Source organism: Macaca nemestrina, chromosome 5 (assembly GCF_043159975.1).
Source record: "Macaca nemestrina isolate mMacNem1 chromosome 5, mMacNem.hap1, whole genome shotgun sequence".
Classification (NCBI taxonomy): domain Eukaryota; kingdom Metazoa; phylum Chordata; class Mammalia; order Primates; family Cercopithecidae; genus Macaca; species Macaca nemestrina.
This window is the reverse complement of record NC_092129.1, coordinates 95239726-95383904: the sequence shown is the minus strand read 5'-3', so window position 1 is coordinate 95383904 and position 144179 is coordinate 95239726. Positions and strand designations below refer to the sequence as shown.

General features: G+C 37.0%; 1 long non-coding RNA gene across 1 annotated transcript; it reads left to right on the top strand.

The window, feature by feature from the left end:
* Nucleotides 1–58876: 58876 nt before the first annotated feature.
* LOC105496669 (uncharacterized) lies at nt 58877–139729 on the top strand. The gene is made up of 5 exons (XR_011623534.1): nt 58877–58925; nt 119029–119217; nt 121044–121262; nt 128053–128214; nt 138777–139729. It is a non-coding gene; the product is annotated as an uncharacterized lncRNA (long non-coding RNA).
* Nucleotides 139730–144179: the final 4450 nt, after the last annotated feature.

Sequence of the window (144179 nt, the reverse complement as noted above, 5' to 3'; positions counted from 1 at the left end):
ATGGGTAACATCTTTTGAAATATAAAAGTCAAAGATACTTTCCAAATAAATGTGCAGAACTTCGAAAAGAAAACAAATGATTAAATCCAGTAAGTACCTAAGTCTTTTTGATAACTTTTTTCTCTAAACATGATCAATTATTGCTTAAATCAGTAATTCTTATGTACTATTATTCCACAAAGTGAACCATAAATGTTCTTCTATTTAATTAAATAAGTCATCTTCCTAACTTTTCTGAAAGCAATCTTTTAATGGATATTATTTTCTAAAGGTATATTTCTCTTCCTTGTTTCCTAATGTTTCATCATCTTTAAAATGTGGATAACACTAAGAGCTGTCTCCTATTCTTGTTGAAAGGATTAAATGAGTCAAGATATGCCAAGTACAAAGTGCTGGGAATAGTGCCTGATGTGTGTGCTCCAAATGTTACATTTTTTCTTAAACTATTGATAACTAATTACTTTCACTTACCTGATTGTCCTGGGAGACAATAAAATTTGCAAATCAGTATCAAATGAATATAAATGAAATTAGGAAACAATCATGTATCTTTTTCAGCATTTTGTTTCTTCCCATGGACAACCATGCCTGTGATATTAATTCTATATTACCCAAATTATAAATTGAGGAATAAAATTTCCCCAATTGCATATAATTACGTTAAATGAATAGATGATTTTCTGCTATAGCAAGTACTCTAAACCTGAACATATTTCAGAAACACCATTTAAAGTTTTCCTTGAATTTTCTTCTGTTGGAAGCCTCTTTATATTTGAATGTACACATCCCAGGATCATTAGAAAATCCTAGGTAAGATTGGGGGCCAAAAGATTTTCCAGAAGCTTGTCCTCTACCTTGAAGTTGCCTACCTTTTCTTCTCACCACATACCAGAGTGCAGGGGGTGGCCTTCCAGTCGTATCTTTCTTCTCTGTCTCAGTTTCCCTGTCTTTGGATCCATTACAGAGGAAAAGAAAGGCAGATCTCATTGATGGAGTGGAATGACACTTTCCCAGCAGTGAGAACTTTGTCTGCCTTGTCCTTGCTCAGAAAAGTTACTTTCAGCTTCGTTTTTTACTTTCACATTGAGAATGCTTCACTTCAGATTCTTCTCTTTCTTTGTCAAATAGCCCCAGCACCTTGACTTGGTCCTTACAAACTCCCAGGCCATATGCTGCTAAAGGAAACAAATCTTTTTCCACAAGAATAATATTGAAAAACTTTAAAATAACTTAAATAACTTAATTAGACTGGTTACAAGTTCAGTGTTTTGTTTTTGTTTTTGTTTTGAGGGGAGTTTAATTCCACTGCTGACAATTATATTGGGATCATGTGGTTTGACAAGCACTACGTCTCTCTCTCTTTTCAGCCTATCCCATTTTCTAGATTCTCACATTCAGAAATATTTGGCTATTATCAAACACTGAGATTTTCTAGCCTCTCAGCTTAGATTTCAATAAAAATTGCAGGAAATTTTTTTAAAAGAGTGAGAAAGAATAACTAAAGAGAGTCTAAATAGTTTAAAATTAGGCCCTGGTTGTATTGGTCACTGTTTATTTTCATGGTTATGAGATCCTTGTCTTATTCAATGTAGCAAAAATCTAATACCTTTAGGCAGTCGGCCCAAGTTTGATTTTTAGGCATTTTGATTTATAAATTGAATTCTATGTAACCTTTACAGGATTCCCAACTCCATTATCATGTTATTACTTTTATAATGTGTTTTGAGCACTGCCAGTGTGTTCAGAATTGAAAAGCATATTAAAGTGGGCCTATTCCCACAATGGTCTAAACATTTTAGCTGAACTTTGTATTTTTCCACCTCTGCACATTTTGAAAATGCTGCTGTATATTATTTTTCTCAAAACAGATAGAAGTTCCTTTCAAAGTAAGTGTTATTTGAGCGTTTTCATTTGCTAGTGTTGCTAGACTCTGAATGACACTCTTTGGTGGTTCTTAGGCAGTCTAAGGTGACAGCCATCATTCCATTGTCATGCCTTTCAAAATGTTTGGGCATCTTATAAGAAACGATCTTTGAAGTGTCCTTATTTTTCTCTAATATCTGTTTAAGAAAAACAGCCATTTTTTTTTCTTTCAAACTCCTAAATTTTCTTGTTGATCGAAGTCCATTTTTAGTAATGGAAGTGTCTACCTGAATGCATTATGACTTTCTCAAGACTAAGAGGCCAGAAACCAGAATAAATGCCTTTGTCTTTCAAGTGTTTCCTTCATTTAACTTTGCTAATCATTGAAGATGATGCTCCAGTTGTTCATTTCCCAGGGAAGCATCCAAGAGTCACTTTAAAGTGATTATCTTTTTATCTTTGGGCTCACTGAATCATTGAATCTTTATGCTGCTTCCAGGCCTGAAAGACTATTATCCCTGAGATTTTGACTATATAATAATAGATTCAAGATATCCAAGGTTTAGTTATAATTTGCATGTCATTCACTTAACTAAGAGGCACAGAATTTTACACTGACTTTCAGTTTCCATTTTGTCGTACTAGGCTTGTCAAATTTGGGAAAACTATTACTTAAGTTTTACATAGAACCATTTAGGTTGATTTGAAAAAACTGGTTTATGCAAACTGATTACGGCACATATTTATTCCTTAATTTTCACTCCCATAGCTCAAATCTACTGCCAGGTACCAATGCATTTGGAAACAGTTTGTTAATCTACTAAATTGCAGAAGTGAGAAAAATGATAAAAATAGAATATTTTAAGTCTCTATTTGGCAACTTAAAAACTTGACTAGCGACGTTTATTTGACCTGTTCAAAGATCAAACTGAAGGAATGGCTCTATCACTGTTTTCACACTGACAACAACTAACCACTGAGACATGCTTGACCTTATTAAATGATTAGTTGAAATAAGCAAAAAGCACTTTCCAGTTATGAATTGGTGCCTTTGGGATAAATGGAAGACTAATGCTTATGATTAATGAAGGTGATCCTGACAATCATGTCTCACTATTTGTTCACATTCCAATGTTAAAAGCAAACTTAAAATCTTAATGTTGTCTTTACATAGAAAACTGTAACTATTTTTCATCCCTGTTGCATAGTTTTAAATGAAGGAAGCTTTATGGTAGCTGCTAAAATTTAAAGGAAAATAGAAGCATGGTTTAGTAGAAGAATTAAACATTTGCTGACAAATACATTTTAGTCAGTATGTAATATTGCTAAAAATTGATAAAATTGGGGTTGGGGAGGGAAATTAGCTTAGTATTCAAAAGTGTTATTTAATTCATTATTAGAACCACTCATTTGTGACCAATTTGCTTTTGATCATTTCATTTAGTAGCAGAAGCAAAATTTTAACATTCCTAAAAATCTTGCCAAATAATTTGAAGAAGCACAAATGACAAAAATTAATGTAAAAATTAAAAGCCAGAATAATTAATAGAAATTCAAAAAGCTCATAAAGACTTCAAAGCTATCCCAAGATTTTCCTGAAATTATCTAGTCTCTTCAGACCTGTTCCACCAATGGTATATTTTAACAAATGGACAACAATGCTTAAAGGTATATACGAATTTGCCTTTCATCATTGCTATGATGCGTAAACATTACTATTTTCTTTACTCTTCCTGAAACACACCCACAAATTATATCTACCTGTGAGCATGGAATTCCAACCTCAAAGTATATACATCTCAGGAATTTCTAAGAATTCTGCTCTATGAGACTTTGGAATTGGGTGGAAACAGATGAGGATGATGGTGTTTTGTTAACAAGAGGTTCAAACCAACTGAATATTCCCATGTATTGAATAATGACCAGGAATGGAGTGACCCAGCAGTCCTATAGAATAGAGAAGCAGAGTCTTGTAGGGAGGCAGAAGTTACAACTTGACTGGAGTGTGAAGTTTTAGTCCTTTTTCGTATTAGTTTCTTAGGGTTGGTGTAATAAAGTACCATAAACTGGGTGGCTAAAGAACAAAAATTTATTCTGTCACAGCTCTGGAGGCTAGAAGCCCAAGAGCAAGGCATTGGCAGGTTGGTTCCTTCTGAGGTCCATGAGTAAGAATCTATTCCTTGTCCCTCCCCGAGCTTCTGGTGGTTTCTGGAAATCATTGGCATTTTTGACTTGTAGAAGCAACACCTTGCCCTCTGCCTTCACATTCAGGTGACATTCTCTGTGTATGAGAGTCTGTCTCTATGCTAATCATGTTAGATTAAAGCCCACCCTAAAGATCTCATTTTAACTTGATTACCTCTTTAAAGATTATATCTCCAAATAATGTCACAGTCCAAAGTATTGAGGGTTCACCATTCAACTCATTGCAGAGTTGAAGTTACCTGGGCAAGGAGACTACCCTGGTGGTGCTTAAGCAGTCCTGGGCAGGAACAAGATTTGAAACAGGTTAGAGAGAAAACATAGTTCCTTGCTCTTAGGTTCATTCATCCAATATATGTCCCATCCAATGGGATGTCCCATCTAATATGCGTTGCACTGTGTCCCAAGCACTGTGCAAGTGCTAGGATACTGTGGTGAACAAACTAGAGTTTCTCGACTCTGCTCAGTTTACCTTTAGAGCCCAATGACCAGGTCTCTGATGTTCAGAGACAGTTGAATTATAGTCATGGTCAGAAGTCATAAACATAATTGCCTTCAGGTGCCAGGCATAGAATATAGTAACTGAAGCTCATCAGATGTAACAAAAGGCACATCAAAAACTCAGTGGTAACTGGCAACAGAAACTCAGCTTTAGTGTGAGTGAGCACAGCAAATGGAGCAGGCTGTGGTCACTGTGGTATACCCATCCTGCTTATGGGGGACATCCCTCCTGATTGTGGATGCATGGGCTATGGTAGACTTCTGCGTATGCTACCATTTTTCAAAAGAAGTTGGAAATCTGTATTTTATGTAAAGTCTCCTGATTTTTAAATGTTGGTGTCTTACATATTAAGTAGCCATCTAAGACATATCTACTGGTGCACGTGGCCTTGCTCTGTTGCTTTATACCTTCAGCTTAGAGAAAGGAACACATCATCTGCAGTGTGATGGCACAACAGTTGTAATCACCAATCATATCAGGAGGGGAACTTGAGGGTCTTCCTTTTAACACTTCGCCAAAAGTGAATGGAGTGGAGTGTGTTCCAGGTAGTTTGGAGAAGACCATAAGACAAGGGTTGTTCAGCCAACCATGTTATAGGAAGATGAAAAATGAAAGATAAATCAGGCTGTCATGGGGAAAGTAGATTGTATTTCACAGGAGGACAGAATCACTGTAGTCAGGGACCAGCATTCCTACAGATAGACCCTGGTCTGTAGCCAGCATCCAATCATGTTAAATAACTGAGATATTTGCCCATGTTTATGTGTGGGACTTGCCCTAACTAGGTCAATAAACTCCTCACATACCATCTGAACACTAAACTTGTGTTTCTCTCTTCTTCATCGAAGTATGTACATTTACAAACTGCTTGATTTTTCTTTTTCAATCTGCAATTAGATTTTTTCTGTTGTGTTAATAAAGAAATAACAGAAAATATCTAGTTGTTATCTTCTGCTAAAACCTTGCTTATTTAACAGGGATTCATAATGCCTCCATTATATAAATATGTTGGTTATAGAAGGATTCTAACTTGAGATGAGATCATTTTACATGGGGAGGCAAGGATCCAGGCATTCTAGTTTCCTTCTTGTGCACATTTTTGGAAGGAACGTAAACCTTTGGATGTAGGGTGGTGAAAAATTCTGAGAAAAGGGCTGGCAGTTGCAATGGCCCATATTCTACCCTGTGGTGGCAGAGTCTGGAGAACAACAGATACATAGGTTGATGAGATAGGCAACTTTGTTGAAAAGTAGTCTTTTCCCAGGATAATCCTGTAGGAGGCCATATGGCATGAATCAGTGTAACTAAGCCTTCGCAGTATCCCTTTATCCTTTTTTATATTACCTGTGCCACTGAACTAATGTCTTATTAGGCCTGTGTAAAAAATACCACTACCTTTCTCAAGTTTAACTTCTGATTTAAATGAAAGGACATTATCTGAACAGTTGAATCAAGGAGTAAACAACTAAATCCCATTTCAGTATAATCTGTATTTCATGGTGTTTTAACAGGTCAACAGCTTCCTGTGAAGGTTGCTTCATTTAAGTGTTTTCCACAGAATTTAGACACGATTTTGTCTGAACCCAATGGCAATGATAATTTTGCTGAAAACTGCACTTAATTTACATCTTTATATCAGTTATTTTCCTTCTCAAATATAAATATGAATGATATACATTTCTGAGCAATAAAATAGTGAAGAAAATAACATTATGTGGTGATTGTACAGCAGTAACAGATTAGTTACTGTAGAAGATTAAAAGATATATGCACATGCAACAAAAAGTAGGAGATAACTCTGACTTTGAGGATTTCAAGATATGTGTATATCCAGATATAACTTCAAGAACTATCTAGAAACAAGCAAAAGATAACATACAGTCAATTCAAGGTATATTGAAGGCTTGAACTGCTTTTTGGATTTCCAGGCTGTGATAAACATCATGGGCTTTGCTAATCATAGAAGTGTCATAGAAGAGATGGAACTTAGCTGTGCTTCAAGTTCCTGCAAAATTTAGATTGCAGGATAACGATTACAGAAGGTTGGGGCTCTTAATGCTAAAGTTGGGAGAGTTTGCAGGGTAGTAGGGAGGGGACCTCAAGTAGAAGGTGCTTCACTCTGAGTCACAATGAGTCATAGTAACTGATGAGATGAAACAGTAATGTCAGGTCATTTGCTGTCCTAGGACCTATTCAGGATACCGTGTTTAATTGAGTCATCATGTTTCCTGAGTCTCTTTCAAATTTGTAGTAGTTTCTCAGTCTTTCCTTGTTTTTCATGACCTTGACATTTTAAAGAGTCATACTAGTTTTAATTTCTCCTTGAATAGTCTTATAACAAATATTTTTATTTATAATGTACCAGGAAAAATCATAATCATTTTGTAAGCATTGTTCATTAAAAAATTGCTACCAAATTTCATGATTTGAGCAGAGAGAAATAGTATTTTCTAGTGTATGGCTTACTGCCTTCAACAATGTAATGTGAAAATTTTTACCTTTATGCCATCTCAGTATCCCTACATTTCTAGAGGAATATGTGCTGTCTAAGTCAGCTTGGACAGCTATAAGAAAATATCATAGACTGGGTGGCTTAAATAACAGAAATCTAATTTATAATAGTTTTAGAGGCTAGAAGTACAAGATCAAGGTGCCAGCATTATCTGGTGAAGGTCCTTTCTCTGCCTTGCATACCACCACCTTCTTGCTGTGGCCTCCCATGGCAGGGGGAGAAAAAGAGAGGGAGCTTGGAAATTACATAGCTAGAAATAATGTCCCAATTATTAATATAATCCTGGATGGCCCAATGGATACTCTATTTGCCATAGCAATTTACATGGGCATCACAACTCACTGCAGTGGACATGGGATGCTGCCTTTTGGACCTCTGCCAGTGATGTCTCTGAAATCCACATGTTGTTTCCCAGACTCTACCATCTGCACATGGTATTGATTGATTCTTAACACCCTTTTCTTCACTGTCCTCTGAATCACAGTCTTGCACAGGTGCAGTTCATCATCAGGGCCTAGGTCGTATGCCTGAACTTAGCTGAAAAGGATTCTGAGAAAGCAAGTTTCTGACATTGATGCAATGGGACTCAAATAGTGAGAGATGCCTGCAAACATAGGAAGGGTGTTCCAAATGCACCAAGTGATCAGAGATCTTGTAGAAATAGCAATTTTACATTCCATCATATGCAACAACCACACTTTACTGATTTATTCTTCTCTTTTTTTTTTTTTTTTTTTTTGAGGTGGAGTCTCACTCTGTCTCCCAGGTTGGAGTGCAATCTCGGCTAACTGCAAGCTCCACCTCCTGGGTTTGCACCATTCTCCTGCCTCAGCCTCCCAAACAGCTGGTACCACAGGCGCCGGCCACCACGCCCAGCTAATTTTTTTGTATTTTTAGTAGAGACGGGGTTTCACCATGTTAGCTAGGATGGTCTCGATCTCCTGACTTCGTGATCCACCCGCCTCAGCCTCCCAAAGTGTTGGGATTACAGGCGTGAGCCACAGTGCCTGGCCGATTTATTCCTCTTAATAATGGTCACCTCTGCTGACTCCAACTCCCTATTCCAATAAATAACTTAGCAATGGACAACCTCTTTCTCTGGGATATACCTGGGCTATAGGTACTTACCATACATAATACCTCATTTTATCCCTATTCCAATAAATAACTTGACAATGGACATTCTCTTTCTCTGGGATATATCTGGGCTATAGTACTTGACGTATATAATACCTCGTTTTATTAAATAGTGTCAAGCTTCTCTTGGGCATGTCTGTACCAGCAGTAAGTGTGAATACCAGTTTTTCCAAATGTTTGCCAAATATTTGTATTATGTGAAATGTTTTCTGATTGATGTTTTAATTGTATATCTCTGATTATTGGTGAGGTTGGGCATTTCTTCATATACATTTTAGATATTTTTAGATATTTGGGTTTCTACTTCTTTTATGTTTTATTTATATCTTGTTTTTTTTTTTTTTTTTTTGAGTAGGAGTCTCATTCTGTCACCAGGCTGGAGTACAGTGGTGTGATCTCGGCTCACTGCAACCTCCACCTCCCAGGTTCCAGCGATTCTCCTGCCTCAGCCTCCCAAATAGCTGAGACTACAGGCACATGCCACCACGCCCAACAAATTTTTGTATTTTTAGTGGAGACAGGGTTTCACCATGTTGGCCAGGGTGGTCTCAATCTCTTGACCTTGTGATCTGTCCGCCTTGGCCTCCCAAAGTGTTGGGATTACAGGTGTGAGCCACTGTGCCTGGCCTACTTTTTTATCTATTGGATTTTCTGTCTTTCTTTTGTTAATTGATAAGTCCTTTTGTAGTATTTTAGATATTAATCCTTTGTATTTCAAAGACTTTGCAAGCATTTTCTGCTAGCATATCACATTTTGTAACTTTGAGATGTTTTGTTAAGAAAATTTTAATTTTGATGTTTGATTTTTTTTACCTAATGATTTGTCATCTTGGGGTCTTGTTTAAGGTTACAAAGCACGGCTCCTACTTTTTTCCCTTTAAATTTTTTATCTTTAGAGTTTTACCTTTCACATTTGTTCATTTAATTCATCAGCCCTTCCACTATACATGGAGTGAGATAGGAGTCTGGCTTTATTTTTCTCTATATTGAGTCAGTTTTCTCAATGCCATCTACTAAGCTATCTCCCTCTGATATTGTGGTGCTTTATATTTTCTGTATTTAAATAAGTCTTTTTGGTTTGTTTGTTTGTTTTTTTACTTTCTAGTCTGTTCATTTTCTTCTGGTGGATAAATTTTAGGATAATATTGTTATTATTTTAAAAATTATTTCTAGGGTTCTGTAGAATTTCTTGATCTTTTGTCTTTTTTGTTGTTTTCTAGAATGGACTTCCTTACTGATGGATCTTTCATTTTTTTAATGTAAATTTAAATAATTTATTAGTTTTCTCAGGAATTTCTTATGCAATTTAATTAGAATTATGTTTATAGATTAATTCAGGTAGCACTGTCATCCTTTCACAAACATAGTATTTCCTCCATTTTTTCTGAGTCTTTGAGTTGTAAAAGTTTCTTTTTAAAGGCCATGGGCATTTTTAAATAAATAATGGCTAGATGTTTGATAGTTTTATTTATGTTGTGAATAAAATCTCATTTTCTATTTGATTTTTAGATGAGTGGATAGTAATCCACACAGGTAATTTAAAGAACTTGAAAGAGCTCAACTAAAAAATTCTTGACACCCAGACTATTCACCCAAACCCTCTCATGCTCTTATAAATCAAAATTTTCTGTCTTTCTAGCATTTTGTTGCTATTTTAAAATATTGTATTCTCAGAACTATCAACATGTCATTTGATTCTGTACATCTCTGAGTCTGGGTTCAGGGAAAGGCACCAGTTGCCTATGTTTGTTCACTGTCTTATCAAGGACGCTTCATTTTATTTTCCTCATTTATTTTTGGAGGAAAAGTGATGAGGGTCAGTGGTTACTGACTATTCTATTTGGACCTGCTTGCCCATCCCTCAGTTTTTCTTCTCAGGTTATGTTTTGACAATACAATTACTGGAAGATCATTTATAACACTTTTCCTTATTAAATATTCATATTCCTGTGTTGTTCAGTATGTATAACCCAAAGTACCCCAAATAAATTATTTTCTCAGATTTTAGATTGATTTTGTATTTCATGACAGTGATTTCAGGGTTCTTAGACTGAATCATAATTTCAGCTGTTTCAAACTCACAAATCAGTATTACTAAGGTGTATCTGAAGAACTGAAACACTTTTATTGCAAATCTAAGTGATAATATGGGCCTCAGGATTGCCCTGGAATATGTATGAGAACCAACCACTTAGGAACAAATATTCTGCTGATAACAGCCAGCCAGCCAAACGCAGCCCCTGATAAAGATAAATAACCTGTACTCAGGGAAATTTTTTGCATCATTAAACATGGTGAGCATATTAGCTAGCAGGGGGTGGAGTCGAGTCCCCAAAGAGATAAATCTAAATTATGTGCGCTGCAGTGATCATAACAGTAATGCACCATCTTGGCTAACTAGCTGACATCAATGGGGAAGGGAATTTCAGATTTAAATGAACCAAACTAAAAAGCATTTCAGTGCACATACAGATTAATTGGAGCATATTCATGAACTTTTCAGCCCTATTATGCCTCTTTTTTTTTTTTCTTTTTTTTTGACTGGTGCCAAGTACAAAGAGCTTAGAATTTTCCTGTCAAATCTTGCATCTTTGTTTCTTTTTTTCATTTTCTTATGTGGCTTGATTAATTACTCCCCAATTTGCCCTCCATTAATCTCCCTCCTACACAGTTGTATCAGTACTTGCCAAAATCTCTTTTCTTTATATGTGACTAAGATGGATAATATAAGTTTAGTGACACTTCTCTTAAATGAGTCAATGAAGTAGTCATTTGTTAATATTATGCTTTTGAAATGCAGAAAATTCCAAATTCAAAGTTAAGAAGTACTGTTAGTTATGTCAGAAAAAGCATCTTGTTGATAATATGACCAATTTGGAAAGTCTGAGAAAGACTTATGATGACCAAACTAGATTTTGTTATTCTCTGTTATTTGTGTTAGACAATCTTTTGAGATAAGAGACCTAGCTATATTCAAAGGGTCACAATATCTGATTTTGTTTCATTCGGTTTTCTTTGTATTGCAAAATGTTGTAGTACTATATTGATAAACAGAAAGAAAACACTATTGGTTTGTGTAGACACATTAGTAAATATTTAAAAATATGTTTTTCCACATTTTAAATAAAGATAAAAAAGTGAGCTCCTGCTAGACCATAAGATATACATGACCATGTCTGTTTTGTCTGTTTTATTTATAGTCAATGTTCCAATATACAGCACAATCATGGAATAGTTAGGTACTCAATAAATATTTGTTGAATAGATGAACAATTTTCAAAAACGATTTTTTTTCTGTCTGGAAAGAATAATTTATGTAAATTGGAGATAGTGAGTGGCATAGCAGTAAAAGTTGACTTACAATTTTAACTAGAGAGAAAAGTACTTGCAACAGACACCACAGAACCATTTCTCACTGATTGTCTTTTCACATATTTAGGACTACACCACTCAGGTTCATGTTTAAGATTTATTTATTAAAAGAAAATTGCCCAAATAGCCAATGACAGAAAGATCTCTAGGGATAATCAAGGTTTAAATTGCATTTTAACCACTTACTGTAGAGTGATTTCGGTGGATCCTTTAACCTCTTTCTGTGTCATTTGACTGTTCTTCAAATGGGTAGCAGAATACTTACCAGCTGGCAGTGTTGTGAGGGTTATGTGAAGCACCTACCACACTACACAGAAGATATGTGCTGCTCATCATTTCCCCTTCCTCCTGCTTCCTTGCTCTCCCAAACCACAAGACATTTCCTTCCTTCCTTTTTCCTTTTTTTTTTTTTTTTGACAGAGTCCTCCTCTGTGGCTCAGGTTGGAGTGCAGTGGTGCGATCTCTGCTCACTGCAACCTCCACCTCCCCGGTCCAAGCTATTCTCCTTTCTTAACCTCCTGAGTATCTGGGATAACAGGAACACACCACCATGCCCAGCTAATTTTTTTGTACTTGTAGTAGAGACAGGGTTTCACCGTGTTAGCGAGGATGGTCTTGAACTCCTGACCTCAGGTGATCCACCCGCCTCGGCCTCCCAAAGTGCTGGGATTACAGGCATGAGCCACCATGTCCAACCTGCAAGATATTGTCTAAATAATAACTTTTTATTTAGAACACTGAGGATCCCATAGATAATTAATTTTTTTATATTTAATTGTTTTTCTTTTTAAAGATGCCAGGAACATGACTATGTATAAGAATGCTAAAGCATAAACCAGGAGCCTGTCACATTGAAAATAAATAAGATTTAATAAATAAGATTTAAAATAAGATTTGTTTTTTTAAAAAAACAAAGATTATATGAAACAAAAACAAAAACAAGTGGCAACTTAACCTAATCTTTTCTCCTCATTGCTGAGTAGGTGGCTTTTTTCCAACTCATCTGAAATCTGTTACAAATCAATTCATGATCCTAGTGCCTCAACCTTGGGTAGTTTCTTTTTTACATTTCTGATCTGGTATAAGTTTTGCATGTCTCAGCAACAGAAACGCATTAATGAAAGGTGTTTATGCTCTCCTGCTCCCTTGTGTATGTCTACAGAATGCGGAATACTAACAGCACTCATGCCTTTTCCTCTTGACTTTCTTCTTATAAAATATTTCCTACTCACTGCCCCTGTGCTCTCACTTTCCCTGAGTGCAAGCACACACTTATATGAGCAGGAAACTAACCAAGTTGCCTGTTTTCATAGCAACACTCTTCCCTTTCTGACAGAATATTTTTCTACCAAATTCTCCCTTAGGGTAATCCAATCAAATATTTTAAAAAACATTTATACCTATCGAGGCTGTTAAATAGAAAGTTAAATAAGTTTATCATTAAAAGCAGAAGGGTCCAGTTAGAGAAAAGGGAATAAAAAGTTAGCAAATGAAATTATTGTGACAGTTACCTTGCTCTGTTTACGTGTACTCTGAATAAAATGTCTAGTTTGGCTCTTTGTCCAAATAAAATTGTAAAGAAGTTAGATTCATTTGGATAATTTTTATTTTTCTTTAACTTTGGTTTCAGGAGACTTAGCCTATTATAATACAACTAGAGATTCAGCACTGGGAATGACTTATTGGGCATGCAAAATTCATGGGGTATGGGAATCAGATCTATCTCAGTTCAATATAAGCTATTTAGGGCTACCTCTTTAATACCCAGTACAAGAATCACAGGAGAGAGGTACCTATCTCTTGGGTTCTCAGTTTAGAACCAAGTTGTAATTATTCTCACTTTCCAACCTCCTCATTGCCCACAGATGTTCTTTTCCTAGTGGCACCTTGTTGAAAAAGTAGACCTCAGTGTCCATTGATGGCGATCCTGATTTTTCTCTGCCTTTTCACTCATCCCTTAGGGTCCCTGACAGTAAATACCTTTCCAGGGCTCAATTTGGAACTTATCTTTGTTCAGGTACAAGAACAATATAGTGATAGAAAGAGAAAGAGATGTGTTCTTCATATCTCTGCAGCAAAGCTGTAAGAAAGGCATGTAAAAAGCTTCTCCTTTTTGTCTATGCAGACATTTTGTGTCTTATACGGTTTGGCTCTGTGTCCCCACCCAAATCTCATCTCAAATTGTAATCCCCACATGTGGAGGGAGGAACCTGGTGGGAGGTGATTGGACCAAGGAGGTGGTTCCCCCATGCTCTTATTGTGATAGTGAGTGAGTTCTCATACGATCTGATAGTTTAAAAGTTTGTGGAAGTTCCTCCTCCTGACTTGCTCTCTCCTGCCGCCTTGTGAAGAAGGTACTAGCTTCTTCTTTGCCTTCCACTATGATGGTACCTTCCTGAGGTCTCCCCAGCCCTGCAGAACTATGAGTCAATTAAACCTTTTTCCTTTATAAATTTCTCAGTCTCAGGCAGTTCTTTATACTGAGTGTGAAAACAGACTAATATAGTCTCTTTATGCATACCGTTTTATATCTCAGTTTAAAATAATAACCTGAAAAACAGATTTCTTACATCTTTGCTATAAGAAACTCTGATAGAACTACCAAGTGCATTACATTCTATTTACACTCTTTGTAAATAGAAATGAATCAACTACGTCTATCATTAGTTTGATTGCTTTTTGATAATTTATTCATCATACATTTTTCTTTTTCTTTACCCTGTCCATAATTTAGACCTTTGTTGTCATTATGCTCATTTTCCTTTATTCCAGTAGGAGTTCCAAAAAATATTTTTATATCAAACTACTTTTTTTTTCTTTAAGAAAAGAAAGAGTACAGAACATTAGAAATATTCAGATATTTGTATGGTTTATACATTGCATAACTCTGGGGCAAAGTTTGTGTAGTCAGCCAAGGATGGGTTTAAATCTTGCCACAGAGAGAGACTACATAATATAATTATAATTGGTTTGCTTGAATCAGGTTTCAGACATTGTCCAAACATTGCATTGGGTTTTGGTTGTCTCATAAAATTCTTTTAATATCTAATCTGCATCAGGCAGTTCCATCTGCCTTTCTGTTTATAAAATGTTATCAACTAAGATAAAGTATATACTATGGTTTAATATATAGTGCAAGGTAAGCACTCAAGACGGTAGCTACTATTGTTATTGTTCCTATTATGACATCTCAGAATATCAACTACACTTGTTTGAAATATGTTGTAGTTCATGGATTTGAGGATTGGTGTCTTTTGACAATTTTGGAAAAATTCAGTTATTATCTTTTCAAATATTACCTTGCTTCCATTCTTTCTATGGGTTCCCTCTGATATTCTGATGAATGAATATTGGACATACTAATTTATCCTTCGTTTTATTCTTAAACCATATTTCATGTTTTCTAACTCAGTGCTTCATTGAGTAACTTTTATCTGTTTTAGCTTCCAGTTCACTAATTGTTCATTTCAGTCTAATTTACTGTCATATCCTATTCTAATAAATTTCTAATTTCAAATGTATTTTAAATTTCTAGATGTTTTATTTAATTATTCTTTTTTTCTGGTAATTTTTGATAATTGCTATTTTAATATTTGTTTTCAATTCTTTTATTTCTTTAAATACATTAAAAATACTTATTTTGTAGTCTATATTTGATAATTCTTATATTTATATGTCTTTTTGTGCCTTGTTTTGTGGATTGCTATTACTACTGACTCTGCTGATGGTACCTTGTTTAATCAGTATTTAGTTTTTTTTAATTGAGAGTGTCTGTTTATTGGAACTTTATCTGTGAAAATTATCTGAAGACTGTATTTCTGCTGAGGATAGAAATGCAGGGTATTTCTGAGAGTATTTCTACTTGTCAGTTTCCACTTCCAAAACATGTCTGCTTTAAAATATCAACTTGTGTTTTATTTATTTAAATCTTATAGAAAGAATCAATATGGGCTTTAAAATCCATGTGAAGACTGGTTCGTGATCATAATTTCTCATGGGAGGTTTTTTTCCTTCTACTCATAGCCAAAACAAAGATAGATCATTTTCTTTGTTCTCTTTCTTTGCTGGTTAGATTTCATATTTATTCCTCCTTTCCTTGGTGTTCAGCTTTATTGGGGGGAGGTCTTCTTACTCTTATCCTCCAAAGATCTTTTAGTAGTGATACCCTAGAGCAGTGGTTTTCAGTCATGGGGTGTGAAAAGGGAGCCCCCAGGGAACACTTGGCAAAGACTGGAGACATTTTTATTTATTACAACTGGGGGAAAGTAGAAGGTGCTACTGGTATCTGGTAGGTAGAGGCCAGAGGTGCTCCTATATATCCTAGAAAGTAGGGGGCAGTCCCAACAAATAATTATCTAGTGCCCAGGCTGAGAAACCTCATTCTAGGTCAACAAGGCTTGGTAAATGCCCTCAAGGAAGCCAGTTGCTTTAGCTTAGTCCCTTGAACTCTTACTTCTGCTTAGTCTTAGGGGATTTCCTTACTTTCTAGAAAGTTTACTTGTGTACTTAAATGAACCTCAAAATTATTTTAATCACTTAAAAATATTTAGTATTTAGATGATCTTGCCTGTTGTTTTGCTTGAACTAGTTCTCTCCTCATGCTTTATGGAGAGTGTTCCCTTGTCTGGCTTCATGATACTTTGATTAGTCTCTAGTTATGGACTTTAAGGTAGTTTTAATCATTTGTCACTACAAACAATGGTCCAATGAATGGCACTTTGCATATATGAGAACATATCTGTATAAGAAGCACCTAGAAATATAAATGCTGGGCATATGCATTTAAAATTTTTATAAATGTTGCCGTATTTTCCATATAGGATTTATCAGTTTAACCTTCCACTAGCTTCATGAGAGTAACTTTTTCTTACACAGGTTTAAGTTCAAACTGATTGGTTTGAAAAATGAACCCCAAGATACACAAACAGAAAGAATGAACCTTCAGATAGATAGCCATCTGTCAAATTCAACAGTTATCAGGATTTTGTCATATTTGTTTCAGTGATCCCCCTCATCTTATTTTTTTTCTCTTTTCATTGCTGAAGTATTTTGAAGATTCAGACATTATTTCATTTCACCCCATACTTCAACATGAGTCTCTGAAACATGTGGACATTTATTGTATAACCACAATGCGATACTCCTATAGCTCTGTATCATCTAAAAAAAGTAGTAAGGAAATTTCCTCAGATGTGAGGAAAAAATTGTTTTTTTAAAACTGGTTTGTTTGAAATAGGATCATTAGAAGATTCACCCATTATGTTTGGATTTTATGTCTCTTAACTCTCTTTCAAATTGGAACAGTGTCTTTTCCTTTTGACCCCCTGCCATTGTCTAGTAGCAACTGGATTAATTGTCATATGCAGAATGCCCACATTTGGTTTGTCTGTTTGCTTCCTTGTGGTGTAAATTTAACTTGTTCGTCTATCCTTTGTGGAGAAAAATTGACACTTGATATTTGAGTAGATTCAGGCTCAACATTTGGCAAGGACAAGTGATGTAATAGACATTACAATATACATTGAGGCAAGAGACACGTAACATGTGCTTTTGTCACTTTGTCAATTAGCCTGTTGATCAGTGGATTCAAGCAGTCACAGGCTGATCTCTCTTGTAAAATTCCCATTTACCTTTTATAAAATGGCTTTATCCATGTGATCCCTGGTTGAATTAATTATTTTATGAGGATTTGCAGAATGGTGATTTATAAAAACTTCTACCTTTTCTTACACACTTCTTAATTAGAATTCTTCATTAAGAATTGCTTCCCCCACCAATTAGGGCTAACTAATTTCTTGAAGTATACCTCATCCAGGAAAGGCAGAATAAATTATTTCCTTTTAATTGCCTGTTTTCAGAATAACGATTTAGAGCCCTAGTTATTTCCAGTGGTGTCCAATTAGTTTTGATTAAATTTTAGTTTCTCCCTCTTCTCTTTTTGAGGGAGATATCAATATGAATCTTGTTTGTTTCATGTTCTTCCATCTATTGCATTCATTACTCTTTTTAAAACTCAAATTGTCACATATTGGCCAATCCTGACCCCTTCATATTTCTTCCTGTGTCCCTCTGACATGGCCCATTTTGTCCTTGGTAGTTTCATTGCTTTCTGGCACAACCACATTTCTCAGGTACATCTTGTATATTTCTGCCCCCAGACCTTGAATCAGCTATTACTCATTGAAATTATTATTTTTATTTCTATTCTTGAAAAAGTTATCATCTTTACATAGATTCAAAAGATATTTGTATTTTCTCTAAAGTGAATGTTTTCCATTTTTCCCTAAAGGGTTATTTTTTTCTAATTAATTTATATGACTTCTTTGTTATGGTAAAAAATAGCCTATGTCTTGTCTCTGATATAAACTTGAAATATTAACCACATTTACTATTTGCCATTTGACCATTTAAGGCATTTTGATGCCATATATTTTTTAATGTAGTAAAGTTTATTTTTTCTTTTATGACAGTTTTAATTCATATTTAACAAATCTTTTCCCAATCTTAGATTATAAGAAATACTTTTTCCAAACATTTTGAGGCTTCATTTTTTAATCTTTTAATAATCTTTGATCATCTGGAATTTATCTTTGTGTAAGATGTGAGATATGGATCCAATTTATTTGTTCCCATATGGCTGAAAAGTTATCTCCATACCATTTATTGCATAATCCATCTTTTTCTCACTATTTGAAATATCAAGTTTATCACTGAAATTTGCTATGGAATTTTTGTTTGAGTCCACTGTTCTGTCTTTCCATTCATATATCAGTACCCTATTACTTTATAATATATTTTATTATCTAACAGGTAATAATGTTTTACAAATTTTTATGGATAATTTTATACAATAACTTTTTCATTTCAGTTTATTTTTTTCCAAAGGAAATATATTGGCATTTTAGTTGAGATCATGTTAAATTTTTAGATTAACCAGAGAGAATGGATATCTTTATGATGTTGACGTCTTATTTAAGACATAATGTGACTTTCAACTCTCCAATTATTTAAGCTTTTTCTGTCACTTCATAGTATTTAAACATTTTCTCCATATAGAGCATATAGAACTTTCCCCTTTTTGTGGTGTTAGTTATGGTATGGGCTCAGCTGCTATTGCAAACAAACAAACAACACAATACACACAAAGCAAAACAATCATGAAAATTATTTTCATGATTCTAGATTTTTCAGAGACTCAGGTTGCTTTTCTCTTCTTGCTTACTGTTTTATAAGGTGCAACTTATTCTTTTTGTAAAAGTCAGCTTAATACCATCACATCTATCTTGGATCTTGTTGGAAAGGGAAAGGGAGTGGTCTAGAATCTTCGAGGAGATGACATTTCCCATATTACCCTTGCTTACCTTTATTGGCTCCCAAAATAAGCATGTAGCACACCTAGCTGAAAGAAAGGCTTGCACATGGAGTTTCCAGGTATTCAGGTGAGCAAACATGTTTGTGGTTTAAACTCAGAGAGTTCTATTATTTAAAGTAGAAGCAAAGAATAAGTACTGGGGTTGGGGGAAAATTAATAATTTTATAAATTTTATCTTTTTAGTTGCTAATGAAAATAGATTTTTTTCCGTTATAGCTTTTGAGCGATTGTTGTGTGTAACATGAAGGTTATATTCTACCAATTATTATTATTATTGTTATTTTATTATTTTTTGCCAAATCATTGAATTATTTTGTTTCACAAGAGTTCATTTTCTTCAAATATCCAGATTAAAAATATCATCTGTAAATAATTATAATTTGATATACTTTATAATTCATATCCCTCTTATGTAGTTATATTAACTAACTGCTTTGGCTAGTAACTCCAGAACGATATTAAATAATAGTGGAGACAAAAGATACATTAATTGTGTTTCTGACTTTAATGGAACAGCTTTCAGTATTTTCCTATAGATATGATGTTTGCTTTTGGGTCAAATGGGATATGCACATTATCACATAAAGATATGCATAATATTAGAAAAAAGATAGCTTTTCTATTTTATTAAGTTTTTGTTTTATCAAGATTGAATGTTGAATTTTACTGGATAAGTTTAGGCTTCCATAAAGATAATAGTATAAATTTTCATTTTAAATCTTTTAGTACGAAAATTAATATTAACACTGAGCTTCCTTTGTATACTCAAAATAATGATACTTGTCCTGGAAAATTATGTTTTATCTATTATTATATTATTTGTTAACATTTTATTTAGTATTTTTGCAACCATACTCCGAGTGAGATTGATTTTAAAAATCTTTGACTCTTTTGTTCTGAAAATATTTTTGAAGTTTTTATTATGTTAATATGTCTTAGATCTTTTAAAATAATATTAGAGTTATCTGTTCCTCTGATCTTTCCTGTTCAGGCTCAGTATACTGGGAATGTGTTGAGCTTTAGTAATGTTTTCAATTTTTAATGAACTATCACAATTTCTTCTCTTCTGTGATGTTTTAATTTATAATCTCCAGAAAAAGATCCATTTTAACCTAGTTTTAAAAATTATTTACAAAAAGCCAGCACATTGGTATTTTAAGATTCTTTGGATTTCTTGTATCTGGGGTTATTTTTGTATAATTGTTTTCTGTTTTGCATGTTTGTGCTCTTTCAGTTTTTGTTTTGAGTAGATATTTAGTGATGTATCAATTTACTCTCTGTGTGTGCACATGTGTGTGTGTTTATAGCCAATTCTTGGGTTTATTTATTAGTTCTATCATTTTTCTGAGTCACCATGTTCTGAGTATTTCTCTTGAATATAGCATGTAATTGAGATTTGCTTTGTAGTCTGATCTGAAAATCTATTTTAATAAGTAAGTTTATCTCATTTGTATTTTTATATGAAACATATATATTTTGCTGTAGGTATGTTGTCATATTTTATGTTACACTTACTAAATAATGACAGAACTCATTTCTATTCATTTCTTTCCTTTTCAGTTTTCATGCTCATAACTTCAAATAAACTTAAGCTCTATTATTTGATTTATCAACTAAAATGTCTTGACCTCCTGCAGCTCTAAAAGTTCTGCTTTCCCCTTGTCCTTCCCAGCACATATGACATTTGTATTCTCTTACTTAAGCATCATCCTCACATTTGCTTTTATCTTAGTTCTTACTCTGAAATGGACTCTGTGTCACTGCCAGACATTTTCAAAAAGTTTTTCCGTTCATTACTTTGTTGGCTGAATTTTTAAAATTTATTTTAAACGAATGTGTGTAAATGCTTATGTCCTTTCATTTACTTGAAAAACTATTTGCCTAGAAATATAATTATGAATCGCTTTTTTTGTTTGAATACTTTGCAGGAATTACCCGTTCTCTTTCAGTATTGTTAGGGAGAAATCTAGTATGAGTTAGATTTTTTTTTTTTTTACATTTTATAGGCAACATTATTATTATTATTATTATTATTATTATTATTCTGTCCAACATCTTATTTTTGTCTCACAGAAATCAGTCACTTTATTAAGAAATGCCTTTGGATTTATTTTTCTGTATGAGTTTTTGTTTTCCTGGGACATAGCATGTTTATATTTCATAGATTCAAATCTTTTCTGTTTCTGAAAAGTTTCTTGAATTATATCCTTAAATATTTATACTGCTCTGTTGCTTTGGTTTTCTTTTATATGTATAATTTCAATTTTTATTTTAGATTTAGAGGGTACTTGTGCAGGTTTGTTACATGTCTATATCTTGTGATGCTGAGATTTGTGGTGCAATTGAGCTCCTTACCCAGGTGGTGAGTATAGTACCCAAAAATATGTAGTTTTTCAGCCATTGCACACTTTCTCACTCCCTGCTCTAGTAGTCCCCAGTGACTACTGTTGCCATCTTTATGTCCACAATAACACAATGTTTAGCTTGCATTTGTAAGTGAGAAGATGTGGTGTTTGGTTTTCTGTTCCTGTGTTAACTTAGGATAATGACCTCCAGCTGCAGCCATATTGCCTCAAAGGACACGGTGTTTTGTTTTTTTTTTTTATGGCTGTGTAGTATTCTTTGGTGTATATGTACCATATTTTCTTTATTCATTCCTCTATTGATGGGCACCTGGGTTGGTTCCACATCTTTGTTATTGTGAATGGTGCTGCAATGAACATATGAATGCGTGTGTCTTCTGTAGAAAGATTTATTTTCGTTTGGATATATATCTAGTAATGGGATTACTGGGTCAAATGATAGTTCAACTTTTAGTTCTTTAAGAAATCTCCAAACCGCTTTCCACAGTGGTTGAACTAATATATATTCCCACTAACAGTATATGTATTCCCTTTTCTCCGCAGCCTCACCAGCATCTATTTTTTGACTTTTTAGTAATAGCCATTCTGACTGGAGTGAGATGGTATCTTATTGTGGTATCTTATTGTGGATTTGATTTGCGTTTCCCTGATGATTAGTGATGTTGAGCATTTTTCTTATGTTTGTTGGCTATTTGTACATCTCTGTTTGAGAAGTATCTTGTTTATGGCCTTGCCCAGTTTTTAATGAAGTTATTTGTTTTTAGTTGTTGAACTGTTTAGTTCCTTATAGATTCTGGATATTAGACCTTTGTTAGATGCATAGTTTATGAATATTTTCTCCCATTCTGTAGATTGTCTGTTTATTCTGTACGTATTTTTTTTTTTTGATAAGTAGAAGCTCTTTAGTTTAATTAGATCCCACTTGTCAATTTTTGGTTTTGTTGCAACTGCTTTTGAGGACTTAGTCATAAATTACTTTCCAAGACCGATGTCCAGAGCAGTGTTTTCTAGGTTTTTTTCTAGGTTTCTTATAATTCAAAGTCTTACATGTAAGTCTTTAATCCATCATTGGTTAATTTTTGTATATGGTGAGAGGTAGAGGTTCAGTTTCATTCTTCTGCATTTGGTCAGTCAGTTATCACCGCACCATTTATTGAATAGAGTATCTTTTTCCCATTTTTAATTTTTGTTGACTTTGTTGAAGATCAGTAGGTTGTAGATGTGTGGCTTTATTTCTGGGTTCTCTGTTCTGTTTCACTGATCCATGTGTCTGTTTTTATTCCCAGTACCATGCAGTTTGGGTACTGTAGACTTACGGTATAGTTTGAAGTTGGGTGATGTGTTGCCTCTTGCTTTGTTGTTTTTGCTTAGGATTGCTTTGGCTATTCAGTCTCTTTCCTTTGGTTCCATATGTATTTTAGAATAGTTTTTTCTAATTCTGTGAAAAATGAGATTGGTAGTTCAAGAGGAATAGTGTTGAATCTGTAAATTGCTTTGGGCAGTGTGGCCATTTTAGTGATACTGATTTATCTAATCCATGAAGATGGGATGCTTTTCCATTTGTTTGTGTCATCTAAGATTTCTTTCAGCAGTGTTTTTTAGTTCTCCTTGTAGAGGTCTTTCACTTCCTTAGTTAGATGTATTCCTGTGTATTTTATTGTGTGTATGTGTGTGTATATGTGTGTGTGTGTGTGTGTGTGTGTGTGTATTGTAAATGGGATTGCCTTCTTGAGTTCAGCTTGAACCTTATGTATAGATGTATACATCTATACATATACAACCTGGTATATAGATATGCTACTGATTTTTGTACTAAAACTTTACTAAAGTTGTTTATCAATTCCAGGAGCCTTTTGGCAGAGTCTTCAGGGTTTTCTAGGTATAGAATTTATCAGTGAAGAGAGACAGTTTGGCTTCTTTTCCTGTTTGGATGCCTTTTATTCCTTTCTCTTGCCTGATTGCTCTGGCTAGGACTTCCTGGTTCTCTTATTTACAAACACTTATTTTGTGTTTTGGTGCTGTCTTTGGCAATCTTTAATATAATTTTCATTCCAGATTCCCTTTAATTCTTTGTTTATTTTCACCTCACTTATTATGTTTGCTATCTCAAATATGTCTTTTTATTATTCTTACTATGTTTTCACCAATTCTGAGTCCCCTTGTATTGCTTCCACTCAGACATTCATTGTTATGATTGTCCACATCATTTCTCCACACCCACCCATATAGACATACTCACTACACGTTTTCTTGACACAGGTTTTCTTCTATGTACTCTTTTATTAAGCAAATTATTTTGTTGGATTTTGAAAATTCAAGGTCATATTTTTTTACTTGCTTATTACTGAGGGTTGTGTGTGGGGGGGGGGAGCGGGGGCATATTGCATCTGCCATTTCTATTTTCAGCATTCCATAATTTTTCCTTGTGGTATTGTGTAGCTTCTTTGCTCTTTCCTTTTATATTATTTCTCATTCTTGACTACAGTTTTTCCTTAACCATCTACTGCAGGAAATTCACGGTAAGGAGTGGCCAGGGCTAACTGGAATTCTTCCTATGGGATGTGTGTGTGTGTGTGTGAGAGAGAGAGACAGAGAGAGAAAGAGAGAGATTTTATATACACTCCAAGGTTGTTCATATTGCCAAATCTTTCCTCTTTTACCACCGCCAACCCCTGTCCCTCAGACACACCCCTAGAGGCTGAACCAGCCTCTTGTTCTACTTTCTCAAGACTTTGTGCCAAGTGAGATCAAGTGAAGTACTGCCTCTAGTCTCCACTGTCTGTTCCCACTGTTACAAATATATTATTTTTGTTTGTTTTCTTTGTATTGTTTTAAACTTCAGTATCTGCCACTCTCAGATTTGTCCTTGGCAAGTTTTCTCTAATTTCTATAGCTTCTCTTCCCACATGGTTTTTTGAACTTCAGTGCTTTGCTAGGGTTTTCTTCTATTTTGTGATTCAGAGTTTCAGGCATGTCAGATTCACTGGGGATGGTGTATGCACTGTTCTCTCTTCTTCCTCATACTGCTTTAAAATGAGTTCCCACAGAAGAATGGAAAAACATTTAACTACATGCGCTTATTTTTAAGTTATAAGTCGTACTTCAAAATTTTCCTTATTTTCTCATTAATACTTTTCAGATATGTTGATATTTTATTTTGTTCTCCCTTAGGTAGACATAGGGAATCCTTGATATTATTGGTCCCTTTACTTTTTCTTCTTCCTGCTAGATAATTATACTTCTCTTGGCCTTTTCTCATAGTGACAAATTAAAAATTCTGTTGGTTTACTGTGGAAGCACTTATAACAGTGTATGGCACATATTTAGTGTTCAATAAATGTTAGCTTAATCTGAATCTCATTACAGTTTTTTGTTCTTATTCCTAAAGAAGAAAATAACCTACAACCTAAATTAAAATTTAAAATTACTTTATAATTATAAACTATGTTTTCTGAGATTATGCACTGAGTTCTAATGATAGAAATGTGATGGGTATTTCTTTGTATCTGAAATATTATGCATCCAGTGAGAGAGAATGTGAACTACTAAAATATACTTAAAGTGAAAAATACATCTAGAGTTCCATATAATGAATTATGAATAATTTTAATTTTGGAGTCACTTGTTTATTTTTTAAAATATATTGTACTGTTATTAGGTACTTGCTAAAACCTGAATAAGAATCATGTGGCCCTATTATTTTTCCCTAAAGACCAAACACAGTTTAGATAGGATACTTTTTCTGCTTTATATTTTGGTCTGAAGCAGTGGTAAATAAAACACATTGTAACAATGAGGCCATATTATATAGATTACACTGGACGTGATATGATATGATAGTAATTGTCATATGTTATTAGAGTATTCTAATTGAACTAAATTTTTAAAGCTAGTCTTTAAAAACTAAATTTTAAAGCTAGTCTTTTCTGCTAGTTACTGCATTTATGTTTCCTCATTTGGCTTATTTTTTCTAAGTTTGTTCTTGAATAACTTTTCCTTATTTTATTTTCTTCGAGTGACATCTTAGATGTTAAATTCCCAGTTGGCAGGAGCCGTATCTATGTTTTATCTAGCCCGATGCTATGATTAATAAATGTTTTTGTGATTAGGATAATCTGTTACCTTCTGCCCTTTATCTCTGTTCCTTTTTCTTCCCCCACTGTCTTTGTACACATGTACGTAGTCTTTGCTGGACTTCTGTGCTGTTCATTTTTGCTGTTCTATCCAGGTCTGCTGGTGGCTATGGAATCTTTTTAAAGTGATAATTCTATTTTCAGTAGAAAAAATCAGTTAACAATTCATTTGATGCAATTTCAAACAGTCCTCTTTGGCTGCCCGGAGTAATCTGGCGAAGTATGAAAGTTCTAGTATCATTCAAATCTCTTAATTTGGACAGTTACCATGATGATATTATTCTAAGGGCAAATCGAACTGCTTTCCTCCTGGTGTCCTTTGTAAAGACAGGAGCCTTGCAGCTATCTGGGACAGAGAGCTACCTCATTTATAATTTAAGTCCTGGAACATACTATCCACATTCATGGTACTATACAAATAAAAAATAAAGAATGCCACGAGACAGCACAAATAATCAACTGTTACCAACTGTGAAACTCTAAAGGGGTGAGGAGGAGGATGGGAAGCAAAATCTAATAAAAGTTATGTATAAACTGTTCCATGAAAGTCATTCTTTATTACAAAAGCAGTAACACCTTTCCATCAACTTTGTACAACAATTTTAATAACTTTTAGTGAATGTTAGTAAATCATATTGACCCTTAAGGTCCCTGGATGGCTAGAAATAAACATGCACAGATTAACCATGTTGTTGCTCTTCAGCTCTGTTGTGCAAACAATTATAAACAAGGTCAGCCCAGGGCACCATTGGTATTGTTTGCCAACCAATTTATTCCTAAGACCCTTGACCTCATTTTAATGTGTGCATTCAAAAGAATACTCCATTCAATATTGCAAGCTGCAGCCACGCAAAATTGGGAAGTTGGCATGTTTTTCTACCAACAGGGGGTTGGAAATTCTGTTAGAAACTCATTTAATGCAGTTGAATGTTCATGCATCATTTAAAAAACTCTGATTCACTCAAAATGCTTTTATTTGTCATGTAAATGTAATATGTCAGGTCTGCTATGAAACTGCATGGAAGAGCTAAGATTGGACCTGGTAAGTGAAGTTTTCTTTCTTTGTAAATTTATAGCAACCTCAACTAATTTTCCAATTGCTTTATACCTTGGTCTTTTAAATTCTTTTTTATTATTTTTTTTAATAATGTGCCTTTTGTCAGATTTCAAATACCGTTGACAGCTTTTATTCTAAATATTACTTAATTTGAAGGTTTAAGCTTTTAATTTAAGAGCACATGGTTTTAAATGAAAACAAAATATTTTGGAACTAGTTGGACTGAATAAAAATAAGCAAATTCACATGGTAGTTCATTTGAGTTATGGGTATATTGTTCAGGAAGCAGGAAGTGACCTGAAAGGTGAATACAAAGAAGAGAGAATGAATCATAGGCAAAAATTTAATCTAATGTGCTTTAAAGCCAATTATATTTTTAATACCATCTATCCTCATTGGGCCCTCAAGAGGCATACACATATTGCTAGAGCTGTCATTAGGATTTCTGGAATGACTTTAAATCTTTCTATGGCAAATATTTCCAATCATTTGTAAATTTAATTATCAAGTTAGCAAGCATCCAGATTTGATTAACATGTTTGCAAACATGATTATGCACCAGAAACAGCATCTACACTTCTTCCCTCAGATACCCCTTTAATCTCTTCACGGTGCAAGGCTTGTCTGTGCTCAAATTAAGAATTTGTATTAGAAGCCACAGAAGCAATATCTGTATATTATAGTAAGAGAAAAGACAAGGTTTGTTCTCAATTCCCCTTGCTGTTATTTTCTACCTTTGTAAATTATTGAAGGCAACACATTCTCTCAACTTATATTTTATGTAAGTCTCAAATGGTATCATAGATAGTGTATGCACAGACATATATTCCTGTATTAGACAAAAAAATGATGCTGCTACTTAGTTTGGTTTAATGAATTTCTAAAGCTCCCTGTTAATTCTATTTCATGGTAGCTTTGCATTTTATGGAATTTGAAAGCACAAGCTCTAATTGCTAATATCCAAATTAATATAAGTAAACTAGAGAGCTCGGTGCTGCTCTTTGCCTTATGGTTGATTCATATGAAGTCAGTAACATCTATATTTTCTGTGCTTCTCTAGTATACCCTTACTGACACATTCATATTAATCAATTTAAAATACTAGATTTCTAGTCTAGTCATTGTTACACAATTGTTATTAATAATATGATCCTCAATCCATTTTATTATTTCCACGGTTTTCTAAAGATGAAAATACCCCTGAGTATTGTGCCACATATCTAACCAACCTTATTGCATTTAATAATTTTTAGTCTCAAACAGGGGAGACTAGATATATTTTTCTCTCTGGGTAGCTCCTGAGACCCTATCTGAACCCAACTTGCTACCTGGCATGGTTGATGTGCCTCCATGGACTCTCTTGGAGGTGGCAAAGGCACATACTTATCATTGGTATGCTTTCTATTAAGAGGACAGCTTAGATCAAAAAGAGGTTTCAGGGGAACTATTAAGAGTGCTGCTTCCTTCTGTCACTGGTCCCTAAGCATTTTGAAAGGAACTTAAAAAAAAAAAAGATAGATACTTTAATTTTTCCCCCCAAAAGCCTTGAGATCACTGATGTTAAGAGTAGGGAGGAGTAGGTGATAAGAGTAAATCTCCAAGTGTATGTGTCTTTAGGGAAGGGATTTTGTGGTGATTGCTGACAGTGCTCTGAAGGATTACCCAGGGTAAGCTATGATGTAGTGTATTGCTGAGGATACTAGAAACTCATGTATATGCCTGTTTTTCTAAGAGACCCGAATAAAGCAATCCAGGACTTCTCCTTCACCTTGAAACTAAAGCAAATAGTCTGCTCCTCCACTGAATAATTTTAGTCTTCAATTTAGTTAGGCTCATTTTAATTTGGCAAATATTTATTAGCAGATGAAGTTTAGGAAGATCTCATCAAAGTAAAACAAAATAACAAAGCAAAGCTTATGATTTAATGAAAAAAAAGTCTTTAAGAAAGTCACAGTGAAAAACAGAACCTCAAAAATTGTGTAGAGAATTTCTAACATGAAGTTGCCTCTGAGTTTTACTTCCCCAAGAGATCATCTCACATCTTGTTGGGGGATAGCTGGCCCTCTCCTCACTCAGAAAAACGAAACAAACCCAAAAATCTGAGTCTGAGGACAGACAAAGGCCAAAGGTTAGAATTTCCAGCAGGATTTTACTTAGAGAGGGGATGTGAAAGTGATTTTGCTATGACATTTTTGTTATCAATTACAAACTTTGCCCTTTATTTCGAATTTGTCCTTGGATACTACCTCCTGGATCACCCTCCTTGGCTTCATTTATCACAGCTAGCAAGTAAGTCTTTTCTTATCTCAGCCTATTGCCACAGCCTAGCTTGAATTTAGAAGTCTAGGTGCTTTGCTTGGAGAGGCATTGGATATCATTCTTTGAAACTCAATTTTTCATTATCAGGTAGTCCCAATGGTAAGGCAGATGCCTTCTATAAGAATTCAACATACCAAAAGGTACAAGGTACCACTTCTGAGAATCTCCTAAAAAGTTCTGACTACCCAGAGGCAGCTAGCCCAAGGTAGATACTAAGCTCAAGAGAACAACAGTTACCTCATTTCTAAAAGGGAAATAATAACTCAACGTATCTCATGGTGCTATTGTAGTGTAGAATGAGGCATGGAATGCTGAGGCAATTGCCACTCTCACATGGGTGAGAAAACCTTTCAGATCCTTAGGTTACATGCCCTAAGTCCACCACCCACACTGATACCCAAACAGAGCACATCAACCAAGCAGATAGGGACATTGTTGGTAGCATGATTTGTCCCTTTATCTTGCTATGGGATTATTTGTATATAAAATATGCTACAACTTTGCAGCTAGGATATCATATTTCACAGTTTCTATTTCTCATATGTCCTTCTGGCTTACTGATGCTCTAATATCATCAGTACCCAGGAAGTTTTGGGCCACCCAGATTGACTCTGAGGCCACTGTCTTAGTCCATTTTGTGCTCCCATAACAGAATACCAGTGACTGGGTAATTTAAAGAAATTTATTTCTCACAGTTCTGGAGGAGGCTGGAAAGTCCAAGGTCAAGGGGCTAGCACCTGGTGAGGGCCTCCTTGGTGGATCATTCCATAATGGAAGGCAGAGGGTGAGAGCACATGAGAGAGAGACAGAGAGAGAGAGAGAGGAGAACCTGCTTTTATAACAAACCCACTATCCTGAGAATGTTATTATTATCTCCATGATAATGACATTCTCAGGAGAGAATCAAGGAGATAATAATGACATTAATCCATCTCTTAACGAGCACACCTTTCAACGTTGTCACATTAGGGTTATGTTTCCAACCCTTAAACTTTGGATGGCACATTTAAACCACAGCAGTCACTTTCTGGATTATCAAGAGTTACATAGGAATTGTGCTCACTTGCATAAATCCTAGAAAAAGGCATACAAATAGAAAGGATTTTTGGCTCTCCTCTTATCACTCTGTGCCTAAGGAAACCTAAGGATTATATCCTGGAATTCATTGAGGGTATAAATGTATGGATCCTGTGGCTTTCTGATTCTAGCGGCCCCCTTTAAACTTTTTCATCGATGCTCCTACTGCGCTAAACTCCATTAAGTTCATTTCATTTCCGCTTAAGCAAGATCCCTCTGGACAGGAAATACAAATATTATTTTTATTTTTATTTTTATTTTTATTTTTTGAGACAGAGTCTCTCTCTGTCACCCAAGTTGAAGTGCAGTGGTGCGATCTCGGCTCACTGCAACCTCCACCTCCCAGGTTTGAGCGATTCCCCTTTTTCAGCCTCCCGAGTAGCTGGGACCACAGGTTCAAGCCATCGTGCCTGGCTAATTTTTGTATTTTTAGTAGAGATGGGGTTTCACCATGTTAATCAGGCTGGTCTCAAACACTTGACCTCAGGTGATCCGCCCGCCTCGGTCTCCCAAAGTACTGGGATTACAGATGTGAGGCACCATGCCCAGCCCCCTACAAATATTTATTTAGAGAAGTTCTGGCTCCTATCAGCACTGAGGCCAACATCAGTAATGAGTCCCCCAGTAAGCAAAACAAAACAAAATACATTCTGCATCCAAAATGAGTTAGGATTATCCATTAACTACACAAAGAAATCAAGGAATGTTAGGCCCCAAGAATGGACCTGAGCAAAGCAATGATGCTCTATGTCTAAGTATGTTTCTCATCTTTTTAGATGTATTATCTGGACGAATGGTGAATAAGTCAGACTAGTCTAATTTATGTTGCAGTAAAAAGTAACCCCAAATTTCAGTGATTTACATCTGTAAATTGCTCATGCTATGTGTCCATTGTAGGTTGGCTGCAACTATCTGGAACTCTGTTGATCTTATGGCAGAGATGACAGATGAACTATGGTAGACTACACCCATGATCTTAAAGCTTCTATCTGAAAATGACACCTGTCACTTTGGCTCATATTTTATTTGCCAGAGATATAGTCGCAAGGCCACCTCAGACATCAAAGCATAATCCTTCTCCAGGGATGGGCAGCTAATATTTTGAAAATTAATATAACTGATAATTAGGTAGTTATTTGCTTTAGGGTTTTTGCTTAGAAGATGACTTTGATTATGCACTCCATTTTCATATACTATGTCCCAAAAGACAAGTTTGAAGGCATTGCAACCTTCATTCTGGAACAAATACCCTGTGTTAGTCTGCTTGGGCTGCCATAACAAAATACCATAGACTGGGTGACTTAAACAGCAAAACTTCATTTTATCTCCACTTAGTCAACAGTTCCAGAGGCTTGAAGGCTGAGATCAGGGTGCCAGCATGGTTGGTTTCTGGTGAGGGCTCTCCGCTTGCATGGAAGATGACCACTTTCTCACTGTGTGTTCACGTGACCTCTTCTTTGTGTAAGCACAGGGAAGGAGCAGACTCTCTGTTGTCTCTTCCTATAAGGGCACTGATCCCATTATGGAAGCCTCATTTCAGGACCTTATCTAACCTTAGTTACCCCACAAAGGTCCCATCTCCAAATACTATCACATTGGGGGTTAGAATTTCAGCATTTTAATTTTGGGAAGACACAATTTAGTTCATAGCATACCCACTCCCACCTCTTGCAATCAACTTGGCCTCTGGAGCAGCAACATAAATGTTTAATTTCTTTTTTGGGTGAGCATGAGCCATTGGGATTTACTACTCAGGCTCCCATTGTTTCCAGGGCATTCCTGACCGTAAGGACATCTATCCATTCCCAGCTTGATGTTTCTTCTTTTGGGTGAACAGTAGTTTACTCCTTCCCCGGAACTGAGCCCCTCATACCAATATTCCTCAGTGATATAGTTGGATAAAAATATTTTCTAATTCACCCTAGAAAATTTTCTGTTCCTGAGCCTCCTTTCATGTGCCCTACAGTTAACACTGATTGTTTTCCCTGCTTTTTTCTGTTGTCTCTATGTCACAGAACCCTTGTTAATTCCACCAGGTGGGAATTCACTCAATTATTTTCATGGATGGCTGCCATATTTATCTTGTTTCCTACTGACTCTGTTATCTTTATTCATTCCTTTTCTTTTATGTCTAGACAAGAAAGTCATTTACAGTTATTCATGGCCTTCAATTTTCCTGCTGGTCTTCTGTTATTCTTTTCCTATTACACATTCAGATGATTTTACTCCTCTGTTCAAAGCTCACAAGAGGCAACATCCCAAAGCCCTTGGGATAAAATCAAAATGCCTCACCATTCCCACAAAGTGCCGCAGGACCTGGCTCCAGCCTTCCTCTCTGACTGCACCTCATATTATTCCCTCTCTTTGCTCACTCTGCTTGAGCTGCACAGGCCTTCTCTCTGTGCCTTGAACAAACCAAGCTCTCTGTGCTTCTGGCTCTTTTACTTATTGTTCTGTCTTCTCCTAGCTTTTTCCATGGCTGGCTGATTCCATCCTCTGCTCCTCACTGAGACTTCCCTGGCCACCTAAGAAAGGCCTCGTTCAGTTACAGGCTCTCACAGCACCCTGATCACATTCTTTATAACCATAATAACTACTTATAATTTCTTTATTTGTTTTTACATGTATTGATTTCCATCATCAGAATATACTGTAAGGGCAAGAGTTTTGCCTTTAGCGTTGCTGTGTGCCAGAACTTTGTATACTGCCTGACACTGTGGTGTGTTTCCTAAAAGAATGATTAAAACATCTTAGCACTGTTACATTAAATAAAATAAAAATTTATTTTTTTCTAACTTCTATCCAGAAGGCCTAGTTTGATCCTCGGGGGTCTTACAGAATATATCTAATCTGCCTTCCATATACCACATGACACTTTATTAAATATTACAAGATTTTTGGGTCCTGTGTGCATTCTTTTCTATAGACTTAACATCTTCAGTTCCCTCAGCTATTTTTCAGGTAAAATGTGTTTATGACCTTTCAACACCCTGTTGACTCTGTCTTTGATTTATGTTAATACTTACTAAATTCTTTCTTTTGACATTTGGGACATTATCACAGCTACACCACCCGTTTCAGCATCCTCAGGGGGACATAAGAACAATGTAGATATTGAGAAATGGTTTCAGTAAAGTGGGACCCGGTCTCCCCAGCCATAATCATGGGCTGTTTCCTGGAAATGATTAGCCCTATTCCTGCTTAACCATTCCGGCTTGTTTGTCATGTTCAATGGGCTAAGGGAGAAAAATGTGAAGGGACATAGGAAGAGGAATGCCCCTCTCCCTGCTCTAGGGCCAAACAACTGAGATCACCCTTTTTAAGCCTTCTCTCAATGGAAGTGGGGGAAGTTTTCTATCTGCTTGTTCAGCACTAAGACATTATTTAGTCTGCAATTACTAGCAGGTATAGTCACTGTACTTTAAAAAGCACAAACTTGGGTTTTTACCTTGCTCTCCTGAACTTTTTCTTCCTTCCATGTAGTTTATTTATCTGCATCTCTGAGTGCTTGGTTACTTTTCTCTCTTTCTCCATGTGGCTGCATTAGTTGACTCAGATAGATTCTTGAGGCCTAGCAAGCTTTCACTTTCTCTTAAGTGGAAGCATAGATAGTCCCATGTGGATCCCAGTTCTCCTTATCCTTCATCTGACATCTGCATTTGATTTGAGGACACTTACATGGCCATCAGTATGTTCCTTAAATAAAGATAGCCCATTAGTTCAATCTGCTAAAATCTTTTTTCTTGTTAATTCTGATTATTTTATCCCACATATTAAATCATATTCCAGTTATACAAATTTTTCAAATGTTACCAGCAGACTATCGATGTCTTTAGTAAAACTTGTTCAACAGATATAATTGAGTGCAGAACCTTCCATTATGCCATTAGACTCACTCAGTGTACCAACATTCCTAACCCCGATCTCTATGTTTAATGCTTTGTTAAGTCAGATCTGCCATGTGAAGAGCATTCCTCATGTATATTTATCTTTAGCCTAAGACCAGAATCTCCATGTTGAATGAACCATTCATTGTGAACCTACTCATCTCAGTATTGATTCATCTTCTTACAAATCCATAATATATAGATTGCATCACATACATTATGCAACAATCCCTTAGCCGTTTGGAATCAATCAGAGAGACTTTGAGTATATCTTTAAAGTGCTTTCTGATAATGAAATCTATATAATCTTTTCTTAACTTTTAGGTCAGAAAACTCTGACGCAAATTAAATTTGAAGTTTAGGCCCAATGTCTGTGCACTATTTTGTGGGTAGTTTATCTGAGTCCTCCTATTATTCATGGTTCTGTATTTTATTCTTGATGGAATTGATACAGAAAGGGGGCAGGGAAGTGCTGGGAAGGGAAGGGCGTGGTCCCCGGCTAGGGCTCTACCCCTGCGCCCGTGCCCATGGACCTAGAGGAGGACACGCACTCCTACCTTTGTGCCCAAATGTTGTATTTCCGAAGGCCACCCTGGCCTGCCACACTCCTATCTTGTGCCTATTAAAACCCCAAGACCCTAGCAGGCAGACGCAAGTGGCTGGACGTGGAGAGGGACACACTGGTGGACAAAGACACAATTGGCTAGACGTCACGAGGATGTCGAGGGTAGCACACTAGCAGAAGAGCACACAACAGATGCCGTCAGGCCGTCTACCAGTGGAAAAAGGCAGAGTTTGGCCAGGGCAGTCGGAGGAGAGCCCAGGCCACCAAGCTGCCGGACTCCAGGGACTCCAGGGGAAAACCATTTCCCTTCTGGCTTCCCCATCTTCTGAGAACTACTCCAGTCAGTAAAACCTTGCATTCACTCTCCATGCACACATGTGATCTGGTTCTTCTGGTACACCAAGACAAGAACACCAGGACACGGAAAGCCCTCTGTCTTTGCGATATGGCAGGGGTTTAATTGAGCTAACACAAGCAGCCTATGGACAGCTAAACTAAAAGAGCACCCTGTAACACACGCCCACTGGGGTTTCAGCTACAAACATTCACCCCTAGACACTGCTGTGGGGTCAGAGCCCCACAGCTTGCCCATCTGTATACTGCCTTAGAGGTTTGAGCAGCAGGGCACTGAAGAAACGAGCCACTCCCCCTGTCACACGCCCTGAGAGGGGACAAGGGAACCTTTCTGGTTTCAGAATGATGTTGTCAATGGCCTCCAATCTGTTTTGGATAGAAGAAGGAATAAATTAAAAATGTGTTTGTGGGTATGTACTTAAAAATATTATTAGCCTCTGTGTTACTAATTCTGGAAATTTTAAACTGAAGTATGGTTGTATCAGTTCTTCATCTAAAGTTAATCCAAAAGCACTCTCTAGGAATATTTGACTCTACCAAATAAGAAAGCACCCTCTGAAATTGCTTTATCATCTCATTCTTTTAAAGAAATAAAATTTTCATGAATAAATTTAGAAGAATATAGATATAGGTATATACTTTGAACTGTGGTACCAATACACTGACTATCAAATCATCAGCATCCATATTCTTTATCTGGATGAACAGATTGTTAGTGATTTATCATTGCCTAGTCTCATTCTTACAGCAGTGATTTTTTTGGGGATATGAAGGAAAAGGTTAAATGGGAGTATCTTGAATTCTCTTCTCAGTTTACTGAGCCTTAAGGCGTGAATCTGTTAAGGAATGAGTCCTTAAATAGTTCTTAATATGATCTTCTTTCTTAACCCCGTGCTGAACAACCAGCAAATATTTATGAATAGGTATTATGTGCTACATATGGTTTTAGGCACTGGAGACAGGCAGGTAGGACAGAGCTGTGGATAAACCATATTTAGTTTTGATTGTCCCTTATGTAGAGAAATGGATTAACCTCAGCTGATGGCAGCTGTTGCTTCCTTGCCATTTGAGTTCCCAATACTGTATCATGCAGAAGTTAAATAACTCCACGTGTTTCTAGAAATTTCCCTAGGGAATGCATGTTTTCATGATTACTACTACTGTTTGTATTCATGCATGCTTTTAATGCTTCCCCTTAACCTAGATATAAAATTCAGTCTCTTCCAGTTTCAACCTTTCCACTGTCTTCCTCATGTTGAACACATACATACACACATATGTGTGCACACACGTAACACATCCATACTGAGAGTAGATATTTCTGAGTGTGTATTTATTTATTTGTGGGGAACCAGATGAGAAATAGATTGCAATGATATAAACAACCTCAAATTGAGCATTTCTTCCTGTTGACCACCTCAGAATTTAGTGGCTTAAAACAATGATTTATGGTTCTTTCTCATAGTTCTGTGGGTTGATTGTGATCATCTGAGAGGTGATCACACTTGAGGTCTTTCAATGTGGTTGAAATTACAAGTCAGCTAAGGTGCAGTCGTTTGAAGTCTGCACTGACATGGACAGCAAACATAGCTCATTCACATGGCAAGCAGCTGATGCTGGCTGTTGGCTGAGAGTTTATTTGGGGTTTTCAACGGAAGCACTTGCAAATGGTTTTCAAGTGGCCTGGCCTTTGGTTATGGCAGTCCAAGCAGACTAATATAAGGAGTAGGTTCCTTCACCTGCTAAACCACTGGCTAAAGTTAACTTCTTCAAAATTCGTATAAATTGTACTCCCTCTCACCTGTAAAAATAAGATACTTTATTATCTCAGATATACTGGCCAGTTATTTTGTTAGACCTTGTTTAGAAATATATATGCTACCTTTTCCCTCAGTAGCCTAAAGTGCAGGGCTGGGGTTTCTCAAATTAATCCTTTGTGTGAAGAATGACTTAAGTTTAGACAGTTAGGTATGTTAATCACTGATGTTCCCAGTTTCATCTTATTGATGAAAGTGTCAGAATAGCTTGAGGATGTTTTCAGCAGTATCAAATCATCATTAACTAATACAACAAGTAGAAGTCATATATGTAGGCAGGTTTAGACACTCAATATTTTAATGTTATATTTCTATTTTATACACACACACACACACACACACATACATGCATGCACACACACATGCACAAACACATAGTCGGCCATCTGTGTCTGTAGGTTCCCCATTTGTAGATTAAACCAAATATGGATTGAAAATATTAACAAAACATTGTGTCTATACTGAAAATGTATAGTTTTTTAATCATTATTCCCTAAACAATACAGCATAACAACTATTTACATAGCATTTACATCACATTAGGTATTATAAGTATTCTAAAGATGATTTAAAGTATATGGGAGGATGTGTGTAGGTTATATGCAAATACTATGCCATTTTATATCAGACACTTGAGCATCTGTGGAGTTTGGTATCCTTGGGAGATCCTGAATCCATGGATACCCAGAGATGACTCTCTTTCTTTCTCCAAAGTAGAAATATGAATGTTATATTTCTAATATATATATGTATATTTCTAAGTATGTCTCTAAATACTGCTGCTAAAGTCATAACAAGAGGAAAGGATCTCATGAGATGTTATTCCAAATTATATCAAACAGGTATCTTAATGCTGCTCTTTAAAAATCTTTATTAAAACAACTTGATAAACAACTCAAGAGACCTGGGTCTGTTTACTGTAAGCTATATAACCATCATTTTGAGGCACAAAACAGATATAATTCACATAATGTTTTAGAGCCAAGCTGGAACTGTGGTTTTAGAAATTCCACCATATTTTGATGGTATATGAATAAAAGGAAATTGGAACTGTAAAGGATATTGAATGCATAGTTATCCCAAAGAGATTTCTTAAGATTGACATTCTCCCTTAGGCAGAGGGCATACTTTATTTTTAATGTTAGCTTGTGTTAGTCAGCAGATAACTTACTTAGGTATTTAGGGATGTGTTTTGCAGGTAAAATACTTTTGTTGACTCAGTGGCTTGTTTCATACTCAAACTATGTGGTAACAAGCAAAGACCCACTGATACTTCTTCACTTTATTGAAGGGAGGAGACAGATGGATTAAAACATTTTCAGGCTCAGGTTCTATCGTTCTACTCTGTATGATGTAGAAAGGTAGGTCACAATGAATCAACAGTAAAGAAATATGAGAAAATTTATATATATATGTATATATATTCTGCATAAAAGTACATGCCCTCTGGCCTGAAGGAGATGATGATCATGTTGTATTTGTAATTAGGGAGAAAAGCGGATTATAAAACACTGTGCATATTATGACCTTACTTCAGTTAAAACATAGTAGTACATATAATCGTGTAAAAATATATTGAATTATTAATTCAAGGGAGGTCTACAATTTCACTTTTCATATAACTGACTAAGGATTGTGTGTTTGCATATGTGTGTGTGTGGGTGTGTGTGTGGTGGATTTATATGGAAATCTTTGTACCAAAATAAGCTCTCTTGGAGTGGCAGGATTGTAGGTGACTTGTGTATATACATTGTTTTATGTCTCAATTTTTGAACAATGAGCAAGTACTGCTTTTCTAATATGATAAAGTTATTTTTTAAAAAGTAAGCCATCTGTGTTTTAAATTTGTCTCTTAAACTTCCTCTATAGTTCGTTTGTCTCTATTTTCCATTTAATCAAGGATTATCTTTCTCTATATAGTTAGATTACCAAAAGCAGGATGTCTAGACTCCATTACATCAGACTTTCACAAGAATGCCTTCACTGAATTATGATAAAATGGTGTGCCCTCTGTTGATGTGAGACTTGTCCTCTTGCCCATTATATTTATGCCTTTGGTAAAAAAATGTAATTTTTTGATATTATCCATTGTATGACTGTGTATTTATACAAGGATTGTTACCACAAATTCCTTCATGAGAACAGTTGCAAAAGCAGATTTCTGCAGATGAAAGTTTTATTCTTTTTGTTATTAGGGTAATAAAAACAGTGTAATACAACAGGTTTCTCTTTTACCTTATCTACTAATAAACTTAGTGTTGAATCAATTGTCCAAGAATTGTAATTTTCTCCAATTTAATTACTGAAAGTTCTGCTACTTTTGGATGTATTCAACTTATTTGAAATACAAATGTTAGGTTGCATTGTGTTTAAATATGTGAGTTATTTTACACACTTTCAGATGTAGTTGTTGTGAAAAGCTTATAAAATTGCTGTTAAGGAAAATGATGTACAAAACTACTACCTATACACTGCATTCATTCTTTCACTTATTCATGTGCCAGAACATCATTATATGGGAATGCATCAATAAGCAAAACAGAAAAAGATTTTTACCCTCATGGAGACAAAAAGGGAGCTCAGATAATAAGCATGCTGAATAAATAAATTACATATTTTGTTAGAATATGAAATACATTATGAAAAAGAAAAGTATGGTGTGAGGTATTAACATTATTAAAAATGCTTTATGCCACAGTAGTAATAGGTAAAATACCCTTAGTTTCAAGAATCTCAGTTAATAGTGCATATGCTTTCATTGGAATATTGTTTAAAATGTGTTAATTTGTCATTTTGGAACATGGTATTATTGAGCAACTATCTGCCAAGCAATGTACTAGTTGTTGGAGATATATTGGTAATATGACGGATGTGGTCTCTGCTCTCATGGAATTCTAATGTGCAGTGAAGGCAGATATAGCTGTTGGATACTATGAGAAGGAAGATGGGATGGGGAAGTGCAAGTTGTATGCACGTGTTGAGGTAGGGCCCTTGACCTTGTTTGTGGGAACAGGAAAGGCTTCCCTTGATGAAACAATTATAAGATGAAAGTTGGAGTGTGTGCTGGCCAGGAAAATAGTGGAGATCTCATCCCTGGAAGACGGAATCTATATCTAAACCCACAGAGGTGAAAGAGAGTAGGACAGACATTCAGAGAAATAAGAGGCTGTCATTGTGGCTGGAGCAGGGAGTCTGGCGGGGACGGGGAAGGATGGCTTCCCAGGAGAGAGCTAGGCAGGTGCCAGGTTAGGAAGGAGCTTTAATTTACACTGAAGGGTTTGAGTTTATGCTAAAGGCAATGGAAAATGAATGAAGGATTTAGAGCATAAAGGCTTTTGGAACAACTGATGGACACTCACTTGAAACAATTCCATCTTTCTCAGGACTGTCCCTTTCCAATCAGCTCTGTGGACTAGTTCTCTCTCTGTTGTTAGAGGCAATCTCAGCCAGTTTCCATAGATGCTCCACTCACTCCTGGTCAAACCTCTTATCTGAAATGATAATGCTTCAGCTCCTTCTTAGAATTCTACCTAATGAAATCTGACGTCTGCACCCACTTTCACACTGAAACTTCCCATTCCATGGTCATCCATGACATCACTCTTTAAACTTGGCTGGCTGGTATTCAGTATTTATGCGACTGATCAGTGAGTTGTGATGTTTTCAGCAACACCTCCTTATTGAAATGATCTCTTCACTTGCCTTCTCTGATACCACATTTTCCTAGTTTTTTTCTTTTCATTGCATTTTAGGCCATTTATTGTGAGTTTTTATTTGCAAATTAGCATTCCCTTCTATTAAACATCAGTTAAATTATTGGTGTTACTTGGAACTATTTCCTGGGCCCATGTCCTTCTCACTCCTCGCATTCTCCCTGGACAAATGCATCCACTTCCCTAGCTTCATTTACCGACTATATGCCAATCACCCCAACATCTGTATCTCAGACAGGCATTGTCTCTTCAGTTCCAGAATGTTTGAAATAGCTATAACGGAGAATTGGAAAGAGTGCCAACCAGAGAAATATAGCATTATATTTGGACAGTGTTGATATTGGTGACTGTTATTTAATGTTGGCAACAATCTGGCTTGTTTAATAGACACTGAATTTTCTATATTTTTCCAGGTGGGTGGACAGAAAGACAATAGGAAAAGGAAATTGATGACGTGGTCGACAACACTTGTGGGGTGGTGGACTAGCCTGCAGAGGAAAATAAAACCTATAGGAAATTGATTAAAAAATAGAGAGTAAAGATTGGCAGGTGGTTTGGAGATCCTAAAAAACAGCTTATTTGTAGTAATGTATAAGAATGCTGGAAGGTTACTATGTTGTGGTGGCAGAATGAGATGTCTGAATTTATTTCAGAAGTGGAGGAGTCAGAGTCTATGATACTGGCATAAAGTGGATGGCTGCATATGAGTGCAAGAGAATGTCTCTGGAGATGGAGATGACAAGGAACCAAGAAGCCACATTATTGAATGAGCCATCATGTGCATATTGCATCTTGTTTGTAGGATAATACCAGATCCTGGGTTGGAGATAGACTTGAGAGGATGAAGAATGACCCAGAGGTCTGGAGATGACATGGATGAATTTGTTGCATTACTGATACATAGCAGCAAATGTATCATGTTATGTAATATACAGCCAAGAGATTTTTCCATTTACACATATTCCATCTTTTTCCTCTATTTTGTTGTGGTTGGTAAGAGGATAAAGTCAGAGGAGTGTGATATTTTTCTGACCATCTTAAAATTATTGTCATGTAATTAAGTACTGCAGTTTCAGAGGTCTTTGCACAATGCACAAGAAAGTGTAAATAGTTTACTGGAACTTCTTTAGAATCAGTATTTTTAAAATATTGACAGTATATATCATTCACCTGTGTTTATGCTTTCCCAGACTTGTGAAGTGATGATGAAATGGTTTCTCTTTCATACCTAAACCACAAGGGTTAAAAAGCTATGATGTTGAGGAAGAGAAAAACTTTTAGGATGTGCTGTAGTAAGCCATTGAGATTTTTTTTTTTTCCAGAAATTTATTTAACAATGTTGCCTCAAAAAATATGGGTAACTTTTGACTTTTTTTTTTTTGACAGAGAGTGAGGTAAGAACCTCTATTTTGAGCACTGGCAAAGGAGAAATCCAAGGTCGGTGTGGTTTTCCTATTGATCATGTGTTCCTGGGCACACTGGCAGACAGCCAAGCTCATCCTCCATTCTGGCCATTTGAGTCTTCGTGAGGGAGGGAGCAGTGTGCCCAGGAAGCAGGGCAGTGTTTCCAGCTGGTGGTAATAGTGGGGATCACATTACAATTTTAGGAAAATCTGATACACTGAGGGAACCACATTCCTGACAGCAAGTACTATACTTTCAATAGAGTACAGTGAGGTGTTAGGATTCTCATTTTCCTGGTAAAGGTTTTATGTAAACTGAAATGTCTTTCTGTGTATCTATTCACCTAACACTGCCAAGAGAGAGAAGAGGATTGAAACATAAATCTCATCTTATTACCACACCTAAATTGTTCCCTCTGATTCTGTCTTGATGCCTGACTCTTGCCTTGTTCCCCTGGCATAATAAATTTCTTAACCTAGATTCTCGATAAAATCCTCCATAATTTACTTTTATCTTAGAAGTTGTCATAAAAATTCACTGACAACGCACAGCGCAAGGTGGTGTGGAATGAGCTACCTTGATCTATTTGTATAGATAGAGATACACAACTGCTCTCAGATGGAAACATAGTGACTTTCCTGTTTGTTCCCATAAAAGAATATCTACCAATTCCAGTGAGGTTTCAGAGTGGGAAAATATGTGAAAGCCTTTTTACATAAAGGAATTGGGAAATGGAGCTGGATAAAAATTTATTTATCTGTTAGTATGGTTGTTTATTTCATTTTGTGCACGTCTGATATTAATATTTAAACAACTAAGGAAATCATGTAGAAATGAGACATTCACATATAAATCTGCTCAGATGGCACAGTTAGGATACTATTTTTAGAATAATAAGCCTAGTGGTTAAAGTGTCATGCACTGAAGATTAAGTACTGGAGGAAATTAATCGGGAGACAAGCACAGGGTTATGCGGAAGAAATCTCAGCCTCTCATTAGTGGAGTCAATCAAGAATTTTCAAGGCACAGTTTTTATCCCAGGCATAATCTTGGGGTCCCTATCTTAAACTTCAGGGAATTCTTCCACATTTGTTATATTTATATCCTTTCTTAATTAAAGTTCTCAAGTCTTGAAGGATACAAAATTAGAAAGCATCTTTGAGGTACTCAGTACCTATGGGATGTCTCTATATTTCAACGTGAGTGAGTGTGTGTGCTTTCATTTTCAGGCACCCCTCAAGGCACCCCTCAACTGAGAATATGTCAAATGAGATGTATCAGTAACTGTTGTTGACTTGGCTAAGTACCTTGAAAAGAGAGAAAAAAAAAGAAGAAGAAAGAAAACAAAACAACAACAACAAAAAAAACCAAACAGCAACCAGACTAACAATTGTTTTTTCCTGGAGTGTGTTAAGGCAGAAAAGTTTGAGGAAGAAGTAAGGCAGGGGGAGCTGATGGATTTGGGTAGAGAAAAAGACTTTCTATTTCTTTTATTGCAGAGTCTGAGGTAATATTTTTCTCCCTGATTCTTACTTTCAAAATGAAGTACCCAGCAAATACTTGAGGGGTTTCATTTGGATTTCAAAGCTGATTAAACATTCTGGCCCTGAGAAAGAAGTGGGTAATTGTGAAGAAACTGCTGAATAAAGCTGCTTAAGCCCCAGTGCCCTGTTTACATGGATGGATCTTTTATGAACAAGTGCTTTCGTATAGAAGTCATTGATGGAAGCCACAGTGTGAAAACTGAAAAATGAGGCAAAGAAATACATGTATACTGTTTCAAGTCAGGCAGCAGGACAGAATGAGAACAGTGAGGGTGGAGAGGTGGCTGCCACAGATTGCAGGGGCCATTATAGGGTTGGACAGAGATCTCAGGGATGCCTGCTGTCTCCTGCCTTTGGCTCCCAGGGGAGCTGGTCATGGCTCTCCTCCAGCTAACCCATCCCATGAAGCAGAAAACTGTTTATTTTTCTGTTGCCAAGGAAGAAAACAGAGTGAGCGGAAACAGCTAGTTAGGGGAACATCTCCAGGAAATATAACATCTTCCCCCAACTTAGTATAGCCTTGAATTAGACTTTCCTGATCTCCATTATCACCTCCTTATCTTATACCATATTAAGTTTCCTAACTGGTCTCCCTGCTTCTGGTCCCTCCACTTTAAGTGTATTCTTCATCCCCCCACCAGAGACCCAGTTAAACCATTTTATTTCCTAACGTAAAATCTTACAATAGTCTTTTTTGCCTGCAGGAAGGAGGAATCTTCTCAGAGAAGCTCCCAACGTGTCCCCCTGTTGATGGCTCCTCAACCGTTTTCTCACTGCACTTTCCCTACTTCCCGCTCCGTCACATGAACACTGCAAAAGGCTGTGCCCCTGTTCTCCATAGAATTCCCTTCCCTTCTCACTAATAACTGCTCTGTTTCCTTCAAACCACAAGGGCTAGTGGCTTCCTCCAGGAAGTCTTTCTTAATCTCTTTACCGTTTCTCCCAACAGGAGCCCAGTGCCGGTCACCTGTGCTTCCCCAGGAGCTTGTCTGCTACAAACAGATTACTATGGAAGAACTGGTTTCCCCACTGTATAGTGAAACCTGGAGGGCAGGCAGGGACTTTGTCTTTTTTTTTTTGTCTGAATACTTGCTTTATCTGGCACAGAGCAGGAACCCTGTGAGATAGTCAATGAAAATAGATTCATAGAGGCATGCTTTTGGTTTATGGCTGTAGCTGTTATTTTCCAAGCCTAGCATTATTTGCAATTCTTCCTTTTAGGCAGACACTCTTGATTCCCTCACTGAAAATTAATAGCTACTATTCCTAATGCCTTCAGGCGAAGTTTTCTCTGTACTATAATTTCTCAACATTTCATAACCAATTCCCCATTATTTGAAAATTCATAGCAATGTATCTGTAGGTTTTCTTCTGTCTGTAGTAAGACAGCTATAATATACTGTCGGAAAAATTATCTGGAATGTAGAAATAAGCAAAAGAGAATACTGGGTGTTCTTTCAGAACAGAATTGAACTTGATTTTTAAAAAAATTATTGGGTTATTTTAAAATCATATATTGGCAGAGGTTAACTTGTAGATTTTTGTCAGGTAGAACCTATAACCCCAAAAGCTTTGGTTTATGGCTCTGTTAGACGCTAACCAGTTTCATATCTAGCTCAGAAATCTGTTAAATTGTCTATGTGTACCTAGCTTCTTCAACTCTCTTTGGACCAGTTTTATCATCTTGCTGGCTACCTCATTAATTAATGAGTTATATTCAACCCTTGACATGTATTCATTTTATGTTTGTCTGAAAGTTGTGATTATACCCTTTTGACAATTATTCCTTAACAATAAATAGTAGAAAAATACTAGTCTTTTGGAGAATCGAAAATTTAATTCTGAATCTACTCTTACTAGTTTTATTTTTTTGTCAGTCACATGAAAGAGCCTTAGTTCTTTATCTGCAAAATGAGGATGCTTGGCATTGGACAAGAGTTAAATATCACATAAAATAAATTTGCAAACTCTAAAATGAAACAAAAATAGTACATTATTATTTTCTATGGAGTTGCTATTTATGTATCTTGTTGTAGACTTCTTGTGTATTTTTGACCCAGTGAGACTTACAGTGACAATCTCAGGAAATCAAACACAATTAGAAGAATAATTGAACATATTTATTTTAAATCACTGCTCAATTTTCTTAACTTGTACAGATACAAGGGGACCGATGTCTATTTTTATGGATATAGAAATATAGGAGTTATTTAAATAAACTAATCAGTGCAAATAAACTTTTCCTGGTTATTTGTTTTAAGCATAAAATGTCTGTGAGATGGGGCTTGATGTTTACTTAGCAGAAGACTCTCGAAGAGCCTCATTTCTTAGTAAGAATCAACTTAGTTCTTAGGACAACAACTTTCACCTCTACAGTAAGCCCTAGCGGCAACCTGGGAAGTGGAGATGTGGTTTTGTGTGTGTGTTTTTAAATGGATATGGCAAGATTTTGACTGAAGAAAAGATTCTTAGTCTATATTAAACATTTGAAAAATGGTGACCTAGAGGATTTACATTTGGATGAAGGAAGATTGAAGGTAAACTCATTCATGACCATTGTAAAAGATGAGGTGGGACTACATAAATGTGATTGGGGGCATAGACATTTTGTTTCTGTCTTTTAAAAAAATCTTAAATATGGATTATAAAATGAATAATTAGGGAAATACACTTAAAGCGTGTTCTGATATGAGATAAAATTCAGCAAGAAGTATAGTTTTAAAGATTTTAAAATAGCAAGAGTATATTTAAAATGTGATTGTGTTAGTTTAAAAAATATATTACTAAGAATCTCAAACAAAAATGTCAAATTTGTACAATCCATTCTTTTTTCAGTCTGTTTTCTCTCTCATTAGATATTTACTTTACAATGTTAAGTGGCTTAAATGAGTGTCCCTCTCTTTCTTTGTCTCTCCCTCCCCTCTCTTTCCCTCTGTCTCTCTCTCCTACTTAGCACATAGTGGGAGATCAATAAGTATAGTCACTCATACTGTTCTGACTCCTCCATGAATGTGAAAAACCCTAGGAGTCCTCTAGCACTAAGAGAGAGGAAAATATGATATTTTAGTCTACCAGCATACTGAATTTGAGGCAATTTAGGTCTATCATAAGTAAGTGTTTTGCTGCAGTTGTTACATCAGCTAACTATCTCTCTCAGGATTTTCCTTGAATGATAAAATAGCTAAATAATAAACATTTATAAAGCACCGCTGGTATGCCAGGAATTCTGCTAGATGTCAGTTCAACTGAGAAGCTTACATATTATGTAAGCTTTGAAGGGTCTTTTAGGAAGAGAGACACATAAACTCAAACCTCCACACTATACTGTGGTAAGTACTGTATATAATAGAGGAATGTAGCTGCCTCGTGGGAGCACAGGGGAACAATGTATTCCACCTGGGGGCGGGGTGGATGGCAATTTTAGTGTCACTGGGAGGATGATGAAGAATAGCCTTTGAATCCTGCTTTCATTCATTTCTTGGAAAATTGTTCGTTGCACCCATTACTGTGTGCAGAACACTAGACTTGCTGCTCCACTGACTGTTCAGTGAATGTTTAAGAGGGCCCTCAGTGGGAGGAGAACTTGGTGAAATGCTAGACTCTTGAAGTCACACAGGATAGGATTTTGATCTATTATTTGGGAATATGGAATACATTTTGGGGGAAAATTTTGCCCTTGAAGACTAGAGAACATCATGGCACACATGCTAAGGCCTAAAATCCCCTAGAGCCATGTGAAGGGGGTTTTAAGGTACTGCTAATTACCTCTGATTAAAAGAGCATTTGCTACTCCTGTTATACTCCCCTAAATCCTGAAAAATGGATGCTCTTCTTTCTGTGAAAAAAGGGCCGATAGATTTGATTTTTCTCCTCTATGTTAGTACTCTGAAGTCGTAGGCATCAGATCATCTATTTGGAATCCAATTAGTGAATATTTAGGGCTCTGATCTTCCCGTAGTAATCCTAAAAACATGACTGTTCTATATAGCAAGGATTTAACATGGATTTTGTAGCTGGTGACAGTGCCAGAAGCATCAGATTATCTGTGACAACAACAGAAGCTTTCCTCTTTCTCAGCTGGGATCTGCCGCGACTGAAACTACCTGCTGTCCATATTTGACTTTCTAGAAGCTCTATATTAGGGCCTGCAGTCGGATGATTCCAAACCAATGAGCTAATACCCTGGTGTTGTTTCTTGAGGCTTTCTCGTTGATTTATATCAAAGGTGTGACTGGAAGCCTCCCACCTAAGGCAGTTTTTTACTTTGCCTGCTAAGTGTTTTCAGTCTTGCAGGAGTGCCTGAAATATACCTGATAATCCTTTATTTCACTGGTAAAAAATAAATAACCAAGGAAGTCACATCATTAAAACATTGCTTTAATTTGATAAGTAATTTTCAAGTTTCTATAGAGTATTTACTCTCCAAATGTGAAAAGGAAATACAGATAATTTAGAAACCCCTTTAAACCCAAATTAGAGAGGATATTTTTAGCAGTCAAAAGGAAGTCATCCTGTGAGTCAAGTAATCAGGATGACTGGCAGGATAAACAGGAATGCCTTCTATCGATAACAGGGGTTGTATTTTCTTTACCCGTTACGTGCTTTAAAAATTGTTGGTTACATTTTCTGAGGTCACACAATATTCTGATTTTAAAATATTGTGGGATGTTTCATGGATACCCCCACTGATGGAGAGAGATGAATGTATAAATAAAAGGACTGTGAAAGCAAGAAGGAGATTGTCAACTGAAACATGTAGGAGCCAGCTTCATTACTGTAGAGATTCATAACACAGAACAGTGACCAAGAGCCTCTGTGAAAAAGGAGACAAATGTAGTTTTATGTTTCTGACACCTATCCATTGAAGTGACACACCAACAAAATTCACCTGGCTATTTTCATTCTTAAAAATAGAATTCCCAAATGGATTTGACGATATGTGTCCTTAAAGACAAGGTCGAAACCATTCACTTTTATTTCTAGTTATGAATTAGTATGCCAGTGTTTCAATCAATTAATACTAGAATGATTTGATTCTGACATGCAAGCTGAGTAAAAAATTGAATAAGGCAAAAGTCTCCACAGAGCTATATTTTTACTATCTTATAAAGTCTAAGGGGACAGAAAACTTATAACTCTGCTTTTAAGATAGGAAACAATGCTGATAATAAGAGAAGACTGAAAATAAATGAGAACTTGCTAATGCAATAAAAGGGGGAAAGTACTAAGACACTCTTCTAATAAAGCAATTGGAAAATATTCCAAAGGAGATAAATGAAGAACGTGAATAGGAAAAGATTTGTGCCTCTCTAGCGAGTGGGTCTCTTTTGTTTGCAAATCATATTGCTTAAGAGAGACTGGGAATGAAGCCTCCACCTTACTTTTGAGGCTAACAAGACTTTTTAATATTATGAACACATATTATGTAGAGCTTAGAAAGGTGGAAGGAAGAAAAAGGCTGATTTCAATAAAAGGAAATGCTGAAAGAAGACAATTTTTTGTATAAATTACAGAAAAAGGGCATAAATTAGAGAACATTTTCTGTCCACAGTTTCTGGAGTGTCCACCCTGCAGCCTGAATAAACCCATCCTTGGGAGAAGGTGGGGTGAAGTGGCACAGGGGATCAAGTAGGGGTTGAGGCACCGAGCACCCCTATGTGTGGATTCAGGTGTCCAACAGATCAGACCTCCGTCTCCACACTGAGGCTGGACAGCTGTGGGACTTCCACTGGGCTACTTCACGTCTTAAGCCACATTGCCTACACCTGAGAAACGAACTCACAGTTCTTACCCCACAAGGCTTTTTGAAGATGAATTAATATAATGCTTGTAATGGCCTTACCACAGTGCCTAGTAAGCTCTCAGTAAGTGGTAGATGTTATTACCATTATATTTACTACTGCCCTTATCACAGAAAGGAAAGGGCCTACTCAATGAAATCTGATTCTTGTTATTGCCTTAGTTGCAAGATTGACGTCAAGTCTCTGTAAATATTTGCTCCCCAGAAGATCTCTGGGATCCCACGGTTTGATTTGGTATCTGTGGTGGCTGTGGATACATGAGATGACAGGCAAGAAAAGCTTGTGGGAGACTGAAAAGTTCTTTGCTAACCCAAGGTTCTTATAAAGTCTTTGGTTATGGCCAGCTTGTTTGACAAGAAGGCCTTTCACTTCTTCCTGACAGAGTGTATCTTTTCCCCACCTTTCCTCAGCTTTCTACACTGATTTAGCTGTTTCGTTGGAAAGACAGAGGCCTGTCTTGATAAAGACCAAGACCTGCCTGAGTCCGGATCTGACACTTCCTAGATGGGTTATCTTTAGCCAGTTACTACTTCTTTTGGAGCATCAGTTTCCCACATGTAGCATGGGAATATTAACTTCTATTTGCCCAGGTTGTTTGAAGAGAAAATGCTATGATGTGTGTAATGCGTGTGGCACAGAGGGAGTGCTCAACAAACACCAGTTTCCTCTCTGTCTTTCTCCATGAAGAAACAAATTCCCCACAAATACAAGCCCCAGCAAATTCTCAGAGATTAGTGTCATTGTACAGGTTATCCACACAGTGGCTTAGGAGGGAAAACCTTTCAGCTGCGGGTCATTGTTATTTTTCTTCAAAAATTCATAATAGTTATTGGGCTTACTAGTAAATACCTTTTCTGATAACAAGACTCTGGTCATAAGGATAAAGGGTGCTTAAAACGCTGAAGAAATAATAGCAAATTGGGTTTGGAAATCTCTGTTTTATTATGATTGAATTGGAGACAGACCCAGATTATTTTATTAAATGCTACCTTTAGAAGGATGGAAAAATATAAATCCTAAAAGCAATTTATAGTTTTCAGGGTGTTGACCATTTTTTTGGTTTCCTTTTCTTTTCTTTCTTTCTTTAGTTAGTTCACTTCATAGTGACAGTGAGAAAATTTTGCAGGATCAACACCGTTACTCGATTTGCAGTTGACAGTTTGGATGTTTTTACGTGTATCTACTGCTTTGAAGGAATTCTTGACCTACTTCAGAATTAGTTTTTCCAGTAAAGTAAAGCTTTAGTGATCATCTTAGCTACAAATATTTCTTAGATGACTCCTCAAAGATAAAATGTATCTTGATCAGGCTTACTCTACTTTAGCTGGTAGTCTATTGTTTTCTTTTTGAAATTATTTCAGTTTAAAAAATATGATTTTAAAAATTAGGTGGGCTGTTTTGTTCATGTTTTCTTTTGTGTTTGTAATTTAAGGAAATATGTTATGGTATATTTCTCCACCATTTTGTTGTTATTTCTTCAAATTAGATTTTTCTACCATAGTAGCAAAGTATGACAAGCTGCAATTCACATTAAAATAAATACTTTATTTTATGCACATGAATATATCTAAGAACAAAAAGATGTCCATGATTAACAGATTCGGGTACCAAAAGTTAACATTCTTTTCAAAGGCTTTGCTCATTATTGGGCTTCTTTTTTGGGCATTAACTTTAGTATATTTGCATATAACAATCTTCCAAAGGGAGCTTTGGGCTGAAAATCTGCATCTGTTTTTATATGCCATGAGCACCAATCAATCCCATCCAAGGATAACTTTCAGAAGCACAAATCTCTTGGAGGTAATCTTAGAGAGAACTGCAGTAATTGGCCAAAGTTTATAGAGGATTACAGAATTTAATTGAAAAAGGAAAAGAAATGTCTATTACTAAGTGTTTCTTATGTGTTGGGCAGGTTATTCTGCATTTTAGTATCCCTTAACTCCGTTAAATTATCCTGGACATTTAGATTTTTGGACCCAGTTTTACATCTTCAGGATCAGCAAGATGAGACAAATCTCCGAGGTTCACAAAGTTAGTAAGTAGTGAATCTGGGACAACAATCCGGACCTGTGTGACATCGCAGTATTCCTCCTATATTGTCAGTGGAATATGAAAAATCTGCTTTTATGTAGTTCTTTATGCTGTTACAATCCATGAGGGAGTTTTGGTATATTTGTACTACTGTAACACATTTTAGATGTTCTTGCACCTATGTGTGCATGCATGTATTCACTAATTCATCCTCTCAACAAATAATTATTGAGTGCCTACTATATTTTAGGAACTGTTTCACAATCTGGGATTAACCGAGATTGTGAACAACACAGACAAAAATACTGATCACAGCACTTATGTTTTTCGTGAGTGTGTATACCAATGTTATGAGAAATAGTTTCTTACTCCAATATGTGACTTTCCTTCTTAAAATCTCCAACTTGTTGGTGACACATAGCTACTTGGAATAAAAGCTACAAGTTCCAGCATGCCTTACCATTGAGTGTGGTCAAGAGATTAAGTGGGAGTCTAATCTAGTGTGCCTACTTTCAGGAAGTTTCTTTCAAAGAATGCTGTTGAGTCCCATTGCCACCTTTCTTTCCTCCTCTTTCCTGTTGCTTGGAATATGAATATATTGGCTAGGACTCCATCCTGGAAAAGGAAGACAAGGGCCATATGGATGGCAGAGTAGAAAGTTGGAAATAGCCTGCCTTGCAGATGACAGAGGAGCTTCTGAGCCAGTTCTGGAGTGCCTACATCTAGATCGTTTAGAAAAAGAGAAATCAAATTCTATCTTACGCGGGTTGCTGTTACTATCAGCTAAACCTAATCCATTAAAAAAAAAAAAGTATGTTTGAATTTGCAATGGATTTTATTGTTTTTCCTTTCTCAAAATGCCTTTATATCTTCTGCCTTTTCCCAGCACTACCACACCTCAATCCCAACCCTTATACTCATGCGCAAAGTTTTCTCAGGAAAACATTATTTGATCTCCTGAATCCAGCTGTGCCTGGATCTACCCTTGTGACTAACACATTTCCTTTTTTTTGCTTAAGCCAATTTCAATTTTCTAAGGAAAGAGTTTTGACTGAACAGTATGTATATGTTGATTTAATGCATGTATTTATTACTTGTTTATGTTGCAAACATGTTATATATTGGCAAACATGTTATAAACATAGAGCAACGATTAACATATAAACATACTGTATAGAGATCTACCCCTAGTCCTCCCATTTTACAGTTGAAAACTCTGAGCTGCAAAGAAGCTAAATTATTTACCTTAAGTCTCAGTAAAATCTTGTGACTACTTCAGTTCCAGTCGATTGCAAATTGCATCTATTTTCTTGATGTCATCTTATCCATTACACATCTGAATTTGCAATGGTATAATACAAGTTATATTTTTCACTTTTATTAGTTGTAGTAGTATAGTTATGCTTGAGAGGAAAAAAATAAAACCCAGTATCTGTGAAGATAAAAATAATTCTGAAGAATCTCCCCTCCCCCATTCTTGAAATTTTTATTGAACAGTAGAAAAGTAGAAGGATGAAACATGTCATGGAGCTCAGTTTCTTCCCAGTGCAGAACTGATTCCTTGAAAATCCCTTCTAATATGCTATCCAGTCTGGGTTTAAAAGCCCCAATTGCTGAAGGTTTTATCAATTCCCTTGGAAGATTCCATCTCACATAGTAGTCTGGAGCATACCAAACAGTTCCTGAAACCCAAAGTAAGCTCCTTTATTGCTGTTGCTTGTGAGATTTTACTGCCCAAACATAGTTTGCTTTTTTTCTTCATGAATGCCCTCACTGATGATTGGTTCTTGTTCTTGTCTTTGAACATTCCATTAGTCGCATATTTGTACAGATTGACTCCGTTCTCTCTTGGTAAATCCATTTGACTTATAACTGAATTCTGAACCCTTTCCAAAAAATTGTGACATATTTGATATACTTTTGTCACCTCTTGGAGGTAAAAAAAAAAAAAAAACAGGGGCTTCTTTATGGAAGTACAAATTTGACATAGAGGATGGAGTATAACCCAATAAATTATAGCCATGTATCTAATGTAAATATTGACATATATATTTTTAATGTGATTTTTAAAAGTTGTGTTCAAACTTTGATAGACCTGAAATACCTTTTGTTTCTAATGTTCTGGTTAAATAAAACACTTTTTATATTTTCCTTGGAAAGGTCAAAAATTAACTTTCAAAAACTAATTAATAAAGTTTCTAGTAGCTGCCCATTTTACTTAAAATCAAAATTCCTTGCTATGAACTATGAGGTCTAATTTAACTTCACCCTGCCTGCCTTCTTCTTGCTTTCTAACCCAGTGGTCCAGCTACCCTAAGCTTAAATACATGACTAGATTTTTCTGCTTTTCGTCTCAAACTCTCAGCTACCTCCTGCCCCACTTTATTCTCTGTTTTCATCCCCTTTACTTCTTACTTATCTCCATTTGCCATTACTGATATTATTTTCTGTTTGCTCTGCTAGATTCTAAGCTACTTTGCATGGGGGCAGGGGTCACATACTGGTTTCCATGACCAGTTTTTGAAAAATTAACACTATGTTATTACCTGTATATTATACATTGTTATACATTGTTTACCTAGTAGTATGTGTTCTAATATTTGGGAAACAAATACACACACACACACACACACACACACACACACACACACACACACACATATATATGTCAATACATGAGTTTGGAGTAAAAAACATAAATATTTTGAAAAAATGCATGTCATACATAATCAAATTTTATTATGATTGTTGGTTACTATATGGATTCAGAGACTTATAAAATATTATTGTTGAAAAGAAACTAAGACAACATTTAGTTTAACATCTTATTTTCTAGATGAGGAAGCTGAGACCCAAAGAGAATAAATAACTTGTCATACAGGTCATAAATGACAGATCTAAGACTAAAGGCCTTGTCTCCTGGGTTCTCTCGATGCCTCTGTATGTCACCTTCAGTTTGTTTTCGAATCGCTCAATATTCATTATTACATTTTAATTGCATCAAAATAACTATTCTAGAATTAACAGGTAGCATTGGTCTTCTCCTCTACCCTGCCCCCAGATTTTCCTTCTTGTGCTTTACACTCAGAAGAAAAGATGACAATACAGATGCCCTTACCTTTATTTTTATTAAGTACTATTTGTTGATAATACATATTTTTTTCTCACAATAGGAACCTGGTTGTATTTTTTTTAAATTGACTTTGGTGCTGAAAGAGCTCTGGTTTGTTAAATGCTGCCGCTAGACCTCTCTCTCCGTGCCTTCTACTCCTACTTTCTGTAACTTTACTATAGCTCCATTCATCACATCAAAGAAGGACATGAAACACAAAAAGGGCCAGGAAAGCTTTGTGAAACTCTGAGTAAAATGAGCATTGTATGTTAAGCAAGTAAAAGAGGTGGGAACAGTGTAGGCTGTATAATGTCTGCAAACTGCTTATAAGAGATAAGTAGCATTTAGTGTTGTAGACAATGTGTGACCAGTTAGTGTTTAAAAACTGCTTTGAGCCCGGGAGAGTAACTTGTAAAAATAGCAATTAGATTTATTCTGTGAGGTGAAGAAAGGAGCATGCTAAGGGTGAATCGGAGGGAGTGTTGAGCACTGTATCCTTAAGGACACAGTACCCTATCCCATTTGTTGACTTAAAAGTTATATAAAAATGTGTAGAATATTAAAGTGTCTAGAGATGTTTAATGGTTTTTAAGGTAACTTTTAATAAGGTACATTCTAGTTTTATTTAATCACCAGTTAGGGAAACCACTCGGGCTGAACCATTAGAACATAGGCTAATAAAATACAACACAAAGCTTCTTGGTGGATGTAGCAATATTGTAAGACTTGATGAAAATGAAAAGAGTCTAAATGAAGCAATAACAATTGGAAAACAGGACATTTCCTGGGGATTAATGACAGGCTGGGTGGAGTTGGTGGACCATGGCTATTCTGTGGGCTATTAACCTCAGTTGATCATTAATTCCCAAGAAATAACCTGATAGTGAGGCCATTACTATAATTATCACCTTAAAGCGGGAAGGATGGTAGACTCGAGAGTGAAGTTAAGAGAATGGTGATTATTTCATATAAAGCGAGTACTTTATAGACCATAGGGCTATAAGGTTTATTGAGTCATTTCTCAGTTTGTAAATGGGAATGAAGCATAAAGTATCTCCCTTTTTAGAGAAGACTGAGTAAAGGAGTGGGACAAAGAAGCATGCTAGTAGCACAAATGGTAAAGGATGAGATTTTTTGTTCAAACTAGCTTTTTGTAAAATGACTGATGGAATGTTGAGAGCATATCTGGTGATGCAAGTTATCCAACAATGGCAGAGTTAAGTAGTGTTTTGGGTTTGATGTACATACTGCCTTATTTGCATTGGTCTTTTTTTGACTTTAAATTTGATGGATTGAAGTAAAGGTCTAGGAGTGAGGCTAAAGGCTTGGTTTTGCAGGGAATATGATTTTGGGCACTTGTATTCTCTGGGTTTCAATTTGTTCATCTGTAAAGATGAAGGGATGTATCTAGGATCTCTAGAGACCAGTCCAGCTCTGAAGCTTATCTGATGTGTATTTAAGGAGTCAAAGATCCTCCTAAGATAAGACCTACAGAGCTATGGAATAGTGAGGTAAACCGCTGACTGGTAGAGGAAACCAAAAGCTTCTCCTAGAGGATAAGCAGCTTTATGTAGTTGGGATTGAAGCTTCCTAATTCAAATTATTGATGGTATTTATTTTTGAGACTAACTCATTCTAGGTTGTAGACTTCTAGCAAAATAAAAATTATTTAAATGGCAATTCCCTACTGTTTTAATTGAAAATTTAATTTTAAAAAGAGTTCTACAGGCAGCTGATTCCCTGTTCTCCCATTGTGAGGTCCAGTGGTGACAGAGGGTGGCTTTACTGCTGGTTAATATTTCAAAGCCAAAGACTTCTATACATTAATGTAATTTGAATTAGAAGATTAAAGCTCAGACACATGGGATGAAATGAGGCTACATAGTTTGCCATGCTGACTCACCTTCTCAACCTTAACATTCTGCTCGTTTCATTCTCTCATCCACTGGAACTTTATGACATGTTCATTAATTCAATCATCTGTTCTTTCAACAGTTGGTAAGCACTTTCTGGAGGTCAGGAACTGTGTTATGTGTTACGAAACTAAAGGTGAATAAGACATAGCTCTTGACCCCTAAGGAATCACAATTTCATACACATCAATATATTAAAAGAAAGGAAGAAAGAATATTAGTGGCTTTCATAAAAGAACTGGATGCACAAAATAGGAAGCAGTCTACCCTTCCCAGAGATGTCATGGAGCTCAGGCAAGGTATCACAGAAAGCCTTTGATCTTAAAGGATGAATGGGGATTATTATGCTGTGACTTAGGTGGGGAATGGCTTGCTCCACAAAAATATAAGAGTTGAGCACATGAAGGAGTGGCAAGTAATTAAATATGACTGGAACAGAGAGAAAGTGGAGATGAGACAGAAAGGGGTCATAAGGTCAGGTCATGAAAGGCTTTTTGCATATTATCAAAATGAGTTTGGACTTTATCCTTTGGGTGAGGGTGGAGTAATTACAATAATCTCATGTTCCCATTTGGGAATAACTTCCTGCTCTTCTTTTTTGTTGCCATCATCTCAAATTGTCTAGTTCAAACCAGATCCTTATATGGCATTTACTTTAACTAGGAAATTGGTTAGAAACTAGAAACATTAGGCAGTAAAATAGCACTATTTGAAAAGGCTTATATTTTCAATTGTAAATATTTAAAAAATAGTGTCAGAGCTGGAATATACTAGGAATAAATATAGTCTAATACTGGTGTTGTCTCAAATTTAAAACATACTTAATTTAACTACCTTGGAAAATAGTAGGTGATATAGCTATGGCTAGTATATTTTAAAACTCACTGTTAGAGCAGAGTTTCCCTAATCAAAATTATTTCATAAAATAACAGACGTGTTTGGGTATTTTCAGGTATAATATGCAATATAAATACCTTTAAATGTTGATCAGAAAGTTTGAAAAAGAAGTTTGGTGAATGGCTAAAATACTGACTGGGAGCCAAAAAGATCTTATTCTATTTCCTATTACTTTTGGAAAAATCTTCAGATTTTTCTGTGTCTGTTTCCTCATCAATAAAATGAGAGTGTTGAAATTTATAGCCCTTAAAATCTCTTCTGGCTCTAAGATACTGTGATTCAATTGCAGCCTAATGTCCACAGCAAAGCATAGGAATCAATAAATGTATTTATTCTCCCAGTGATTATATACTGTTAACGTTCGTTGAAGATAGTTGTTCTTACATGCTCCACAACACAAGTTCTACCAGATCCTAAATAAGTATTTTTTTTTTTTTTTTTTTCCAGTGAGGGAATGGATGTGTCAGTACTGAGGCACCATTTCAAATACACTTTAAGAAGGAGCTGCAATTCTGTCTCCTTCTTGAACTTCGGCTGCACCCACTTGTCTAACTTCCAACTCCTGGTGAAACCGAACATTTGTTTGCTCTGCTTTTGCTTCTAGAATTAAAAAAAAAATCCCATTCTTTGTTTATTGGCTTTAAAATAGTTCATGTTGTAAACTTGGTTGAGCCTTCAATATAACACCCCCAAACTTTTCCTTATCTCTAGGTGTTCCCACAGAAACGATTCTACATTTTTAGGCCTCTTCTAAAGTTCCTAGCACAATTCAGCAAATTGTCTTGACTTGCTTTTTCACTGAGAAGATAGAAACTCTCATTATATGGACATCCCCCTTCACAATTTCTTCTTTTCCCCACACATTTACCTTATATTTCTATCCATCTTTCTTTCTAAAATGTTTTCTTTCATTTCTCAATGGAAGGCAAGCGTTTCCTCTTTTCTGCGGTGTCCTGATCCACTTTTACTCTTAGATCCATATCCACCTATCTACTTAGAACTTTGCCTCATCTCTTACTTTTTTAATTCTGCCTTCTTATGTGCCTCGCCGCTGCTCCTTCCCATCCATCCTCAAACATGCTCAGGTATTCACGTCAGAAAATCCCTCCTGTCTCTGTACATCGCCCTGAAAGTCCTGGACTCTGTATTCCCTAATTCCATTTCTTTTAACCCCTTATCAAGGTGTTTTTAACCATATCTGCTTCTATAATTCCATTTATTTCTCAAACTAATTTTAACTTGCTTTCATATCCCTCTTATCAGATGGTGTCCCTGAAAATCACTGGTGCCTGAAAAATGCCAAATTACTTGCCTTTCTCCATCATATTTGGGATGACATTTCTGAGCCCTTTAATATTTTGAAAACCACTTGCTGCTTAAATATCTCTCTTCTTTTACTGTCCTGGGAAAGGTCAAAAACTGAGTTCTCCTTGCCTAACCTTGGGATTCATTTCTGACCTACATTTCACCCTAAATTTTGAATGAGCCAAGACTTTTCTCTCTTTTTAGCAGCTTTATTGAGGCATAATAGATATGCCATAAACAGTCCATGTTAAAAGGTAAGATTTGATAAGTTTGAAGATGAATGAACTTGTGAAACGATCACCACAATAAGATAATAAGCATAAGCATATCCAGCACTCCCCAAAGTTTCCTCGGCTACCTCTTCCTCCCCTTCCCTGCCCCATCTCCATCTCTAGGCAACCACCAATCTGCTTTGTGCCACTGTAGATTTCTTTGCATGTTCTGGAATTTTAGATACCTTCATACACTGTAAAGTATGTACCTTTTTTTTTGGTCTGGCTTCTTTCACTCAGCTTAATTATTTTGAGATTGATCCATATTGTTGTGTGTATTATTAGTTCATTCCTTTTTATTGTTGAGTAGTATTCCATTGTATGGACTCCATCATTTACCTAACCATGATTTGTTTATGTCTAGAAGTGAATATGTAGAAGTGACATGGCTGGGTCCTGTGGTAAGTGCATGTATAACTCTTTAAGAAACTGCCAAACCATTTACCAAAGTGACTGCAATTTTACATTCCCACCAGCAGTACATGAGAGTTGCAGTTGTTCTACATTCTTGCCAACACTTGATACCATCAGTCATTTTAATTCAAGACATTCTAAGAAGTGTGGAGTGGCATCTTACTGAGGACTTGTTTTGCATTCCCCTAATGAACAATAACGTTAAGCATCTTTTTGTGTACTTGTCTGTCATCCATATATCTTCTTTGGTAGTGTTGTTTTTTTCCTTCAAATCTTTTGCCAGTTTGTTTTTAATTGAGCTGTTTGTTACTGAGTTTTGAGAGTTCCCACATATTCTGGATACAAGTATTTTGTCAGATATATGATGTGCAAATATTTTCTACCAGTCTGTGGCTTTTTCTTACATTCCCTTAACAATAATTTTGGAGAAGCAAAAGGTTTTTTTATTTTAATAGTTTATTACTTTTAAAAAAAGAATTTTTTGATATGATATTTTATCTAAAAAATATTTGCCTAACTGCAGGTCACAGGACTTTTCTTCTGTGCTTTCTTCTAGAAATTTTAAAGCTTTATATACTAAATTTAGGTCTATGATGTGATGTATAGATCAAATTTCATATTTTGCATGTGGATATCTGATTGTTCTATCACCAATTTTTGATCTCCACTGAATTGTCTTTGCTCCTTCATTGAAAATCAGTTGACCATGTGTATGGATCTATTTCTGTACTCTCTATTATGTTCCATTTATCTGTTTGTCAGTCTTGACACCAGTACTGCACTATCTTGATTACTATAGCTTTGTAATAACTTAAAGTCAGGTAGTGCAATTCACCAGCTGTGTTCTTTTTTCCTGAAGTTGGTTTAGCTATTCTAGGTTCTTTGAGTTTCTGTATGAATTGTAGACTTATTTTTCAGTCATGGATATGGTGTAACTCTCTATTTAAGTCACTTTTAATTTCTCTCAGGAATGTTTTGTAGTTTCGTTGTATGTTGTACATTTCATATACCTTGTTAGATTTACCTCTCAGTGTTTAAATGGCATTGTCTTCTTAATATCCTTTCCCATTTTTATGGGTAGTATATTAAAAGACAGTTGATTTTTATATGTTGGTCTCATATCTTGCAACCTGTTAAATTCACTTTCTGGTTTATAACTTTTTAATATATTCCATAGAATTTTCCAGACAGATGTCATGTCAATCTGTGAATAAAAGTTATTTTGTTCTCTCTTTCTGATGTGGATTACTTTCATTTCTTTTTCTTGCCTATTATATTGGGTAGAACCTCCAGAACAATGTTGAATAGAAGTGTCATAGACTACATCACTGTCTTGTTCCTCATCTTAAGGGAAAAGTATTTAGTCTTTCATAATTATGGATGCTGTTAGCTATAGATTTTTCAAAGATCTACTTCATCAGGCTGAGGATGTTTCTTTCTATTCCCAATTTGATGAGATATTTTTGTTTAAAATCAGGAATACATATTTCATTTCGGATCTTATAAAAAGTTTTTTTTTTAATTTAAATAGATGATCATATTGTTTTCCCTTCTTAGTTTGCCAACATCATGAATAATATTTACCAATTTTTCAAATGAGAAACCTACGTGACATTACTAGGATAAACTCCATTAACCAACTTTTTCTCATTCCCCCCATCACCATCCCTTCCCAGCCTCTGGTAAACACCATTCTACTCTCTACTTCCATGAGATCCACTTTTTGAGTTCCCACATATAAGTGATAACATGTAATATTTGTCTTTCTGTGACTGGCTTTTTTCATATAACATAATGACCTCCAGTTCCATCCATGTTGCTGCAAATAATGAGATTTCATTATTTATGGCCATTGTGTATATATACCATGTTTTCTTTATTCATTCATTCATCCATGAACTCTTAGATTAATTCCAATCTTAGCTATTGTGAATAATGCTTTAATTAACATGGGAGTGCAGATATTTTTTCTATATACTAATTTCCCCCCCCCCTTTTTTTTTTGGTTATATACTCAGCAATGGGATTCCTGAATCATATAGTAGCTCTATTTTTAGTTTTTTGAGGAACTTCCATACTGTTTCTCATAATGGCTGTACTACTTTACTTCCCAACCAATAGCATATGAGTGTTCTTCTTTCTCTGCATGCTCAACAGCAATTGTTGTTTTTCTGTTTTTTGTTAATAGCCATTCTAACTGGTATAAGATGATGTCTCATTGTGGTGTTGAATTTCATTTCCCTGATGATTAGTGATGTGGAACATTTTTCCATATACCTGTTGGCCATTTGTATGTTTTCTTTTGAAAACTGTTTATTCAGGTCTTTTGCCCATTTTAGAATTGGATTATTTATTTACTTTTGTTGCTATTGAGTTATTTGAGTGTCTTATATATTCTGGTTATTAATACCTTGGATGAAAAGTTTGCAAATATTTCTCCCACTGTATAAGTTGTCTCTTCATTTGGTTAATTGTTTCCCTTTGCTGTGCAGATGCTTTTTAGCTTCATATAATCCCTTTTGTCTATTTTTGCTTCTGTTTCCTGTGCTTTTAAGATCTTACCCAAAAACTCCTTCTCCAGACTGATGTTCTGTAGTGTTTCCCAGTTTTCCTCTAGTAGTTTCATACTTTCAGATCTTACAATTAATTTTTTAATCCATTTTGTATTGATTTTTTTATATGGTAAAAGATGGGCATCTAGTTTCATTCTGCATATGAATATCCAGTTTTCCTACCAGTATTTATTAAAGAGACTATACTTTCCTCAATGTGTATTTTTTGCACCTTTATCAAAAATAAGTTGGCTGTAAGTATGTGAATTTACTTCTGGGTTCTCTATTTTATTCCACTAGCTTATATGTCTATTTTTTTGCTAGTACCATGCTGCTTTGGTTATGATAGCTTTGTAGTATAATCTGAAATGAGGTAGCGTGATGCCTCTAGCTTTTTCCCCCCACCGCCAAGATTGCTTTAGCTAATTCGTGTCTCTTGTGATTCCATATAAATGTTGGGATTGAGGTTTCTATTTCTGCAAAGAATATCATTTTTATTTTGATAAGATTGCATTGAAACTGTAGATTACTTTGGGTAGTATGCACATTTTAACAATATTTATTCTTCCAATCCATGAGCATGGGATTTTTCCATTATTTTGTATCCTTTTCAGTTTCTCTCATCAGATCTTTCACTTATTTGGTTAAATTTATTACTAGTTATTTTTTGGTTTGTAGTTATTGTAAGTGGGTTACATTTTGATTTCTTTTTCAGATTGATCACTATAAGCTTATAGGAATGCTACAGATATTTGTAGGTTGATTTTGTATAGTCCAACTTGACTAAATTCATTTACCCATTCTAATAATTTTTCGAGGGAGTCTTTAGGTTTTTTTCAAATATAAAATAATGTTGTTTCCAAACAAGGACAATTTGACTTCTTCCTTTCCAAATTGGATACCCTTTCTTTTTTTTTTTTTTTTTTTGACTGTAGTTAATAACAATTTATTGACTTATTTAAAAATATTGAGTGTGCATGTTCTCACTATAAAAATAACTATGTGAGGTAATACATATGCTAATTAGTGAGATTTAGTCATTTCACAATGTGTATATATACTTCACATTGCACATGATAAATACATACAGTTTTATATGTCGATTAAAAAATAATTGAAAGGAATTTTTAAAGTATGTGATACTTGATAGAAAAATAATAAATATAATCCCAGTTCCTCAAGAGTTCATATTTCAGGTTATATAACTTGTGCTAGTATCTATGTATGATATTGTATAAATTTACTGTGCTGCTTGTAAATGTGTACCAAAAAATTGAAGCTGTGTAGTACGCTCAAAATAAATACTTAACCCTTGTGAAGCACACAAAAATTTAGGATGTATGCATGCTAAAATTTTATTTTGTCAAGTGTTAGAAATTTATTTGGAGAAACATTCTATTTTCCAAACAATAATAACATTTTTTTCCAAACAATTCTTCAGTTTTACAAAATATCAATGTTTTAATTTATTCTGTTCTATGTATACATTGAATTTTTTTTAATTTAAAAAAAAGTTTATTTTTCTTATATTGGTAAAATATATGTAACATAACTTTTACTATTTTAGCCATTTTTAAGTGAACAATTCAGTGTCATTAAGCACATTCCCACTGTTGTGTCACATTATGGCTATCCATTTCCAAAACTTTATTTATTTATTTATTTTCTTTTATTTATTTATTCTTTTTTTTTTTTTTTTTTTTAATACTTTAAGTCTTTTTTAAATCTTGCCTAATTGCTCTGGCCAGGACTTCCAGTACTATGTTGAATAAAAGTGGTTGAAGTAGGCATCCTTACTCTCTTCCTAAACTTTATGAAAGTCTTTAAATTTCCCCCCATTTGTATGATATTAGCTGTGGGCTTGTTATATATGACTTTTATCTTCTTGAGGTATGCTCCTTCTATATCCAAATTGTTTAGGCTTGTTTTTTTAATCATAGAGATATTGAATTTTTTCAAGTACTTTTTCAGCAGCTTTTGAAACGATCATGATTTTTGTCCTTCACTCTGTTGATGAGATATATCATGTATATTGATTTATATATGTTTAACCATCCTTGCATCGCTGGGATGAATCCCACTTGATCATGGTGAGTGATCTGTTTAATGTGTTGTTGAGTTTCTCATTATTAATTATTCTGCTGTTCAAGTTTTCTATTTCTTCATGATTCAATCTTGTTATGTTGTGTATGTCCAGAAATATATCCATTTATTCTAGGTTTTCCAATTTGTTGGCACCTCGTTGTTCATAAGAGTCTAATGATCTTTTGTACTTCTGTGCTATTAGTTTTAATGTTTCCCTTTTCATCTCTGGTTTTATTTGTATCATCTCTTTTTTTCTTAGTCTAGCTAAAGTTTTGCTTATTTTGTTTATCTTTTCAAAAAACCAACTTCAAATTTTGTTGATCTTTTGTATACATTACTCTCAATTTCGTTTATTTCTGCCCAGATTTTTATTATTTCTTTTTTTCTACTAATTTGGGATTTAGTTTGTTCTTGCTTTTCTAGTTCCTTGAGGTACATCATTAGGTTGTTTATTTGAAGTCTTTCTTTTTTTTGATATAGGTGTTTATTGCAAGAAACATTCTTATTAGTACTGTTTTTGCTGTAATCCATGGGTTCTGGTATGTTGTGTTTCCATTTTCAGTTGTTTCAAAAAATTTTTAGAATTTCTTTTTTAATTTCTTCATTGACTCATTGTACATTGAGGAATATGTTTAATTTCCATGAATTTATACAATTTTCAAAGTTCCTCTGGTTATTGATTTCTAGTTTTATTCCATTGTGGTCAGAAAATATACTTGATACAATTCTGACTTTTTGAACTTGTTGAGACTTCTTTTATGGCCTAAGATATGGTTAATCCTGCAGAATGTCCTATGTGCTGATGAGGAAAATGTGTTTTTTGCCACACTTAGATAAAATCTCCCCTCCCCTCCTCTCCCCTTCTTTCCCCTCCCCTCCTCTCCCCTCCCCTCCCCTTTCCTCCCCTTCCCTTCCTTTTATTTTTCTTCTTTTTCTTTCTTTCATCTCCTCCTTTCTTCCTGCTTCCCTTCCTTTGTGGTTAAGGTATTTTCTCTGCTAATATGTTTTAAGTCATTGCCTTTCATTTTTAGTATATCCATTATAAGTTTTTGCTTTCTGGTTATCATGAAGGCTACAAAAAAAATCCTATAGTTATAATGATATTTAAAATAGCCAATATAACTTGGATCACAAAAAGAAAAAGACACAAAGAAATATATAAAATTCTGTACTTATTAACTTCCTTTTTGCCCCCACTTTGATTTTTTTATGTTAAAACTTACATTTTTTATATTGCTTAACTTTAACAAATTGTTTTAGTTATTATTATTTAAGTAGTTTTCTTTGTTAGTCTTCTTACTGAAGATATAAATTGTTTAAATACCACAATTACAATATTACTATAACAATCATATTATTGTTCATTTGTTTCAGTTTAAAGGACTCCTTTTAACATTTCTTGTAGGACAAATCTGGTGGCAATAAATTCCCTTAGCTTATGTTTGTCGGGGAAAGTCTATCTCTCCTCATTTCTGAAGGGTAACTTTGCTGGATACAGTATTGTACAGTATTATTGGTTGCTTTTTTTTTTCCTTTTGCATTCTGAATATTTTGTTCCACTCCCTCCCGGCCTGTAGGGTTTATGCTGAGAAATCTGCTGCAAGTCATATTGGATAACTTTTATGTGGCCCTTGCTTCTTTTCTTTGGCTGCTTTCTGTATTCTGTCTTTATTTTTGATATTTGTGAGTTTGATTATAATATGCCCTGGAATATTCTTATTTGGGTGAATCTGATTGGTGATCTTTGACTTTCCTATACAGGGATATTTGTATCTTTTCTCCAGGTTTGTAAAGTTTTCTATTATTTCACTGAATAACCTTTCTGCTCTTTGTCTTTCTCAGTTCCCTCTTGAACTTAGATCATCTGAATATTTACGCTTTTAAAGTTGTCCCACAGTTCTTGTAAGCATATTCATTTTCTTCTTCTTTTATCTTCTTTGACTGTGTTTCCAAATAGTCTGTCGTTGAGCTTACTGACTCTTTCTTCTGTTGAAGAAAGAACATCAACTCTGCTGTTGATGTACTCTTTTGCATTTTTCATTTCATTCATTGTGCATTTTTAGCTCCAAGATTTCTGTTTGATTTTTAAAACTTATTTTAATCTCTGTATTAATTTTTTTTTTCTGATAAATTTCTGAACTGGTTCTCTCTCTCTCTCTCCTTTAAAAATATTTATTAAACTTCCTTAAAACAGCTATTTTGAATTCTTTGTCTAAGAGACTGCATATCCCCATAACTTTGGGGCTAGTCTCTGGCACCTTATTTTGTATGTTTGGTAAGGTCATAATTTTCTGAATGTTCTTGGTGTCTGTGGATGTGCAACGATCTTTGCACATTTAGGGATTAGGGATTTATTTTAGTATTTGCAGTCTATCTTTGTTTTCGCTTGTCCTACAGAGATCTTTCCGAGGATTCTAAACTGACGGACTGTTGTGTTTCAGAGCTTGTGACCTGTGCAGGTACCTGCACTAGAGGACACTCTAAACTCAGGCTTGCCGTGAGTCTCACAAGGGCAAGGTGGACATGGCTTTCTGGTCCAGAAGGATCTGGGGAAGACTTAAGGAGAGTACTGGGGCTGTGTGGGAGTGCAAGCCAGGGACTTAAGTTTAGAAGACTACCCCAGTGACTAAGACAGGCGTGACTCCCAGATCTCTGCACAGGTGGTGTGGGTTGCCAGATGCAGTGAGAGGGGCTAGAATTGAGATTGGATCAGCTTCAGGATTTGCAGTGGGAAGGACGCTGGTGTGTCTGTCTCATTAGTTTAGAGGGTGCACCACCCAGCAGGTACCTGCACAGGTGGGATAGTTCCCTAACTGTAGCAGGAGGGACTTGAGCTAAGACTGGGCCCCCTTGGGATCTCCTAAGGGACAGAGGCAGGAAAGCCTGATTAGCTCAAATGGTCACCTGTCTCCTAGAAGGACACTGCACAGCCAGGATAGTTTTCTAACCACAGACTGTAGCTGAGACTGAGTCCCCTGGGATTTGCTATGGAATAGAGGCTGGAGAGTCCATCTTGTTGGCTCAGAGAGGCACGTGTCTCCTAGCAGGTCTCAGCACAGATAGGGTATTTTCCCAACTGAAGGCTAGATATAAGACTGGACCCCTGTGAGGCCAAGGCTGGAGCACCTGCTCCTTGGCTCAGAGAGATGTGTATTTCCCAGGCAGTCCTTGCACAGGTGAGATAGTTCACTGATTGCGGAAGGAGGGGCCAGAGCTGGGAATAGGCCCCCTTAGGATCTGTTGTGGGCTGGAGGCTGGAGAGCCCAGTCTCATTGGCCCAAACAGGTACAAATCTCCCAGCAGATCTTAGCACAGAGGGGTTGCTTCCCTAACTGCAGTGAGGGGCTGGAATTGTTATTGGGCCTCGTCAGAATCTGTGGAATGAAGGTTAGCAAGCTCATAAGGGAAGCTCAGACTCTCTGGCTGTGATATACGGGCAAGTCTCCTTCTGGGTCTTTGTGTGAATAGCTCTGAGCTAGGACCTCAGCTGAAGAAGGCTAGAACAGTGCTTCCGGGCAACTTTCAGGTTAACTGCAGAGACTAATGTCAGCCAACAGAGGAGCCTTTTCTCCAAGACAGTAGTGTAGGCAGTTCTTTCTGGACCTCTTGGCAGATGATTTTTGGTGCAGTTTCAAGGTCAAACAGTGCTGTAGCCAAGTCCCAGCGGGGACTGGACCATTTCTGGGATTGAAAGCAGAAGCAAGTTTGGTCAGGCGGACCAGCCACCTGGGTCATGGTCTGCATTCTCTAAACCAGGGGTCTCCAATCCCCGGGCCACAGATAGGCGCTGCTCCATCCGTGGCCTGAGAACCAGGCTGCACAGCAGGAGGTGAGTAGTGGGCAGACAAGTGAAGCTTCATCTGTATAGCATGTCCCTATGGCTTGCATTATCACCTGAGATCTGCCTCCTGTCAGATGGGCGGTGGTATTAGAGTCTCATAGAAGCGTGAACCCTATTGTGAACTGCACATGCCAGGGATCTAGGTTGCGCTCTGCTTATAGTAATCTAATTCCTGATGATCTGTCACTGTCTTCTATTAGCCCCAGATGGGACCTCTGATTGCAGGAAGACAAGCTCAGTGATCTCGCTGATTCTACATTATGGTTAGTTGTATACTTACTTAATTATATATTACAATGTAATAATAATAGAAATAAAGTTCACAATAAATATAATGCACCTGAAACCAGGCTGGAGTGCAGTGGCACAATCTCAGCTCACTCCAGCCTCTTTGATCTACCAGGCTCAAGTGATCCTCTTGCCTCAGCCCCCCAAAGCTGGGACTACAGACATGCCACCATGCCTGGCTAATTTGTGTATTTTTTGTAGAGACAGGATTTCGCTATGTTGCCCAGGTTTGTCTGAAACTCTTGAGCTGAAGTGATCCACCTGCCTTTGCCTCCCACAGTGTTAGGATTACAGGTGTGAGCCACTGTGTCCATCTTGATTCTTTCTTAACACAGCTATATTGTCTTTTATATCCTGAATCTTTTTTTTTCACTTTTTTTTTTTTTGTGGATTTCAACCTTCTTTTGGATCTAATTGAGTTTCTTTGCAATTCGTATTTTAAATTCTTTAACTATCATTTCAGATGTTTCCATCTGATTAGGATCCATTGCTAGGGAGCTAATGAGATCCTTTGGAGGTGACAAAGCACTCTGGCTTTTTGTACTGCCAGAGTTATTGTGCTGATTCTTTCTAATCTGAAGGAGCTGTCTTCTTTTTTTTGGATTTTCTATCATTTGGATGGGGCTTTTAATTTTTTTGTTCTTTTCTCCCTTGAGGGTATGACTATGGTGTATGTTATGTATGTATGTGATTGATTGGCTTTTGTGGTTTTTTTTTGGTTGCTTTCATGGGGCCAAGGCTCTCTCTGGGTTCCTCGGCTGTGAATGCTTTCTGTTCAATATCTTTCTCAGATGCTGCTTGTTATGAGGATGTATTTTCATTTGGTGATGCAGTTTAGGCTGCAGTCCTGTAGATGGCACTTAAGAGTAAGAGCTGGCAGATAGTCTGGTGCCTATTGGATGCACCTGCCCTGATTAGGTTGGCAGGAAGAGATCGTGATGGGATGCCTTGAAAGTCTCAGAGGAAGGGGCAGGGGTGGGGCTTCACCAGCTCCTCATCCTAGACTGGCAGTAATGCAGTTTGCTTCACTGTCACACTCCTGTCATGGGGCTCACAACCATCTGTTTATGAAGGCTTTGTCCTTTGGTTCCTGACCACACTATGGCTCTGTGCTATAGATCTGCCTGTCTGACAGTTATCACTAGAATGGGGGTCAGAGCAGAGCTTTGACCCACAGTCTAGGGCAGGTAACTTCATGGTTTATCCTCCATTGCTGGGGTACCGCCACACCATGTAGAGAGGGGGAGTTGAAACCCACCCTTCCTGAAAGCCTGAGCAGGCACAGCCTTGATTTTAGTGGGGGTGGAGCCACCAGAAAGGCATGAAAAGTGCTTTTGTTGAGTTTCTGCTCACTTTCAGTGGGTTTGGAGCTGCTGAAAAAGTGAGAAAAGTGCTTTCTTTTAGTGCAAGCTCACTAGGCGGGGTGAGAAGATCCACTACTGTGTCTGCAACAGTGTACAGCAGATATTTAAAGATGACTCTTTCTCCACATCTGTTCCCAGATGTCAGTGGTGCCCCCTTCACTGTTTGGTGCTGTGTCTGTGTTGCCTTTATTTCAAGGGAGCCTTTGGCGGCCTGTGCTTCCCCCTCGCTTAGGGGTGGCCTTTGCCGAAGATTACATCTCCAGGGATCTACAACTCCCAGGGACCCATTGGTCTTCTGTGCTTGCCAAAGTCAGAGCAAATTGTAGGGTGTGTTTGTGGGTGATTTGGTGATGCTGTGGCTCAAGGATGGAGGATCTCTAGGCAGGACAATGATACCAAGGTTAAATTATTAAAATTTGTTGTGTGGAACAGAATGTAGTTTATCTTGACCAATGTTAAATGTTATACATTCATTTAAAAACAATATGTTATACTGTTTTCTGGGTAGCACATTCTATGACTTTCAATTATATCAAATTAGATGTTATATCAAATTATTGTTCAATAATTGTATAACTTTAAGATTTTGTTTCTATTTGTTCCTCCTGTTATTTCACTAGGGGTGCAGAAATCTCTGACTATATTTGTGGATATATCTTTGCATTTCAGATTGTGGTCATGTATTTTGAGCTCCAATATTAGGTGATTAATGTTAAGGATTGTTATTTTTTGAAGAATTTCTTCATTATTGTAACATGACCTTCTTTGTCATATTCTTTGTAATATTCTTTTTTCTATGTTGTCTGATATCAATATAACCACTCTTATTTTCCTTTGATTTTTTCAAATTTTTCCCATATATTTTACTTCAAAACTATTTATGTCTTTATATTTAACATGGGTTTCTTATAGGCAGCATATAAATTATCTTACTCTCTTATCCAATTTTATAATTTCTGCTTTTAAAATGGAGTATTTCAACCATTTAATTGTAGTGTAATTATTGACAACGTTTTGTTTAAATGTACCATCATATTCCTTGTTTTCTACTTATCTCTACTTATTTTTTATTCACTTTTCTTCATTTTTTTGTTTTTTTTGGTTTATTTTTTATAATTTCATTTTTTTTTTTGTCCTTTTTTGGTAGCCATAACTCTTGGTTGTGACATTTAAGTGATTCTTTTAGGGTTTAGTGTACATTTTGTGCTATTAATGTCATACATTTTACTTTATGTATGTTATAAATCCCACAATACATTGTTATTGTTTTGCTTTAAGCAGTTGTCTTTTAAACAGATTTAAGTTATAAGAATAAAATCTTTATATTTACCCATGTATTTATCATTTCCATTGTTCTTGATTCCTTTGTGCAGGTCTAGGTTTCTATGTAGCATCATTTTTCTTCTACTTGAAAGAATTCCTATAGTGTTTATTGTAATTTAGTTTTGCTGTTAATGAATTCTTTCATCTTTTGTAGGTGTGAACAAATCCTTGTTTCACCTTGGTTTTTGAAAGCTTTTTTTAGATTAGAGAAATCTAAGTTGTTTTTTTCTTTTAGTACTTCAGAAATGTTTCTCTATTGTCTTCCTACTTTCATCATTTACAAGGAATCTTGTACTATCCATATTTTAGTCCTTCTGTGTGTAATTTCTCTTTTTCTCCAACTGCTTCTAAGATTTGTATTTTTATCACTGGCTTCCTGTAATTGATTTATTATGTGCCATGGTATAGTCATATATATGTTTGTACTTGGGCTTTGTTAAACTCTGTGTGTATGTGAGTATATGGATTTTATCAAATTTGGAAAGTTTTAGCCATTATTTTTTCAAAATTTTTTTTGGTCTTCCCTTTAAGGGACTCCAATTGCTCATATATTTGGTCATTTAAAATTATCTCACATTTCACTAATGCTCTACTCCTTTTTGCAAGTCTTTTTTTCTCTATGTGTTTCATTTTTATAGTTTCTGTTACTATGTCTTTAAGTTCACTAATTTTTTTTTCTGAAATGTCATCTGTCATTATTCTCAGCCTGTGTATTTTACAAAGCAAACATTGTAATTTCTACTTCTGAACATTGAAATGGGGTCTTTTTTATATCTTTTATTTAAAATGTTCAACTTTTTCTCCACCTTTCGAATATATTGAATTCAGTTGTAATAACTGTTTTAATGCCATCAGTGTCATACTTGGGTTAATTTTTATTGGTTGACTTTTTTCTCTTTATTATAGGTTGTATTTTTCCTTCTTCTTTGCATACTTTATCATTTTTATGGGTGCCAGGCATTGTAAATTTTGCCCTGTTGATTGCTGGATATTGTTGAATTTTAAGAATATTCTAGAGCTTTGTATTTGAATGTGGTTAAGTTACTTGGAAATACTTTAATGTTTTAGCTTCTTGCTTTTAAACTTTGTTAGGCAGAACAAAGCTATTATTTTTTCCCATTCTTGAGGTAATACCCCTCTTAATTCTTTAACTGATGCCCATGAATTATGAGGATTTACATTTTGGTGATTGGGGATAGGCATGATTTCTGGCCATGTGTTATTCCTGGGTGCTATTACTTCTTATTCTTCTGAGTGGCCCTTTCCTGGCCGTGGGTAGTTTTCTTAAACACAGGCACTCTTTGGTGCTTAACCAAATACTCAGTGGTGAACATCTGCAGTTCTGTGGAGTTCTCTTTCTGTGTATCCCTCTCCTCTTCAGTGTTCTCCTCTGCAAACACCAGGAATCTTGTCTTCCCTGGACTCCCAACTCTGTCTCCTCAACTCAGGGAGTTCACTGGGCTCTGCCTGGTTTCCTGTCTTTGCATCAGAACCTGGAAACTACCTCTAGGAAGTAAGCTGGGGCAATCATAGGTATGATTCAACTCATCTGTTTCAAACCCAACCCCTCATTTCCAGTGTGTTCAGAACCATAATTTTACATATTTTGTTTGGTCATTTGGTTGTTTGTAATAGGAGTGTAAATTTGGTCCCTGTTATTACATCTTGACTGAAAGTCTTGTTTGTCTCCTTATTGTTTTTTTAATGCCAAAAACTTATTTTGGTGTGTGTTGAGAACTCCTCATGTAATTAGAGTTACTGATGTCTACTTAAGTCTGCAAGTCTACCTTCGCTCCTCAATTATTACCTCTAAGGACACAAAACCTTTATTGTTTGTCTTCATATTTTCAATGTTAATATGGTAGTGCTTAACACATAGAAATTTAATGCTTTTTGAACTAATAAAATTAAAATGGGGTAAGCTTATGCTTCTGTGATGTGGTATATTAGTATATATAATATATATTTTATATTATATATACATGGGTGTGTGTGTGTGTATATATATGAATATATGTGTGTGTGTGTGTGTATTTCGCTTACATTGCATTTATAGTTCCGTAATTTTTTTGTGTGTGTATAGCCAAGAAATGCTTAGTGAAATTTTTTTTTTTTTTGTAGCAAATAAAGGTTGATGAGGTTTTACTTTAGCAAAATGAACAACAAGATTGATGCTTAAAATGTAAAGGTGTTACGCGTTCAGGCTTTACTCACTCTGAATATTAATAAGTATGTAAGTATGATTGTTGAATATTTAAAAGGAAATACTAATTCTAATACCCGGAAAGGAAAAATCCATAATAAATGTTAAAGTTAAATATCTCAGGTTTAATTTCTTATCATTTTATTTTAAAAATAAAATTGTGTTTTTCAATTACATTGCAAAACAAATGTGTAGAAATATATATCTGTGCCTGTCGCTGTCACGTTGGAAAGAAGTCTTGTAGAACAGTTTTGTCTGCTCCTTCCAGCTTCGTTCAGAGTTCGAAGGGAGTAAGGCCTGAGAGAGAGCAGATATTTCTCTAGTGAGCATGAAATTTGGTAACCTTAGGCCTGACCTTTAATCTGCTAAAGCGGAGAGACAGAGGCATTTCTCTGGGACACTGGAGAGGATATAAACCATTAAAGTCAACAGTGGATGAACTCATTCCATTACTTTTAATGACATTATATCTGTGTTTGTGTGCTCAATGTAATGATAACTTAGTAAAGGAGAATTAATTCCACATATTATCTACATAAAGGATAATGAGGGAAATCAGTTTCCTCTAAGGAAGTTTCATTAAATTTGGGTATAAGCCAATCTACTTTAGATTGGTCCCTGGCTCTTGGATGACTTTCAAGCCTTGAGGCTCCTAGAGAACGAACAAGGCCATATTTGAATGTCAGAGAAACAGACGCAGAAGCTTTCAGAGGACTCTTGTCACTGAAATTCCCTTTCCTTCTGGAAAAGCAAACTGCTAGTTTGTTGACCATCAGGTACAAAATAAATTTTTTTTCTATAAACCAACATTGTATCAGCTGAGATAGTTTTAATTCATATGATTTGTGACTAAACTATTTGATTTGTGGATCTGACAGCTCCTTGAGGTATTTCAAGTAATAAAAACAACAAACAAGCTAATAAATAGTGAATTAGTAAATATTCAGTATTTGTGTATTGTATTTTTTTGTGTTATATTTTTTAACACAGGAAATATTTTGTATTTTTTTAGCATAGGAAGGTTAAAGCAATGTTTCCAAGTTAAATGCCTGTTTTGAAAATCTGTCCTTGTTAAATTAGTGTTACTAAGTATTGATATTTTATATAATGCTAGTGATTCTTGCAGTGAAATTTAGAACATACAGTTTTCTTGTGGGTTTAGAATATAATTAATTTTTCAAATTTTTACCTGAGCAAACAGTTTGATGTCTCAAAGACAGCAAGGCAAATTTACTAAAATATGCTTATTTTAAATTGAAAACAATATTTTATCAGAGGTAAACTGCACTTAAATTGCTTTAATCAAAAACTGTTAGTGATCCTTGTTTCAATGTTTCTATGTACATGGAGCAGTCTTATGTACTAATATATTAGTAACTCAGACTAGATGGGGAAGAGCAATTCTAAAATAATAAGCATGTTAAATTACAGAACTTAACTGTTGCAATGAACTGAATTTTGTGTCCCCCAAGAATTCATATGTTGAAATCCTAAGCCCCAAGTTTATATATTAGGAGGTGAAGCCTATTGGTATAGGATTAGAGCTATTACGAAAGAGGACCCAGAGAGCTGCTTTGCCCCTTCCATCTTGTGAGGACAGAGCTGTAAGACACTGTCTATAAACCAGAAAGTTGGCCCTCACCAGACACTGAAACTGTTGGAGCCTTGATAGTGGATTTTCCAGTCACCGGAACTCTGAGAAATAAATAACTATTGTTTACCTGTCACCCACTTTACGATATTCTGTTAAGACAATGGTAATGCAGTTTATTGCTTATAAACTATTAATAATAATATTTATAAATCAATGTCAGTTACAGAGCTAGTGCCTAGAGGAATTACCTATAAATTAAAATAATAAAATCAAAGCATTGTGGGAACCACTGAAACAAATCAGTGTCGAAAGGACCTTGCTATTAGGTTGGATACTTTACTAAATGATACCAAAATAATTGAATGAACATTTAAATACTTCTTACCTTAAATTAAAAAAAAAAAAGAAAAAAAATAGTTGCGTATATTTCCAAGGTTTTGCAAAAGTTTTAATCTCAAATGCTTATTTGTCATTTATATTTGGTTACCAAATTAATCTATATACTCTATTAAGAAGAACATCCTTATCAAAGATAACCTTCAGATTTCACCTTGTCTGAATTTGTTCAAATTCCCAATTTGTGAAGCCCATATGAATAAAGTCTTGCTGTATTTCCACTTCCAGAATAAATAACACAGCAATGGAATGCAAGTTTTGGGGGGGGACTTGAATTATTCACAACACAAGTATTTGAACTAATCCTATGTGTAGATTTTAAATTTACAATTATTTCTGTGCTTAATCGCTTATAGATTTTTGGGATAATAGAGAATTTATTAATAGAACTTTAGGAAAATGAACAAATGTGGGAATGACATGCTACGACTAGAACAGGATTTTGGCCCAGTAAAAAATAATTATTGATAGCAAAAAGAGTGTATTACCTTTCACATTGCAATTGTATGGCAGAAGGCAGTCAAATGGGAGCTAGAACAAATATATCAACTATTTTTATACATACTTTATCTTTTAAGAATAATATAAAAATAAGGCCACACGCAGTGGCTCATGCCTGTAATCCCAGCACTTTGGGAGGCTGAGGCATGTGGATCACCTAAGGCCAGAGGTTCAAGACCAGCCTGGCCAACATGGAAAAAGCCCATCTGTACTAAAAATACAAAACTTAGCTGGGCGTGGTGGTGTGTGCCTGTAACCCCAGCTGCTTGGGAGGCTGAGCCAGGAGAATCGCTTGAACCCAGGAGGCAGAGGTTGTAGTGACCTGAGATCATGCCACTGCACTCCAGCCTGGGTGACAGAACAAGACTCCATCTCAAAAAAAAAATATATAAAAATAGATATAGATATTTTAGGGCCAGAAATTTTAGTTTCATCATATTAGACAGAAGTAACTATTATAGATTACCTAAAGGATGCAAAAACCATCTTTTCCATGTGCTATTCAGTGTCCAGTACTGTCCTTGATTTTTCTTAAAAATCATCTTAAGCACTATCATTATCAATAACCTCTAAGTGAGTAGAAGTAGGTCTTTTATTGCTAGAGAATTTACTGCGGGCTAACTCTGTCTAAATTATGGGGTTATGAATTTCTGAATGCTTAGGTGGAAGCAGAAATTTATGTTTATCACCATGAACTCACAACATGTTTACCATCAGCACTGAGACATTATATACTTCTCCAAAGGAAGGCCCTGGGATGAGGCTTTGAGGGACAATGGTAATGATAATGATGACAACGAAAGTTGTGGGCAGTTGCTACTCATTCAATAAGCATGTATTGAATGTTTACTGAATGTAACCTACTATGTTCGAGTTTTTAAGTTCTGGCTATAAAGGTGGAAAGTCCCATACTGTTCACATTCTAATAAGGAGGTACAGAAACCATGGGTGAGTAAGTGTATCTATTGTATATCAGGTAATGATAAAAGCTGTAGAGAAACAAGAAGGTGAATGGGAAATGCCGAGGGGTGATTTGTTACACAGGACAATTAGGAAAGGCTTCCCTTATCATGTGATGTATGAGATCTGCTTTGTTTACAAAGTGGGGAAGAAAGCCAAGAAGAAATCTGGAAGAAGACATTTTCACACAGAAAAAAAGAGTCAGCACAAAGCTACTGAAAATAGAATGCTTGGCTTGTCAGAAGAACAGCAAGAGGGCCAGTGCAATTGGGAGGGTGAATGAAGGGAGATGAGGTCAGAAAATCCAGGAGAAGGGGTGGGAGGGTCAGATTATAAGACCTCATGGGTCATTGAGAAAACTTGGGCTTTTTGAGCAGATGTATGGCAAGGTCAGAAAGAGCTTTTAGCAGCCTCACCTTGCCTCCTGTGTAGAGAACTGATCCTATTGGGGCTAATTGGAAGGCTTTCAATAACCTAGGATAGAGTTGATGAGAGGGTGATAGTGACCAAGAAGAAGAGAAGCAGAATTCTGAAGTAAAAGCCAGCAGAATTTGCTGATGGATTGGATATGTGGCGCGAGAGAAAGCAAAATGTCAAGGATAAATCCAAGGTCTTTTGGCCTGTGCAGCTGAGGGGATAGAGTTGCTGTGTACTGATAGAATTATAGGAAAGATGATAAGGAGTTTGGTTAATAGGCATGCTAAGTTTAAAATATTTATTAAACATCTGCCAAAAGATGTCAAGGCAGATGAAAGAGATGAGGGAGGATCATCAGTATATTAATGTTCATTTAAAGTTATCAGATAATATTACCTATGGAATGAGTGAAGACAGAGAATTATGTGGATTGATCCCTGGCCACTCTAACATATCAGAGTTTCCAGGGAGATAAGGGAGAGTCAGCCATGGAGAGGGAACGGGAGTGGCCAGTGAGGTAGGACAGTCTTGAATGATGGTGACCCTGAAGCCAAGTGAATAAAACATCTCAAGAAAGGGCAAGTGATCAATAAAGTCCTGGCTTGTCGGAGCTCTGGCCACCTCCACATGAAGGGTTTCTATGTGGCTAAAGCAGTGTTCTGTATCCTCTTAGCAGTAGCATGCAGTCAGGAGTCCCTTCAAGAAATGACTAGAGTAAGAATCAGTTAGGAATCCAGCCTTAAATAGAGTCTCCAAGGAATGTAAGGTACAGACCTTGATGAACTCTTATCCTCTCGTCATGCAATGGCATGCAGGACTCTATTTTGATCAATCCTGAAATCTTGAGTGCCTCTAATTTTGTTAATGAGAGCCAACTTTTATATCTATCATACAAATTAACAGAATCTTGTTTTTATCAAGGGAGAAAATGGTTTCTGACATCTAGTATGCAAATTAGCAAAATGTCTGTTGCAGATGAAGATATCAGCAGGTGGAGAAAATGCAGTAGTCACTCCTGGAGTGTGGCCCTTATGGTTAGAATAGGAACTGACTATCCTTGGACTGTGCATTCTTGACAGCATTTTACCTGCTCATGCCTAGAATTAAAACTTAAAATATTTGACATTGAACCTATTATAATGCTAATAACCTGATGTACTTTAACTAAAATTATAGACATTATTCTATTAAGCTGTCTCAATAGAGGAACAAGAAAGTTTCCATGGCTGTGAAGAGGAAACACTGGGATTTGAACCTAGATATGGCTAAATTAAAGCCCATGGTTTCCATATGAGGCTGTATGGTTCACCCCTAATATACAGTTCCTGCATTTCAGAACCTACACTCAAAATAGGCAGGCAAGTTGTGGATATGCCTAATTAATATGGTTTGGCTTTGTGTCCCCACCCAAATCTCACGTTGAATTGTAATAATCTCCACATGTCAAGGGCAGGGTCAGGTGGAGATAATTGAATCATGGGGGCAGTTTACACCATGCTGCTGTTCTCATGACAGTGAGTGAGTTCTCCCAAGATCTGATGGTTTTATAAGGGGCCTTTCCCCCTTTGCTTAGCACTTTTCTCTCCTGCTTCCATGTGAAGAAGGATGTGTTTGCTTCCCCTTATGCCATGACTGTAAGTTTCCTGAGGCCTCACAGCCTGGTGGAACTGTGAGCCAATTAAGCCTCTTTCCTTTATAAATTATCCAGTCTTGAGTATTTCTTCACACCAGCATGAGAATGGAAGAATACAATAAATTGGTACCGGGAATGTGGCACTGCTGTAATGATACCCAAAAATGTGGAAGCAACTTTGAAACTGGGTAACAGGCAGAGGTTGGAACAGTTTTGAAGGCTCAGAGGAAGAGAGAAAAATGTGCGAAAGTTTGCAACTTCCTGGAGACTTGTTGAATGTCTTTGACCAAAATGCTATAATGATATGTACACTTAAGTCCAGGCTGAGGGAGTCTCAGACGGAGATAAGGAACATGTTGGGAACTGGAGTAAATGTCACTCTTGCTGTGCAAAAGACTGGTGGCATTTTGGCCCTGCCCTGGAGATCTGTGGAAGTTTGAACTTGAGAGAAATGATTTAGGGTATCTGGTGGAATAAATTTCTAAGCAATGAAGCACTCAAGAGGAAGCCGAGCATAGAAGTTTGGAAAATTTGCAGCCCAACTATGCAATACAAAAGTAAACCCCATTTTCTGGGGAGAAATTCAAGCCTGCTGCAGAAATTTGCATAAGTAACAAGGAGCTGAATGTTAATCACCAAGACAATGGGGAAAATTTCTCCAGGGCATGTCAGAGACCTTTGTGGAAGCCCCTCACATCACAGGCCCAAAGCCTAGAAGGGAAAAATGGTTTCCTGGGCCAGTTCCAGGGGACCCCTGCTGTGTGCAGCCTACAGACTACATCCCAGCTGCTCCAGCCATTGCTAAAAGGGGCTAAGGTACAACTCAGGATGTTGCATTAGAGGGTGCAAGCTCCCAGCCTTGGCAGCTTCCACATGGTGTTGGTCCTGCAGGTGCACAGAAGACAAGAATTGAGGTTTGGGAACCTCCACATAGATTTCAGAGGATATATGAAAACTCCTGGATATCCAGGCAGTAGTCTACTGCAGGGATGGAGCCCTCATGGAGAACCTCTGCTAGGGCAGTGCCAAAGTGAAATGTGGGATTGGAACCCTCACACTGAGTCCCCACTGGGGCACTGCCTAGTGGAGCTGTGAGAAGAGGGTTGTTGTTCTCCAGACTCCAAAATGGTAGATCCACCAACAGCTTGCACTATGCACCTGGAAAAGCCACAGACACTCAATGCCAACTGTGAAAGTAGCTGGGGCAGGGGGCTGCACCCTGCAAAGCCACAAGGATAGAGTTGCCCAAGAGTGAGCCCATCTCTTGCATCAATGGGAGCCCACCTCTTGCATCAATGTGACCTGAATATATGACCATGGAGTCAAAAGAGATCATTTTGATACTTTAAGGTTTAGTGAATGCCCTATTGGATTTCACACTTTCACGGGTACTGTAGCCCCTTTATTTTGGCCAATTTCTCCCATTTGGAATGGGTGCATTTACCCAATGCCTGTACCCTCACTGTATCTAGGAAGTCACTAACTTGCTTTTGATTTTACAGGCTCATAGGTGGAAGGGACCTGCCTTGTCTCAGATGAGACCTTGAACTCGGACTTTTGAGTTAAGGCTAGAAGGAGTTAAGAATTTTGGGGACTTTTGGGAAGGCATGATAGTGTTTTGAAATGTGATGACATGAGATTTGGGAGGCACCAGGGGCAAAGTGGTGTGGTTTGGCTCTGTGTCCCCACCCAAGTCTCATCTTGAATTGTAATAATCTCCATGTGTCAAGGGTGGGACCAGGTGGAGATAACTGAATCATAAGAGTGTTTTCTGTCATGCTGCTGTTCTCAGGATAGTGAGTGAGTTCTCATGAGATCTGATGGTGTTATAAGGGGCTTTTCTCCTTGCTTGACACTTTTCTCTTGCTGCCACGTGAAGAAGGACATGCTTGCTTCCCCTTCTGCCATGATTGTAAGTTTCCTGAGGCCTCTCCAGCCCTGTGAAACTGTGAGTCAAATAAACCTCTTTCCTTTATAAATTACCTGGTCTTGAGTATTTCTTCATACCAGCATGAGAATGGACTAATACACTAACCGTCATACAAGGCATTATATGAAAACTCACGTGTAGTCAATATTTCTGCTGTTCAACTTTCTGGCTGGAATGTGCTACGAAGGCTTCACGGAGGAGAAGGACCTTACATCAATTCTGAGAGATAAGTAGAACTACAAAGTGTAGAAAGAGGAACTGCGTTTCAAGATCAGGGAAGAGAGTTCTGCACAGTGTTATTACTGTAGGAAATGACACAGCATGAAAGCTAAAATTCTCCATTTACAATTCACTTCTCTACATTTTTGGTAAAATTTTGAATTATTTCTCATGGCATCAGGAAGAGACTTGATATATCTGCTTCTTAAGTGTCTTAGTCAAGGTTCTCCGGAGAAATAAAACCAACAGGATACATCTGGAAAGAAGTTTATCATAAGGCAATGGTTCATGCAATTATGGTGGCTAAGAAGTCCCATGGTCTGCTGTCTGTAAGCTGGAGATCCAGTAAAGCTGATAGTGTAATTCAAAGGCCTGAGATCCAGAGAGCTGGTGGTGTAGATTCTAGTCTACACCATCTGGAGTCTGAAGGCCTGAAAACCAGGAGAGCTGAGGGCAGGAGATGTCTCAACTCAAACAGTCTGATAGAGAGTAAATTTAAACTTCCTTGGCCTTTTGGTTCTACTGAGGCCCGCAATGGATTGAGTGATGCCTATCCCCATTGGGGAGGGCAAATCCACTTTACTCAGTTTACTGATTCAAGTCATAAACTCTTTTGGAAACACCATCACAGACACATCCAGAAATAATGTTTAAGCAGATATCTGGGCATCTCATGATCCAGTCAATTTGACAGATAAAATTAAATAATTAAATATCATATAATTACTGGCCTCCCTCTATCAAGGAAACACAGTGTCTCTTTCATTGTTACCCATGAGAAGTTGGACAGAGCTCTGGAATTGAGAATTTATAACACAGAGATGTTCATACATTTCTCACAGGGATGTTCTGAGTATTAAATAAAATGGTGTATGTGACAGTGCTTTGTAAAGTGTGAACGCCGTATAGATATATCATAAATGTCATAATCTAATGTCATCAAGTACAACAATGATAGAGGAAAAGGCAGAAACAACAGTAAGTATTTCTTGCTTGTGGTCCCATGACCTAGTTTGGCTGAAGGATCTTTTGTATGTTGATATAATAGCTTTGAAAAGATTTGAGCTCTATCGTTTGTGTCAGACATTTCCATTCATTTACAAAAGCATTGTTCTGTATCCATCTCAGCCGCCAGCAGACCTGACAGAATGCAAAACAGTGATAGGACCCCAGAGCTGTTCTTGATTGACCCAGTGTCTTCACAAATAAAATAATCCAGCTCCATTAGTTTTCATTTCCTGCAAAACATGAAAGCTGATACGTTCTGGGCTCTCTTGCTATTACAAGGAAACAGTCAAATTGAATAGTCTCTTTAGCCAACAACAGAACAATCCAGTAATTTCTGTTCCAGAAACCTGCCACTTAGAGGTAAAAGTCTCCCTTCTCAGCAAAGGGTAGTCTCTTTTCAGTGGCTTTCCAGCATGGTACCAGGTGCTTGATCTCCAGCATTCTGCACAGGGAGCTCCTCTTTGCAGCTCTTTATTCAGCTTATTGATCTTTTAAAGGTCTCTAGGGAAGTTCCTTTGGTAGCTCAAAAACTTAATGTTCAGTTTAATCAGTTAAGAGGGTCTCAAAGCAATGATTAATTTCTAAAGGGTATTCACATGGTAACTGGTCTCACATTCTCTAAAAACCACAAACTTCAGTGCACCAGAAGGTCAAAGTCTAAATAATATTTTATTTCTTCTTTTTCATTTGTCTTTGCTTTACGTGTGTCATATTAGCCTTTCGTATGTAATAACTAACTCATTTAGTTGGGATATTCTGTAAGAGACTAGTGGAACTTATTAGTGATGGATTGAATAATGGTAGACTAAAGTTATAAGTATAGGTAGACTGTACCTGAGGAGCTGGTAGACTTTAGGGTATACAAGTTCTGCTCTGTACACACCATATCCAACAAGCTACTCTGTCAGTTTAAGGATTTTCTCCATCAACCGTGGACATTCTTCTCCCAGATTTTCTGCAAGTGCATTTTTCCCTTTCTGCTTTTCTCTAAGGCATGACAACCTTGTGTGTTTACTAGATCACAAATAATTCATGTCCTAGTTGAGCCATGTCAGTCTCAGTCTAAGTCCACCAGTCAATGCCAAACAGCCGCGGAAGGGATGTTAGAGGAAAAGGATGTAAAGGAACTGGGTCACTTGGTAACCTCATCCCATCTCCTCCTGTTGGTTACTGACAGCCTGTGGCTGCAACTTGCACTGAGATGCAATAGAGGAGTGCTTTTCAGCCTTTAATGTGCACGGGAACATCCAGGAATCCTGTTAATCTTCAAATTCTGCTTCAGTAGGTCTAGGGTGGGGCCTGAGATTTTGCATTTCTAACAAGATCCCTGGGGGTGCTGATGCTGCTGGGCCACAGGCCACACTTTGATTAGTGAGCAATTAGAGGACTTATTGGTGTGGGAGGCTCTTAAACATTCCAGTGAGACTCAGGCTCCAGTAATAGTATGGGGCCTAATATGTATAACAAAGAAATATTGTCTTTTGACAGCATTCCCCTGGCCTGTCCCCTGGGATCTAGCATAAAATGATTTCATTATATTTATCAAATACTCTCTGCAAAACATATTGCTATAAAAATCAGTTAAGCGTTTGTGACCCAATAGAAGAAATAAAGAGCTATAATTGTCTAAAGAGTGATATACGAGAAATTCACCAGAGCTATCTGGGTGCACAGGATCTTATAGCCTCTTTCATCCATCAAAGGTTTTTCTCCACAGATGTCAGCCAGGAGGTTATCTGTATCGTAAACACTATGCAAAGCTTTCTGGATCCTTTCTCTGGGACAGGTTGCCTCCATTGACTGTGTTATCAATCAGGGCATAAACCACAGCCTTAATGTTATCTGAGACTCAGAAGTTCACCCTGGCACGCTAACTGCTGGGGAATTATGAGTCGTGGGATTGCTCTAACACAGAGAGTATTGTGCTGTGAAGATTATGGAATCTTATTAGAAAAGGCTCTGCCCCAGATTTGTAGCAGTTAAAATCAGAGTATTTCTTTAGATACCATAGGGAGGATGAAAAATGTTGGAATCTGCTTATATTGACTCATATGTACTCCCAGGATGCAGAGCCAGCAGCAGGAGCTGCAGCAGCCCTTACTTATTAGTATGAATTTCCCCTTTGAAGGGTTATTTAAAAATATTTGTACATATTTCAAATCCCTCAATCTGGTTTGTGGCAAATGGTTGCTTAAATAACTTCTTAATTATTTTGTTCTAGTTTTTGCAGAAGGACTGTTGCAGATATTTAGCACAAAGCTTAGGTTGTTGAGGCCTTTACCTACCTCCTCAATAGATTTCAGGAAAAGAAAATCAAGGGGTGCTAAATTGTTACTCCCTTTATCTAGTATGCAAAAACAGAATGGACTGTGGACCTCAGTACAGGAAAGACATACTTGCACAGCTGCATGGTAATGATCTTTATGTGTGTTAAAATTATGTTCTTGCTATTTTGTCATAATATTCCACAGTGAGGCTTTAGAAGAATCACATGCTTATAATAATTTTAAACAGAGTTGCTTTGAAGATCTCAGGTAGCAAATTATCTCATGAACTTGTGGATAAAATGTAAGCAAAATTATTTGAAATTAATGGTAGATAAATAGAAACAAATTAAAGCGAATGTTATTGTGCAGTAAAATCGGGTAGAATCACTCGTTGAAGGAGACACGAGTCGCCAAACTTGGACTTAAGCAAGTTTTGATGAGCAAATGTATGCCAAGTCTTGGTTCCTACTCCTATGTTTGAGTAGCTGGAAAGACACACGTCAGGTGTGGAGGGATGCTGGCTTGTGGAATTTATGGACTAAGAGTGTATGAAATCCTGGATGATCCTGAACGATCATGTGGTCAATTTGTTCCTTGTAGTTATACTGAAGATGAGATGGTGTCATACCCTAATTGATCCTGTGGTGGCCGGTTTGAAGCAGCTGGGCTAGGTACCCAGAGACAACCTCAGTCCTGTGTCCCTACTTTTCTAATTAGTTATGTAATCTGCTGCATTTTATTCTATATATTTACACATAATATATAGAATATGTGTGTAAAATATATATGTATATATGTATGTATTTGTTTCACAGGCATAGGAAATACCAGTAATAGATGGTGAGAATGACATTCAGCATTGCTGAGCTCTCCTCCTACACCAGATTATACAAGAAACAACCAGTTGGGAAGCATCATAATGCTGAGCTTCACTCACTGTCTCAGCCTTTTTTCACCTAACATTGTGTATATTGGGTAAATATGACTCATCACAAAGAAACCTGAGTATTAGAATTTAGGAAAAAATCCAGTTTGAGTGATTGCAATATCAGAATTTGGATTCTTCTGATTATGATTATGTTGAGTGGTGCTTTCGACATATTAAGGGTGCTTTCTGGTAAATTAAGTTTTCAGGGCAAAAGAAGGTGAGGTGACATATGTATATGCATATATGTATGTGTGTTTATGTGTGTATATGTATAAATGTATGTGCGTGTGTGTATGTATACATATACCTCACACCACATGAACCCTTTGGAAAGTATCCTGCTGAGGGTGAGAGCCTACGTGATGTAACTTCCTCAGTTTGGGAAGAAGAGAAATATCAAGGAAAGCAAAGAAAGATGAGATACCACTCCGAGATTTTATTGTTGTACAATAAAATCCGTCATCTCCACCCCGTGAAGATCATGTTGTGGACACTGTTTTGGCAATAAAAATAATAGTTACATGTCAAAACACTTCAAATGGCCATGATCCATAGACATCAGCTTTATACAAAACATCACATGGTCATTGAATGAACAGTGTACACCTACACTTCGGTTTAAGGAAATGAAATGAAATCCCATAACTCCAGATCCGTGGACGGAGAGTTCAGCCAGGCCCAGTAAAAGACACCATTTAATCTAAGCAGACCATGGCCTCAGGCAGCCTACAACCTGCGTGAAAGCTTAATAAAACAAAAAGCAGAAATAACAGAGCTTGGAGGTTAAATAACGCAAATAGCTCATTTCTAGAAAAAAGCAATTTGAGAAAGAGTGAGTTCACGCAAATTCCCCAAAGACACACAACTGGTAAGTGTCAGAGCAAAGATGAGAATCCAGGCAGTCTGGCTTGAGTTTATGTCCTTGACTCTATGCAATATCTTATCTCTACGGAAGCTGTGACCTCAGAGAGGTTGCTTTGACATTTGTTTTTAAGCTCTATGGTTTCTTTCCTTCATTTTACAAATAATATTGGCTGCCTCCACACTTCTTTCTGCTAGTTGAGTGGGAGGAGAGAGGCATGAAACAGCCAATGATCCAATAAATTATTTAATTTCCATTTTGAAAAGTACTAGGAGGCAAAAGAGACTATGGAAATATATTATGGAAGTGAGTGATGGGGTCCAACCTAGGTCAAGGGTAAGGGAAGGAGTCCTTGAGGAAGTGACATTTGAGCTGGGCATTAATTCCAGGCAGAAGGAACACCTGCATGAAGACCTTGAGGCAGGAAGTGGCATGGCACCTGAGAGGATCTGAAAAAAGACCAGAGCAGCAGGCATGGAGATTGATATGACATGAGCTTGGGACACCTGGAGGAAATGTGGGGTCAGGTAGGGCCTTCAAGGCAACTTCAGAGTGTGATGTTTATTCCTAAGTGCAATGGGCTGTTAATATTCATTGAAGTGTGTTGATCTCCATCCACATAATAAATACTATAAATAATATATAATATTTCTATTATAAAATAATATATAATTATTTATAGTATTTATATAAATTTATATATTATTTCTGGAAATAACATATATATAAATATGTGATACATATATTTGTATATATTATTTCTAGAATATTTATATGTATATGATACATATATTTGTATATAAATATTATTTCTAGAAATAATAAATAATAATATATAGTGTTTATTATGTGGAAAATAATAGAGGAAAAAACTGAGGTTTCAGGATCTCTTTTTCCCCTAGAATTTAGATTGGAGTTTTCCAGATGATCTATGGTAGGAGTCAGCATCCTTTCAAAGCAGGATGCTAAGCTACCACTGCCTCCTATCCTGATTTACAGGGTAAGGGCCAACTCTTATAATGAGCAAGATGGGAGCCATTAGCTGTCCAAGATGTTGGAGATCAACTTCTGCACCTTTTGGCAGGGTGCTTCCTGCTACCTATTGCCTGGGGACTGTAGTTTCCCTCTCCTCCCCCATCTCACCTTTGAAGTTATATGGAACAAAGTTTACTTTCAGGCTGTCTTTGCTCTTTTATTTTTGATGGGTTTGGAGGATCAGTCAGTCAAAGCCTAAATAAAAGAAGTCCCCAATGCATAAACTTTCATTTCTAAAGCTTTTATATCAGAAGGTAGAGTGACCCTTGGATTTATCCCTTCAATCATCAAATAGGCTTGCTTTCCCTGGTGCCTGAATCTGTGCTCCAGGCATCACCATTTCTCCTAGAAGTGAGATGATAAATGGTGGTTCTGCTCCTGGGCAAGCCTACAATTGCATTAAATGGCCTCTGAGCCTGGGGAAAAGGGGACCATGCAGCTCAGAGCAGAGGAAATAAGGAGTAGAATCTCCTTCCCTCTCTCCTGGGTATAATTTTGAAATTGGAGTGATGAAAGAAAATCCTGTGTGAGTGGGAGCAGGGAGAGCTGCAAGGATAAGCATAAACTCTGTTAATGAAAGGGGGTTCCCAGCACAGGGCTTCCAAGTGAGCCGGTGGCCTCCTGAGCTATGCATGGAAAGGCTGTGAGGGGCACTGCCCAGCGCTACAGTTAGGCGGGCACTGAAGCTGCTCTTCGACGCTGTTTAGAGTCCCCTTGTGAAACATGGAGGACTGGGTGACAGCTCTTTGTCTCCTGGCTTCCCAGAACCGATAGCATGCGGGTGACTGGAGTCTCTTTCTCCCATCTCCTCTCTCTCTTTCACCTGTTTTTGCAAAGTTGTATAGTAGAAGCAGACTTTACCATTTGGGGAAAAAGCAGCCTGTGCAGTGGAAAACACAGCGAAAATCACCGCGTGCAGCTCCAGCAGCAGCCCCAGCCTTGCTCAGTGAAACAGCCGGGGCAGAGGTGGCAGCTGTGGGTGTGCTGGGAAGTCATGGGAAAATCCAGAGCAGAGCCAATGCAGGGCCCCTCAGTGCTGCTGCAGGGGGCAGGAGAACCCCACTAATGATCCTCAGTCCTTAGAGTCAGGGAATAAAGCCAGGCAGCTGAGCAGATACAGCAATCCCAGAGATAAGAATCTAAGCTCCTTGGGAGCAGAGGCTGTGTCTTGTGTCTCCTTGAATTCCCAGAGCCTATGTTGACCACGCAACAGAATGCATCCTTCATTGCTGAAAGGAAGAATCGGACACAGGAGACGGGAGGGAGCCACCAGAACTGTGGAGAGGGTGGAGGGCAGAACGCTCAGACTTAGAGGCATGTGTTGAGGAGGAGATAGACTGAGACTGTTCTGTCCTATATATGAAGGCCTGAAAGAGATTTCATTTACCTGAGCTGACGGAGCTAGCCACTGAGAAACAACTATGTGGAATTATATTGGAAAATTACAATTAATATTTCACTTTTCTCAAAAATATTTTATTTTGGAAGACCTCAATATCTTAAATGCTGGTTACTGGAGTTACCATGTTGACGTGAAACAGCCTGTTTTGGCACATCATTTTAAGGTGTGCACTGGGAGGGCAGGGTTGGCGATAAGCACACCATCCACTTTAGGTCAGGGCTTCTGATCGCATCTGCCACTGAACACCAGTCTTACTGGATACCCTACCAAAAAAAGAAAGGATCCTTGGCCAAATAATCTAGGGAACGGAGTGGACCAGATGTTTCTTCTGGAGAGCCTTCATTTAAATAGCACATGAAGGTCTGGACTTCAGCGAGCAGACTATTTCGTTTAAAGCAACCTCTCCTGAGCTTCGACGAACATAGAACCCCATTGATATACACAAGTATTTCCTACATGTTGGGCAATGTTGCTGCTGTGGCTAGTTAAAGCAGATTTAAATTATATCTGTTTGGGGCCATTACAGAATCACAGGAAGCTGAAATTTTCCTTAGACCATTCTGAATGACCCCTGGAGCATAGTCCTGGGGCAATGGCTCCATTTCATCATGGATCTGGATCCAGAGTCAGATAAAGCCCGGTGAAAGAAAAACCTGTCAGCTGTTTATCTGTCACTAAATAAACAAAGGCAAATTGCCTTACTTTCCTGAGCTCCATTTTTCCCACCTGCCCGCTTGTACTTTTCTCAGAAGGGTGTGTAGAGAATGAAAGGTATGTCTTATCCAACAAAGCCTAACTGGGATTTGTTGTAGTTAAGCAGAATTAACATTTCTTATTTGCAAGCATAATCTTCTTTGCTATTCCTACCAGCAGGACTCAGAGAAGTCAGACTGTATTGCCTGCATTTACAGAGGTAGAAAGCAGTGCATAGAGAGATTGGGGGGATAACAGAGTTCCTAGCTGGGTGTGTCCTTTTTTGTGACACTCTAAAATGGGCTGTTGCACATACAGCTCACAAAATAGGGTCTTGACCAAGAGCAATACAGCTGAGCTCGCTTCTAACAGTCTCTGCCTGTAGCTGGGATTGCTAGCTTTGTAGTGATTTGTCAGGTGTAGGTCCTGTTTTCATTACTGTGCTCTTTGCACAACCAGAAGGCGGTTTGAAATAAATGGGGACATTTATCCACTAGGTGGAGCTACATCCTTTGTTCTCTGATGGATGCTTTTCCCAACGCTAAAAAGTATTTGGTTTGGGTGGGAACTCAGCAAAGAGAGTATACATCCTTTTTTTTCTCTCACCTTGTTGTGGGAGCTACAGTACTCTGATTGAAGAATGAATGGAGAATGGGCATGTTTTCATGCTGGGAATAAGAGATATGATGTGTTAGAACGTCCTGTGAAATGTAGCAGATAGCTGAGTGAAATCAGACTGCCTCACTTTGAATTAGGTCCCACGACTTGCTAAATGCATGGAAAATGGAAAGTTATTTAACCCACCCGTTATTTCACCTCTTATCTATTTTTTTATTTGTTAAATAGTTGCGTTATAAGGTTTCTTGGTGGAATAAATGAAATGTGTGTAGAGTGCTTAACCAATAATCTGGAACATTGTAATTCCTCAGTGTGTTAGTAATTGGTATTATCTGTGGTTTAAGTTTTCATGTGATTCAATGCCTAGTAAAAGACAACTTGATATTTTCATCAAAATGTGAAATTCAACAGGATTTGTATTTCTGGGCTGCCTTGATTCTTTTGTTACCATTTGGGTTCCTGCATGCCCTCAACCTTCTTAATCCCTGCACGGCCTTCCTCTTCCCTAAAGCGGTGCTCTTCAAACTGATGTGTGCATCCAGTCACTAGGAGGACTTGTTAAAACTCAGATTGCTGGGCTCCACCCCCAGGGCTTGTGATTCTGTGGAGCTGTGGTGGGACTTGAGAATTCACATTTCTAAAGAATGCCCAGGCGATGCTGATGCTGCTTGCACACCTGCTCTGCCTACCTGTGGGCGGGCCTCACGTGGGCACAGTGGGCTGTGACTGGGAGGCAGGGCTGCGTAGGCTTCTTTGTAGGCAGGCTCTCTTTCCTGGTTGGCCTTGGTGTCTAAAATGCCTTCCTCTAAAGATGTGTTTACTTGAAAAAACAGATAAAGTCATTGTGAGGCTTGCAACTCCTCTTTATCATTTCTTCTTACCAACCCTGTCCCTCCTCTTACAGTTTTGATCTGACTCACACTGAAAACACACTGGGCTTCCCAGTGAGTAGCTTAGAGGCCAATGGCTACGCAAGAAATAGTAGGCGATCCATCCACATTAAAAAAATGACCTTCAGCACAGTATATGACATGTGGTAAATGTTCAACTATATTTGCTGAATGAATAAATGTGCTATGGAAGCTGCTTATGGGCTAATGATAGGAGACCTCACCAGCTAGAAAACTTTCCATTTACTAGCTGTGTGACCATGGCAAAATTATTTTATGAACAAAACACAGCTTACAATGATGAGGTATTACTGTGATTTACAGCTACATATTGATTAATACTACTTCTATTCTTTTAGGTTGAACCATATAAAATCGCCTCTATTTGACCATTTTTGATTTACAAAAATGACAGCTTTATATGGTTCAGCCTGATAAAACTTCTGTACTTTAAATTAGACACATGCTTAACTAAACTCTTTTTCCAATATGCTTTCAATTCCAGGGAGCTGGATTCCTTCTTCTGTTTCTCTCCCTGCACATCTTAAATGTTGTGGGAATATTTTAAAAAATAAGCCTGATGTTGGCTCTGTAAAAATTCAGTTTTATTCCCAGTCCAAGATGATCCTTCATCACTATTTTCTCATTGGAAGAATGATTCTCCTTCATTTAGAAGCAACTGGCAGATGTTCCCTGCTGAGCTGGCTCTTGGTTTTGGTGGAATGCTGCAGTGTTGAAATGCCACATGTACAATTGACTTTTCTTACTCTTCCCACTCCCCGTTCTGGAAATTGCTTCCACTTTCCCCGCCCCTATTCATGGGGTACATTAATCTGTGTTTTAATCTTCTGCACAACCACCTATGCCCTCTTCCCATGCCTCTCTCTCTCTCCCTCCACCCTCTCTCATTTAATTACAACTAACTTGAGCATCAGCAAGTGAGAGTGATTTGCCACATGACTCTAAAGTGATTGCTTTAGTTATGCAAGAATCAATGTAAAGGTTTGAAACCCATCTGCTGTTGAGTCTTAGAACTTTTGGTGCCATAAAGTCAGTAAGATACAGTACTCTCCCAGTCCATAGTCATTCAATAAATACTTTTTGTGCACGGATTATATTAAGAAGCTCTGACCACTTGTCCTTCGTTGGAATATTTGGTAAATCATTTTAACAACTGACAGCAATTTTTTTTTTAATGTGGAAAAGTAGAAAAAAATATGAGAACCCTGGTTACCAAAGCCTGTGGGCGAAGCACTGTCAGGAGGCATGGGGCTCAGAAGAAGGCCACAGACATGTACAAAGTGGACAAATTTCACCTATTGCACAACTTTGCCTCATTTGATTATCTATAACTACAATTGCTGAAGGAAGAATTAGGCATATAAACTTGGTATTTTAAACCAAATGCTCGCTATGCAAATCTCTCTACAGAGTGAATGGATACGATGTTCATTTTGAAGTCCTGTGGTTCACTGCTAAATCACAGTGTGGCTTTGGGCAAGTTACTTTGTTTCTTGGTGCCTCAGTTTCCTCATCTGTAAAATGGAGATAACAGTAATAACTTCATAGAGTTGTTGTGAGGATAAAATGAGTTAAAGTGTCTGAAGTGCTTAGAACAGTGTCTGGCAAATAGTGAGAACTATGTAAATATGAGCTATTTTTAGTTTCAGAGAATATCTCAGAAAATGCTAAATAATAAAAATATGTAAATAATCAAGAACTGCATTCTCCTGTAGGAGCTTTTGTAACCTTGATCTTTTAAAGGTCTTCTGCATTTTTTTGCCCCAGAAATAAGCAGTTTGAAGATCATTATTTCTTTTAAAAATCATTCAGTACACTAATCCAGTGGGTTTATTATCAATAGATCCTTTTTTTCTCCCTTGATATTTAAGCTAAAACTTCTCTCTTCTTAATTCCAGTCTATTTTTCCTCATTATCATGCTTTCACTATGCTGGTGACTTTTTTCTTTCTTCATGTTTACCTCGTCCTGATATTTACAGAAGTACAAGAGAGAATTTGTGAACTTGGACAAACTCCTCTGGAGAGAACTCCCCGGGGATCTTTTACAGACATCACAGTTCTCTTGGTTAAACTGTCTGCAGGCAGCATGAACACAGTGCCACGGGTGTCTTTGGAAATTTATCATGAACGCAAGCAGAGAAAACCCAAAAGCCACCCATTCCTGAATTAGGAAGAACAGAATTCTAGGCTTACTTTTAAATTTCCTCAAGGACTTTAAATTCTGAGGTCGAGTGATGAAACAATTCACACCGTCTTCAGCATTTGTGTTGCCATGTTTGGAATTGTGGGGGTTGACTACAATCATAGTTCACCAGGATTTCATGGCAGGATTGTGGGGTCTCAGGGACCCTACCGTCATGTAGATTATTTGTGCACGTTGGAAATATATTTAGTGCTTTGATATTTTATGATTATTTTATTTACTTACTGTAGCTGTCATGTTTGGGAGAAAACATATTATACTTAAAAGATTCATTTGTGTTTTCCTTGTATTTTATACCATGCTTCAATTCTGAAGTCTTTTAAACTCCAAAAGTATATCCAGATTTCAACATTGAGTTTTATGAGACAAATTATTTTTATGTCTGCTGATTTTTCATAGTTTTTCCATGTATCATATTTACTTATTGGAATATTTATTTCAAGATGTCATATTCAGAGTCTAGTTAGGGTAATTTTAAGCATCTGGTAAGAAGTTATGAGTTGGTTACTTTTCTCAAAAACAAAAATTACCTATCTCATTTTAGATACCTTCTATAGAGGAGAAAAAAGTAGCACCAATTTTATTCTATTACAAAATTGATCACGTTAGTAATATGGATACTGGAGAAATCCAGAATCTGAGACAGTATGCAAGAGTTGTACAACTAGACACAAAAGCTACATGTTGACGTATTCAAGCAAAAGGTCAGAATAAGAAAAGAAATGGAATTCTTTGGTGGTTCAGTTTTTATTCTACGTTTTCTCCTTAATATGTATCTGAGGAGGTGAAGATATGACACCAAGATACTACAATTTGAAGATATAAGTCCTCATTTTCTGCCCTATCTTATTTTTAAGTCCTGTGTGAGCATAGGGGTACGTGAATCAAAAAAATAGTGCGAAGAGGACACAAATAAATATCATCTTGGTCCAGCCAAAATCCCTAAGTCAAAAGTTACCAGACTCTCTGCTTGTGAGCTTGAAGCCTTGCAATCTACTAGACTATTTAAAGAGAGAGTAAGAAGGGCACTGTGGGCCGGGCGTGGTGACTTATACCTGTAATCCTAGCACTTTGGGAGGCCGAGGCAGACGGATCACAAAGTCAGGAGATTGAGACCATCCTGGCTAACATGGTGAAACCCTATCTCTACTAAAAGTACAAAAAACTTAGCCGGGCATGGTGGCAGACACCTGTAGTCCCAGCTACTTGGGAGGCTGAGGCAGGAGAATGGCATGAACCTGGGAGGCGGAGCTTGCAGTGAGCAGAAATCGCACCACTGCACTCCAGCCAGGGAGATAGAGTGAGATTCTGTCTCAAAAAAAAAAAAAAAAAAAAAAAGAAGAAGCGCACTGTGATGAAACAAGGGGCTGATGGTGATAGTAGCGATGGTGGTGGGAGTAACGGGCCCAGGGCCTAAGGATATGATGTCCCCTGGGATTGCTGATGAGTGGTGGCCTATGCCAGTATGCCAGTGTCCTCTGTGAGAGTGTAGTGACCAGCAGACTCTAGATGTGCTCCCTCAGTTATCCACAGCTGGCATGGGCATTTGGAAAGGAGACAGGTAGGTCACCTTCCTATTATCCTCTCCTCTATTTAAATGCTCCTGGTCAGAGCCTGAGTTCAAAGATGGTTCAATGAGGCGCTAGGTCAGCAGACATGGCCTAGCTACTGTGATGCTTGGGGTGTTCTGAGAGACCTGAAAATAAGGAAAAAGATGTTTGGTCTTGCCTAACTACCTGCCAAATCTTCTGGCCTAAACAGTAGAATTAGGGCTTGAGGCTCCGGTAGGCAGATGAGTAAAGGGGTATTGTAGCCTTGACCTATTGATATGATTTGTTGCCTTTTGTTAAAAAATTGAACAACTTGTAATCAAGATCTTAACACTACTATAACAAAAGTAGCCGCATTGTTATTCCTGTGCAAGGAAAAACTGAAGCCCAGAGAGCTTCAGCAGGTTGCTCAATGTCACTAACAGAAGAGTGAACAAGATCAAACTTGGAAAGTCCTTTTACGTTGCTTTCTAATTTGTTTTTCCAGGCTGCATGCATCCTTTTTAGTCTGTGGTAGAAAGAATGAACCATTCCGTGAATTTTCTATGAGACCGAAATAGACCTGATTGACTAAAATATGTTTTTTTCCTAGGAGGAGCTTTGCAACATTAGGACAAATGCTGAACATATCTGAATTCTAATTGTGAAGCACTAATGTTGTACATTAGTGCTTAGCCTTGGGAAATTCTTACTTTGGGTGCCAAATTAAACTAATCTACACTTACTAACTAACTAAACATTTTCTTAGCATGGCACAATGCTCAGATTTCTACCATAATATTGTACTTTACACTTTCCCTACTATTTTATAAAATTGTGTAAGCAGTGAAATATTTCAAGCTTTGAACCATGATTCTCCATGGCCTCCTGGAGGATTGTGATGCAAAACTTCTAAAGATACTGATGTTAACTGTCAGGTGATATTATAAACTGTCCCAATGGATGGTATAACCTGCAGAGTAGAATGTCATTATTATGAGACACATCCTGAAACATGATGATACAGTAACAATTTTTCCTGAGCATTCTTATATTGCTATTACAGTAATCCCTCAACCCAGCTAGATGCTTTGTGCAGTGTTCTTTAAACAAAAAATGTCATAGAAAAATTAAGCAAGCTATTTATCATATGAGAAGTCCTATACAAGCTGGTTTGGGAAGGCCACCCAAAGTATTTATTCATCCATATGCTTGTCTAGGTTCAGTATTCCAATCTGTTATCTTATTTATTCTCAGAATGCAGTGTAGCTAGATTGCCTCTATTTGAATTTGAAGGCTCTGAGGTTCACCTATAAGCTTTAGGAGGTCACCTAGGTGAACTGGTAGATAGTGACTTTCATTCTAAGCTGGTGCGTGGCCATTTCCGTGGAAAAGCCTGTCTTGATTATGAGTTGGGAAAGAGCAGAGCACATTTGAAGATGATGGTTTACCTGGCTGAGCGTTAGCCACTCCATGCTGGATTTGTTACACAGGATGTTTCATTAGCTGCGGGAAGTATAGCATGTTTTCTGACAAATATCCCCTAGAAATCAGATTCCAAAGTCCCCTTTGTCCTTGGGTGGTTTAACACTCCACCCGTTCTCTGCCTCGCTTTGTTAGAGCCTGGACCCCTGCCATTCCTATGATAAAGGCAGTGGGGAATGTCTCACCTATCTTGGTAATTTGAGCTTTTGTCCCATTTTCCAGGCAAGATTTCAAACTTTTAATTACCCACTTAGTAAAACCCAGATGTCCCATTTCAAAGACCTATTCCCAGTAGGGAATTTTCATTTCCAAGCAATAGTTGGATGAAATCCTAGAGTTTTACTGCATCCCATTTCCAGTACTTTAGCTTTGCTTTTTATTTTTTTTCTGAGTAAATAAGACCATAAACTTTTAATTCTGTAAACCTATTTTAGATAGAATTGGGAGTATACCACAATCTACTACACTGAAGCTTTCCATCTAAACCTTAACTGGTTCTTTTCAAAATATTTCTTAGCATGCATTTGGTTCATAAACCTTCTTGGAGTGCTAAGAGGATAAGTGACTTTCAATTTGAAAATACATTACAAAGTGTTCCATCTCTTATAGTTTAAGGAATACTCTGGCCAAGGTCTTACAACGTTTACCTGACAGTGATTTTGATAAACGGATTCATCACTGGGTTGGAAAAGGGCCAGAATGAGATGGCTCTTGGACCAATTTACTGTGGCCATGTGTATTGGCAGAAGAGTGTGGGTCTGGTGTGACCTTGTTTACACAGGATATTTCCACAGCTGTGCTAGCCGAAAGTGTCAACTTCAATTGCTTATCTCCATTGACCAAACTGGCTGGTCTAATCACCTGTTGATGGTGTTCCACATCAAATAGTCATTTTCCAATTTCAAAAGAAGATACTTAGGAATTTAAATTGGTTATATTGATGTGTAGGTAAAATAACAAGGTAGAGATTTAGCTCTGATAATCACATTACAATTTAAGTCAAAGAGCAGATGATTAAAACTGCTATTTCCAGGTGGCCTTTATATGACCTGTGGATGAGGTACTATGCATGGTAAGGGCAATTTCAGGAAAGGATGTAAATTGTGATTATTTCTGAGTAAAAAGTGATGTTTTCTTTACCTTTTATGCTCTTCAAGGTGCTTCCACAGGTATGCAGGATCACAATGACTTTATTTCCCATAGTTAGGAAAGGACCAAATGTGATGGCTGGTAGAACCACAGGCTTCTAAGGTCTGTGTGAATGGCATCCCAGGAAGCACAAATATGCAGAGGACTGGAGTGATGATGCAGAAGCTTAAATGGCTCTAGAAGATTTGCTCCTCACTTTCGCTCCCTCATTTTTGACTTCTTCACCTACTTGTCTCCCCTCATTCAGCTCCAGCCACTTGGGCCTTCTTTCTGGTAACGGAACAGCAATGCACTTAGGCCTCAGGGACTTTGCACTCACTATTTCCCTGGCCATCCTATTTGACAGGGCAACTCTTCCCACCTCTCCTGTTCTGTTCTCTTACCTTATTTTTCATCATTTTTCACTACATCACATACTGTGCCTGTAATCTATCTTGTTTGTTGTCTGGAACTTCCTCTACTCACCAGAGAATATGAGTACAGTGATTTTAGTCTGTCCTTTTCCCCAATGCTATAGCCCTAGCATCTGAAACTTGTGTCTGGTACATAGTAGTTGCTTCATAAATATTTTTTGAATAAATGAATGAAATGAAAGCTTCCAATAGACGATGAAAGATGGCACAGAGTTATTAGCACATTAAGGACGTCTTGACCTTCCATACACACTCTGTTTAAAAGATCCAAACAAACAAACAAAAAAACTGATGACTTAACTTATTTCAATGGTGGGGCATGTAATATGTTCCATGTGTGGCTAGGTAGGGCTCTAATTTGGAATAGAAGGTTCTATCTCTGTAGTTTGAAGCTAAGGGAAACTTACAGACACCTGCAAGTCCTTTTGTTATTTCTCAAATGACAAGAATTGTGGTGGAGAGACTTGAAACAAAAGTAACTTCAGTTGATGTGGCAGCTTAAGAGTCAACAGCCTAATGTCATGGCTTTTATGAAAAATAGGATGTAACATTAGAGAGGCAATAGCCAATTTCTCATTTATGTCACAGATCTAGCCATCGTGATTCCTCTGATCCCAGGCTTTGCCTGCCTCCCTGCTACCGCACATGGATTTGTACAAACTCGCTTCACTGAATCCGTTTGCTCTCTCCTGGAATATTGCTTTTGTGAAAACAATGTCAGTCTTGCCATTCAGTCCAGTTGATAATTTGGCATCGCTTGGCCAGATCTTGAGTAGATTCATGATTTGTCAAACAAATATAGTTACTCAGAAAACATGTTTGCTTTCATGGTGTTTTATTTGCTGTATGTTTTCTGTGAAGTATATTTCAAATAATTGATAACATGTGTGGGAAATAATACACAACATTGTATAACTCTCTGTGTCTTAGTTGTGAATGCCCAAATATTTGTTCTGTAGGAGTAGTTTTTACAGATAACTTAGCATCATGTGCTTTGAAATTGTTAAGTGCATATATATACAGAAAAATGCAAATAATGTTAACATCTTAACGTTAAAATGTATTACTTTTGTAGGATATACTGCCTTCTGAAGCTCATCTCTCCCACTGTTTCTTTTATTCTGCTGTAGAAATTTTGCACTACTTGTATGATTAAGTGTTGTGATGATGGAAGCTAATCAATGGCATTTTGTTTGATTCTTACTGGCAGATTGCCCTGCACATTGGTGGAGAGGTTGGGGCATCTTTAGGCAGCACGTGCTCTGGTCTTAACGCGTTTGAGTTAGTAGTATTTCTTTAACTGTCCAATTTGTTTTATGTTACCAGGTGGTTTTGATTAATGATCCACAATAGGTGAATTTGTGTACAGAAGAGAGAAAGAACTATAACTGAGATGGTTGCATTTAGGTCAGTAGAAATACATAATCTTGTTACTGATGGAACATTTATTCTTTCCATATTGAGGGGGATGAAGTAGCTAATTAAAATTCCAACACTTCCTTTCTCCTTTTCGATCTTTCTACATACTTGTAAAAGTCTACAGAACCATGAATGAAATGATTTTATTTCCAGACACTACAGAGATTCATCAAAAACAGCTTCATTGCTGGCAAGTACTGTGAGGTACAAACAATTGTCTGAGAGTCCAGCTGTTTTTCTCCAGCCTTTTCAGGAATAGAAAGCAATTGGCTCTTTCCTGCCCTGTATCAGATGTGAAGGAGCCTAAAATATGTGCCCCCACCATTTCTGTTGTTTTAAAAAATATTTTTGTTTAAACAGTTTTTCTTTCTTTTACTTAGCACAAATATAGTGCTTACTACATGTCAAGAAGCATTCTAAGGGTTTTACACATATGTACTCCTTTCCTTCTCCTTTCTCTTTTGTGTCTTTTTGTCCCTTTTTCTTTGTTTCAAATGCTTTTACTTATTACTAATTTATGAACAAAAATCTTTCTTTCAGTACTGGATAAATTCAAATGGTGCGTAGATTTCTCATAGGATGTATTTATGCTTAAAACAATGAAGGGGATATCTCTGTAAAGAGAGTGGGAAGGTCTGTGGGGTTCCTGGATGGCAAACATAGTCACTGATCCCTGCACCAACTTTATATTTTGGTCAGATTTGGCTTTTGCTTTTCCCAATGTCATCCCTCCACGTAGTTTTACTTGCAAATTGAAAGGCTTCACAGTGAAATAAAGTTGAAGAAATACTGCCTCTAGTAATCATCTTTCCAGGAAGTTGCAATACATGCATGTGGATTAAAAGATTCCACAATCAAGAAATCAGTTTTTAGTAAGGTGGTTCATCAAAAAACTAAAAATAGAATTACCATAGGATCCATCAGGTCCATTTCTGGGTATATATCCAAAAGAATTGGAAGCAGGGACTCGCACAGATATGTGTACACCCATGTTGATAGCAACATTATTCACAATAGCTGAAAGGTAGAAGCGACCCAAGTGTCCTTTGATGAATGAATGGATAAACAAAGTGTGGCATATACATATGGCCTTAAAAGGGAAGGAAATCCTGATACGTGCTACAACATGGATGAACCTTGAAAACATTAGGCTAGTGAAATAAGCCAGTCATTATACTGTATAATTCCACCTGCATGAGGTATCTAGAGTAGTAACATTCACAGGGATGGAAAGTAAAATGATGTTTCCCAAGAGCCGGGGGAAGGAAGTGATGGGGAGTTATTGTTAAAGGGGTATAGAGTTTTGGTTTGGGGAGATGAAAATATTCTGGAGCTGGTTAGAGGCGTTGTTTGCACAACAGTGTGAAAGTGCTTAAGGCAGTTGAACTGGACACTTAAAACTGCTAAGATGGTACATTTTATAATGTGTATTCAACCACAATTTAAAAAAACAAAAAGGAGAAACCCTTTTGTAACCTAGCATTGTCTGCTTTGTTTGACCACGAAACACGTTTTTTAAGAAACAGTTATTAACATTTGGAGGAGTAGTTGGAACACAGTTGTGAAAAACCTCGTGTGTACACCCAGCTTTGCATTTAATTAATGTGAGGTGTAAAAATTTTACTTTCTTGCCTAAAACCTATGACTCACATGACAATTAAAACTCCTTGCTTATATACAAGCCTACCTGATATTTGAGCATAACTACATGATTAAGTCCTCAATGTAAACAGTGGCCCCAAATTAAGAAAAATGTGGCAGTTAAAATCTATACAACGTGATGATGGGTGAAATGAAGAAAGAAAATAGTTAAAGATAATCCAGAAGTTTTAATTGGAGTACCTGGTAGATGCAGCTGCCATCAAACCAAAGGAGTTAGGAAGAGCAAGGGGTAATGAGATTTGCTTTGGTCTTGTTGATGAGCTCTTTTGGGTGCTGTTAGAGCTACAGGACAAGAAATAATTATGATCAGGTCCACAGAAGACAAGGAACTTAGGGATCAAGGGCAAAAATGAAAGGGTTAACCTTGGAAAAAGATGGATGAGTTCTCTCATACTTAAGTAAGAATATCAAAATTCCTTTTCCTAAGGTGATTCTACAGCTAATGAAATGAAATGGAAGTAGCAGAGAAAAATAATACATTGGTAAGAATTCCTGGACTGCATCCTCTGACTTTGAACTATTTTCTTTGATTTTAGGCCTTTTTTTTTTTTCATTTTGAGAAACTCTGTTTAAAGGACTTTAATTGCATCTATTATTATAAAGGCAGTCAGAGAAATTAGGACAATGATTTAAAAATAATTCCTTCTGACTTTCCATACCCTCATAATGAAAGCGATACCAAAAAAATTAGTCTTCACATGTTGGTTGTAAAGAATGCAACAGTTTATATTCAGACAAGAGAACAAAAAAGGCATCTTTGATCTCTGGAGTAAATTATTCAAAATGCCATAGCCTTGCACCAAATGAGTTAAAATTGCCTAGTTTTGTTCACAATTTGAGATATAATACTTATTACAGTAAGACATTATCAAGTTTAGAGTAAAGGAAAAAACGATATTCATGCTGGGTCTGTTACTACATGGCAGACAACAATAGTGGAATTTGAATGTGTAAATGAGGATGGACGACGGGGCCTATGTCCCTTAGGTATAGAGCTTAGCACAATGCTGAGTACACAGTAGGTGCTCAAAAAATATTTGTTGAACAAATGGATCAATGATCGAATTGGTTTCTGAAGGTTAAGAACTGTTATCATCAAAGAGCTGAGCTGCAATGAAATGTGTATCCTGAGTGCACTTTAATATTTTCACTGATATCTAAGAGTCAGGGGAGGGATCCTGGGGTGGAAATAGTGTTCGCACTCAGGAGAGAAAGGAATGGTTTACTGTACTTCCACAAAGGTCAGTCATGGGGAGTATTAATTGTGAGGGAGACTAAAGAACATTTGGGCTGAATGTCAGGGGAAGTTTTTGAAGAGTAAAGTGTGTTAAACTACACAACACAGCCAGACGTAAAGACCCAAGGGAATGGATGGAAGTCTCAATGGCTGAACAATTTACAAGGAGACTGGACCCAGTCCTAGAGAAGTGGGTGGGGACTTAGACACTTTGGAGGGTATGTACTAGAAGAGCTTTCAGGTTTTTGTGTTGTCTCTCTGTTGTGAACAGCTGTATTGGAGTTTTCTAAAATGCAAAGAAAAAAAAAAAGGCATGCGTGTGGTTTGGTAGAAGGGTCTTTGCAATTTGGAGAATATTACAGTGTATAACAATGCTAAAGGAGTTTGTGTATTTCAAAAATGATGCTATCATCAGGTAAGATTCTAGAAGAACAAGCAAGAAGCAGATAATTCATTCTGCAGTGCTTTGAAATGGTGTATTTATCAACTATTCATATAATTAAATATAAATGCCTACAACAAAGGAATAGAGTCCAATTCTAATTAGAAAAAGTGAATTAGTGATTTCCTTTCAGGTCTATGATTCTCAGAAAATTAAATTTGAGGACAGTGATGCCACATAGCTTAAAAGTACTCAAAATCTCTAATGTCCCCTGGAGCTAAAAATCCTCTAAAATCAGCCTACATAATGAAGCCTTTGTTATAGCTCAAATTTGCTTATATTATATATAGAGAGTGCTTTGTACTGCATATTTTGTAAGTTAATTTTAAAAGTTGAGCTTTTCTCATCCAGGAAGTGAAACTGCAGGTCACTTCATAGAACCCAAGAAGGAATTTTGTTACAGAAGGAAAATACTTTTAACTAAAGAAAGTTCAACTCAGCCCCACTACAAATCTACTGCCTTCAACTTCCTGGTGCTATTATCTAAATTCACTTGTTATTTTAAAAAGGTCGACTGCAAAAGAAATAATATCTTTTCCCAATTATTACATAAATAATTTAATGAAGGCTAGTGATTTATTTCATGGGACAATAGTATTTGTGGGAATATATTTGTATGTCATCATTTTTACAGAGAGTTAAATATATAGATATAGATACACATTTAAGAGAGAAGGACGGGGAGACAGAGAGAGAGAAAGAGGGAAGAGAGAACTGAGATAGCCATTTTGAATTCACTAGAACCTTTCTGGTGACTCATGACCCAACGGTGGGTTTTTTTTCTTTGGTTAATGAATATATCATATGGGGAATCTTTTTAAAATTTGACTTTGCTAAATAAATACAATTAACATTTTTAATATTTTAAGTACATCATGTAAAGAATACCAGAAAGATTACCATCAATTATAGGCAATGTTTTAGGTGGTCTGACTCGAAATAATTTTGGTCATCCATGACATGATCAAAATTAATGCTATGGAATTTTTACATTTCCAGGGTGGGTCATGATTGAGGAGTCAGAGAGAGGGACTCAGAAGAAGAAATTGTAGTGGTAAGAAGAGTCAGGAGGGCTAAGCCCTCTTGCAGTTCTGAAGGCCCACTGGACATTTCCCTATAGAGGTCTCAATGACAACTTAAAAATCAATCTTATCTTCTCTATCAAAGGCGCTGCTCCTCTTCGAGTCCCCGTTGTAGTTAATGCTAACCAAATCTAGGTGCCCAGCTGAAAACTTTAAAGTGAAAGCAGAAGGACTTTGAGGGTCATGTGCCCTCACCACCGGCAGGGATCTTCCATGCCTCTCTGGGGGCCAGAGAGACAACACTGGTTTCCAGAATGCCAGTACGCAATCACTTCAGTTTGTAAGTGTTGATTTGAATGCAAACTACTTTGAACGAAAATGTAACTGGTGTTTACAAGAAGTATCTACAGGATGATAATAACCACTTTTTTTTCCTTGAACCAAACTGTACCTCATCTTGGGTAATTTATGAATTGCGATTATGAAAAGGTGATAATAATATGGATTTTTAACTAAATTTTTACTCAACTTTCTCACCTTTGCTTTATCATCTTCAGTTGGCAATAAAATTTTATGAGTTGAGAAATGACAGTATCTTTGACAATCCCTAATTTTTTGACCGACTTTGACCTTGTGTACCAAACAACCTTCTTGAGGATAAGAGTAACAGTAGATTCCCTGTTGAGGTTCCCCACAGGCCTGTCTACAGCAGAGCTGTGGCTCCTGCAATTTGATCATGCTCACTCCGAATTCCATCAACAGTGCCATCAATTATTCTTTAAGTCACGAGACTGAGACACTCAGTGATTTCCAAAACTTTTCAAGCTTACCCATTTCAAAGATTAGGTGTCCTGGTTTTCTTTTCTGGGCAATGACTCTATATTGTAGATACTTTAGTTTAAGTGTTCAGAGATTGCCAAGTTCTCTTTTGACCTTATTTTGTTTATGATGAGATGAGGACACTTGGGCATAAAGAACTCTGAAAAGGCTGACTGCATTAGGAACATAAATTAGAATAGTCCCATAATAGTATTATTATATTATATTACATATAATAATATTGAGTCCCATAATACTTCCATCATACACAATAATAATGATATTGCCTTATATATGTTTTCTTGTACCATGAACATAGAAAAGCATGTCTCATGGGAGAGTTCTCTTTCTGGCTTTTTCCACAGAAAAAGCAAAGAGCATACTAAGAGCTTCAATATCTAGTGAAATGCATTATTTTTTTGTGAACAAAGAGGGAAATTTGCCTTTAACTTAAATAATATTTCAGCATTTAAAAAGAAAGCTTGTAAGAGTGGCTTTCAGAAACCCTATCTTACCTAAGATTATGAAACGATAATGGCATCTGCCCAACCTGTTTGATAACCTACTTTCTTACAACAGAACCAGTAGGCATGTCCCTAGGTAAGCCACCAGTTTCCAATCCTACCCACCACCCTTGACTAAAATTAATTCCATTGCTTAGAACAAGAGCAATGACAGAGATACAAGAATGAAAACACAACAAAAATGTGAAATAACAGTGACTTTTAATTTCCAAGTGATTGGGCTGGGTAATACATTTGAGAAGTTTGCGCATAACCTGATTCTTATCTAAAAATGGATTTCTTATATCTGCAGAACAAGTTTAAGGCCACCGTTCCCCCGTTCTACCCCCAGACGTGCTGGCTCTGCCATGGTACTAGGGGCTGTCCGTGCTTCCGGGGGAACAGCCATATGGTGTTCCTTTAAAGCCAACACCAACCATTAGAGAAAAATCAAGCTGAATTCACCAGCTCAGAGACATCTGACAGTCACAAAAGCTCTCTTCTTGCTTTCATGTTCCTGGGAAGTCCTGACTTTCAGTATTCTATGGTATCCCATCTTACAGAGCTCACAAAAGCATGGTTTGGTGTGGGAATAATGCTGACAGGACCGCCCGCACGTTGGCTGTCACTCCAGGCCCGTCTTCACTCAAAGGCCATCTATTCTCCACTGCCCATCTGCAATTAGCGCTCGTCGGCTCTGTGGAATTTCTCTCTCCAGATTTTCTAGCTGTAATTATAGTTTCTCATTTACAATGGAACATTACACTCTTTTTGGAGCTACTTCATATACTTGGCAGCCGACTAAGGTGATCATATGTCCTGTTTCTCTTTCTTTCTGTCTTTCTTTTAAAACCGGGACAGGTCTTTGTTTTTGCTGAAGTTTGCTGTTTCTCCTTGTTACTGATGTGCAGCCTCCTTTGTGCTGACAGCCAAGAAAATTCTGGACCGCTGCCCTGTTTGCCTCCCGAGACTGATGCAAAGTCTTCAAAGTAAAGTCAGTGGGTTTTTTTCAAAATAGAGTTTACTAGAAACAAGACATCTTCATGCTTATGAGGACCTTGCTCTCCACTGCAAAACTTTCAAAGACTGACAGGCTGGACTTGGCCTCTCTGAGGTTTGCAAAGGTACTTGAAACCACTTGAAAAAAAATGGTTCCAGCAAGGGCAACAATGAAGTTAAGACTCAGTTTTGTTTTAGTTTAGTTTTTCATTTGGCATGATAAAAAATGTTAAAAAACGTTTTCAGTTGAATGTTCTTCAGGCAGACCCTGAAGACGACTTTTTGTCAGTTCCCAGTAAGAGTGTGATCACGAAATAATTGTTTAAGCAAAATTCCCTCAAGCCTATGTATTTTGCTGCTGTCATGAAACAGAATATCTAGTTGCATGTGATAGGCTTTGGCTGCATGAATTATTATGGCTCCTTCTCTTTTACTCAGTGCTCAGAAGGTGTGTTGTTGTCATTTCCTGAAGCCTGCACACATGAGCGCTGCCTTATTTACCTAAGAACTGATCTACCTCATCACTGAGACAGAAACAAACATATCATCCACTCCTCTCCTCCAGACCATTTGAATACATGATCCATTTATTTGGTGTCTGGCTCAGGTTTAAATGAGTCATTTAATAACCCCTGTTCACAGCAAGTTAAGATGCAACCAGCTGGCATCCACAACTCACAGGATTGTTAACTGTTCCAGCCAGGATCAGAAACTGCACTCCAGCCTTCCTGAAGGGCATTATGCAGCTTTGCTCCAGCTATCATGGCAGGAGTTTCAAGCAAATCTGTGCTTTAGGTAATAAAATGGCCATGAGAACTATAAGGGTTTTGGAAAATAGATATCAGTGTCTATTCTAAGGTTTAGAAAGGCCGTTGATAAAGCTGTTTGAAGCTGATTATCATCATAGACTGAGAGGCTCCATTCCCCTCCTGAGGCCTTTGGGCACTCCACAAGAAGCACGACTGCCTTAATCCATATAAAGGTCATTTTGTATGAAAGGTCAGTGGCACTCAAGAATGCAGGAGAGATGACAGAGTGGTCAGAAGAAAGACTAAATGCTTCCACATAAACTGCGTTCTTTGTATTTTTAAGGACATCAGCAGTGTACTATTTTTTCCAATGGCACCACTTTCTAACATATCTAATTAATTATTTATTATGCTTATTGTTTATGGTCTGTCCGCCACTTCACCCCACCTCCCATTCCCCACCTGGAATTCCCAACCCCAATTCTCTGCCCTCATTAGCCTACCTGACATGTGGGAGGCACTCAAAACAATGATTGAATGACTATATGGAGTGTATTCTTATTTTTAAAAACAAAAAAAAATGAAGAAATGTATAAAAATATAAAGAAATACATAATTAAAATATCAGTTTCTCCTAACTTACTAAAAAATTCTATTAACATTTTGAAAAGGCACATACACTATGGATCTATGCATAAATGTGTATATATCAAAACTACTATTAATCAATGCCCCTCCCTCATTTATTTTGAGAATCCCCAAAGGGATGCATGCTTCCATCTCTCAGTTTCAGTCAATCAGCATCAGTGGTTCTTAGCTGGCATTGTTTGGCCCACCCCCCAGTCCTCACCCACCCACCACCATCAGGACGCTTGGCCATTTCTGGAGACATTTTTGGCTGCCACTACTGGGGTAGGCGTGCTGCTGACATCTAGTAGGTAGAGGCCAGGGATCCAGGGATGTTGTTAAATTTCCAACATTGCACAGGACAGTCTCCATCACTTCTACTATCGAAGAGTTATCCAACTCAAACTGTCCATGCTGCTGAGGCCAAGAGGCCAGTCTACATTCTTCCTTTCTTGTGCCGGCTCCCTCTGGTCATGTTCCCAAGTCTGTGTGGCCTTGCCATGATGTCTCCTTCCGATGTCTTTCTACTCATTACAGCAAGACCAGTGCCCTTGCTGAGGGTGCCATCTCCACACCTTCTCAGCATTTGCAGTCCACAGATGGCTGGTGCCAAGTGGGCATCCATGCAAAGACAATAAGAAGTGCCTCCTCACCACCTCTGTGCTCTGCACATGGCCTCCACGACCCATAGGCAGCTGTGCTTGTGCCCGGAGACCCAAAGAGGTTGACTTCTGACCCATCGTTCATCATTCAGGGCTTCACTAAGTTTGTCATGAAAAACAGTTTTGGTTCTCATTTCTCTAAATGTAAGAGTTCAAAGTGGGTTCAAGGAGCCGGCTCAGAGACCATTAACTTGAGTGACATTTTTCTCCTAATAAGACCCTCCCTAACTTGAAACTACAGGTCCCTCTCCAGATCCCCTTTGTAAGAATGCGAGTTGGAAGATTCTGGGAGAGAAAAGCAAAGGTAGATAGCTTTCTGCAAAGCAGTGTTTGCCCCTGGCCTTTCAAAAATGCCCTATGTGTTTACTTTTGCTTCTGTGAATGAGAATCCATTTTTCTCATTAATGTTTTCTATTTTTTTTTTTTAGATATAAAGGAAAGTGTTAATTTTTATTTACTCAAATCCTCTTTCATATCTTGCAATAGCCTCATAAAATTTAATTTACTTAACTTTCTCCTTTTCTTAAATAAATGTATTCCTGAGAGTTTTGTGCCTTGGGTTGCTATTGTGAATGATGTTTTAAAAATTATATATTTAAATATTTTGCAATTATAATATCTATGTCTCTCTCTATAAATCTAAATAGCTATATATCATATATGCAATCACTTTTAAAATTATTTTATTAATGGAAAAACTTCTTCAATTAATTATCTTAGATTTTCTAGGTGAATGCTTATATTATCTGAAAATAGTGATAATTTGTTTTTTCATTTTCAGTACTGTGTTAGCCTATGAAACACCTTTGTACAAAAATAGGATTTAAAATTGCTTTATCTAGGCAGATATCTCAATATGAGTGGGTGGCTTGAAGCCTTTATAAAACTTTGAACAAAGTGCCCCTTCTTCAGGGTCGATGCAGTCCTGCCCCACACAGTACACACTGTGTTGAGCAGAGCAGTGGCTGTGTTTTAGCTCTCACTTGCCTCTTGCCTGGAGCCCTAGACCAGGAACAACCCACTCAGATGAAAGAGGTGGTTTCACCCAGACCACATAATTTGCTTCTTTTCTTTTCTATTTCATGTTTTATTGCTTTGGTCAAAATTTATAGAAAAAGGTCAAATAGTAATGGTGATAACAGTTAACTAGTTTTTTCTTAAATATTATTGAGACTGCATTTAGGATTTCACTATTAACTATGCTAACTTGAGATAGATACTTGCAAATTTGAGATATTCAATAGCAATATGAGTTGGTTTCACCTGCATAAACAAATTAATGGCTTTTCTATTTTGCAATAGTTACCAATTAGAAAATGGAAAATAGATCCCATTAATGATGGTAAAAAACATATTAACTGGAAATAAACTAGGAAGAAACGTGCATTATATATATGAAGATCACAAAACTTTAGTGTGGAACATTAAAAAAAGCTTGAATTAGTGGAACAACATACTAATTTATAGTTGAAAGGACTCAAATTTACAAAGATAATCAATTCTCCATAAATTAATATATAAGTTCAATTCATTACAAATACAAATCCCAGGAGGACTTTTATGTAAACTGACAAGCTGATTCTGAAGTTCATCTGGCAGAGTAAGTGCTTGAGTCTAATTCATAGCTAATACACTTCAAAAGGGGGTACTTACCCTATGAAGATTCAACATATATACACTATAGTAAATGTGAAAGTGTAGCACTGGTACAGGAAAGACAAATGCATCAATCTTATTGAAGAGACTCTAGAAATATGTATGTGTGTGGGTGTTTGTAAAAATTCACACATATATATATATGTTAGCTTTCCAAATCAATGGGAAAATATAGACTACTGAATAAATGAACAGTATGAAAATAATTTTCTATCAATCTAAAATAAAATTGGCATTTCCATCTCATATCACACACGTAAAATACCAAATGGATTTAAGACCTAAGTGTAGCAAACTAAGTTATGAAAGAATTGGAATAAAACATGAGAGATTTATGTATACATATTATTTAGGATATGCTAAGGTTTTCTCCAGAAGGATATGAAATCCAGATGCAAGGTATGAAAAATAGAGCTTTAACTATTAAAAAATGTTAAAACTGGTAGTAGGAAGATAACCTAAAACATGAAGACAGTGCAGATTAAAGACAGAAATGGAAACACAGAGCTTGCATAGAAGGCAAAGAGTTGACTATATATATATATGTATGTATATATATGTGTGTGTATATATATACACACACACATATATAGTCAAGTTGACTGTATATATACACTATATATACATATATAGTCAATATATATACATATATGTATATATAGTGTGTGTATATATATAGTCAACTCTTTGCCTTCTATGCAAGCTCTGTGTTTTCATATATATATATACGTGTGTGTGTGTGTGTGTGTGTGTGTATATGAAGCTCTCCCATAAAGTAATTAAATTTAAAGCACATTGAAAAGGGCATTTTATGAGTAATCTCTTAATTGTCAAAACAGATAAAGAATTGATGCCCAGAGAAGTCAAGTAACTTGCTCAAGGTCACATAGCTTCCAAGTAGTGGTGGCTGGATTTGAATGCAGGGAGTCTCTCTATAGCTGAAACAAACACCATGATTTCCTGCCTCCTCAAACTGAAACTAACCAATATTGGGGAATTTAGGGAGCACTTTGGGAGGCTGAGGTGGGTGGATCTCCTGAGGTCAAGAGTTTGAGACCAGGCTGACCAACATGATGAAACCCCATCTCTGCTAAAAATACAAAAATTAACCCAGCATGGTGGCAGACACCTGTAATCCTAGCTACTCAGGAGGCTGAGGCACGAGAATCTCTTGAACCCAGGAGGTGGAAGTTGCAGTGAGCCAAGATTGTGCCACTGCACTCCAGTCTGGGCAACAACCTGAGACTTGGTCTCAAAAACAAAAACAAAAAAAAAAAAAAAAGAAAGAAAAAAATTATCATATACTGCATGAGTCGAAATGGACACAAACTTCTTGAAAGAATATTTGATAATCACTTTAAATATTTATTACCTAAATTATGTTTAACCTTTAAATCAACAATTCCCTTGTATTCACCAGTTTGTTAAATATGGAGTTATTTAATTACACACCAAAAACATTACAAATAAGGCCATGGCATAGAAACATACAAGGATGTTTGTTAAATTTAATTTAACAAAGACTAATTATACAAATTGACTTTACTGGTAATGCCCCTCAAACTTTTAAGTAATAGCTAATTTCATCACCACATGGATTTTTTCAGAGCATAGTGAAAATCTACAAAGTGCATTTTATAAAACCAGCATAACTCCTCAGCAACCAAATCTAACAAAAATGTTACAGCAAAATTATAGACCCATTTTGTATATGAAAACAGAGTTAAATATGGAGTTATTTAGTTATACACCAAGTATGTTACAAATCGTACCATGGTATACACACGTAAATACAGCCTTCTGTGTTTCTATGCCATGGCACAATTTGTAATGTATTTGGTGTGTAATTTGATAATATTGCTTCTCTCTCTGTTTGAAACTGCGTGTATATAAAGGTTTATTTACACAAATGAATCATATTATATACTACACATCAGCACATGTATTTGTTTCATTTAGAGTTTTGGAGGGATTCACACCCGTTACTAGTGCTTATCTTCTGGAAAATGACAAATAGGGAAATGGGGGAGGCAGGTATGGGGACTTCCGTTTATTTATTTATTTATTTATTTATTTATTTTTTTGAGTCAGAATTTTACTCTCTCACCCATGCTGGAGTGCAGTGGTAGGCAGGTATGGGGACTTCCATTTAATTTTTTTTTTTTTTTTTTTTTTTGAGTCAGAATTTTGCTCTCTCACCCAGGCTGGAGTGCAGTGGTATGATCACGGCTCACTGCAGCCTCAAACTCCTGTGCTCAAGTGATCCTCCCACCTCAGCCTCCTTAGTAGCTGAGACTACAGGAGTGTGCCACCATGCCTGGCTAATTTTTTGTGTGTGTGTGTGTTTTTTTTTTTCTAGAGATGGGGGTTCTCACTATGTTGTCCAGGCTGGTCTCAAACTCCTGGGCTCAAGCGATCAGCTGGTCTTGGCCTCCCAGAGTGCTGGAATTATAGGAGTGAGCAACTATGCCTGGCCTCTACTTTTTAATATATAGATATCTGCACTGTTAAATTGTTACGGGGACCCTGTGCTAAATCCAAAATAATCAAGAGATACCTTTCTAGTCAGAGTTTTTAAAGAGGCTGTTTTCTATTGGTTATGAATGAATTTTGCATGTTATCCTTTGTTTTTTCCTCATCTATTGAGATTACATAATTTTTCTTATTTGGCTGATTGATTGAAAATGTCATATTAATAGATGATTAATATGAATAGAGATTAAATGATCCTCACTTAAAGTCTTAAGGAGACTTAAAATCTTTTTTTTTTTTTTGTCTTTTCCAGAGCTCAGTGTTCCATCATTATATGATTAGATGTTATGGTTTGTATTTATTTAAAAATTTCAGATTTGTTTTCATATACAAGATGGGTCTATATCTTGCTTTGTAATATTTTTGTTAGCTTTTGGTTGTTGAGGAGTTACGCTAGCTTTGTAAAATGCACTTGGTAGATTTTCATTCTTTTTATATGCTCTACAAAAATTCATGTGGTGATAAAATTAGGTATTATTTAAAAGTTTGAGGGATATTACCAGTAAAGCCAATTTGTATAATTAGTCTTGGTTAAACTAATTTTTTTGTCTCTTCAAAGTTTCTCCTACTTTTTGAATTATTGTTCACATCTATTTTTCTAGAAATTTAAATTTAATCCAACTTTTAAACTTTTATCGCACATAGTATACTCTTATGATTTAGAATTCTCAAAGATCAGATGGCTGTAGATGTGTGGTATTATTTCTGAGGACTCTGTTCTGTTCCATTGGTCTATATCTCTGTTTTGGTACCAGTACCATGCTGTTTTGGTTACTGTAGCCTTGTAGTATAGTACAAGAAATGGGGAAAGGATTCCCTATTTAATAAATGGTGCTGGGAAAATTGGCTAGCCATAAGTAGAAAGCTGAAACTGGATCCTTTCCTTACTCCTTATATGAAAATTAATTCAAGGTGGATTAGAGACTTAAATGTTAGACCTAATACCATAAAAACCCTAGAAGAAAACCTAGGTAGTACCATTCAGGACATAGGCATGGGCAAAGACTTCATGTCTAAAACACCAAAAGCAACGACAGCAAAATCCAAAATTGACAAATGGGATCTCATTAAACTAAAGAGCTTCTGCAGAGCAAAAGAAACTACCATCAGAGTGAACAGGCAACCTACAGAATGGGAGAAAATTTTTGCAATCTACTCATCTGACAAAGGGCTAATATCCAGAACCTACAAAGAACTCCAACAAATTTACAAGAAAAAAACAAACAACCCCATCAAAAAGTGGGCAAAGGATATGAACAGACACTTCTCAAAAGAAGACATTCATACAGCCAACAGACACATGAAAAAATGCTCATCATCGCTGGCCATCAGAGAAATGCAAATCAAAACCACAATGAGATACCATCTCACACCAGTTAGAATGGCGATCATTAAAAAGTCAGGAAACAACAGGTGCTGGAGAGGATGTGGAGAAATAGGAACACTTTTACACTGTTGGTGGGATTGTAAACTAGTTCAACCATTATGGAAAACAGTATGGCGATTCCTCAAGGATCTAGAACTAGATGTACCATATGACCCAGCCATCCCATTACTGGGTATATGCCCAAAGGATTATAAATCATGCTGCTATAAAGACACATGCACACGTATGTTTATTGCGGCACTATTCACAATAGCAAAGACTTGGAATCAACCCAAATGTCCATCAGTGACAGACTGGATTAAGAAAATGTGGCACATATACACCATGGAATACTATGCAGCCATAAAAAAGGATGAGTTTGTGTCCTTTGTAGGGACATGGATGCAGCTGGAAACCATCATTCTCAGCAAACTATCACAAGAACAGAAAACCAAACACCACATGTTCTCACTCATAGGTGGGAACTGAACAATGAGATCACTTGGACTTGGGAAGGGGAACATCACACACCGGGGCCTATCATGGGGAGGGGGGAGGGATTGCACTGGGAGTTATACCTGATGTAAATGATGAGTTGATGGGTGCTGACGAGTTGATGGGTGCAGCACACCAACATGGCACAAGTATACATATGTAACAAACCTGCACGTTATGCACATGTACCCTACAACTTAAAGTATAATAAAAAAAAAAAAAAAATTCTCTCTGTAGAGTGTAGGCCTTCGGTCATTTCATTTTTGTTTATTTGTATTTTTCTTTTATTGATTAGGTTGTCTAGAGATTTATTTTCTTTTTTCTCCCTAAGAACCAGCTCTAAATTTTTTAAGAATTTAAATTTGAATATTAGCTTTAATTTACATTTTTGGGACTTTTACTTGTGACATTACTCATTAGTTTGTTTTCTTAAAGAAACCTTTAAAGGAAATATCGTCGTGCTTTATTTTTCTTCCTTAGATTTGCTATATAGATGCAATGTTAATGATTTCATTTTGTTTATGCAAAACTGGTCATCCACAAAGTTAAAATTATACCATTAGCTACTGTCCCCATTTCATGGAGAGTGGCAATTTTAATGAATATGTAAATATGGTGATTACTTTTAGAATAAAATACATATATGTTTACAAATAAATAGCTTGCTTTTTTGTTGCTGCTCTTACAGAATCATAGAGGCATTAAATGGAACTGATTATGGAGTTGGTATATAAAATAAAATAGTTTACTTAGGAAAGAAAAAACATCTCAGTATCTTAATGAACATGGCCAGACTGAAGGAAGGAATTCTATATCTCTAACTAATATCTATACTGTGAGGAAGACAAAAGATTTGTATTTACACAAAGATAAAAAGAAAGTGGCAACCATCTGCCACTAATACTTAACAATACGGTTTAGTCTATGATATGCAGGAGTTAACAGTTAATCTGTTTAGCAAGCACAGGTAGACCATGGTGCTTTAAGTATGAAATCTTAGAGCAGAAATAGACAGCATGGTAAATCCTACAAAGGTAAAAAGAAACTGCATACTTTCTAATTTTGAAGACAGTCCTTCCACTTTGTTTCTTACTCGGTGAGAAAATGCCTGAAGGTCTCTATGACAGTAATTCAGCTAGCTCAGTATTTTTAATTCATCTATTTGTACTGTTAGATGGAAAGATTCATAGCATGGAGATTGGAAAATGCTGCCCTTTTGGAAATAGCTTGAATTCCTGATAAGTGAAATGCCATGTGATGCCACAGGAAGACAATGAATTAGCGCAGGGCTATGGAAAAGTTCTTAGTTTGGGAGTTGGTTGGAGCTCTGCTTAATCCTGCTCTCTGACCCTAGGAATGTATCCCTGAGCAAGACAGTTAAACTGTCTTCATTTCACTATCTTCATTTGATAACGCAAATGATACTACTTGCCTTTCAGAGTACTTGTGATGATTAAATATAAACTATGTGTAAAACATTTTTAGAAATCTCGATAAAACACTTTTAAAATGCTGTTGAATAAGTAGTAAATCTATTTTTAATATGATGATGTAACTATTATTTTTAAAAAATTCAGTGTCTTTTGTGGTTTCCAACTGAAGGCATCCCTGACATTCCTCAGTCATATCCTTGGCACGTTTCTGTCATTCAGCACTGTAATTAATTTTACGACACAGGCAATTCAGTTCCACAAACATTTACCAGGTACCTGTTCTGCTTAAGACTAGAGAGTAGGTGATGGAGATACAAGAGCTAGAGGAATGAGGCTCCTCCCTTAAATGTAGATTCTATCCATCAGATTCACAACCTGATTACTTGACCCAAACAGTTCTGATTAGCAAACACCATATGTTCAGCACTGTCCTCTAAGTTTAATTTGCCTGAGGCATTATTCCTCTGAGTACCATAGATTTTTACTGCTCTCTTACATTTAACTTGTCTTACTTTTATGTGAAATCAGATGTGAGAACAGGAAGAACTGGGAAGAACTCTTGGCCCTTCAGTGGTCCAAAGTGGAAACAGTTATATTTTATTAAAAATGAAGGGGTTTAGCAAGCATTTTAAAATAGAAATGGTGTGGGAGCTCAGCAGGTCATGAAAATGCCTTCAGAAGAATTTGCTGAAGGACTCTCTTCAGGGGTAAAGATCAAAGATCAGCCATTCACAGCATAAAGGCGGCAGTGTTTTTCATTTTAGCTTGTTCAGTATCATAAATAAACAGGGATATTGTGTGCATAGATTGGTTGTGGCTCTCCAGATTTGAGAGGGAAGGAAACACATAATTTCAACATGTGAAGGAACTGTGATGGGAATATAAGAAACTTTCAAATCTAAGAGTGTAGGGAGTGGGTTACCATTTAGTATATATGTGAAATCTTCCAAGATTCTTTGAATTTATTCTTTTTCTATTGTGATGTGTTTGACTTAAAAGGAATTCAAGTTCATCTATTTGAAACAAAATTTGCCATCACTATCTGTTTTTTTTCCTCTGTCAGAAAATAGTAAATCAGCTTTTAAAATGAATTTGTAAAATCATGATTTCCATACATTCATTTGAATGCCCACACAATACAACATACAATGATAATATAAAATAAATATGTTAAGGCAATTTAGGTCAGAAAATATTGATTTGTGAATCAGCAAGGAAGAAAATACTAAATAAGATGTATAAAAGTTTGGTAGAGTTTCTGAGCTGTATAAAATATTGTGATAAGTAAGGAAGTCTGGATTCAACTATTTTTAGAGCTCTATGGACACATAACTGCTTGGGTAGTGTGATAATAAATAAATAGTGTTGATAAATAGATAGGTGGAAAGTTCAGAAGATGTACTCACACTGTCTATTTTGTGCAAATATTGAGTTCACTAGTGCTGTACAGGATTTTCTACGAAACACTAATTTGGAGATATTAATTGGTATTAAATACTTCTAAAGGTTCTCACTGTTAAATGAGTTTTAATTGAGTTAAACAGGTTTGCTCAATGCATTTAATATACAGTAAACCTTGTGAATTTTCCATGAGTAAATGTAATACCCATTATTTCCTAAATTTGTTAATAAAGTTATGGGTATATTCTTTTTAGATTGTTTTTTTCCAGGACTATGCTACTTTGAGATAGAGTATTATTGACACAATTCTCATATTATAGACTTATTGCATTTTCTTGCTTTTTTCTAAGTGTTTGCCTTTTGAGCTTTTCCTAGATAAAATCACAGAGTGGAGTCATAGAGCATCTGCTAGCATCACTTCATGTGACTGATTAAGTAGAATGTTAATGCGGTCTCACCCAGCAGGATTCAAAGCATAGCATTAACTCAGAGGGAGTGCATGGAAATACTCTGTGCTAGTTATATCTGTTATCCCTGTCCTGGGGAATGGACTTTAAGAGACGATGTCAAATAGGAGTAAGTTCATGAAAAGTAATATGATGCTGAAGGGGCATTCAAAACTTTCTATTTTGGGAAATGTAGAAGGAATTAGAGATGTTCAACCTGGATTTGAGACAATTAATTAAAAACTACTATGGCCTTTATATATTTGAGAGAATGGCATTTAGAAGAGTGTGCCAAAATGGGTACAACCTGATCTAACAGAGATGTAACCAGGTGACAGAGTTTTGGGCTCAGTATAAGAAGATACATTCCTGCAGTCAGAATTGTCTGAGAATAACTGTCCCCTTAAGACGTGGTTGTGTTCAGCCTTAAACTCAGCAGAAATACTGTCAAGAGAAATGAGGGCAGTCTTAAAAAAAAATTACAGTATGAAATCACAAATTGAATCCTTTGAACCTAGAAACTTTGTGAATTCTACTACAAAATTTCATTTAAATGAGCATCTATGCAAAACAGAAATTTTCCGTGCCTTGATTCAAGATTCTTATTTCCAACAGTATACGAAAAAGATGATATTATTTTAACAGGTGTATTTGAAGTCCTTTAGGACCGTTCTATAAATATTTTTGTAAACAACTTGGAGTACAGAGTCTCTAAGGAGTGAATGGTTCACTTCTTTGAAAAATAGAAATGAACTGACAAATGACTTCTGGTTTGATAAGTGGCTTATTAGTGACGGGGTAGTAAAAGCCAGAACAGAATCCATACTATATAACCAGAGCAGTGCCACTTATAGACATTAAAATTCTATTGTTTTTGTGTACAAAATTCGGGTTCTGTCCTAATGATATTAGTAAATTCACCTTGAAATAATAATAAAAGCCTCATGGTGACCCTGTGGGATAAGAACTATTACAAATGACAAAGCTGGAGCTCTGAGAAATGAAGTAACTTGCCCAGTCAGTGCAGAGAACATTTCTAGTTTGGAAGATACCATTTTCTTCTGATTTGGGGCAAAATGAAAATTTATATTTCCTGGCTTCAGTTTGCAGTTAGATACAGACATGTGGTATGAAGTTCTATTCAAGTCTCGGAGTTTGAGTACTTATATGAGACAGCATGGGAAATGCTGGACAATAATATCACTCTTCTTTCCTATTACATAGGCTTTTAATCATGAGATTCTGCTATCATGCTCCTAGCTAATTGAACAAGGACTGACCTGACCCAGGGGAAGCCATTTATAGATTGCCCGGTAGTCCATGAGGGGTCTGCCTATAGATTTCTGTCCAATTACAGTGCCCTAAGCTGGGATGGTGTCTCATCAACCCAATGGGATGCTCTTTCTCAGTGAGTATAGACATGAGACATATAGAGAAGTAATCAGCAAACACTAAAGCAACAGATGCTGAGGGACTCAGAGAAGCAAAACAGTCAGCAAAGCCCTGAAGTGGAAAAAGTAGAATTGACAGTGCTGTGTGACTGTTAAAGAAAAGTAGTTCTCCTTCCTTGTATCCCCATGTAATTTATATTGAAACATCCTGCCCATTAACCAAGTCCATTAGTTTTCTATAGTTATGTACCAAATTGTCACAAACTTAGTGGTTTAAAACAATAAAAATTTATTGCCTGACAGTTCTGGGGGGTTAGAATACTGAGATGGGTCTGCTTTGGCTAAATCAAGGTATCAGCAAGCTATGTTCCTATCTGGAGGCTCTGGGGGGATTTCATTTTCTTGCCGTTTTTAGCTTCTAGAAGCTGTCTTGATTCCTTGGCTCATGGCTAGCCTTCCATCTTCAAAGCTAGGATTGGTCAGTCAAGTCTTTCTCACAATGCCATCTCTCTGGTTCTGCCTCTTCAACCTCTTCTATTTAAAGACCCCTGTAATTACATTGGATCCACTCAGGTTTTCCAGGATAATCTTCTTTTCAAGTCAGCTGACTAGTAACCTGAAGTGCAACTAAAACTTTAATTATCTTTTGTCATATCAGATAATATATTTCCAGGTTCTGGAATACATCTGGGGATTAAGATTTGGACACTTTTGAGAGTCATTATTCATGTTTTTTTCACCAACTGTACATAGGTGGATTTTTTGGCAAATATTAAACTGCACATATTAAACTCAGGTTATTATTTCCTAACAACCATCTACCACTACTACTAAACAATAAAGTTTAATCTATGATATGCAGGGGTTAATAATTAATCTATTTAGCAAGCACAAGTAGACCGCGGTGCTTTAAGAAAGAAATCTTACAGCAGAAATAGACAACATGGTAAATCCTACAATATATGGCCACAATATGTCTCAAATTTCAGCATATTAGATGATAATTTGTTCAGTACTCAGAACCATGGAGCATTACAACAATCTGAGCATTATCAGATCCCAGTGATAAATAAGGTATCAGAGGCAGAGTTTTAGTAAATTCTTTATATACTGGTGTTTTAAAACATAAATATGAGTATTCCATTGTACACTGAGGGTCACACAATTGTTAAAGAGAGTATCACAGTGTGAGGGTTCAGATCGATTGAGAAGTTCTCTAGGTACAGTTTCTCAAGTGAGACAATAATTCCCTCACATCACTTTCCTGAAAAGCATTCTCTTTCTCTGATAGCATCTATCAGGTAATGAGAATCTCACTACTCTCATGAGTCAATGGATTATTTTGATAGTTGTCTGGGGTGATTTATGCATAAACATGGAAAGTGAACATATGCATTTATCTCTGTCTCATTTCTAAAGGGATGGGGACTAAAACAAACAAATGAAGAAACAAAGATACCAGCCCACAAGGGCAAACAAACAAAGAAGAAACAGTAGACAAGAGAGAAAACACAATTTTGGAAGATGAAAAATAAATGGAGAAGTGACAACTGCTTTAGCAGAAGTTGAAACATAAGTGCCTACAGATGGGTGAGAATAAGAAGCAAGGTAAAGAATTCTGCAGATCTTCAAAAAAAGCTGAGGACTTAGAGACCTCAAGTAGTCTGAAAGGTGCATGGGGCTACTTCAGGGAAGATGGATTGGATGTAAGTTGTTCACAAAGCAGTTAGACTCTCTGATCCTCATCCCCACATGTTGATTTTCTGGATTCAGTGACACCAGGTATAATGGAGTAACCTGCCAATGACCCCATCCCAAATTCTAAAGTCAACATGCTCTACCTGTTAACACAGAACTTCCAGTCCGATTTTTAGTGTGTTATTTGTAATTATGAATAGATAGCCAAGAACCACATTTGAGGAAGTCCTCTGATATAAAACTCAGAGATCAAAATGAATAGAAAAGAATTGAGCACAGAAAAAAAAAACCAGATAAAATAGATAGTATAGAAAAAACCTTTAAAAATACTGTTAATTTCAAAGAAAAAAACAATTTACCCATAAAACAAGGAAAACTAGAGAATAGTAAAAGATTCATGGAAATTATCAAAGAAAGAAAATGTGAATATACTCTAGAGGAGAACGACATGTGCTCTGGATTGAAAGAGCCTACCAAATGCCCACCACAATGAATAAGAAGTAAATAAACCAAAACCCACACCTAGAAATATCAGAACTTTAGAATATCAGGGCCAAAAAGAAGAACCTAGGGGCTTCTCAAGTAGGGTGGGGTGGGCATGAAATGGTGCATATACATAAAAATGAAAAAACAAAATGCCAGAAGAAACTGAAGCCCTCAGTCCTAAAACTGTAAGGAACTGAATACTTCCAATAACCTGTGTGAGCTCAGAAGTCAATTCTTCCCCAGTTGAGCCTCAGAGAAGACTGAAACCTTAGAAGACATTATGATTACTGCTTTGATTGCAGACTTATGACCCACAGAAACTAGGTGGTTTTAAGCTGATACCTTTATGGTAATATTGTGACAAAGCAAGAGATAACAAATATACCTGGAAACATTATTCAGTTGTAAGGGTAAAATGAGAATGTTTTCTCACATGTTAGATCTAAAGAATCTTGGATGAAATTCAACTTTCCAGAGCTCTATGTCTGTCAAAAATAGATGGCATTCAAAAGAATCTAAGGCATGAAAGAGTAATGAATGACAAAAATAGACAAAAATCGGGCTTGCATGTGGTAATTATGGTGCGAGCATTTTGTTGTGAGCAGTATTGGACATCTGAAGAAGAACCATACAATCTAGTTTTTGGTAACATCATACAATCCAAAGCACTGTACTTTGCAAATAGTACACAAATAAATAGGTGGGTGAAGAAATTAATGAAATAGAAGTATAAGAAACTCAAAGCACCCTAGTGCAACAGCATTTGTGGTCAGATTTGTTCATATAACTAACACTATCATAAACGATGGTATCTTCAGCTGCCAAGAGGAGCATATGGGTATTTGTATAAATTTCACTTGTCCCACTGCTATCCCAATTCCCAAAGGGACTAGGAATGCTTTTTTTGTACAATATGAATTAGGTGATATATTCTCCTTCCCTTATATAGAGGTTTAACACTCACTGCACTCTAATTACAGTTCTTTCCCTCCTTAGGGCCTTCTCACTTACCATGCCCTGGGTTTTTGAGCAGATATTTGCATGGTTTATGCCCTTACATCACTCAGCTTTGCTTAAGTATCACCCTTCGGGAAGCTTTTCCTTGTTGTGGTGCCTCAAGTACTAGTCCCTTGTCCTGATGTATTTTTCTTTAAAGTGCTTATCATTATTTATTAATTTTACACACCTCCCCCAAACACATTGTAAGCTCTTTGAGTGATAGATGTTTTTATTCATTTTTCTATCCCAAGACCCATATAGGTGGCGAACAATTAATATTTAAGTGAATGAATTAAATTTCAAAGCCAAACTTCCACATTTCTTCAGTTGAAGAATGAGATATAAGAAGACAATAATCTAGACTGGGTTTCATTCTATACTATTTGAAGATCTTCTAAACATGCACATTTTTCTACAAAGAATTAAATGCAAGAAAGTTATAGACAGATCCAGTTCTAAGGAAATTCAAGGTAATTAGAATAGACCACATACTTTTTATTCTCTCCACAATTACAAATTTATATCATTTTAGCAGCAAATACACTGTACCGACTGTGTCATCTTAATAGTCATGAAACAGGAAGGTAAAGGCAGGGGTAAAGATTGGTATTATGTTATTTGGTTTTTGAGATTCTGGTCATTATTGCATCTAAAAGTGATGTTTTCCTTAATGTATTGGAACTTTAGGCAGAATGGAAGAAAGCATTTACCCCTTTCTGATCATTCCACTTAGTGGAAACAAAAGCATTGCACTGTTGAGAAAAAGAAAATCCCAAGACCCCCAGCTGACAAAACAGACCATCATCCTGGCCAAGAGCACCATAGAGAAACCATGAAAACTGAAGAAACCATGAAAACTGAGTTACTGGCCATGATGGGATGCAAGATCAGGCATGCCTTGCTATATCCCCTTCTTTGTTAAGTACCATTAGGCTTTCTTCTCTAACAGAAACTAGACCTTTTGAAAGACTCTTTCCACTCCTGGTATCAACCAACCACCTGAGGCTGCCCCTTCCTTTTTGTCGTTTCCACACAAATGACCAGCATTCCTTTTGGATAAGAGACTACTGACCATGCAGCAGTTCTGGCCAGTAGATGGAGGATGTGCACTGAGTGCCTTTATGTCCTCAGTCATGATGTCAGAGGGCTGAAAACTTCACTTTCAGTTCCATGGAGAAGATGAAGCACAATTGCATATAGGCATCCTTCTCCTTTCACAAATATTCATGACTCCTCCTATATATTACTATACATACTCACCCACTCCATTCAGCATCAATTCCTATTCCCTTTGCTCCCTGTTCAAAGTGTCTGTTTTCAGCTTTTGCCTGGAGTTAAGCTTCCCAACCTGTCAGAAAGGCTACCTGCAGGCTGCAACCTTTTATGAGAAGTAAAACTCTCCTTTCCAAATTTATGAACCTTCTCATTCTTCATTTGACACTGTGCATTAGGGGAAGTAGATAGAATCTCTGAGGTAATTCCATCCCCCTGCTAGTTAATTCTTTTTAAGTTAGATCTCTACCTCATTGCCTGGCATTAATAAATATTTAATAATGTAAAGAATAGATGAGAATTGAAGAACTAGCGTCTAAATGTGTTGAAAAGCCAGCAGGCCACAGGCAGAAAAGGTGAGTTTGCAAGCTCTTCCCAGTGTTATGCCTCACAAGATGCAGCCAAGCAAAGGAAGGCTGACTTTTCATAAGCCATTGTAACTGCAGTGCAGATTCATGGTAGGCTTGAAGATAAGACAAATGGTGTTGCTGCCTCTACCGGTAATACTAGGTTCCTAACTCAGTTCTTTCAATTCACCTGTGTAGTTCTAGATTTTATAAAATGTAACTATACCCAAGTCTCTTCTGGCTTTTAATAGAGAAAATGTTGAAGAAAACCATAATGATGACTATTTTGATTGTGTTATATAATATTATACTCATATCTTGGTTAATTCCCGCTGATATTTTACAAATTTAAAGTTTAGATTTTGACTAGGGTGATGACACATCCCAGTTTGCCCAAGACTTTCTGCTTCTATCGTTGAAATTCTGCATCACAAGAAACCTCCCAGCCCCAGACAAACCGGAACACTTGTGTCAGAGGCATTTGAACCAGAGCGACTCCATCTTGAATAGGTGCTGGGTAAAATAAGGCTAAAACCTACTGGGTTGCATCCCCAGGAGGTTAAGGCGCTCTTAGTCACAGGATGAGATTGAAGGTTAGCACACAACATAGGTCATAAAGACCTTGCTGATAAAACAGTTTGCAGTAAAGAAGCTGGCTGAAACCCACCAAAACCAAGATATCAACATAAGTGACCTCTGTTCATCCTCACTGCTCATTATTTGCTAATTATAATGCACTAGCATGCTAAAAGACACTCCCACTGGTGTTATGACAGTTTACAAATGCCATGGCCATGTCTGAAGTTACCCTATATCATCAAAAAAGGAGAAGAACCCTCAGTTCCAGGAATTTCCCATCACTTTCCCAGAAAACTCATGAATAAACCACCCCTTGTTTAGCATATAATCAAGAAATAACCATAAAAGTGGCTACCCAGAAGCTCAGGCTGCTTCTCTGCCTGTGGAGTAGCCATTCTTTTATTCCTTTACTTTCCTACTAATTTCCTTTGCTTTCACTTTACTCCATGGACTCTTCGTGAATTCTTTCTTGTGCAAAATCCAAGAACACTCTCTTGGAGTCAGGATTGGGACTCCTTTCTAGTAACAGTTGACTACGCTAAAGCATTCTCTTGGGCTGCAGTCCTGGCAGGACCATGATAGGTTGTTTGGAATTGAAAATGCCGTTGTTTAACCTTCCAGAAAATCTTCATTTCTACTGCAATCACCTATACTTAACTATTGCTGTACCATGACCACGAAGAGCAGATCATACACTGCTTTAACCCAAGGATAAACATTCAACACTTATTGAACCCTCTCATTCAGTAATTCTCCTCTTAGGATTTAGAGATAAAGCAAAGATGTATATGTAAAGACATTCATTACAATATTATTTCTAATAGCAAAAATTGGGAATCAACTTAAATGTCCAAAATGGGGACTAATTTAGTGAAATACATTCATGTAATAGAAGACTACATAGCCATTTCAATTACATTTTCTTGCAAGCTATCTAATGATGTGGCACAAGTCTTCAAAAAGAGTTTTAACATGATGAGAGATACAAAATTGTGTACACTTAATAGAAAAAAACTGGAAGGAAATATACACAAAATGTTAATAGGTTATCTTTGGATGATATCAAGATACTTTTTCATTTATTTTTGTGTCATTGCAAATACTATTATTTTATCTGTAATCAGTATAAGAAAATAATTGTTGAGAAAACTGTTAATGCCTCATATAGAGGATTTTCAATTTTGGTTGCCTAAAAGGTGTCTGGGAATTTTACTAACCCAGATTTCTTGACTCTACTTTCAAATATTCTAAATCAAGGTCTCAGTTGAAGCTCTTGCACCTGCAATTAAAAAAAAAAATACCCTGAAAGATTCTAATGCATGTGCCATGAATCACTTGGGAAAACAATAACCAGGAGTGTGTCTGTCTATCTTCAATCTATTGTCTATTCTTTTGTCTGGCACGATAGTCTAACATGCAGATAGAAGAGGTAGTCCTATAATCAGTTTGACGTCAAGGCACCATCATCAGTTGCCCAACCTAAGCTACCTCAACCACTGATTAATGATTTAAAATTTACCATTAGATGTCCTTTCCTTTAGCTTGTGATTTACCACTGAGGGATTACTTTTGGAGCTCTGTGGCTGTCTGCACACATGCATGCAAGCATCCACAACATACAAACATGCATGCATGTACACACACACACACACACACACACACACACACACACACACACACACAGAGATTCCACATCAAACCTCTGAAATCAGTATCTTGAAGTAGGAGGCTGAATGTATGCATTGAAATGGCTCATTAGGTGTTTCTGATATTTACTCTCTTTAACAGCTACTGTATCTCTGTAGCCTAAGATTCAAAATCTTGTTAAAACACAAATGCCCTTGAAAGATAAGACTTTGAAGCTGTTACCAATTATAAGCATCTCAGTAAAATTGAATTTGTCAGGTTTTTTGTTGAAAGTCGATTTTCATGAAGATAGAAGGAACACAAAGATCTGGGTACATGAAGAGGAATGGAGAGTAATTTAAAAACAAACAAACCACAAAAGCAAAAACAAAAAAACTCCCAAAAGCCAGCACACAAAGCAGCTACTGGAACTCCCAGAGACTAAGTGCCAATCTCATTATTTTGCATAGGCAAACCCCTGGCACTGCAAGGGTGGTTTTACCAACTCCAAAAAATAATTAGGTGCTATTGGTGAGTAAAGTTTAAAAGTTAAATTGCTCACATCTTAACAATAGCTGAATAGTCAATGCAGCAGAAAGTAGCCATTTCATTAGCACTTTTTGCAAGACTAGTAAGTGGTTCATTATCAATTATGCAGCACTTATGCAGATTTGCTTTAGACTTATACCTCCAAGGCCACGCTTCCCACATTTCTTAATTTTCTCCTGTATTTAAATGGCTGGGCTTCAAATCTGTGCCTGGGATGTGTTCTCAATCCATCAAGGTGGGTCAGTTCAAAAGGAAAAGTGGCAATTTCTGCCACCAAAAAAATATTTTTTTAATAGAATGCATTTTAACTTCTTACCTGCTAGGTTCCAAAGCTAGCTCATTCTTTTGAAGAATAAAGTGAGAAATAGGTAAGTTTTCTAATGCTGAGGTGGAGGTCACAGGAGCTTTTCATCAGAGAATAATGCTTGCCTCAGAACTGGCCTGGCATCCCCTTGAAGACTCAAGATATGCTGCGGAAGCTCTGTGTGTATGTCAGGGAGCAGAAAATAGTTTGAGCAGCTGTAATTTGTGCTGGGACCGTCCTGTGTTCAGAAACTTAATCCATTTCCTCATCTTCAGTATACCAAAGGATGAGGAGGAACATTTTTCTTAAAGAGTGTTTATAAAGGAGCCACTTAAATATATAAAGACAAAGAAGAATGCTAATTGTTCCATAGAGCATGTTCCTTCTTAAAAGAAACTGTAATAATGAGAATAGGAAAAGGTCAGTTGGAAAGATAGTGCATGATTAAGTAAAGAATTAATTAAGTCTATTCAAACTCTTCTCCTTCCACCTTCCTGGTGTAGGCTGCAAAGTGACTTGTGTTAATGGAGCTAGTTAACAAAGGCAAGAACAGCTGGGAAAGTCAGAGAATCGTTAAATAGTGTTATTTGAAGAAGATATAACTCTTGCTTGAATAGATTTTGGTAATGTATGTGTGTGCTTGACCCTGATGCCTGGGCATGTTGTACAAAACATCACACTTGAGCTGTTCAAGTTGCAGGAGTACCCTGTTCTGTCTTCTCTGAATACCTGGAGTATTCATGCTGATGCATTTCACTCTTGGACTCCTGTTTCTAGGCTGGGTCTACATCTACACCACAAACACGACATAACCTGAACATAGGCTCTAAACAGGCTTAGGAATGAATGAGCAGTTCTATTGAGCCTCGTTGGACAATCACTTCAGTGAGAGCTTCACACAAATAAAAGACAGTGATATAGAATGTTAGAGCTGGACAGCAACTTCTATGTCACTGGGACTGTTTTACAGTTGAGAAATCTGAGGCTTGAGAGGTTATGATAATAATGCTGACATAAGAACAATGTACAACCTAAAATAGAATATACACTAGATAGTTGCCTATGTTATCATTTACTTACAACTTCCTGAGTTGGGTAGGATTATTACTGCCATTTTAATAAATTAATAAACTCTGGCTCAGAGAGGTTAAGTAACTTTTTGAAAGCAACAAGGAAATGCCCATGTCAGAAATTGAACACTGTTTCATTGAATCCAAAGGGTATGCTCTTCTTTATAGGTAGGTGTTTCTCAAAGCTGGCTGATGTTCAGAAGCACCAGAGAGTATAAAGCTGGCTTTGAAAACACTGTCCTCTACCGCACTGCCCTGCGGGATCCTGCCTGAGGTCTGGAGGCACTGAGGGAGTCAGACTGGGTTTGCATAAAGACATACCAGCTACTGGCCTACTCGATTCCACCCACCCTTTTGTTTTATGGTGTGCATCCTAATTTATCTGACCTTCGAGCCAGAGCCAGTAGTCTACCTTCCATCTCTATGCTATTTGCAGTTAGTCTCACTCTGAACCCTAACCCCAGGCAAGCATTGATCTGCTTTCTGTCTATAGATGTCTCTTTTTTTTGAAATTTCGTATAAATAGAATCATAGAATATTCTCTGGCCTCATTCACTTAGCATAATTTTTTGAGGTTAATTCGTATTATAGCATGTTTCAGTGGTTTGTCCCTTTTTGTTGCTGACTAGTAATCCATGGTGTATGTCTGCTACAGGGAAGAAAGTTTAAACTCTTCAGTTTAACATATAAACCTTTCATAACTTGGAGGGAGATATCCCTCCTTCTCCCTCCTTCTATTGATGTCAGTCCTCCTACATTCCCCACCCTGATATTTTACTCTAGCAATATTAAGCCATTTGCAGGTTCCAAGCATACTATGTTCTCTTTTCCTATATGTCTTTCCTAATAATAATAATGTAAGTGATATAATAAAGCTAAATCTGCTTTGAACACCCTTATGCTCCCTGTGTCCAACTCTAATCATATTCTGCTCCAGTTATATTTGTTTGACTCATTTCTTTTTCTTCTTTTTTTAAAATGCAACTCAGAAGTCTCCTGCTTTCAAAAGGCTTTTCTGACACATAGCCATCCTACCTTTAACCTTGGACTGGCAAATAACTGGCAGATGCCCCAGTGGTCCATAGTTTCCTCTTCATATCACATGTATCATAAGCATTTGTTCATTAGTTTGCTACTCTAGACTTATCATATTGTAAGGTAACTGAAAAAATGAACCATGTCTTTCTGTCGTTAGCAATATAGCACATGGTAGGAATTTAATATGTTTGAAAATACAAAATTCTCATCTACTGCTTGTGTATCTTATGGCTCCTGAACTCAATGGAAGAAGAATCTCAGTACCATTGACAAGTAAAAAAGGTTTTTTTACAGATAATTATTTCCAAATGCAGTTGTTCTGTGGAATAATGATAGTCTAGAGTTACCACCACCCATATCACAAATTACTTGTAGACCCTTTAGGAATCACGTTTTTTATGGTTCTTATTTTATTTTTAGTGAGTATTAAACTAAAAGTACTTAAGTACTATCTAATTCAATCACTGTGTTTCAGTGATGTGTATTACTGAGGTCCAAAAAGTGAAATGACCTGCTGAAATTCACACATCTCGTGGCTGAACTTGTACTGAAAACTGGCTTCCGTAGACTCTGATTTTTACCGCAACATGCTGCTTCCCCTTTCCAAAAGACGGTAACAATGGACATAGCTCCAAAGGTAAGAGAAGGTGCTCTAAAGTCAGACTGACTGTGTTCAAATTTTAGCTTCCCAGTCTTACATTCTGTGGGACCTTGTGCAAGACACTTTAGCCCCTGTGACCTCGGTTTCCTCATCTGTCAAACATGGATATTTAATTGCACCAATTGCACCTACTGCCCCTGTGATTTAGCTATTGTCTCTTGGCCTCAAACCTTCCCTTCTACACCCTACTTTGGGATGTTTGGACTGGGACATGTCTCTTTGCTGTCTGCCTTCCTGCTAGGATCTATCAGTAGGGGAAACTAGAGAGAGAGACTGAGAAACTGGAAGTAAAATGTGTGTGTGTGCGCGCGCGCGCGCGTGTGTGTGTGTGTGTGTGTGTGTATATATATATATATAAATATATATATAAAGTTTTTCCAAGATAGGCAGGAACAGCTTCATGGAGGCTCATCAGGAATACTATCACTTTAGCCAAACATTGTTCTATTCTCATAAGGCTTAATACTCCACAAGGTCCCTCCTGTAAGCCTTTAATTTTAATAATTGCAAACACTTTCATCTGTTTCCCTATACTTAGGAGGGGTAGCTGCTTTCTGTTGTTACCACCACCTGTTCCGTCTTTTCAGTTCTTTAATACCTAGTTAGCAAATCTTCTTAATAAATTATTTCTGTTAAAATAAGAAATGTGATTTCTGTCTCCTGAGTAGACCCTGACCAATATGTCTTGTTTACAGAGTTGTTGTAAAGATTCAAATTATTGTCCATGTAAAGGGTTGAACAGTGTCTGGTATGTAGATAGGGTTCAATAAATGTTGAAGGTTGGTATTGCTAAATGCTGTTCAACTGTCATAGAAGAATTGTGTATCTGTTATGAATTTCCTTTTATTTATTTTCTTCCTCATGAACAATAAAGGAAAGGCTAATCACACAGGACTCATGTTTTGTTTTGGATTTCTCTAGAATTCATACATTATTTTGGAATTCTTTAAATTTCTGTGGGAGGCACAAAAATCTTGGACACTGGATCAACTTTATAGGGTTGCTTAGTTCCCCCAATAGCAACTCTCATTCCACTATTTAACTACTGAAAACAACAAAAACAACAAAGGAAGCAAACAAAATAACCTTCTCGAAGAAGCGTTTTGCCTGTGAGTTATCCACATTAATTTCCAAAACAGAAAACTGAACAAATATGAATAACTCATTCTCTTTGAGGTTTGTTTCTTATGAATTCAGTTTTAACTAGTACTATGGTTTTCACAGGTATGTTCCTTTCTTTTTAGGTTCTTTGGGGTTTTTAAATTGTCTGTTTTTAAAATTTCTATTTCCTACACTTTCTGCTAAGCATCCCAACATATTGTTTGCTTGTACGTAGTTGCTTCTCATTGTTTCAGATGCTTCTCTGGGTAAACAAGAACTCTAGATTTTATTTCTCCATTCAGTGATCCAAATGGACTGTTTCCCAAAACCTTTGCAGTAAAGCTGGTCAATTTTCTACTTATCCTTGAACCAACTTGAAGAGAGAAATATGGACAAATTTGTGATTACTGGTTTCCTGAGAAGTGTTGTAAATCATCCTTCATAATATGGAACCATAGGAAAATACACATTGGGGTTTTGCTTCCATTTCTAGGCGTATTTATTACTTCTGAGACTGATTGGTCTACTAAAATATCTAAGTTGGTTCTATGTTTACTGATTAGTCAATATATTAGCATTTTGGCTGGAGTTCAGGAGGTAAAGATGCTGTGTGTGTAGAGAGAGAGAGATGGAGACATAGAGAGAGAGATGGGGAGAGAGAGTAAGGGGAAGAGAGCAAGAGAATGAGTGTGTGTGTGTGTGTGTGCGCGTGTGAACGCGCGCATGCACGCACATGCATTTGGAGATGAAGTCAGAGCTCAGAAGGAGTTAATGGCTGACAACAGCAATAATTACCCTGTGCTTAATTCTGGTAGCCTGTTTTGGTTATACTTTTTAATTTATTGTTTTAACTTTTTTGAGACAGGTCTTGGTCTGTCACCCAGGCTAGAGTGCAGTGGCATGATCACAGCTCAAGCAATCCTCTTGCCTTAGCTTCCTGAATAGCTGGGACCACAGGCTTGTACCACCATGTCTGGCTAATTAAAAAAAATTTTTTTTATAGAGATGGGGGCTCCCTATATTTCCCAGGCTTGTCTCAAACTCCTGGGCTTAAGCCATCTTCCTACCTTGCCCTCCCAAAGTGCTGAGATTACAGGCATTTGCCACCATGCCCAGCTTAGTCATACTTTAGTAGCCAAAAGACTATAACAGGTGGCTGCTTCAGCAACAATAGTGAATATGCTGGTATCGTCCTTTGAAATGTTACACTTAAACAGTCTCATCAAACTTTGTCCAGTCTTAAGAGGTCCATCACAGTTATGAATTTCATCACTTTCATTATCAAGGAAAATGTTTTTTTTTTTTTTTTCTGCTTCTGTTTCAAATTTAGTTCCTGCAATTGCAGTAAATCTGAACTAAAAGAATGTTAATAAAGTAAACAACTTGAACTAAATCAAAGCAACCAAAAGGAAACATTCTCTTCACCATCAAGGTTTATATTCCATAAGGAATAGGAATATATTAATATAGATAGATAGATAGAAAATTCTAGTGAAATGTTCTTCTTTCTCCTTTGCTACAGAACAAAATTTAGCAACAATGGCCCTCACAATACTCTTTATATAAAGGAAATATTTCATTACCAGGAAAATTAGAGACAGTCAAAAGACAATTCTTATTACCTGATGTGTCTTCTTCTCTCTTTTATTTTCCTTTGGGTGAAGTCCTTTCCATGAAATTTTCCCTTTTATTTGCTGCCTGTGAAAGGGTCTTGTTTAATTGCCTAGCCATGTGCTGTTTTGACTCTTTTTATAAGCTTGCCAATTTACTCCTCCTGTCTGTTAATATTTAATTATTCAACTACCTCAATTAAAACTCATTCCAGCTGCTGAGGAATTGCTGCTTGGCACTTCCCTAGTTCTTTTCTTATGTGTATATTATGAATGGTTAAGCTCTGGGGCTTTCTGGACATATATTTTGTAATTTTCTAGTCTCCCAACACTAATTGGGAACAGTGAGAAAAAAATCTGTAGCTAAATCATTAATAAATAATGGTTCAGAGGTTGAAAAGAATCTGGAAAGAAGAAAGAGATCCAAAAAACGAAAACTCAAATGCTCTGGTAGCCAGGCAGGAAGAACAGACTTAATTGTTATACTAGAAGAACTTTAGGTGCCTCATTATTACATAACAGAAGAATGAGCTATGAGGTTGGGATTATTAAAAATACTGGGAACTTTAAGTTATCTTGCTTTTTGTCTTGACAATATGTGCATGTGCAATTAAAGTCTGGTGACACTCTGCCCTTGTCCTGGTTTATATCCTCAATCTCTCAGAAGTGTCATGGTGATGGCTGTCATCCATCCAAAAGCTTGATGATATTTTCTCTGGAGCCCATCTGTGAACCATTGTATCAGATGGGAGGGTCACCACTGAGCAACATGTTAAATTAGATTTGCATAAAACATTCCATCTTCTCCAGGTTGAGCTTGCAGCCTTTACATGTTTTCATCTTATTTGTCTTAGCTTCAGCATTATTTCTATAGAATATCTTTTGGTCCCATTTTAGCAGGTGGGACATCTTCAGATCTGCTGCTGCTGCTCCGCCCTGCGAGTTGAATGTTCACCACACAGACTGTACTAGTTCTTCAGAGCATTTCTGAGGTAGAGAGTTCTCTGCCTTTCACATCCTCCCCTGGGGATGATGTTGGGGAATCTGCCTTTCGCATACTCCCCTGAGGATGATGGTGGGGAATCTGGTTTTCCAAATACCTGATACTGAAGAAGTCTGACCCTGGTTGACATTTAGCAGAAAACTAAAGACATAAAGTATCATCAGACCATGTTCTTCCCTAGGGGCTGGTTGAGAAGTCTGTTTCCTGTTCTCAAGTCCTCCAATTGTCTTCTCTAAATTAAGACTATTTTTTTCTTAGATTAATTCTTCTTTCAAGAAAGAATTTTTTTTTCTTCAAGATGAAGACAAACTGTTAAGTATTGTAAATTGTGAGGCTGAAATAAAAGCTCTGTTCTAATTTAGTGGTTAAAAAATAAAAAAAGTGAGAGTTAAATATTTCTCTAAATGATATACAGATGAAAATCTACTTTAACGTGTTTCTAGGACAGTCATTTGTTCTGTCGTAGTGACATTTTCTAATGATGATCACATTTTCAGTATGCAAAACTTGGGATAAATGTGCCTTTCTTTGGTCATTTACTGCGTGAAAACAATTTTTACTTCGTAGGAGATAAAATGAAGTGTCACGCAAAGATGCTTGCATGCCTTTTTTCTCATGGAAATTGAGTGCGATGAGTGCATAGAAAGTCAATTGTGATTGGGAGTTAGAGCAGGCATTCTAGAAGTGAGGAAGAATGAAGGACAGCTAAGCACAATGCTATCAAGTTGTTAAAAATTGAATTTTAAAGATTCCTGAGACAGCTTACATCATTCCTCTTGGACTACAATACAAATATTACATAATTAGATACTCTTAAGGATTGCCATTTATAAAGGTGGAATCTGCAAAGGCTTTTGTTGCATTTCTAAAGGATGTGTTGAAAACTTATTCCCAAATAAAAATTACTAAGGACCTTTTCCTTACACATGGAAATATTATTTTTCTACATTATATAGTTTTTATGGTAAAATAACATAAAATCAACATTTGTTTCAATGTTGATGACAGGGACTTGGAATACCAGGATTTCACACTGATAAGCCTTTTTCAGTAAATGTGGTGTAGGTATAAGGAAGTAAGTGTATCCTTTCTACTTTGAAGGACCAGAGAGCTAAGACGCCAGCAAACTTGTAATGAATATATTTTCTTGTCTATTCTTGTAATCTATAAATTCTAAGTCATTTTTAAAATGTCAATTTTCTTCCTTTTCTCATGAAGTTATCATTTATATTTGTTTTTCTTTTTTCTATAACCAGGAAGCCAACGTTGATATGTATTAATTTGGATCATTCTGTTTTATAAGACAAGTGCTAACAATTTTTTTTTAAATCAAACTAGTTACCATTCTTTCACTGTGTTTTAAAATGAGAATATTTATCTACCAGGTTTTCTGTCTTGTCTTTAACCCAGTTAACACTACTTGAGAGCAGTTCTGCAGATGGTTCAGAAACATCTTTCCCAAGGATGCTTATTTCAAATTCATCACTTCAGTAATCATTCTTCATATTTTATGCTATGGCTTTTGTGAATTAGTCATTCTTCTACTGAATATCTCTTCTTAATTTTGAAGTCATTGAATAGTACTTTATGTATCCCAAGGCCACTGGAACTTTTCTTTCTCCAAGATCATCTATGCATAATGTAGTATCTTATTCAGATGTCAGAAGTGTTTTGTTCATTAATAGCAGCCATGCTTTAACAAGTGAGTTACACGGTGGAGGGGCACTGATCTCTAGGAAATGGTATGAAGAGAATGTGCTTATGTGTGAGTGAGGGAGTGAGGTGGGTTTTGTATTTTGAAAGAACATAATCAATATACCTACTCTATTTTCTTCATAATATAAACTATAAAAAATAATGCTGAATAAAATCTTAGTGGGTAGGGATATGCAAAAGATAGGGTAGAAAACACTTGAAGGGGTTTGGCCAAAAAAGAATAAGCAACTGCTTTTGGGGCAAGGAGTGGATCACCAACCGAAATGGAGGTAATGGCTTATACCAACTGCATGTTGTTACTTGGTGACATTAAGTTGTTATCTTCACAACTGTCATAAATATTGATAAATATTGGTTTATAAGCATGTCATTGGGGAAATGGAAAGATGCTACAAATGAGTTAGATTGTCATAGCTATTCTGTGACTATGGGAATAGTTAATTCTCAATATGCAGATTTTTGGTTTCTCTTGACTGACATCATCTTCCTGGGTCATTTCAAACCGCTACTGTGTATTCGGAGAACATACATCTGGGTTACTAAGAAGAACACACTGTAAGATAAATCTTTTTGAAGTCTGAAAAAAATCAGTTGATCACTCAAAAGTAAAAAGGGAGACATTATTTAAATGTATGTTCTCAGATCATTTTTCCAAAATATTAGGGAGAAGAATCTGCAATCAGATTCTACTGGCTCTCTCTTTTATCCAAGAATGAACTGTTAATATTACAGTGCACTGCAACTTTTTTCTAAGAGTCCTCATTTTGGATTTTTCTACATCTTAGTCAACACCGATCAGGGATCACAGAGAGGGTTGATGAGAGTTGAAAATTAAATGGCTACTAATAAGAAGCTATATTTTAAGAAAAGAAAAAATAAATATTTTTATGACAGAAAATTTGAATGGATTTAAAAAGTTACAATTTGTGAATTATCTTTGATACGTGCTTACCACCCTACATGTTACTGTAAAACATGTCAGAAATTCACCATTGAGTTTCCTAAGAAGAAAAAGCATGTTCTTTTAACTGAATAGTTTAAGATAGAATCTCAAACAAACCATCATGTTTATTGTAGTTACTATTTCTGACTATACAATTAGCCCTCCGTACTCAAAGAGTTCTGCGTCCATGGATAAAACCAATCTTAGACCAAAAGTATTCGAAAAGAAAAAAATATTGCATCTGTACTGAACATGTGCAGATTTTTCTTTCTTGCCATGATTCCCCAAACACTACAGTATAACAACTATTTACAAAACATTTACATTGTACTAGGTATTATAAGTAATTAGAAATTATTTAAAGTATACGGGGGGATACATATAGGTTATATGCAAACATTACACCATTTTATTTCAGGGATTTGCTAATCCTCAATTTTGGTATTCCTGGGAAGTCCTGGAACCAGTCTCCCATGGATACTGAGGATGATTGTATGTGATTTAAATCTAAATCTAAATAAAAGACTATTTTACATATATTATTATGCAGAAATACACATTAACACAGAAAAACATACAATACAAATATACTGAACACTTGTATATTTAAATAAATTTTATACATATATACATATATTTTTGGTATCTTGGTCCAAAAAGTTGTCATTTTTCCAGAAATATGTGTATTTCTAAATTGTTTGACTTTATGTTCACTTGATTCTCCCAATGGAAATTTACCCTGATGTAATTTTAAAATACATTTCTTTAAAATCATAGTAAAAATAGTTTAGCATAAACATATCTTTTGCATTCAGATACATTATTTGCTATCTTATTCTTTAGGGAGCTGTCTTTTTAAAAAATGTAATAGCTAATAAATGAACACCAATGATCATTTGGTCATATCAGCTTTATTAGTTATTCAAGTGAAACATAATAGAAGGAATAACTTTTTTAAATAAAAAGATTAGACATACAGACTTCCAGAATCTATACATTCTGCTTTCCCACAATAGACTAACCAATTGCATGATGTTAAATATGACCACAAAAGGAAGTATTATTATTGCAGAGAATGATAAAGGAGAAGAAAGAAACTGACAGCTTGACTTTCAGATTTAGAAAAATGTCTCTTCTATGACTTTTCAAGGACATTTTCTTTTGCTCTACGTATCTTTGAGAAGTAAAAATAAAAACAGTAATTACTTATTCATGAAAAAAAATCAGCTCCTTCCTTGAGAAGCGAATAAATGAAACAACAGGTCATATCTCCCCTGGTAGAGCTGCGTGTTAGGTGCCCCTAGTGTTCTCTGCTGCATGAAGGCATTTAGCCTAGAAGAGCAGCTCCTACTGCAGTTTATTTGAGAAACAGCTGATAATTCACTTGGACTCTATGGCTTCCAGCTTCCTCTCAGAGCTGAGGCTGTCTCACAACTACAATTCTGAACTCCTATTCTGAACGTGTAGGCTCACAGGAACTCTCAGTTTTCAGACTTTGTATAAGGGGAAGGAGCTATAGGGTAAAGACCAAGCAGGAACTTCAGAATCTGTCTCTTCTTGGGATCACTTCTCAGTGAACATCATTCTTTTCAAATTTAATGAAGGCTAATCAGTTAGACATGTATACTGGAGACTCAAGGCTAACAGGTTCCTTTTTAAAACAATAATTGAGTTATGGAAGGCTCTGTCTGCCTCAACTCCTTCTGCATAAGGGTGCTTCACTTCCAGCTCCTGCTGAAAGAGAATTATTTCGAGTCATGTTTCCTATCACATCACTTCATCCTCTCAGCCATAGCTGATGGAAAATGTGCAGTTATTCCATCCAGGTTGAGCCAGTTCTCAGGGTGATGAGCCACCTCTGATGCCACCTGACAGACACACATGCACAAACACATGCACACAATAAATTAGTTCTAAGACACTCTCTTTTCAATTTAAGCCAGGGAATACCAAGACAAGGAACCCATTAGCAAGGGGAGCTGAGCCTAAGCTGTCTTATATAGAGATGGGCAGGTGGAGCTACGTGAACATTTTAGTTTCCCATTGTAGCTGCAGAAAATTACAACAGCCTTAGCGGCTGACAACAACACACATTTATTCTTACACAGTTAGGAGGTCAGAAATCCAAAATGGGCTTCACTGGGCCAAAACCAAGGTGTCTGAACTCCCTCAGGAGGATTGAGGAAATAATCTATGTCTGTACCTGTACCTTTTTCAGATTCTGGAGCTGCATTCCTGGCATTACTTGGTTCCTTCCATCATCCTTAGATCTACTTCCAACCTTGGGGCATCTTTGTCTGTCTGATCTTCTGTTGCCCTCTTATGGGGATCCCATGATTATATTGGACCTATCTGGATAATCCAGATAAACTCCCCATCTCAAGATCCTTAATCTAATCACATCAGCAAAATATCTTTTGCCATGTAAGGTGACATTCATGGTTCTGGGGATTAGAACATAGGTATGTTGAGGGGCCATTATTTGGCCTACTATCCCAGGTAATGTGCACACCCAAGTTATAAGGGAGCCAAAATTATGAGTTAGCAAAATGTATGAGACACAAGAGACATATGATGTAGTAAGGAAGGAGAAAGCAGCTGTGTCAAGGGAAAGGCAGGGCTGGCCAGAGTAAAAGTTCATGGGCTTCTGTGGCTTTAGTCTCTGCAACCATAAAAACAGTCTTCAGTTCTTGCTGGTCCTGAGACCTGAGGTCAGCTGTATCCACCTGTGAGTATATCCTGAAAACAAATCCCTGCTGCTGGAGGTAACTTGAGGTTGTCTCTGATATTTGTAATCAAAAGGACCTGATGGGGGCCAGACGTGGCGGGTCACGCCGGTAATCCCAGCACTTTGGGAGGCCGAGGCAGGCAGATCACGAGGTCAGGAGATAGAGACCAGCCTGGCTAACACGGTGAAACCCTGTCCCGTCTCTACTAAAAATACAAAAAATTAACCTCGTGTGGTGGCACGTGCCTGTAGTCCCAGCTACTCAGGAGGCTGAGGCAGGAGACTCTCTTGAGCCTGGCAGGCAGAGGTTGCAGTAGCCAAGATTGTGCCACTGCACTCCAGCCTGGGCAACAGAGCAAGACTCTGTCTCAAAAAAAAAAAAAAAAAAAAAAAAGAAAGAAACCTGATGGGAAGAAAAGGAATATTTGTGATACTTTTCCTTAAAAGCGGGTGGTAGGGAGGGAAATTGATATAGTTAGGATGTGTGTCCCTCTCCAAATCTCATATTAAAATGTAATATCCAGGCCAGGTGCAGTGGCTTACGCCTGTAATCCCAGCACTTTGGGAGGCCAAGGTGGGCAGATAACGAGGTCAGGAGATCGAGACCATCCTGGCTAGCATGGTGAAACTCTGTCTCTAGTAAAAATACAAAAAAAAAAAAAAAAGAAAGAAAAAAATTAGCTGTGTGTGGTGGCGGGCGCCTGTAGTCCCAACTACCCGGGAGGCTGAGGCAGGAGAATGGTGTGAACGTGGGAGGCAGAGCTTGCAGTGAGCCGGGATTGCGTCACTGCACTCCAGCCTGGGCCACAGAGTGAGATTCCATCTCAAAAAAAAAAAAAAAGTAATATCCAATGCTGGAGGTGGGGCTTGGTGGGAGGTGATTGAATCATGGGGGTAGATTTCTAATGAATGGTTGAGCACTATTCTGTTGGTACTGTCCTTGCGATAGTGACTTCTCTCATGAGATCTGTTAATTTAAAACTGTGTGGTAGCCCCTCACTCTCTATTGCTTCTGCTTTCGCCATGTGACATGCCTGCTCCCCTTCAACTTCTGCCATGATTGTAAGCTTCTGGAGGCCTCCCCAGAAGGAGGTGCCACTATGCTTCCTGTATAGCCTGCAGCAACGGTGAGCAAATTAATCTCTTTTCTCTGGAAATTATCCAGTTTCAGGTATTTCTTTATAGCAGTATGAGAGCGGCCTAATACAGAATGTTTGCTAATTGTCTAGACACATTATTGAATAATTGTTCTACTTGCTTTCTCAGAAAACGGATTTTTTTTTCCTTTTGAATTTTAAATGGCAACAGTGTTAATTTGAGGAGAAGAACCCTGGCTCTTCAAAACAAAACTTGCTATCACCTAGACTTTGGCCCTTAGTAGCTGCTAGATTTGGGGAAAGTTAACTGACCTGAATATATTTCTGGTTTTCCTTGCAGATACACTGGGGATTGTGGAAGAATTATATGTGGATGTACATGGAAGTCCTTTGAGACCATAAAGAGTTACTGCTCTTTGTCATGACTGACATAGAAGCCTGGCCCATGGACTTCTTGGAGTTTTAGAGTATGGCAAGATCCTCCAGAGGGTTATACATATTTTTCGTAAATAACTAGAAAGATGCCCTATTGGGGTACCGCAGTTCTCCAAAAGAAGTAAGGTTTGTAGACAGATGAACTTGGAAATCAGAGTATAAAAGAGAGAAAAAAACTATAAATGGCAAAGGCCGAATATGATTTATGGTATGCAATCATTTCTCAGAACACTGTATATGGGATAGGTATACATGGCCTTTGTTTGGGTTACAGGCTTACGGTTATTTGATTGGTAACTCAAATGATGGATATTGCCAGTTGTCTCCTGTGAGAGAGGTAGAGGTCACTTAAGCTATGATTTTTCATATCAAATAAAAAAAATACCTAAATGTCTGATGGCTCTCATTTGCCTATATTTCAAACTTGAAAAGAGAATGAGAAACATGAAGGAAATGATATAAGTGTGCTTTGTCCAAACTAGGCAGGAGAGAAGCACTTGGAAATGAATGGGACAATCCTGTTCTCTTCTGAAAGATGTGGAAAGCATTTTGTCTTTCTCTGTTTGAGAAAATAGGCGTCCAGCATTTTCTCTGTGAGCATGAAGACACAGAACTGTAGGCATCAGCCAAAATGAGGCTTAGCACATAAAATCTGTGATGAAAATTCCAGAATTTACATAAAAACTCCTGACATAATCTTGGCACTAAGCAGAACGTCCAGCTGAGTGACGGCAGCAGGCTCGGCAGCTCTCAGGAAAGGGCTGATGAAAGCAGAGCCCACAATGTTTTGATGCCTAGAGCAGTGGTATGAGTCCAAGGTTACTTCGTTGGAGAAAAATCTTCAGTGCGGCTGCTAAGGAGCTCTCAGGGTGCAAACTGATTTAGAAAGTAGAGAGTGGTGAAACTCTCTGAGGTACTAATTTTGGAGCACTCATTGAAAAATCACTTCAATATTCTGTTCCTTTTAAGAAAAATTGTTGTTTTTACAAGAAGGTATAAGATATGAAGTACCTTATAGGTATGGTCCCTCCATTTTCACAGTGACTATTGTGGACTAAGTATTTATGCTACCTCCTCAAATTCATCTATTGAAGCTCTAATCCCCTCCCTTCTCCAGTGTGACTGCATTTGAAGATGAGATCTCTAAGGAAGTAATTAAAGTTGATACAGTTTGGCTGTGTCCCCACCCAAATCTCATATTGAATTGTAGTTCCCCTAATCCCCATGTGTCACAGGAGGGATCCAGTGGAAGGTAATTGAATCATGGGGGCGGTTACCACCACACTGCTGTTCTCATGATAGTGACTGAGTTCTTATGAGATCTGACGGTTTTAGAAGGGGCTTCTCCCTTCGCCTGGCACTCATTCTCTCTCCTGCCACCCTGTGAAGAGGTGGCTTCTGCTATGATTGTAAGTTTTCTGAGGCCTACCGAGCCATGCAGAACTGTGAGTCAATTAAACCTCTTTTCTTTATAAATGACCCAGTCTTGGGTGATTCTTCATAGTAGCATGAGAACGGACTAATACAAAGGTTAAGTGAGGTCATAAGGATGGGGCCCTAATTCATGAGGATGTAGCCTTATATGAGGTGACACCAGGAAACTCTCTCTCTCTCTCTTCTGCCATGTAAGGATACAGCAAGAAGGCAGTCATCTGCAACCTAAGGGGAGAGCCCTCCCCCCGGATATCAATCCTGATGGCACCTTGATCTTGGATTTGAAGCCTGCAGAACTGTGAAAAAATAAATTTCTCTTGTCTAAGCCATCCAGTCTGTGGTATTTTGTTATAGCAGTCTGAGCAAATTAAGACAGTGAGTGACTCAACATGCTGTCTAGATGGTGAGACACAAAAGTTTAAAGTAAACTGGTAGTTAACTTTAAGTTGGAAGTCTTAATGTATTCCAATTTTCTTGTGTGTGTGATTTATGCGTATTAATAGTTGAATCTAAACAGGTTTTATTGACTTAAAGTGGATGAAAGTATTATGGTAAACATCAGAGATATGGTAAAATATAATAGATGTGGACTTGAATGTTTTTGTTTGCTTATTACTTATTTATGCACAAAAATTTACATAGTTCTTTTCTGACCCATTTTTCTCTTCAAGGAAATAGGAATAAAGAAGTATTAATACCTGTGAAACCCGCCAGACCTCCTTCAGCAAATTCATAGGGAATGTCTAAAAAATGGGTACAGGAAAACTGAAAAATTCTATTTTATTTGGCATCTTTCAAGGAACAGAGACATCACAAAATGACTTCAAGCTACCCAGGCAGTGTTTGTATATTGTACGTATGGAAGTAGGGAAGTGCACAGGGCCTTATAATAAACAAACCCCTAGAGAACTGGAACATTACTCACAATCTTTCAGCAAGACAGTCTGCTATTCTTGTACCTGGTGTCTTCTTCTGCCTCTCTGTTCTTGCTCTCTTGGTAAGCTCATGCATACCACCTTCCCTCTAAAAGTCTTTGTGCTCTTATCTTCTTATTCTCTGTGCATCTGTGTCTATTTGCCTTTTATTCAAACTTCTCAAGAGAGAATCCAACTGAGTGGGCTTGTCCAGTATTTAGATCTGTTGCTGGGTAGTGCTTGTGCTGAGCCAGGTGATAGGCCACTGGTATCTCTCATGTCATACTTTGGGACACACTTTCATTCATGGTGGTCAGACTTTCGTGGTTATATGACATAATCCTGGCCATCTCATTGATGTGTACACATGTTTAAGATTTGTTGTTAAATGGACATATATGTGTAGATAACAAGCAATACATGGAGCTGTACACATCGAGATCTGTCTTTCACATCTCAACACAAATAATGCTTATATCACCTTCCGTTTGAGGCTCTATGACCTTCAATATTGACTTTCGTTCTTGCTATTATGAAGAAATGTTCATCTCTTTCTGTGTTTTTCATTTTGTCCACTGGCCTTTCATGTGATATCATTGATGGGCATGACCTGTTTCACTCTACCGGAACAAGCAGGTTGGAGAGAACCTGGGGCAGGAACCTGTGTTGAGTCAGAGACAGGCATGGAGAGGGGAGAAAAGGATGTGGATAAAGTGGGAGGTGGGAACAAGCCAATTCCTGGCAAGCACAGCAAAGTCTCTGTTGGTACTGCAATAGAAAGCAGTCAGTTATCCAATATCTAAATAGGTCTGCATCTCTCATTGGCTGTGTAACCTTGGGCAGTGTACCTAACCACATCAAGTTAGCGTAAGGAGTTTGGATTATATGCTAAGCATATTGGAAAGTCAAGGGAGGTTTTAAGCAAAGGGGTGCCATGACCTGGATTATGATTAGAAAGTTCACCCAGGCTTCCAGGTGGGGAGCAGATTGAAAGAAAAGAAGGGGGAAGGCAGGGAGAACAATTAGAAGGCTAGTGCAGTGGTCCAGTAGAGAGATCATGTGGGTGGGGCCTCAGTGGGTGGATGGGTGTCAGTGTCAAAATCATCTAGAGGGTGACGAGAGTACAGATTCAGGATTTTCTTTTGGCGGTAGAGACAAAGAGACTTTCTCATTGATTAGAGCAACAACAGCCACAAAAAAATTAACAACAATCTAATAACTTCTTAAAATCACAGGATAAGCCTGGGTAATCCATGCAGTTGGAGAACAGTCTTTCCATTCATTTTCTGTTTCTCTACCTCCTTTGCCATCAGTGTCCCCATGCAGTTCTTAGTGGCTGAAGAACTCTCCAGGAAGACATTGTGATCAGTTTATTTCTTAAGTTGCTTCCTATAATCATTTCTTATATCTTACAGTCTCCTTTGGCCCACGGAGTGACTAAAGTTTATTTTTTAAAGGTGTTTTCCAATAAATGTAAATTACTTCATAGACAATGTCCATAAGAAATAAAACATTTGCATTTTAACATGGAATAATTCTTGTTGAAAAGGGCCAAGATAGTGGCCAAGTCAATAGGATCGTTATTTAAATCAGAGAGGATCCTTTAGTGTTCCTCAAATGACACCACTTAATTTAAAGCTTCAACTTTTAGTCAAAGTAGGACTGTTCCATAATGTCATTGGATAGTTCTCCTCATCAATTCTGTACATCAGACTTTATGGTGGAGCTTTTAAGAATACATTCACCTGAAAACACACACACACACACACACACACACACACACACACCTGAAAACACATATAAAGGCACACATATGCTGCATCCCACTCCTGGATCATAATTTCAGGGGTGAGTCCAGGCAGTGGTATGTTCTCAAGTTCTATAGCTCAGGAGTTGGCCTGTAAAGGGTCACATAGTAAATGTCTTAGACTTTGTGAGCCATGGGGTGCGTCCCTAGGGACTTGACTCTATGGGGGCAACTCAAAATAGGTAAACAAGTGAGTGTGGCTGTGTCTTCATAAAACGTTATTTACAAACCAGTCAGTGGGCCAGATGTGGCCATAATTTGCTTAGAACTGCCCTAGGTGAGGGCTTCACATAGTTCCCCAGCTCCAGGATGTCTCTGCTGGTTTGATTCTGGTTTTGAAATTTTGTGATTTGTATCAATCCTTGATTACCTGTTGCATCAACAATTTATCTTGAGTATTTACTACTTGCCAGCACTTAAAATATAAATACTGGCTCCTATCTTCAAGTAGTCACAGTTGCTGGAGAAGAAAAACAAAAATAAAGACAATTAACAATGTCAGGATAAAGATAAGCATCAATTTCTATGGGGGGCAGGAGTGGAATTGAAGTGAATACTGGTGATAAAAGAAGGCTCCTCGCAGGAGATTACTTGAATTCTCACTGGTAAGGTTAGCACTAGCCCAAGGTCCCAGAGTCAACTCCATCCTGAAGTAACAGTTTCCCTGGAAGTCCTGGCCTTTGGCTTCTATGCCTCAGTCCCAAGCTATAGCCCTATTGCCTGCTGGCTCCTCCCTCCTCTTGACATCAGTGGTTTTGGGTAATCCCAGGTTGTTCAGCACTCTGATGTTCCTGACAATGCAACCTGCTGGACTTGCCTCTCTATGGCGCCAGGGATTATTCTGGTACTTGGTCTCTAAAGACTGGCACCAGCCTTGCTTATGTCAGGTTGCCTGGCTCTAAAGTGTTGCTTTCTCCCAAAAGACCTCCTCCCACATGCAGCCTCTTTCAGCATCACTCAGTCAACATACTGGGTCTTCTTCTAGCCCATCTTCTGCCTGGTCTCTTATTAACACTTTGCATGTCACATTCTTCATTTCTCTATTATTCCTTTCTTTCTATCCAGCTTGTCTATTTGTAAGCACTATTCTATATGCCTGCTGCAAGCATGGTTTTGAAGCCATTGCTTCTCTCCAGAACTGCTCAGCAGGAAG